Raw genomic sequence first — 144,179 nt, forward strand, 5'->3', positions numbered from 1 at the left:
TGTACCTGGTGGCCAGAGTCTTCCTGCTCACCGTGATCCGACACCTACAGGTAGGGGAGATTTGAGGGTGGGGGTGACTTGTGGCTGGGGGACTTGGGGCTGGGGGAGTTGGGAGCAGTTCTGCGGGTCCACCCATGAGTTTGACTGAGCCATGTCCGTGTGTCCACAGGCCGGCAGACAGCGCCCGTGGTGGAGGAAATGGTGGCAGCGAGCAGTGGCACCGGAGCCAGGTAGGTCCTCTGAGGGTCGGCCTGTGCCCCAGACTTGCCCAGGAGCATCCATCCATCCCCTGGCTGGGCTGAGCCTCAGGGAGCAGCCGAGCCCTGGCCCAGAACCGGGCCCAATGAACCCTGGCCAGATGGGCCCAGGGTACGGACGTCCAAACGTTTGGGCTTGTCTGGGCTGCGCTGAGTGAGTAGAAATTGTCTTGGGCGTCTATCCATGAGTTGCTCTGAAAGTAATGCCTCCTATTTATTTACATGGAAACTACTGATGTGCAGAAGCAAACTCTATAGCCCACATGAGGTTATAAAGCAGGTGTGTTTATTACAGCACCGGGTGCACGCCGAGAAAAGCAGTGGTTAGATTCTTAAAAGACATGACACATACACGTTGTTTACAGTCCAAGGAAATGGGCTGGAATTCTGAGAAATTACAACTTACGGTCTCACCTCCTAGAGCACGCACCTTAAAAATGTGGTTGTGGTCTCTGGTGGTTCTTGGATGAAAGCTAACAGTCTTCCATTAAAAAAGGACGTGCCTGGCCCAGAGCATCTCTGGAGACCCTGTCCCACTGTGGCTCGAGTCCTTGTTTGATCTCCACGTTTCCCAAGCATTCCACCTGCATATCTCACGTCTCCCTGCACCCAACGGGCCAGCTGCCTCACCTCAGTATCTTCCTTGTAGAGAAGGGCCCCGGTCTGAGCACGTACTCCAGGTGCAGCCTCACTGCTGCCAGGTACAGAGCAACAATTGCATCCCCGGTCCTGCTGGCGACGCCATTCCTGATGCAAGGCAGGATGTCGCTGGCTTTCTTGGCTGTCTGGGCACACTGCTGGCACATGTTCAGGTGGCTGCTGACTAATGCCCCCAGATCTTTTTCCACCACGTACGCCATCCACTCTGCCCCAAGCTTGTAGCGCCGCATGGGGTTGTTGTGACTCAAGAGCACTTGAATCCTGCTGAGCCTCACGCAGCTGGCCTCAGCCCTCAACCGATCCAGCGTCATCTCAAAACTTACTGAGGGTGCATTCAATCATTCCCTGTTTTACAGGTGCCGAGAGTCAGTTGGCTGAACACAGGAGCCCCCAGTGTGAACCATGGAGCCCCTGCAGTGAGGCCGACCAGAAGCTCCAGCAGCTGCTTCTGTCAGGGCTGCCTCAGTGCAAGACCGTGCTGGGCCCTGACTTCCTGCAGGCGGCCTGGAGGGACCTGGAGGAGCTGGTGGCGAATAACAACCTGTCATGCCACTGCTGCAGCTCCCCTGAGGTCCAGAGCGGTCCCGGGAAAGGCAAGGTCGAGTCCTTGAACGTCGAGCCCAGCACAGTCTGCTCCCCTGGAGCCGCATGGATCTCTGAAACCCGGAGAGACCTCAAGCTACGCGTGGCCCAGAGAAGCCTGCAAGTGCAACAGGGGAGCCTGCCCGAACGGGTCTTACTCTCCCAGCAGCAGGCTTGGGGAAGACAGTGCCGCCACATCCTGCCCAAGCTCATCAAGTCAGGGCAGACCCAGCCTCTGCTGCGGGGAAGGATGTGCCCCTGGCTGAAAGGCAAGGGCGACTGCATCACAGGCAACATTCTCAAGAGGGAAGAGATAAGAAAGTGGGGTGATCCCAACCCTACAGAGATCTCCATGTACCGGCTGGTGCAATGCCCCCCTAGAATTCTTCCCCGGAATATGGGTCTAATCAGGAAGGTCATCCTTCAGAAAGCTCATGTCCAGGGCCAGGCTGAGCAACAGGAGCATCCCAGGAAGGAGCAGCAGTGCCGCCCCAAGGAGTCGGCAATCATTCCTTTGCCTCCGAGCCTCAAGCAAGAACGTCCCACGGCTACCGCAGCGCTTCCTTGCCTGGCCATTGCATCGGGGCTAAAGGACACTGGCTGTCAAACGGACTCTGCAGGCCTGCGTGTGACTGACATCAAAGCCAGCAGCCAGCAGCTCAGGGCAGCGCTTGCCACCATCTCCAAGCTGCAGCTCAGTCAGGAGACTTTCAGGAAGCTCTCCATGCACACGGCCAGAAAATGCCTGCAGGTGAAGCTTAAGGACTTCCCTGTGGCAGTGCGGAAGTCTATGTGGCAACACTCTGCATCCCAGAAGGCTCGCAAATACTTCCACAGCCGTCAGGCTCTGTTCCTGAGCGAGGAGAAGCGCGAGGCCCTGGAGCTGCACATCCGCTCCATGAAGCTGGAGCGCCTTGGGAACCGTCTCATCTCAGGCAGCCCGCTGAAGCCAGCTGTGTCCCAGGAGGAAGAATCTGCCAGCACTTATGTGACTGCACCACCTGAGGCACCTTGGGCTGAGGCAGGCCCTAGCCGAGGCAAGAGCACCTGGAGTGCCACAGCGGAACGCGGTGGCTTTCGGCTTGTCAGGAGAACATTCCGTGGAGTGCACCAGATCACCACCACCTACCGCAGCTCATTGTTAAATGCTTGCGGTGACCCTGACTGTGACCCTGTGGCTGCTCCAACTAGCAAGGTGGTCTGGGGGAAGATATGCCCGATTCCTGAAAAGCCGAGGGTCTCTGCCTCTAAGGACGTCCAGCTTGCTTGCAAGGGGAGAATCATGCAATGATAGAGTCGGTCATTTCCGACCAAACGCAGGCAAGGAAATTGAAAGTCATGCCAGCCCCTGCATTCTGTCAGTGTCTTTGGGCGTTTCTGTCCAGAGGAGTATGGACCCAAGTCAAGCTCTGGTCTGCGCCCCTCTCTAGAGTTGACAGGAGAGGGGAGCACCTCTCACAGAGACTGCTGACAGGAGAGTCTATGACAGAAGCCCCAGTCTGGCAAGAACCATCGGTTCAAGCTACTTACACTGGTTCACTGGGCAATCTACCCTTAATATTTGGCAGATCTACCCAGCCTGATAGCTATTAACAGGCACCAAAACTTCCTATCACTACCACCTAACTCTGGGGTTTTAGCCACAATCTTATAGTTAAGTCAGGCACAAGCAACAGCTTAGCAGTGTCTGCAAGGAGATACGCCGCACTTGTGATGGAAAAGCTAAAGGCAACAAGGCACAGAAGACCGGGAAGATCTAAGAACAGAGCAAACGTGCCAAGACTGTCAAGAGAGCTTTGCAAGGCACACACGAGAGGAAGCGCCATGCCAAGTAGCACGCTTTCTATACAAAATGCCTATTTTGCTCCTAAATAAAAACATCAATATCTACTTGTGTCAAAGAGCTTTCTCTACGGGGGCCTCCCTGAGGATCGAGGGGGGAGATGGGCTCAGGAGTACCAGAGAAGGTGTGCTGTCCCACATGAAGACCTGCAGATGAGGATAAGCCCCGGCAAGTTGGCTGGAGCTTCTCCTCCGTCGTGGCCTGCCCACCGGGGGGGCAGCCCGGTGTCTCTGTGAGTCATCAGGAGGCACAGCACCAAGTCCTGCACCACCCGATGCTCTGAGGGGTTTGCAGGCTCCCACAGCTGTTGGCTCCTTCTGCAGGCAGGCAGGCTCGAGGTGGCGCAGGGCAAGTCCTTTGGCTCACCCTGGCCTGTGATCCTGGAGTCAGCCCGGCCTGGTCTGTGGGAGTGGGGAAGGCAGCACGAAGCAGGGACCAAGGCTGCACGCAGAGTATGGTCCACTGCTCTCCCAGGATGGGCAGCTGCCAGGTCCTCCCTTGCATATGGAAAGAATTGGGTTCTCACATTGCTGAAGCGGCTTCTGGTCACTGCCAGTTACCTGTCAGTACCTGCTGCTGTCTTAGGCAGCCCAGAAGGCCAACTATATCCTGGGCTGCATGAAAAAGGCGCGGCCAGCAGGGGGAGGGAGGCGATTGTCCCCCTCTCCTCGGCTCCTGTGAGGGCCCATCTGCAGTACTGCGTCCAGGCCTGGGGCCCCCAGCACAAGAAGGACATGGAGCTCTTGGAGCGGGTCCAGAGGAGGGCCACTAAGATGGTCAGAGGGCTGGAGCACCTCTCCTGTGAAGAAAGGTTGGGGGAACTGGGCTTGTTTAGCCTGGAGAAGGCTGCAGAGAGACCTCATTGTGGCCTTCCTCAACTTGAAGGGAGCGTATGAACAGGAGGGGGAACAACTGTTTACATGAGTTGATAGTGATAAGACAAGGGGGAATGGTTTTAGACTAAGACAAGGGGAGGTTTAGATTAGATATTAGGAGGAAGATTTTCACACAGAGGGTGGTGATGCACTAGAACGGGTTGCCCAGTGAGACTGTGGATGCGCCTCATCCCTGGAAGCATTCAAGGCCAGGCTGGAGGTGGCTCTGGGCAGCCTGGTCTGGTGGCTGATGGCCCTGCACATAGCAGGGTGCTTGAAACTAGATGATCTTTGAGGTCCCTTTCAACCCTGGCCATTCTATGATTCTACGGTTCTATGCTCCTACGATTCCATGGACCCATTTTCTGACTCCCTGGCGTGCACAGATACAGACCAGTTGGTCACTCTGCGTCCCACCAAAAAAAGGGAGCTATGCCCTTTTAACCTGCCTAGGTGAGATGCCCGCGTTGCTCCTGGGAACTGCTGTGAGGGCCCAGCCAGACGGCTGCTGTCCTTATGAAGACGTGATTTGTCAGCAATCTAGGAGGCTCTTGGAATTTCGCTGAGGATAGCTTTCCGAGGCAAGTAATAACAGCCCTACCAGGAGAGATGCAATACTGGACCTGTGCCTCACCAATGTCAATGAACTGGTTGGTGACATCAGGACTGGAGGTAGCCTGGGCTGTTGTGACCATGAGTCGAGTTCACGCTGGCAAATCTTTAAGGAGGGTTTAACTCAGCGTGCAATAGCTTTCTATTCCCAAGTGTAGTAAGTTGGGAAAGGAAGGCAAGAGACATGTCCATAGTGCAGTCACCATAATGGTGGCCTTGGGCTGGGGACTAATCCCTGAGCTTTGCAAGCATTGGAAGTGTGGCAAACAGATGTCACCCATATTGCAGAGTTTGGTCAATTGCAATGTGTTCCTGTCACTATCGTCTTGCTCTGGGTTTGTACGGGCTTCTCCTTTAGCGGGTGGATCTGCTAAATATGTCATCAAACATGGGATTACATGTTTTGCTATCTTGGGAGTTCCAAATAAATTAAAACGGATAATGGGCCATCCTATAAGTGGCAGTCAGTGCAGTCTTCTTTGCAAAAGTGGGGAGTTCAACATAACTTCTAAATACCACATACTCCTACAGGTCAGGCTATTATAGAACGCACGCATACTACACTAAAAGCACAACTAAACCGAATGAGCAATGCACGTGATGTGCCAGATCACCTCATGAGTGCTCTTTTCTCCCTTAATTTCCTTTCTGTACGAGGAGGCTCATTGGTACCTGCTATAACCTTGCATCATTCAGGCACTAGCATGAGAGTATTATCTGAGTCTGCAAAAGTATCCTACGAAGATCCTTTGACTGGACATTAGAAGGGCCCAAGGACTATCATAATTGTAGGAAGAGGTTATTTTTGTCTTTCCACAGACGATGGCCCTATTTGGATTCCTGCTCACAGTGTTTGCCCTTGGCACGGAAGCACTACCTGAAATGCACCAAATCAACCCGCAGCAAAACGTGGGTCACCTGGGCTAAATCAACAGCCAGGACCAACTGCTGCTTAGTGCTTGCTTCTGCCAGTGATCCCTTCCAAACTTGTTTTATAGTGATGCTCCCCTCCCCTCCCCTCCCCTCCCCTCCCCTCCCCTCCCCTCCCCCTCCCCTCCCCTCCCCTCCCCTCCCCTCCCCTCCCCTCCCCTCCCCTCCCCTCCCCTCCCCTCCCCTCCCCTCTCCCGTTTTCCTTTTCCTTTTCCTTTTCCTTTCTTTTCCTTTTCCTTTTCCTTTTCCTTTTCCTTTTCCTTTTCCTTTTCCTTTTCCTTTTCCTTTTCCTTTTCCTTTTCCTTTTCCTTTTCCTTTTCCTTTCTTTTCCTTTTCCTTTTCCTTTTCCTTTTCCTTTTCCTTTTCCTTTTCCTTTTCCTTTTCCTTTTCCTTTTCCTTTTCCTTTTCCTTTTCCTTTTCCTTTTTCCTTTTTTTTTAACGTTCAAAGACTGTTGCCCTAAGTACAATAAATTAGTATGTGCTACCATCTAGTGGTAGCATTTATTTTATCGTCTCTATGAACTTCTGCAATAACATTCTTGTTTTCTCCTCAGAAATTCTCAAGTTATTCTTGGCTTTATGCTCCTTATGCAGACAGTAAAAGCAAGGAAGGAAAAGCCTACATTCTTTTAGTGATTATTCTTTTTACAGTCATGGTGATATTTTTCTTTTACTTTCCAAATATTTTCTTCAGTAAAACTAAGAGAATTTTGTCTTCAGCTTTCTGTTGAAGGATTTTACTGACGTCACAGGAATGTGGAATGATGACATCAAAGACACCTTAGAAGCTAACCTTTTGCTGTGAAACCATCAGTGAAGGAGGGTTAACTTTAATTAGCTAAGTGAAAAGAACACTTCAGTATTTAAAGAATGTAAAAGCAGTACTTTCTCAGTACAAGCTGGACACATTTCCAAAACAAGAAAAAAATAAATAGAGAAAGAGATTCAACCAAAGCAATCCTGTTTAAATCAAAGAAATTGCATGGGTTTTACTTATATAATACTATAAAAAAAATAAAACTATTCAAAAATATGATTCCCAGGGATGGCAGGAGGATGCTGGTGTATGAAGTCCTGAGGATTGACTCACTTCTGTTATAGACCATGCATGCTGTGCTGCTTTTCTGTTTAGATCTGTAGGTATCAGAAGCAATTTATGTGCTTTGAGGAACTGTCCAACCAGACATCTCTTCTTTGCAATTAAAAGATAGTTATGTTGATGGCTGTTGGAGTACACAAGCTCTGGATAAGACAGTACAATAAGGCAGCAGAAAAAAAAAAAAAAAAGGAAAACCAGGAATGTTAAATCTGGGAGGCTGTGTTATGCCCAAGTATCAGTGTGCAGGGAATGTTGCCTGCAGCACTCCTGGGGAAGGGTAGATGGAGGATAAAGAAGGCTGTATCGTAATATACCTTTGATTAAGAGAAACCATTGGGAAAAACAGATCCCTGAAGTCACCACTCTTCAGCTTGTCTGAAGCTCTTTATAACATCTGTATCATAGCAGTGCGCATCAAGGAGAAGGATAATTGTGTTTTCAAGAGTGTTTCTAGTCCTTTCCACTTGAATGTGATTTTATGAATAAAAGTAATTACCATGGGATTAACAAAGGATAAGTGGTTGTAAACGTTGGATGAAGATCACCTCTCAAGAAATACTGCTGTATTAGAACAAAGTGGACAGTAGGAGAAAATGCAGAGACCAGAAATTCCAGGAAACCACCATGTTGGCAGGGCATTTGCTGATTGATTGTCTGCCTCTGGAGAGGCTAGAAGGGAAATGGCATAAGAGACAATATGATTTAAAGTGAAACCTGATGGGAGCAAGTCAGTTAAGCTTAAGAACAGCTTTGCATGCACATGCAGACCTTCACTCCTGCACAAGATGAGCCTCCTGAGAGAGTGAGTTTGTAACTCTAGTGTAAAGAAACTGACCAGCATCTTAGTTCTGTAAAACGCCTCGTGGCCCAAATAAGACAAACATGCCCAAGCCATTTCCCTGCAAGATTCACTTCTGAAGCAGTAGGTTCTGAAGACCTCAATACAAACCTGAAATGCTGGTATAAAATTAATTGGTTTATTTATAGCAGGAATTAAAGGAATGAAACACCTCCGCCTTCCCCATGTCCATTACCATAACGATCACCTTTATCATCCTACTTGTCTTTGATCTAGTAATTTACTGTCCATTGCTTTATTATGTAGCAACAAGTTATTTTCTGTTCTTTTAAGCGTTTAGAGATCCTCCAACAGGAAACAGAACTCTTTGAACAGTCCACAGCCAAATAAAAACAGCAATTTGACCCCACAGTTCTTTGGAAAGATAATTTTTATTATTTTATTCTCTGTGTGCCTTTACAGTTATAGAAATAGTAGATAGATTAACTCAGTGATCTGAAAATCTGAAGCAAAAAGCCCTGTTTAACACCTGCAATCAATCCTTTATTTAAATTATTTTACTTAACTTCATATTGCAATTGCCAGACACAGCAACACATCAAATTTTATTTCACTTACGCTTGCAAAGCATCAAAATAAGAAAATATGAACTTAAATTGTATTCATCTGAGGCCAAATGAAAGGATAGGAAGGATGTGGTCAGAGGGTACACAGAAAGGAAAGGCTAGTTTGTCTGACATAAATGCCCAAGGTGCTCATCTAAATGATGAACCCTGTGCAAGTTTGCAGATGACACCCAGCTGAGTGGTGCAGCTGACATGCTAGAGGGAAGGGATGCCATCCAGAGGGACCTGAACATGCTTGAGAGGTGGGCCCATGCCAACCTCATGAAGTTCAATAAGGCCAAGAGCCAGGTCCTGCACCTGGGTTGGGACAATCCCAAGCACAGATACAGGTTGGAAAAAGAATGGCTTGAGAACAGCCCTGAGGAGAAGGATTTTGGGATGTTGGTTGAGGAAAGATTCAATATGAGCTGGTAATGTCCACTTGCAGCCCAGAAGGCCAACAGCATCCTGGATTTCCTCAAGAGAAGTGGGAGAAGTGGGAGGTGTCCCCTACAGCAGGCGTGTTGGAACTAGATGATCTTGAACATCCTTCCTACCCAAACCGTTCTATGATTCTGTGATTCTATGATTCCGTGTTTCTAGTAAAGAATCCTGCAGGCCTGCAGGCAGTGAGAACAGGCTGCCTCTCGGAGATGAGCAACAGGACATGGGAGAGAGGGTAAGGGTTAAGAGAAGCACAACTCTTTCCCTGCAGGCGGGCTCCCTGGGATCAGGCATGGGAGCAGTGGGCATCCTGCAGACAGCGGCGCTGTGCGATCACTTTTGCATTCCTGCTGTGAGCAGCAGAGGGGTGTTATCCCTGCAGTACAAATGGGATGCCCTGCAGCACCTGGAAATTTTGCCACTGACACATTTTGTCTGATTTTTCTGCAGCATGCAGTCAAATGAGATCTCAGACTTAATGTTTCTGGATTATTTTAGTCCATCCAAAGAACTGCTTCTATCTGACCTCATTAGCAGCCAAAGAAACAATCAGAGCTACCTGAATAAGGAAAGTTTGTTTATCAGATACTCTGCATTATTGCAAGAAATTTATCTTCAAATCCATTCCCATTGCTGAAAACTTACTTGACTTTTGACAAGCAAACAGTGAAATTACTTACCTGCAGAGTTTCTGCAGTGGGAGACTGTGGGGAAGAGGCCATTAGGTGAGCAGTACCTGTAAGGGACATCTGAACAAAACAGCCCAGAGGGCCTTCTTCTGCATCATTCTCACTTACTGTACCTCTTAAAATCAGACCTGAAATGTGCAGGTAATTTGCAGAGGGAGCAGTTTGTAGGTTGTACTTCATTCTTTGCGTATCATGTGCCAGAATGCCAATCATATGATGAAGTTTTCACTCTTGTGACACAAACTGTAAATAGCCATAAAAGAAAGTGGAAGACCCCACAGTTGAAGGGAGTCAGCTCTTCCTAAATTAGGACTTGAAGGCATGTAGCTCTCCTGGCAGCACAAACAACTTCTTAAACAGAATACACTGATCATCATCACATAGGCTAACAAGGCTATGACAACTGCACAGAAGGATTAATTAACTTACTTGTTTTAGAAAGAGTGAATTTCTAAAAACTGGGGCAAAACTTAAGGTATGAAGCATCTCTCCCAGAGGGAAAAGTCGTATTTATACAGAAGCAAACACAGGATTTTCTGTTGGACTTACAGTACCTGTTACTTCCCAAGGAAGAATTTAGTAAGTTATATTAGTTAATTACAAAATGTTAATATTTGAAAACGTTAGTATTTTAGAGGGTTTACCTGTATTTCCAGATTTTGCGAATAACTTGCAGGGCATTCAGGTTGGACTTTTTTTTTTTAATTTTATTTTAAATTTGATTAAATACATGCTTTGTTCATCCTGGGCATTCAGTTCATTGAATCTTATTTATGGCACAGCAAGAGCAACTCATACTGCCATGTCCTCTCCAGATGCCTTCTCTCTCCAGTAAGCCGACCGTCGCACTGCAGAAATCTTTTTCTCCTAGATTTTCCTTTCTCCATCCCCATCAGAGCTCTCTACACCCTTGGATCACGAGACCTCCCAATCTGTACTTCATTAATGGACAGCAACAAACAATGTATGTGTTGATGGTTCTTCATGCCACGCTAAATTTTTAGTATGCATCCATTTTTAATTCCCACACAGACAAGAATAATCTCACATCTATATATAAACCCCAACATTAATTCAAGTTAAAAATACTGAATATTTCCCCAGAAGACATTCTCTGAATTAGTCTGGACTCCTAATGTTGATAGCAAGCATGCGACAAAGGGCTGAACACATTTTACAGCCCACCTGATTAGTCAAATCTAGCAGCTGTCAAATGGCTCACTGAACAACACAGGGAAAAACCTGAATCGTATGCTACTTAACAGTCTTACCACCACAGCATTTATTCCACTCCTTTTTTTTTTTTCCCTTTGGACATGTGAATCCAGACAGGCTGTGCAATGACAAGCTGTAGTTTGTGAAGAAACATATCCATGAGATCCACTGAATTTCAGATAACCAGAAAAAGCCATTCTGGTCTAGCACACAGACTAAGATTTTAATAGCTTAATTTTTTTTTTTTAAACATACATGGAATGCCTAACAGGCAATGACTTAAGAAAGCTGTGTAAATACTGTTTTTCAGTAAAGTTCTTCTACAAGGGAACTCATTTTCCTATACATGTATAAGAATACACATTTTCTGCCTTTTCTAAATGGCTGATAGGAGCATTTACATAGAAAATCTTTTACTTGGGAACTCATTTTTATCTTTCATTGTGAAGGAAAACACAGCACAAGTCAGTCAAACTACTAAAAAATCTTTCATTTTCATTTTATCTTTTAATTTGTTTTTAAACCTCTGTGTGAATTACATTTTGAAACAAGGTCATTGCAAGCCAAGGAAAACAAAGTACTCACAGGTAGGAAAAGCCTCAGCTGGAAGCACTGTTTTACATTTTTAAAATTTGCTTTTATTTGAAAAGCAATACAGAAATTGAAATTTGCTGGTTTTCTTCCCAGTGTTTCGATTTTGATAGGCCACCTTTTCGTGGTGAATTATCTGCAAATTCCTTTTTTTTTTTTTTGATAGGTCAGACAAATAATTTTATCTAATGAGGCAACTGCATACCATTCTGCAAATGTTGAGTACACTTTAAAAGCAACTGGAAAATCCATCCAGTGGAGGGTCACGATGAGGATTTTCACTGTTATATATGGCACTGTCATGAATAGCTTAATTAATTTTGACTTTCTCCATTTATATCCCAAACATTTATTGCATGGAACTGTTCTAAAATACATTGCTATCTAACTCTCAGGTATTACACTAGCACTGAATTATAATTAGTAACACCATTGAAGAAGCTGAACTTGCTGCTTGTGTGCCGGTACACTTCTGCCGCAAGCCAATACTAAAAAATATTTTTCTTTAACAGGACAAAAGGCTTCAGGTCCCTCACAATTTCTTGTGTATTAATATCAAATCACAGCTTGGCTGGGCTTTGTAATCAACCTTGAAGCAGATCCCTTAGCACTTTCTGTTGTCTTGCAGAAGGGACGCTTACAGTCACCAGGTTCACTGAAGCAGAAGTAATTCTAAGAGGGCTTCTGTGGGACTGATTTCTTTCCCATGAGGCAACCCAGAAAAGAACCCACGGTCCAGATCAGTGGATGAAAAGAAAAAGGATCTGAACAGACAAGAAATTGCACCAGAACCATGCTGGGAAAAGAAGAAGCCAAGGAAACACAAAAATTATGTGTCTTAAAGTAAATAATGCCAATTCAATCAAGCACAGAACACGAGTTATCATAAAGATTTTAGGGGTCAGAAGCTAGTATGCTTTAAGAATTAAAGTAAAGGTGGAAAATGCTCTTGAGATACAAAAACATGTGAAATCAAGCTTGCTAATCGAGCCAGCAGTCAGAAAGCTAATTGTTTTACTTGCAAATGAAATACACTTAACTTGTTTTCTGTCACTCTATTAAGTTGCTTTTTATTTTAACTACCACTTAAACACAACTCACTACACACTCTGGTAATACTAAGAATGTATTTAGCTGTTGTTTTCCAGGAAAGCATCCCAAGTTCTTAGTATCATTCCATACTGATAATTATTCCTTCGTTATGTGATACATAGCAGTAAGCACTTCATGTACTGCAACAGTAGCCAATCATAGAGACGTCGCATTTATAGTGAAATCTGCTGAGAGCAGAGCCACCTGTGGGACTGATGTTGTTATAAAGAATGAAGAGCTTCCAAAGCTATAAATATACCAAAATAAGGCTAATCGAGATACTTAAAAACTGAAGCATTTACAAAACAAACAAAGAAAAATGGTTCCTTTTGTGCAAGCTTTGTATTAGAACGTTCAGGCCCCAAATCATTTTGAATCATCTGTAACAGTGCCTTTTTATGTTAGGGGTGTAAGAACTGGCATTTTTATACTGCGGATTTTTTTCTTTGGCCAACTAACATGCATTCTGAACCAGTATAGACAGTCACAAATGTGACTACTTTCTGCAAAATTAGTATTTCTAAGAAATACTGTTTTTATTCAATTGATATCTGAATTAAAAGAACAACCAAAACAACCAAAACAAACCTAGCTCACAGGATTAAACAGGTAGATCACCCTTCAGAAATATTATAGGCATATTACTGCCTGCTTTCTAAACTGTCTCAAAGTGTGGGTGCACTAGATTTCACCAAACACTGGTAACTTAAGGACTTTTCTGAAGAAATCAAAACACATTTTCTCCCTCTTCCTTTGTAGAAATTAATCATTTCTATTAAATCCACTGTCACAAAAAATGAGCACGGGGGCTCATCTGCAACGAAGGACAGCTGCAAACACAGCTTTATTCCTACAGCTCAGTTGTAGGCCAAGATACTGTATGTTCTAGAAGGTTTAACAGAAGAGAATAAAGAGATCACTGCTTCTTTGTAGCTGTTCTGTTGTGCTGGTTATGCACTAGCATGTAAGTCCCTCCAACAGAGCTAGAACTCCCACCTGCTTTAGTGGCTAAGTTTATTTACACTGCTTGGCATAGCCTATGGTGGCATGGATGGTGTTCTGTAGTGAGGGAGAAGGTGTGGATGAACAGTGGAGCATCTTGAGTAAGAGACATTCATAAATTGTCATACGCTACCTGCTCTGACCACTAAAACCTTGCAGAAGCCCAATAGCATGGCTGAGTTACTCTGGTTTCTTTTCATCAGCGGAGCTTCACTGAGGATCTCAGTCTCATGACTCTCCCCTCATGAGCACTTAAAGTATAAAGAGATGCAAGCACTTTTCTGCTCACCTCTGGTTATCCAGCTAACAACTGTTTTTAGCCAGGACACTCAGTCAAGTCCCTGAGCATTTTACAAGCAGACTCTTTAGCAGAGACCTGGAGAACATTTCCACGAAAGTGAACTCTGAGAGCCACACCATCATTTTTGTCAGCTCAGGTGCACTTCTGCACTGGAGTTTTCATGACCTCAAGAATGACATTCAGGTTCCATGTTTATTTTTTTTTTTTCCAGTTCTCCTGCCAACAGAGCTATCCTGGCAAAACAAAACTAAACAAAACAAAACCACAGCTGTGTGTGGACCCAGCCTGAAGCAAGCATTTGGATGGAAAATTTCCGCTGATGTTTGACAGCCATAAGCATCTGTAAACACAGCCTTAACACTGGGAAATGTCAGGCACCTCCTCAGCAGTGCTACCACCTCTGTATTTACTGTAAATAAAACGAACATGCATGTCAATGAGCTCTTGTCACATCCACACAAAATATCTAACACTTGACAATTTTTTCTCAGGGAACCACAGGTTCAGCGTTTCTCGGACACGCAGGGAGGAGACCTGCATGGCAACTCACACCTTCGTTACCCTGCCAGATCAGCTCTTTGCTCTGGTTCCCAGCTCACGATGAGAAAACAGAACCAAAAACAAATACATAAATCCCAAACCCTTCCTAAGCTTGCTTCCCATACAGGAAAGTCGCTCGTGAGCAATAGCTGAAAGAAAACCACCCCGCTCACTTCAGCGTTTGTAGCGGAACAACTTTCTCACTCCTTAACTCCCCGTTTCTTTCGCCCGCGACACGGCACGGGACCGCTTCCCGCGCTTCCCACAGCGAGCTGCTGCCCGGCGAGCGGCCGCCCGGCACGCCGTCCTGAGGCGCGCGGCTCCCCAGCCGGAGGGGGCGGCCGGGGCCGGCTGCGGCGCTGACAGAGCGTGATCCCCCCGAGCAAGTGCGCGGCGCTGGCTCTCCCTCTCCGCCAGCCTCCGGTTACATCTCTGGCAGGAGACCGCGATTCTCGGCGTTGCTTTCCAGGGTTATTTTTGGCCGCGGCCGCCGCACGCTGACGGCACGGCTCTGGCAAGTCCCGCGCGTCCCTGCGCGCTGCGCGGCGCCGGCGGACCTCCGCCGGGCGGGGAAGGGGCGGCGCGACCCCGCGCCCTCCCCGGCTCCCCCGCTGCGCCCTTCTCCCGCCGCCCCCGGGCCTCCGAGGGGCGAGCCGGCCCGCCTCCGTCCCACGAGGGCCGACCGTCGGGGGAGCCCGATCCCGCGTCGCCGGGGCGGACGGAACCGCCTCTCTTCGCCCCGCCGCCGGCCGGGAGCCCGTGTGAGGCCGCCGCTCCGCAGCGGAGTCGCGGCCGGCCGGGCGGCACCGAGCGTCGCTATGGAGAGGAACCCCATCCCGGTGCTGACGGTGCAGACGACGCCCTACGAGGACCAGCGGCCGACGGGCGGCGGGGGGCTGCGGCGGCCCACGGGGCTCTTCGAGAGCCAGCGCAACTACCTGCCCAACTTCGTGCAGAGCCTGCTCTCCTCCGTCGACCTCCGCGACCGCCAGGGCTGCACCATGGTGGTGGGCAGCGACGGCCGCTACTTCAGCAAGACGGCCATCGAGATCGTCGTCCAAATGGCCGCGGCCAACGGGGTAAGCCCGGGGCTCCGGGCTCCGCCGGTGCTCTGTGCCGTCGGTCAGGCTGCTCCGCCAGCTTTGGGCGAGGCTGGCGATGCGTGCGTGTAAGCCGGGTGCTTCTGGCAGCCCCGGGTACTGCGGGCCGACCGTGGTGCTGCACAGCTCGTTTGGGACCGAGTCAGGAGTGGAAGCTGAAAAACCACACCTGACTCTGCAGAGAAGGTTTATCGGAGTCAAACATAAGCGCGTGGAAAGCGAGGGCATTACATGTGTGCTCGGTGCTTACAGTCTTTTAGGGATGCTCAAGGAAAACGAAGAGGTAAAGGAAGAGGAATTCAGCAGTTTGGCTGCATCTTAAGAAAATGAGTGTTCTCTGTTCATTTAGTGAATGAGATAATGGTGACAACCCATCCAGTCAGATGGGTTACAGCATATTTTGCTCAAATTTGAAAATGTCAAAAATCTCAAGAGGGGAATTATGTTTTCTGATAGAAGTGTGCAAACACCTTTGTCTGTTTGTACATGCAGAAAGCTGGGAAGTACAAGCCAGCATGGTCTTGAAGTCTCTTCTCCAAAGCAGAGTTGAAGCTGCTGTCTATCCTGACTGCTGAATCGACCCTTCAGCGAGCGCACACAGCATGGAGCAGTGGCAGGCCACTGCTCATAACTGGGAACTGCAAGTTCCACAGGACTGCTTTGCGTCAGCTCCTCTCACAGCTAGCTCTGCAAGGGAAGCTCTGTCACTGTAGGGTGCGCAGGAGAAAGCACAGCAAGGGCTGTTCTGCCCAGCCTGCAGTCGCCCACTGCTCTTGTATGCACCGAGTGAGTTGCAGTTGCAAGGTGACCACAAGGACTGAGATCTGAGGGAGGCTAGAAATGTAGGGCTTAGAAGGTTGAGGAGTCCTCAGCTGGGCTGAGCTGCAGTCAGGACTCTGTCCTGGCAAATGTTGCTGTCAGCTTGCTTCCTTCCAGCATCCCATGTCACATTTCCCATGTTCTTCTGCTCCCCCTGCAGATTAGGTTTTTTTGACCTCAGGAGGTTTCCAGTTTTGCGTATTTCTGGCACTTTGCTCTAACTGGGCTTCCCTTTCCTTAAGTTATTGCAGCTTTCTTGGAAGCACAGTTTCTCCTTACTGTTTTCTGAAGCCAAGAAACAAGAGTGTCTGCTGGCAGTTCCCACAGATTCCTGAGTTCAAGTGCCATACTCTGGGGACACAGTCCTGACAAATTCAAGAGGGTGGTGGTTGGGGGTGACATTGATCCTGCTCCCATGTGCTCTGGCCCGCCGGCTGCTTCTCTGTATCTCTGCAACACACTGTAAGTGCATAAGCCTCACTTTTTTTGCCTCCAAGGAATACTCACTACATGTATTATTCTTTGATTGCTAATATATGACAGCTGAGAAATTATCTAAGCCTCCCCAAAGGCACTGCTTAGTCCTGTGCTGTATGGTTCAGGTGAAGAGCATGAATACTGCTAAGGGCAAATACCTCTCCCTTTGGCAAAGGCAAATATCTCTACAAGGAGCCTGGCCAGCATCAAAAGGAAAAAAAAAAAAAAAGCAAGCTGGCAAATGCCGGGTGAGATGAAACGTGTAGGAGCTTGAAGCTGCCCTGAAAACGTTTAGTCTCAGTGGAGTTCCAGGAGAGAGACGGCCAAGTAGTGCTGACAAATTGAGCTAAAGTCTCCTTCCAGGAAGACACATACTGAGTTCTTTGGTTAATTGTGCCTGCTGAGTATAAAAATAAAGGGGATTTTCTGTTATCAACTGTAAACGTATTGCCCTTTAGAGTCGCTAGGTTCCCCTTGTTCTAATTTGGTGACTCACCCTGCATTCTCCGTGCCTTAGCAGCCTAGCACAGTTGGCACAGGCCCTCGGAGAAGGAATGAGCCGAGGCCCCCTGCCTAGTCAGCTGCTGCTGCTTGCCCTGCCTTCCTGTCATCATTGAGCCCTCCGCTCACCCTATGGGCTGGGACTGCAGGTACACCACGGCTGCAGCTTCTAGGCTTCCACTGCTGGCAGTGGCTATGGGTAGTGCGTGCTATGCAGTGGCCATCAGCACATGATTCATCATGTCTTTCTGTTCGGAGAGATACTGTAGGTTAGCTGGAAGCAGCTAACTAGTGGTCATTCTTTGAAAGACCGCACAAATCGGATTGAGGCAAACACATTTTGGTAAGAGGCTGCATGTCGTGGGAGTGCAAGGTCCTGTCTCATTCCAGCTTGCAACAGGCATTTCTCAGAAGTGAGATGTTAGGAGAATATCTGAAGCTGCATCTCCATTTCATCTGCCACTTGTCAGCAGTTTTTGCTTCTTAATGCCAGGAAGAACTGAGGTAAAAGGATCCATTGTGTGTACAAAGTCTCACTACAAATTAAATGCAAGTATTCCATTAGAGCCATCAGCTGGGTGTGGTGCTTTATTTTTGAGGCAAAGTTCAGAATAAGTTTAAACTAAAAATTCTGGATCTGATCAGAAACGGATGAGTTGCTGATTGTACTTGGCCTATGGAGATTCATAGCAACATTGTGGAGGTCGTGAAGTATTGCTAATAATGCTGTAAAAGTTTGAGATGGCAAAGAATTTTCCAGCTTTTTTAGCAATACCATGTTTTTTTTTGTTTCCCATGAGAATCGTATCTTTCCTCCTTAAACCTGTATGGCTGACTTATTTGCTTCTATGTTAGGCATGACACTAAGTCATCATTAGGATCCTACAGTGAAAGAAGATATATCCCTATCCTGTTATAATCCACTTGCAGGGTATAATCCACTTGCTCTGTGTTATTTCAGGTTCAATTGACTGAGGCATGTGAGAGAAAAATTACTGGGAAGATCAATTTTAAAATGTTAAGTGACTCCATTGTATTTTCTGAAAATACAAAGCTGCATGCAGTAATACTGCATAAAGATGTTTCTGTAAAATACCTGTTAGGGTGACTGTACTCTCAGAGTTTGCTGAGGAACATGGTCTCTTTTGCTGCTGCTGCTACTAAAAGCAGAGCAACAACATAGGATGCGGCGTGAGTGACAAAATAGGACGTGGCGCTGGGCACGGTATTAAAAGAGACAGTTACAAGCCTGTGATTTTGTAGCCATGCAAGTTTTTGAATTCCAGAAATAATCTTTCCATGTTATGAAGCTGTCTAAGATTTTCAGAAGGATAATACTGGAACTTTAATTGTGAGTGAGTACGTGGACACCATCTGGTTGCTGGTTTAGCCTGGAGAAGTCTGTAAATCTGAGAGTTCGTTTCTTAAAATTAATTAGACATCAGTTTAATACTTGATTCAGAGACATAATGAACAGCAACTGGACTGAGAGTGGATGGGATTGCATTCCTGCCATCAAAACGAAGAGAGAAAGATGTTTACATTTCTAAGGAGTGCCGGAATTTAGAGTTTAGAATAGAGGCACTGAAGAGCCTATATGTAAAATGAAGCTCTTTGCAGTAGTCACTGTGAACAAAATAGAGTATCATAAGACATAATTTCACTTTCTTATTTAATTTAGAATACGAAACATTATAGCGTTTTTACAGGGTAGGAATTAGTTCAAACAATTCTTACACTGTTTCTGCACTAATTCTAATTAGTGTAGGAATAACCACCTGAACAAATAACCTGTCACAAATCCTGAAAGCAACGCAAAATAGTCCTATTCTTGTAAGTGCTGCCGTCCAGGAAAGTGGGAGAACTGCTTTGTGTTGAGCAGGACAAAAGTGAAGTGCAGTAAAAAGACAGTGCCAGATAATTTGTGCATTGTGAATCATCTGTGTTTTGGCTACTTCAGAACAGTGATTTCTGTGCGCTTACAAAAAAACCTAAACCTCACGTAGAAGTATAGAAGAATTCATGATATACCCTGCATGCATAAATATAAATGTATTGATACTTTAATACCTCACAGTACATCAGCAAAACATAATTCCTGTCATCTTCCTTTTGCTTACCCATCCACAATAACGTTTTAAGAGCCACCACACTTTTCTGACAGCTGTATTTGGAAAATGGAGTCTTCACTTGCCTTAGTATTCTACATGCATAATAATTTAGAAAAGAGGGAGAAGGTGCTCAAAACTAGTGTTTTCGTTACTTACTTTCATTTTATTTCCCATAAATTGGGGGGTACATGGTATAGACTGGGGGAAAGTTTGCTAAAGCCCTTTTCCCAGTAGTCTGTGTTTCTCCTAGTGCTTTGGTACAACGAGGAGTGATGATAAATGATGGCACTTGTACAACAGTCTTGGAAGAAGTCTCATGTTGTCCAAAAGCTGCACATAGGCTGAAAAGAAGCCTTAAAAGGACACGCTCAAATTCAATACAATCCGTATTTCTATTTCAAATTACTACCTATATAAATAAGCACTGATATAAAGAAAACAGTAAGTAATACAGCTCATGGAAATCCTTTTTTCTTGAACTTGATTCTTAAGGTGCCTCAAGGCATATGCTTGAACTACTAGCCTCTCCTTGAGAAGTTTGGATGGAGTTCTGTCCTGGGTATTTTCTGAGGCAAAGGTATGTCTGTGCCCAGAACACTAGGAACACTTCTGCTTATTTATATAAAACAATCTTCCTTATTCCATAACATAGGAATTGCATTTCTGCAGTCATAAGTAAGGTTATACATAAACCATTTTTGAAGCAGTTTCTATTCAAAACACTTGAGTTAAAAAAATGCAAATTCTGGAGATTTTTAAATCTCCATTTGGAGAGTTTTGGAGCATTTGGAGAGTTTTAAAAGATGCTAAGACTATTACATGAATGCAAAGTGCTCTAGTCAGCAAGAGATACCAGTTCGGTTCTGTACTGGAGAAATATCAGCCCCTTCACTATTTGGAGACTAAGTGGAAGAAACATATCTTTGTTGTTGCTCCTGAGACCTTTATGATAAATTTTGAGATTTACAAATACTCATACTCTAAATTACTGCTTACTTATACCTTCAGAGAGAACCAAGAGCAGGAAGGGAAGTGAGACAAAGTGCCAGAACGCAGTACGAAGTCTGACGGGAGCAAATCTGCAGCAGTGTGCCTGCATAACATTTAATCTGCTCTTCAGGGAAATCGGTATTCACTAGCTTGGTTTCCTCCACAAATAATCAAGGTTCTTCAGTAAGTAAGGCGGTGTTCTCATTGTTTTATCACAGGTTAATGGATCTGTATTATTAGACATGAATAATAAAGCACCTCTGAACTGAGCAGAAATGAGGCTCAGCTGTCTGGTACCGAAGGTGACCAGCTATACGCTCCACCCTCACCAGTTGACCATGTCAGTGGAATGGCAACTTAAAGTGGATTCTGCTGACTTACATATCCCCATCCCCCCTGAATACTTGTTTTTCCTGGGAAGTATTATAATTACAGTGGAAAAACAAGAAATTACCATTTTGAGTTTCTTGGGTTTTGTGTCTTATCATTTCCTTCAGATTTGTCCATACCTGGCAGAAAAAGGCAGTGCAACAAAACGTGTTTACATTAGTTACCATGAGCAAATCAGACAAAACTTGAATGTTTTCTGTGAACTTTACTTATGATTTTGATAGCTTTTCCTATTTTCCAGCAGAAAGATCCTTATGCATCAAAATTATTGTGTATGGTTAGTGCCTCGGTTATTCATGCTGAGCTGAAACTGTAATAGCTGTGTAGGTAACTAAGGCAGAGGCTTTGAAATTGGAATCATGCAGTGGAACTGCATTACACCAAACACACTGAAGCAGTGTTTAATAACACCACCTGAAAGCTTTTTTTACTTTAAGACTGGTGGGAACTTCCCTTGCTCAGCTGTGTCCTGGAAACACTCCGTGTTCGTCTGAAATAGCCAAAGAGTAAATAATGACTGAAGGAGGACTGGTATTTTCTGCGGGCAGGACGTCCAAGGGTATCTGTGTTACAATGACGTGACTCAGAGATTGCACGTTTTAGAAATATATTGTGGTCATATTTGCAATTGCTCTGAAAAGCCCCTCCATGAAAGCCAAATCGCTTTGCTGTTCTCTTTTATGCTGATTGAAGCTCCGACCTTTCTTGCTTCCACACGCTCAACACTAAAACATACTGTTATTAGAGGAGCTTTGGTGATTGATGAGGATACCTGGAAAGGCCTGATAGGAGGATCATACCCCATTCCATTGATGGAGGCTTGCAGTTTGCTGTTGTGTCTATGCTCCTTGCTGCTCTGGGTATACATAATACAGCACTTGTTAATGGCACACCAATGTAGCAAGTATCCAGCTCCTGTTTGTGTATTTCTCTGTAGCAAATAGGTTCCATGGTAGGAGCTTAAAATTTCTGTTAGCCACTGTATACACATATATTGATGTGTATGTTTCTTCATTAACATTAAAAATAACACCTTTTTTCACCTAGATCGGCAGACTGGTTATTGGGCAGAATGGTATCTTATCCACACCTGCTGTTTCATGTATTATTCGAAAGATAAAAGCAGCTGGTGGGATTATTTTAACAGCCAGCCACAGTCCTGGGGGACCTGGAGGAGAGTTTGGAGTCAAGTTTGAGGTTGCAAATGGAGGTAGGTGTTCTTTTTAACTAACACGTTTATGGCACTGCATCTCAGTATGATTAAAATTCAGGGATAGCCAACTGACATTAACTGTGCTCTTGGTTATTCTTTCACAGACTATTCTTTAACAACTTTGCAGAGAATAAGCGTATTTTTTCTTTTTTTTTTCTCAAGGGTAGGACTGTTTTTGTTTACAGGGCATATGTTCAGTAAGTATTAAACATTCATTAAAGCCCTTGCAATGTTGGTAAGAGTTCTGTGCGGTTTACTGTCCGATTTTTACTTTATTTTACTTAGTCTGACAGATTATTATAACAGTTTTCATCTTTCTGTGAGGTTGCCTATGAGGGAGTTTTGTTTGTTTCATGTTTCTGTCTTGGTTGTCCTGGCACTTAATTTAAAGCATGTGGTTTCTGAAGTGCTGTAAGCAGTGTAACTCATAAGTCAGAATATGTTTCATGTATGGAAAAAAGCATTCTTCATGTTGACCAGGAAGAAAAATTGCAGTTATCCAAGGAGAATTGTACTACTTTAGCTGTCTCATTTCTACTCCTGAATTTCACAGTTTGCGTGTACAGTAATGATGTCTTGTTTTTTGAAATTTTTAAGTTGGTGCATGTAGTCATGTAGCACTTTATATATTTTATGTTACTGATCTGTGCAAACCCAATGATTTTTACAAATGCCGGAGCCTGGTACACTTCACAAACGTAGGATGCTTTCCTTTTGAAAATCCCAAAGTGCCTTTAAAATCATCCTATCAAGGCTGATGTAGTGTGAATGAAGCCTGTCCTTTCCCTGTGAGTGGGTTTGGAATAAAACAGTAAGAAGTCGTTTGCAAAGCCAGATAAAGTTAAGTGACTACTGTGTGCTGTATTTATTACCTTGGACCATCAGATAGGCTGTGTCTGAGATGCTGGACTCTGATTCATGTGGTAAGGCTATACTGGGTACAGCAGCATTGTTGCAGGAGGAAGGCATCCAATGGTGAAAAGAAGGAAGCATTCAAGTAGGAGAGAAAGAAAACAAAAAGAACACAGGAATTCATTTTTCCAAGTTGGAAGTGTGGCTTTAGTATAAGCAAAGAGGAATTAGATAAGACAGAGTGGTCTTCTGGTCATTTTGCATCAAGCCTGCAACTCTTACTAGAACGACAATAATTTTTTAAAAATATAGCCCATCTTTAGGATTTGCTAATAATAATGCACATTTAGATGTGATTTCTCTTTTGCATTGACCTAAGCTCTCACAACTGCTTGTTAAACGATTAAATTACTTCGATTCTTATGAATGTGTCATTAGGGCATTGGTGGCTTAATGGCTGTCAAACTGCTAAGGAGTTTTTAACAATAATCTATGGCCAAGGAAATCAAGTGAGATGCCAAACAATCTCAGCTTCATGGTTGTGCATTTGCAGAAAGACCCGTGTGACACCAGACGCTACTCCTGAAAGGCAATTTTTCCACTTGCATATATGTTGAGGTTCAATGTAGAAGAAAAAATGGCAATGTTTTTGTGTTATAAACACAAAGAAAAATGATTGAATTCTTTTCTCTAGGCTAGTGATTGCCTTAAATACTTTCTGTGATACAAAATGGTGTGAGAATGCACTGTATTCCCAAGTTCTGTGTTGTTGGTTTTTTTTTCCTTTAAAAAGTGTGCTGCAGTGTAAAAAATACACCAGTGTTCTTTCTGGAGCATATTCTTCAGCAGATAAATTCTTTTTTTTTTTTTTTTTTTTTTAAACCAGCCAACTTTTTTTTGTATGGAATCTCCATTTAAAAATATGAGCTGACAAGTTCTCTTCTCTTATAGGACCTGCTCCAGATGTAGTTTCAGATAAGATTTATCAAATCAGCAAAACCTTGGAAGAATATGCCATTTGTCCTGATCTCAGAGTTGATTTGTCTCGCTTAGGAAGACAAGAGTTTGATCTGGAGAACAAATTCAAACCTTTCCGAGGTATAAATGAAGGCTTTTATGCATGCTACTTACACGTGTTGATTCTAGTAGTAGATAGTAGAACTGCCACAGAATGATAAACAGTAGTTATTTAATCACATCATCATTTTTTCAGAATTCCTTACTGCTACTAGATCTCAAAATGCTCGATGGTAAGGGTGTTGTATTTTGCATACAGGAAAACACGAAAAATATCAGGTAGCATAAAAATAGACTAAAAACAATCCCTTTTTTGTTGTTGTTGTTGTTTTCTGATTTGAGGAAGAATTATTTCCCAGTCATCTCTGGAAAGATGCTATATTCTGGGACAATATAGCTGCCAGGGGACACTAGGGAAGTATTGCAATTGATCAAAAGGTGCAACTGAAAATAAGTTAATTGGATTTGGGAGGAGCTAGAATAATTTTTAGACTTCAGTTTTACGTGCATGTTATCTTAGCATATATGAACAGTTCTGTGGATGTTGTGGCATTTGTTCGTGTGTGTGAAAATTGGAGCCTTAAACTTTAACAATAATGTAAACTTTATTGTGATCAGGGCTGACAAGTTATGCTGAAATATTTTAGCAAATCTTTGAGAATTTTGCCATGTGCCACGTAATTGACTCATCTTCCAGTGGGTTTTACTTTTCGAACATGGGAACTATTTTTTGTTGTTGTTTCTAGTTCAAGTATATTTTATTTTAAGCTTTTTTCTTAGGTACTGTGTTTACATTTTACCCTGAAAAAGAGCATGGGGGTGAGGTCAGCATTTCTGAGGACAATAGTTTAACTTGTGAAACTAAAATATTTCAGGATATTCGTTACACCAGATAGAAAGGTGTTTGTGTAACATTCTTCTGAATTTAATCAGAAAAATAACTTCAAGTTGACTGAAAAGCATGGCTTTACCATGGTAGCTGGTTTGATTCCAACAAATTTACTTTCAGTAATTAATTTTAGTTTGACCTGTTTAGTATCTTGAAGAAGCTTTCTCCCTTTGTGGCATCACAATTCATATTAATAGGACTGTAACAAAAAAAGCCAAACAGATGTATTTGAGCCAAACTTTCTGAAGTCAGTAATGTATAAAATGCAAAAAATATGGTGTTAGAATGACAGTAAACTAGAGGCAGATCGTAAGTGCCAAAAATGAAAAGGATAGGCTGTGTGTCTCTCCTGATGAAGTGATGCAAATAGATACTGCTTTCAGATAATAGAAATTGTGAATTTTTATCAACATGGACATCTTCCATTCTCTGCAGTGCTGTAGCAAGCAAAACTGATGATGCATGCAAGGCTTAAGGTTGATGAAAGAGCTTTTTACTTTGCCTCTTTGGCATAGCACCAATCCACGTTACACAGAGATTGTGTGGTCTTATTTTAATTCAGGTACATGGTTGTGAAAGTGTGCTGGGAGACATATGTCCCCATATGTAAACTATATTTCTGTTTTGTTATGTTGTTGATTGTTTTTTGCATTAATTTTTTTTTCTAGTGGAAATTGTTGATTCTGTGGATATCTACCTCAATCTCCTTCGAAATATCTTTGACTTCAACGCAATCAGAAATTTACTGACTGGACCCAACCAGATCAAAATAAGGATTGATGCCATGAACGGAGGTATGAACTTAAGATATTATCAGGACCAAAATATGAGTTAGCTATAATAGTTTTATAATAAAGATAAATACATATACAGTGTATAAATGTCAGGATTTTTAGAAATGCTGAAAGGCTTGCACATCAGACTATTAATAAAGGCCTAACCCACTACTAGTCCTTTCTTGATAAGGAATTGAGGACATCTGTATGCAATAAAAATTTTCTTTCTGCGTTTGAAAGCAAGCAGGATGAGCTGATCTTTCCATGAGTGGATGATACGTTGCAGTGTGTCATAACCAAGGAGGTTAGAGGACAGTCTCTGCTAAGGAAAAATGGCTTCCATTTGTATGCTGGGCTGCATCGAAAGTGGGATGACCAGCAGAGCAGGAGGGTGATTGTCCCCCTCTGCTCTCTCCTTGTGAGGCCTCACCTGGTTTGCTTCTTCCAGTCCAGGGGCCTCCAGAGGAGAGCCATAAAGATACACAGAGATCTGGAGCACTTATCTTATAAAGAAAGGCTCATTTTACTTGGCCTAGAGAAGAAAAGGCTCCAGGGAGATCTTGCCGCAGCCTTCCAGTACTCAAAGGGAACTTAGATGCAGGAGGGAGACTGTCTTTTTGCACAGGCAGATAGTAATGAGTCAAGGGGGAATGGTTTTAAACAGAAGGAGAGGGTATTTAGGTTAGATGTTAGGAAGACATGCGTTACATGGAGAGTGGTGAGGCACTGGCACAGGCTACCCAAAGAAGCAGTGGATGCCCCATCTCTGCAGGTGCTCAAGGGCAGGTTGGATGAGTTCCTGGCAGCCTTATCTGGTGGGTGGTAGTCCTGCCTATGGCAAGGGGATAAAAACTTGATGATCTTTAAGGTCCCTTTCAACCCAAACCATTCCGTGATTCAATGAAAATTAGTTAAATCTGAATAAATTGCTACCAGGAATCCTCAGTGAGTTGGCCGAGCAATGAGGAATGGAATACCTTTCATCACATACGCTTCTGGAGGAAATGTTATTGAAATAATGTATAGATCTCTGATGTCCTCACCTATTACAAGATACTAAATAATCTCAGGGTAGGTCTCTTCTCAGTGGTGACAGGTGACAACACGAGAGGAAATAGCCCCAAGTTGCATCAAGTTTAGGTTGGATGTTAGGAAACAGTTCTTTACAGAAAGGGTGGTTAAACACTGGAATAGGCTCCCCAGAGAGGTGGTTGAATCACCATCCCTGGATGTGTTAAAGAGCCATTTGTTTGTGGTGCTCAGAGATATGATTTAGAAGAGGATTGTTAGAGTTAGGGTACTATGGTTAGGCTGCAGTTGGACTTGATGATCCCTGAGGTCTCTTCCAACATGAGTAATTCTATGATTCTATGATTATAAAAAATGCTACTCAGCCACCCCAGTGCACAAGCATAGATTTCAGATACAACTAACATTACAGTTTTCTCCATATGATCAAAATATTTGATTGTGAAGTTGGAAAATCTTTGGTACAGTTTGATAATGACATCATTTCCAGATGCATGTATGTTTAGGATCCTCTTATTTCTGAAATGATAGAAAATACTCCTTACAATTATTGAAAATGGAGATGAATTGGTTAAAGGATGGAAATGCACGTGCATTTGTTCAGCAGATAAGGTTAGGATTGGTAAATCTTACCAGGAAATTAAGAGAAGTCCTGGAATGGTAAACTGGGTTGTAGGTGAAATAAAAAGCTTCAAAAGGTGAAATAAAAAGATTCAAAATGAATCTGTGTGATTTTTTTGGATACCCCACAATACTGTATATACTAATTATGATATGGTAACATGAAGCACGGTCTTATTCGGCCATATGATTAGAGAAAAAAAAAGTTATTTTGTAATCAGTTGTAGGAAAGTTTTTATTTATTATGTACGTGACAATAGGAAAAATGCAGCAAAATTTTCAGTAGGGAAACCTGTTTAATTTCAGTGTGAGAAATCTGAAAGAAGTGTATTCCCTATTTCCATTCTATTACTGCTTACTTTCTTTGCTAGTGCATTTGCTAAACTGTTGCTTGCAGTCTAGGACATGTAAAATATTATAATAGTATATTATTTTTATTCTAGTAAGGAGTACCCTGTGTTTGTACATTAATTACTTTCCCCTAATAGTTGCTAAATAAAATTTCTATCTTTCAATATTCAGTGGTTACTTCAGTGAAGAGATGTATTTTTAATGCCGACTTAGAAACTGATCTGTGTGGAGTGACCATATTCTCTTCTGAGGAATGATGATTTCCCTTTTGTTAACAGGACAGATGTATAGAATTGCTGGAAGTATGCTTTGTATCGAGTCTCTGAAGTACTGTGAAAAATTTGAATGTCAAGCATATGTTTTTGTGATTGCATGGCAGATTTATATTTTTGCAGTTATGGGACCTTACGTGAGAAGAATCCTCTGTGATGAATTAGGAGCCCCTGCAAATTCTGCTATAAACTGTATTCCTCTGGAGGACTTTGGTGGACAGCGTCCTGATCCCAATTTAACATATGCAACTGCCTTGCTGGAGGCTATGAGAGGTGGAGAGTATGGGTTTGGAGCTGCTTTTGATGCTGATGGAGTAAGTATTGTGATCGGTGTGGAAGTTTCACCTTAGTTATTGTTTTGTCTGCTGTCAGGTATTGACATGTAAGTATAATTTATTTGCTTTTCAGACAGTTCTTGAAGATGAATAACATTACTTTCAAGCATAGATGATATAGAATTTGTACCTGTAAATCAGTCACGTGCAATAATTTGTTCGTACGGATTGCAAGTTTGCAAGTTGAGCAGGATTTGAATCCAGAATTCTCTCCTCTCCTCTCCTCTCCTCTCCTCTCCTCTCCTCTCCTCTCCTCTCCTCTCCTCTCCTCTCCTCTCCTCTCCTCTCCTCTCCTCTCCTCTCCTCTCCTCTCCTCTCCTCTCCTCTCCTCTCCTCTCCTCTCCTCTCCTCTCCTCTCCTCTCCTCTCCTCTCCTCTCCTCTCCTCTCCTCTCCTCTCCTCCCCTCCCCTCCCCTCCCCTCCCCTCCCCTCCCCTCCCCTCCCCTCCCCTCCCCTCCCCTCCCCTCCCCTCCCCTCCCCTCCCCTCCCCTCCCCTCCCCTCCCCTCCCCTCCCCTCCCCTCCCCTCCCCTCCCCTCCCCTCCCCTCCCCTCCCCTCCTTTTTTGTCTGTATTTGTTTTCTTCTGGTGTAACGTTTCTCTGCGTGGGAAAGGACAGCATGTACAGATGGCATCAACTTGTCACTAAATAGTAACTAATAAGTAGTAACTAAGAAAGTGAGTTTTGGCTAACATAAATTGAGAGATTTTTAGCTGAATAAAACACTGAATTATAATCTCTGCTTGTTTTAGTTTTTGTGACATGTTATCAACATATCAGTAAAGTATTGCAAAAACAACTTGCTGTCTTGTGAAGATTTGACAATGATGAAAAGGTTCTGAAGAACAGAAGCTGTTTTCTGTGGTCTCGAAACACAGAATACCCTCCTACTCACAGCACAGTGCGTGCAATTGGCAGAAAGATTCTCCTACACAGGCATTCCCTGGCAGGAGCAGACCTACTGAAGTACAGTGTAGGAGGCTCAGGCTAGGGTCTGTTAGGAGCTTTTGTTTACTGGAGGGAGTGAGGGTATGATAGCAAGGTTATAAATCCGTCAGGACAATGCCAGTAAATTTACTCTGCCTGAAGAGGGATACATGTAATACAAAGCCTATTTAAAAAAAAAACAAAAAACAAAAAAACCCACAAAAGAACTCTTTCTACTGTTCATCTGAAAGAAAAAACCAAAACACAGGATTTGAGGCATTTGAGGTTTCTGTATTTCTTGTCTTTTCCAGGACCGCTATATGATCCTTGGCCAAAATGGTTTCTTTGTTAATGCGTCTGATTCACTGGCAATTATTGCTGCCAATCTGTCTTGCATTCCATACTTCTGTCAGATGGGTGTCCGAGGATTTGGTAGAAGCATGCCCACCAGTACAGCCCTGGACAAGTAAGATGGAACATCTTTATCATGTTGGTCATTATATTATCTCCATGCTTTGTATTGTAAAGCAGTTGCAAAATCGTTAAGTCATTTGATGATGTGCTTATGTGTTTCATTGCTTTAATTTGTTTTAAGGATGCTTTGATCTTAGCGAGATGAATGTTACTAACCTTTACTTGGATTAAAATAGTTTAATTCACCCTGAGAAGGAATAAATAGGTCAGATCTTTCTGATATTATGAAAAGTAAGGGGTAATTCCTTTTCCAAATAATTTCTTTCTTTTTCTGATTAAATAATAGTCTCATCTGGCAGCCTTCCCTCTTCAAACCATGGAATTTTGAAACAGTTAAAATGCAAGTGCTTTACTAAGCAAGCACTAACAAAAAAAGACCTCCACAAAACTGGTTGTTTTAATCAGGTTAATTATGTATTTTATTATGATATAAAATGTCCTGGAAGGGGTATTTAGTAGTCCTGAAATCCATTTCCAGTTCCAGGACATGAATTCTTGAAAGTGTACTTCAGCTGTCTGTGACAAGGCTAATTTGTTTCTAAAAAATTTGTTGAAAAAGTATATCCTATGTCAGCAGCTGGATTTTGCAGAAATTTCATCCAGGCCTAAATTTTCTGTAAACTCCTCGTAAGAGGATTAAGCTAAATGTTATTGCCTTAGATTCTCTATGTGGAAGGAGTGATCACAGAGCTAATTGCGTGTCAGTGTTAGTCTGGCTGCATAGCTTCACTAGTACAAGAGTGATTGGTTGTGCTGCTAAATGTGTCTAATCGAGAAACGTAAGCAGTAATTTTAAAATGAAATGTAGGTTTTATGAAAAGGTTGATTACACTCATTGAGAAGCAAGAATATCAGGGTGCATCTCTATTTGGGAGGTTTCAGGAATTTACTACTTCACTCAGCTAGCAGTTTCATTTAATGATTGACAGAACCTTTAGAAAAATATTCCTTACTTGTGGGTGAATAGTCTGTTTTAAGAAAATGCAGTTAGATTGCAGGTTTTTTATTTTTATTTTATGCTGTCTGTTTAGTGATCCAAATATCTCACTGTTGAAGTGAAAGCTACTGTTACATTGAGATAGTTAATTTAAAATAATAGATAGATAATTTAAAATAAATAGCAGTTAGTTTTGGAAGTACAGCCTGGGATCTATGCATTCCTGTAATACTCGAAGACACAGTGGGCTTTAAATATGTTTGTTTTTCTACTTTTCTTAAAGCTGGGTAAATATGCCAGGAAGTGTGAATGTGCTGAAATCCCCAGAATGACCAAGTGGCTACTTGACTGATGTCTTTGACAGTATTTATTTGATCTTCTGGTGCACAAGTTGTTTTAGGGTGATTACTGCCTAAATCAGTTCTGTGGAGCTAAGTCTGATTATTCAATAAAACTCAGTAAATGATGGAAGAATATAAATATTTTCCTTGTCGTCTGTCAAATAATTATTATGAAATTTGCTGCTTTGCTCCAGGACATTTTTTTTATATATTTTTTTTCTTTCTTTCTAGATTGTTGTTGTTTTCCTGAATATTTAAAAGTAAATCTTTTCAAAGGGATCAGTTTTCTTTTGGGACTCTTATTTAGACACTTGAAAATTCAAAATACCTGACTTCTAAAGTTTTTGTAACAGCGCAGTAATGATGTCCAGATATTCTGATGCTGTGGTGGCAGAATTCTCTTACTTGCTTCACTTACATGTGCTAGTGCTGAACTCAGACCTCAGAGAGCCCAGCTTAGACTTGAAGACACATGTGGTTTTCATTTTAGGGAAGTAGCTTTTCTGTATATGCACAGGATACATGCCTTGGCACACAGTAAACAGTCATAAACACCTTCCTCAAAGGTTGGGTGGAGGAATTAGTGAGCCATCATGTCTTCCAGGATTACCAGTAAAGCCCACTTTTTGGCAGTGATTAATTTCCAGGAAAGACAGTATGTAAGAGGTATTTTTCAAAAAAGTTGTAGAATATCATAGTCTGAAATGTAGTATATTGCTGACGGAGTTTCGTGTTGAACTAGAATCTGATTTCTTATGCCCATATACATAAGGGAGAGTTGTCCTGGTGCAGAGAAATACTATCGTTGGATAGTGAGCATTGAAGACTACGCTTAAAGCATTCATACTTCTATTCCCATGAACTAACTAGCCAACTTGCAAGAAAAAAAAATAATCCATTTTGAAGGATAAGAATATTTGTAATGTGATTTTGACAAAAAGAAAAAAGGCAAGATTGAGCAATTCTGTGTAGAAATAGCACACTAGTTTAATGTTTAGTATTAAAATTCTGAGACTTTAAGTGTCTCCAGTGGAAAGGGAAATCCTGTTCTTCAAGAATGTGATGTCTGATAGCAGAAGGCATGTTGTCTAGAGTGACAGCACCGTTCCTGTTTGCTGCTGTATCTCTCACCTCCACTCTAATTAAGTCAGTGAGGAAAATGTCTGTTCTGAGTAGAATGTTGAGAACAGAAAAGATAATGCTGCTAGATGCAATTCTGCAATAGGTTTCAGTTTACTGCTCACTAGTGTATGCTTTTAATCTATGATCTTTTTTGTTTCTTGATCCCTTTTTTTCATTTCTGATCCCTTTTTTTCATTTCGTTCTGTACTCTAGAACTGTCAAAGAAGTTCATTGTGTATCTACCCATAATGCTCATTCTTCAAGCTCATACACTGGAAATAAAATACTAAAAATTAAATACTAAAATTAAATACTAAAAATTAAAAATATACTGTGAATATTAACTCTGACATAAGAGAAGGAAGCAATCTTGCAGTAGTTGAAATTAGAAAGGATGTCTGGACATCATTTAGCTTAACAACTGTTCAGAGCATTCTCTCAACCAGAGAATGCTGCTAAGGGCCACATCCGCTTGGGCTTGAAGTGTCCTTAAGAATGGAAATTCCAGAGAGATTTTGATTAGACCTGTTCCACTGTTTGGCCACTCTCACAATAAACAAAGTTTTTTTAAATTATTTTTTTATTTTTAATTATCTTGAAGTAGAATTTTCTGTTTTTCAGTTTGTGCCCATTGGTTCTTGTCGTGTCACTAGGGACCACTAAAAGAGTCTGGCTCCATCTTTATTTATTCCTTCCTCCAATCAGATTTTTATGTGCACTGCTAATATGCTCTCCTCAACCTTCTTTCCTCTAGGTTTAACAGCCCCTTCTCCCTCATCCTCTCCCAGTATGACATAGGCTCCAGTCTCTTAGTCATTTAAGTAGCTTTTTAGTAGAACTGCTCCAGTAAGTCCATGTATATCTTATCGCAGAGAGCCCAGCACTGGGCAAAGGATCCCAGATCCCACCTCACCAGTATTGCACAGTGAGGAAGGCTCACCTCCCTTGACCTGCTAGCACTGCTTTTCCTAATGCTGACCAGGATGTTGTTGGCTTTCTTTGCCTCAAAGCTTTTTGCTGGCTTATGGTCAAGTTATCATCTACCAGGACCCTAGATCGTCTTCGTAGAGTTACTTTCCAGCTTTTTGACTCCAGTTTATATATGGGGTGCCTGGGATTATTCTTGCTGCATGCAGGGTTTGGCATTGCTCCTTGTTGACTTTGATGAGATTTACTGTTGGCCAATTTCTCCAATCTTTTAAGGTCTCTGATTGGCTGCAAAACTACCTAGTTTATCAGCTACTCTTTCTTACGTTATATTACCTCCAAACTGCTGAGAATATGCTCTATCCAATCCTCCTGGTCATTAATAACAACATTCCGTTGCTGGCTGTGGTGTACACCCTTGTGGGACACTTGTAGTAGACTGTCTTCTACAGGAATTTGTGCTGTTGATGGCAACAATTTGAGCTTTGAAATTCAGCTGATTTTCAATCCTCTCATGTATTTTTCATCATTATATCTATGAGGTTATTATGGGAGAGTTGAAAGCCTTGTTAAAGTCAGTGCAGACAGCATCCACTTTTCTCTCCTTGTCTACCCAGCTAGTCACCTCATTGTAGAAGGCTAACAGGTTGGCTGTGCAGGATTTCCTTTTCATAAATCCATGTTGATTACTTGCAGTTGGGCTCTTGTACTTAGTAGGTCTGGAATCTGATATGAGGACAGGCTGAGGGAGTTGGGCTTGTTCAGCCTGGAGAAGAGAAGGCTGCAGGGTGACCTCATTGCAGCCTGTCAATACCTGAAGGGAACCTACACCCAGGAGGGGAGTAAACTCTTCAAAAGGGCTGACAACAGCAGGACTAGGGGAAATGGATCCAAGTTGAAGGAGGGAAGATTTAGGTTGGATGTTAGGGGGAAGTTCTTTACAAGGAGAGTGGTTAGGCCCTGGAACGGGCTGCCCAGGGAGGTTGTGGATGCCCCGTCCTTGGACGTGTTCAAGGCCAGGTTGGACGGGGTCCTGGGCAACCTGATCTGAATGTGTACGTTTGGTGGCCCTGCTAGGCAGGGGGGTTGGAACTACATGATCCTTGAGGTCCCTTCCAACCCGGGTGATTCTGTGATTCTGTGATTTCCTGACAAGGCACTCCACCACCTCACCTTAGGGAATAAGGTGTGGTTGACAGGTCTGTAGTGCTCTAGATCTTGCCCCTCTTGAAGGCAGTATTGGTACTTGCTTGCTGTCTTCAGAAGGCTCTTTCAGTTTGCCTTTTGAATATAACAGAGTGGCCTGGCAATTACTTCGGCCAAATCCTTTAGGTCCTGAGGTCTTACGGACTTACTGTGTCTTGCTTGTATAAATGTTCCCTGTTCTGTTCATGCTTTATCAAAGTTTTCCTTGCTAGAGAATTTTTGAATCCTTCATCTCATACCTGTGCTTAGGAAAAAGCATGTAATATTGTGCATAGAAAGCAAGAATTGTTAAGGTGGGTGAAATGTCTAACTGTTAAGGCTTATATGTATTGATTAAAAGTCTACTGCACTGTTGAATATTGGTGTTCCTTATTTTTAGTGCTTTGATGTTCTAACAGTGGAAAATGAGAAATATATTAAAATAAACATGACTGAAAGGGAAAATGGCAACATTTGTAATATAATATATATAACATATAACATTTGTGCAGTAGGTTAGAAAAACTGTACCTATACAAGAAAGAAAACTTCTTCTACTTGTTAAGTCTCTGTCTTCCAGAAGAGGTAAGGAAAATGCTACCTTCAAGCATGTCCAGGTAGGATTTAACAGCCGTCCCTATTCCATAAAACACTAAAATGCATGGAAGTATTTTCCTGGTTGAAATTACCAGAGTTAAAAAATGGCCCACTTTTGGATATCGATTGTAAGAGCAGATTTCATGAGAGAGAATTGGCTCCTTCGTACTGCTGTCTTCCAAGGTCAGGGGACCTTTTTCATCTGGAAAAAAAAAAAAGAAAAGAAAATCCTCCTCTTTTTATGATACATCCATATTGTATGGCCACAGTTTAGCCTAAGTCTAAACCTATTAAAGCTTTTCTTTCAGTTAATAAAAAAAAAATCATGCGTAATACTTGAAGGAAGGGGTTTAGAAACTCTAGAGCTTTGTTCATGTCCATGCAGGATAATGTGTTGCTTAATAGTTTTTCAGTGTGTGCTGTTAAACAGCAGGAAACAATAATCTAGAGGACTTAAATATTGATTAGAAATACAGTAACAGAGCAGTGGTTTACAAGAGAATTCACTTAAGATGTTCAACATTTACACAGGTTTGCTTGAAGTGACTGCTGGAATACACTTGTATGTAATGTAGGCAGAGTATAACAGTATAACATTTGACAGGAAACATCTGCTTTAATTTGGTCCAACATCAACAGGATTGTGGTGGTAAGTCTCCAGACTTCAATTCTCTGGTGGTGTGTAACCTTAGATTGGTGTTCTTTCTCTTGTAGTGAATGTGTAGCTGTGTACACTGTTCAACAAACTATTCTTTTTCATATCCTTGTATTCTGGTTTATCTGATTTCTGCTTAACAGAGAAGGAAATGGAATTCAGAGTTGTTAGCTCATTGTCTACAAAATGAGAATCAGAAGAGTGAGCAAAAGTTGTTTATGTAGGAGTTACGAAGTTGAGTGAGTGTGGAAAATAGTAGTCAGCTTGGTACAGGAAAAGAGGATTGTTTAGAGAATTCTCTTATGGCTAGCATTATCTGATACTTTGTTTCTACAGGCAGGTCATTACAACAGTATTGGTATGCTCTAACTAGATTTAGTCTGAGCGGAGCTGATTACCTCACTACTCAGGAGCTTGTGATGTTACACCTGGTAGCCCATCTTTTAATGCAGCTTTGAGACATCAGTGCCTGCTGCCTATCCATTTACTGTTCGGTTGGCAAGAGCCAGGTTTTGAGAGGGCGTGCTGTGGTGGTGTCTCTTCTGACTTGCTTAACAAAGTGTCTTCATGCTGTGAAAGGTAGAGATGTGATGGCTTTGAATGTGCTGTGCTGAGTGCAGAAAGAATGTTATCCCGTCAGTCAGCAAGAAACTTAAATTAACAGGATGAAAATTTGGAGTAGGGTTGTTTTTTTCTGTAGCACAGTAGGAAACTTTGCTTAAGTGACTTTGCCTATTCCTGTAGGACATAAGCCTAACATTATGGGCAAGAAACACAGAGCGAGCATGAAAGATAATAATTCAGAGAAGTGTCTTCGAGTTGTTTTGGCCATTTGCATGGGGAAGGCTGTATTTTTGCTTAATCATTATTACCAATTGAGTTCCCCTTGATTACTGCCCAGAGAAGCGCAACACTACTCCAGAAGACTGGGTTTTTGTTTTTGTCTTTTTTTTTTTCCCAGTTGTGAGAATTAGGAATCAAAGAAAACATCGACTTGTAGAAATTGCCCAACAAGAGAACCTCACTATTCTTGGCTTAAGTTGGTTTGCTTTTGGTTGGTCTCTGACTTATACCTGGAAACACCAGGGAAGCAAATATTACCTCCACAAACAAATAACGAACATCTCTCTTTGGCATTTAAAACACTGTCATAATAGAAACCACAAGGATGTAATGAAGCTTTAATGATGATTTAGTGCTTACTGTGTGTCAATGTCCAACTGTGCCCAAAAATTTAAGATTGATAGGAAGGCAAAGAAAAAAGGTCTGAATGTTCCTCTGAAAGCAGTTCCAAAGCCTTTTACCAACAAGGATAGAGCTGCTGGGAGTTAATGCTTGCTAATGCTTAACTCAAGACTTGGCAGAGGGATAAAGCCCCAAGCAGGCCTGCTTTCCTCCATGAAGCACTGGACCCTCTTTGTATGATTTTTGTTGGGGAATATATTGTCCTGATTAAGTGTTTCTGCTGCTACTTCCTGTCATCTTCTTTCCATAACCCAGTCCCCTGGCACAGCAGGAGGCAGTGAGGGTAGCATATAAGAGACAATTTTAAATAACATCTTCCCTGGAAATCTGTGTTGCATATACATTGTTTACATATTTAAACGTAATTTAAATACAGCAGGAAAATACATTTCCTGCTGTGCTTTCATTATTCTGCTTAGGGTTTAGTTCAGAATTTAATATTCCTCAGGTCAGTTAGTGTAGGTGTGCAACGCAGTGATGCATTGTTAAATCCTGAATCCTCAAAAGCAGGTATGGGAACAGAGGTAACAGGCTACTGAAAAGGAATGTTACTCCATCTCAAGACAACTCCAGATAATTACTTAAATCATTTGCAAATTTAAGGTAGTGATAGTAGCAAATGTAAGTGACAGTAGCACTGCTGCTTATAACAGCTCTGCTGCTAAGTTCAGGACTGACTGGCCAGTACCTAGTGGCACAGTCATTAATTATGTGCCTTCATAAAACAGTGTAAATATGGTTACATGAATTTACATATGGAGCACAACCAACTGAGACATCACAGACTAAACAGATGAAAATATTGTATTCTGTAAGAATTATTTTGAAGGAGTAAGAAGCCCAGGCCTTCAACTTACAGTTCACAAGCCTTAATTAGGCTGAGGTGAGGAATGCCTAAGTGTTGTAGCTTGTCTTAAATCTATTTTGATTCATTTGAAAGGGCAGATGTTAACATTCAGTCAAATTTAGGCTCGAACTGTATTATTGCAACTACTCGTAATACCCAATTATGGCATTTTCTTGACTCTGTTACAACATGGTCACAGTTTGAAGTTTAACTTCAAGATTTTTTTTTTTTTCTGATTGAAGGTTTTCTGCAATACCTAATATAGAAAATTATTCCAATATGTTTGTTATTCAAAGAGTTATTGTGAAATCTCTGTTGATGACCAGCTAGATTTAACTCAGTCAGGTCTGACATTACAATTCACATCTTCTGTATGAAGATCTTGGGTATTTTTTTTATAGACACAAAGGCATTAGACATATTCAGCACTTCTTGAATAATAATATAGATGCAAACTTTCTTAGAATAAAGCAAGGAAGTATAGGATTTGCATCAACTTATATATGCATGAACTATGGCTCCCAAAGAGTTCATTCAAGTAAGATATTTGTAGACCAGGAAATTATTTGTTGCTTTCAAAAGTGACCTCTAATTTGGAGATGATCAATCAGCTCTCCCTAGTCTGATCTTACTTTCAAAGGATTTTGAGCACCAGTAGTTCCATTGGCATCCTTCGTATCTGTGCACCTATGAAAAGTTTTATGTTGATAATTGACTGTTACTCTTTTTTCAAACACCATGTTTGAAAAATGAAGTCTAAGCGATGGATATGAAGTGAAAGAGGTCTACAGTGAAGCAGAAACATAGATTTCAAAGGTAAAGCTTTGAGCTTAATCTTCCAATTGTAAACACAGATAGAAAAAAAGAAGTTTTTTTGGATCAATTAATGAAAGGGACCTTTTATTTTTGTTTAAGAAACATTAGCAACTAAAGAAATATGCAACTCTGATTAGCTATGGAGAATAGCATATCACATTCCAATTGTGTCTTTGTGACTATTTCCTTGAATTTTTAGTTTACAAATACTCTATGGATTTCTTTGTCCCTCTTGTAACTCTGTAAGTGGCTTGTAGCTGCCTGCTTTTCTTCGGTATTCTTAATTCACCTGTTTTAATGACAGAGTGTATGCAAAAAGCTGGGTATGCATGGCCCTTGCCTGGCATGGATGCCCTTTATTGTTGTAAGGGATACTCCAAAATAAAGACTTCCCCAATTTATAAATACAGTTTACAGTCAACTAGGTAAAAGTGTTCACTTCTGTGACTGTGATTTGTTCAAGCTCTGCCAGTTCTGACATAGCTCTTGTTATCTTCTTCAGTCATATAAGTCAGTCTCACTTTCTCTTATCTGTAAGAGGCTTGTTGTGGATTTTTAAGACACCTCTGTCAAATCAACTCCATGTCACGTACAAGCCATTTTTAAACTAAATGAAATAAAACAAGTAGAAGGTCTGTTCTAGAACTCTGTAAAAGACAACTGCATTAAACTTTCATGAATATAATTTAATGTGTTTGGAGTATAATAAAAAGTTGTTTAGCATTGTATGATGGCAAATTTGTTCAGGAAGGGTAACTTTTAAAATGACATTGCAATATTAATAAATGCTAAAAGATAGGTGCTTTATGTACTCATATATTGCGTGTTTCAAAAGCTTTGTGGAGGAAGAAATGTCTTTACAGAACACTGACATCCATTCATTAGCTGTGCCTTAGTTTCATTTGTACAGCATGCTTGTAATTTAGCTGTTATTGTCAATGTATTGTGTATTTCTGAACTTTCTGTAAGAATGAATTGCTTGTTTATGTTTCTCAGTACTTGTATTTCATTCCTTGGGAAGAAAAGGACGCAGGAGTGTCTTACATCAGTAGGAAAACTGAGTTGTACTCTATGGCAGGATGGTCCTGTGGCGTACATCTTTACTTGGCACACAGCTTAGTTTTTGGGCCTGAAAGGGATTCACTGGTCAGTTGTGATCCTGAGGACAACTAAAAAAGGCAGGCTGCAGGGCAGCCCTGCTCCCACTTACAGTCATTGGATTGCCTCCAGTGCATGAGGTGGGCAGGTGTAGGCGCTGTCGCCTGGAGTGAGCAGGTTCATTGGCTGTGCAGCGAGCCGTTCTCAGGACTGAGTGAGGAAAATTGTACTGAAAGCTGTCATCCTTTAAAAGATGAACTGAAAGATGTACAGTGCTTTTTTTCCATCTTGGCTGTGAATTTTACTTCCACATTTTGTCCACCAAGGTTAAAACAGTATTCTATTTTTGGTGTGATGTAAACATATACTGCAGACGTGACTGACTTATTAAGAAGTTTACTTGCAGTCTTAACAAACAAACATACGTCTGGGCTTAACATGCAGCGTGTGAAAACCACCTAAGAAAAATAAACATTTTACCAGTCTTTCTGAGTAAGTCTTGCACTGTGCAATAGACAGATGTTGGGAAACAGAAGGTCAGTAGTTCTCCCAGTGCTGCATCTGTCTTATATCTCAAAACGTATACAAACGTGAATAAGCAACAGGAATGTCTACAAATATCCTGATAAAAAAAATTCCAAAAGCATTTTAATTTAAACATTTGGAGAATTTTTTCAGTAAGACAGTTGAAGAAGACGCTATGACTACTAAAAGAGTGTTTAAAATAAATGCCCCCCTTGTTTTTTTTTTTCCATGGATTTATTTTGGGCTGCAGCCTCCAAAGGCTCCCACATGGATTAACGTGTCTGAACATGTTTCATCTGTGCCAGACAGCACAGCTGGTACCAGCCCAAAACTGACCTCTCCCATCAAAGGACTTCTGTAAATGGATGACCTTCATGGGTAAATTTCCTGCTGATGTCAAAGAAAACCTTTCTGGCACAGAATGTCAAAAACAGAATTCTACTTCTTATGTATGTTTCTTAAGCGTGTTCTGCTAAGTTACTGTTTACAAATAAGAAGACAGGAAATTGTTCTTCACATTCTGGGGGTTTTGAACAAGGTCTGTGTAAGACTGTGACAGAACCAGGGTACGTAGCATGATTTGAAGACATTTGGGAGCCTTGTTAGAACAGATCTTTCAGACTTAGTCGATTGAATTGTCAGTTTAATTTTGTAGGGGCAGAAACATTTTCGTCTGTTTCCTTCTGTGCAGAAATGAAAGGCAACTGAGATATTTCCAAAATCAGAATAGAGTTCTGAAAAGGGTTATGAATATGTGTGTGTGAGAGAGAGAGAGCGCTCGTAGGAGAACCTGATATTAAAGGAGAATGGAATTTTCCTTTCTCAGTATTAATAGTTTTGTAATTTACCACTGAAGCTCTGTGTTTACTGTGAGTATGAGAAACCACTTTTGCTTTCAAATAGTACACTGCAGTCAAAACAGAATGAAGTTATTTAAATCATTTCTACAGCTAGAATATATGAAAAGTACTGAAATATATATTTCATGTTCTGGTAATTGCCAGTATAAGAATATTCCAGGTGTAAAGAATATCCAATATCCAAAATCTAGTATTCTAAGCTAAAAGAAAGATAGAACCAGGTTGCTTCCAGTGGTGTCAGTGACAGGACAGTGAGTGCCGACTGATACACAGCAGGTTCCGTCCAAACATCAAGAGCCTCTCTTTTACTGTGTGGGTGATGGAGCACTGGCTCAGGCTGCCCGGAGATGCTGTGGTCTCCTCCTGGGAGACCTTCAAAAGCTGTGTGAGCATGGTTCTGGGCACCTTGCTTTGTGTGTCCCTGCTTGGGATCCTGTGGCCCCTGCCAACATCAGCTATGCTGTAGTAGATTTGTTTCTATGGCACATTATAGTTTCTTCTTCTGAATTTGCTTTTACTCTATAGATATGACCACTACCTTGAAACTGTAAAAGCACTTTTCTTCTTTGTGAAAACTGTATGGTTAGGCCCTGGAACGGGCTGCCCAGGGAGGTTGTGGATGCCCCGTCCTTGGACGTGTTCAAGGCCAGGTTGGACGGGGTCCTGGGCAACCTGATCTGAATGTGGATGTTTGGTGGCCCTGCTAGGCAGGGGGGTTGGAACTACATGATCCTTGAGGTCCCTTCCAACCCAGGTGATTCTGTGATTCTGTGTGATTCTGTATAGAAAAATTAGTAATTCTAATTCTCTAAAATACACAGAGTACAAGAGATAAAACAATGATAGTGTAAGGAAGTCCAAATCCTGACGAGATCACTAGGAAGCAACCAAAATAGATCTAAGTCTGACCAGTGTGATTGTCTAGGTGATAAAATGAGTAAGTCTGTTATTGGGAGTAGGGCTGCAGATGCCATTTACTTCCATTTTAAGAAGATTTGTAACACCATGTTTTCAATATTTTGTATTCATGTTTTACCCTGAGCCCCAAGAGGAGTGGTGGGAGCACTGGATTTGATAGTATGGAGAAGGGATGTCATTGTCACAACCTCATACAAGCCACCAGTAGCTACACAGAGGCTGTTAAGATGGAACCAAGCACTTCACAGGTTTGTGTGGTGAGAGGACAGGAGGCTGAATAGTTTGGAACAAGGGATTTTAACAGTGCTTGTCTGGAAAACACTGTGAGTAACACTTGTCGTATCTCATAGCTGACCTTGCTTTGGTCATACATTTGGTTTAGAGATCTTATGTGGTGCCTTCCAATTTGACTTTTTTTTTTTTTCCTAGTGCTGCTATGCCCCTATGCTGTGCCCCCTTCCAGCAAGACTAGGACTTGTTGCAGTACTGCGGGAGTATAGTAGCACTACTGCACTCCTGTAGTTAGTGCAATTAACAAAAAGTGATGTGTAGAAATCTTAGTTTTGATTCTTTCATTTTTTTTCCTTCTCTTACAAATCCAAGAGATTATCCAAATAGAGAAGATCCACTATTTTTTTTTTCCTGGTCATTTTCTGAGCTGTCCTGCTGACAACTCTGAGTGAGAGGATGGTTGCAGTATTGCAGCGCTAATGAGGTGAAGAAGAAACTGTGGAACCAGCCAGTGACATACCTAATGCCATTGTTTTATTTATTATTTGGACAAATCAGAATACAGAAACTCCAATTTCAGTTGCTGTCATAACAGTTTGGTGTCATGCTCTGGCTGTTTTCACATCTGTGTTGTGTTTTGGTTGATGAACACAGGCATGCAGTGCCTTTTCAACCAGCTGACCTCACTGTAAAAGAGCTGAAACGGGCTAATAACAGTTGGCCATGTGTATAATCTGAATTAGTGGAAAGTCTTTTCACTGTAGTTGGTTCATAAGGTTTTTGTATTTTTTGTAAAAAATATAGGTCTTGCCCTTAATTAGGGATGACCTTACTGAGACTTCCTTGAGTATGTATCTGTAGAGGCAAGTGAGGCAAACACCAGATCACCCTCTATCTTTTCTCCACTTATGACATCTCTTTTCTGTTAAAATAAATTCTCCCTGACAGTTTCTACTGAATGAGAGAACTTATTTCCTTCTATTTGTCCCACTCTTTATTTTCCACTTCCATCTCTGACTTCATAGATCACTTTTATTGCTGGAAATGTAGGTTTTCTCTGTTGCGGTGCCCATGTGGGGCTCTAGGCTGCAACAGGAAGGTGGGAGGGTGGAAACTTCCAGCACTCTTTGTTCTTTGTTCAAGCTTTGTTTTGTTTCCCTGCCACATGCATGCCCAGTGGCTCCTTCTGACGCTCCTTTCTTTGTTGCTTGATATTCTTGCCAAATCCTAATGGGGCAGAGTATTCATTTGTGCCATTTTGTGCTCTGTTGTGTCTGATATTGAAAGGTAAATCCTCTTCTCCAGGGAAAAGCTTGCTTTATAAAACCAAGTCGTTATTTTATTTGGTTCTGTTCATATACTGAGAAGAGTCTGTGAGAAATTCAGTAACACAGTAGGCTATTATTACAGTATACTGCAGTATAACAGTAACAGTCATTCTTATGGATCTGCAGCACAATCACTGTCTTTACTGGTGGAGCTTAACAGTCAGGGAATGGGACACAGTCTAATATACTCTGCTGTGATATTAAAAACAAACAAATATATAAACATGGGGGTGCTGTTTTTCCTAGAACAGGGCATGGTCTCTCTTTTCCTAAGCCAAAGCAAAATTTGGAGGCTAAAATAAGCTTGTAACCTTTAAAAGTTTTGTAAGAATTTGTTATATATAGATTCATTGAAAATGCCAGGAGTTCCTGATTGCTGTCCATTCCCTTCCTCCTTTATTGACAAAGAGGAGTTAACTATGTACACACATGTGAGTGCTAGTAAAAATAGTAGTGATGAGATAGTAAAGAAAAGATTTTTTTGTGTCTCGGCCCACGAAGGGCATGAATAAGGGGATTACTGCAGTGCATCTGGAGACCATGGCTATGTGCTTAGCAGCTGGTTGGACTTCTCTTTATCAGTGTTCTGTACTATCTGCAACCAAACCCCGGATTCTGTGTGGATCTGGAGTATGTGTGTGAGAATTTCGTCTTGCAGGGACTCTGAGTATTGTGCCGACAGGTTTTATTGTGTGAAAGACATCATTGTGTTAGCTGCTGCCAAAGCACATATCTCATCATGTACTTGTACTTGCATTTGCTAGTTGACTTTACTTTTTGACTTTACCAAAACTTTCACCTTTTGCCTTTTATCACAGCTTTATTTAGATACTGTACATGTCAACAGCTGTTTTTAGTGATTCTAGGTTAGGTCTGGTATGAAGGAGAAAATGAAGTTTTCGTGCAGCAAGAAGTCACAGACTCTGTCCTAAAGATTTTACTTCCTTTGGGAGTTGACTCTTTAAACATTTATGAGAGAGGGTGCAAAATTACATGTTTTGGATTTGAATCTCAAACCGATGACTGAAGCGACGTGAGAATAGCATTTGGTATGGAACGTTGTGTTGAGGACGCCTGTTAGCATCCCACGCACTGAGGAAAACAAACCCTTAATAATAAAGAGTTACACACATTGCATGGAGTGCAGAGCTTTCCAATACATTTCTAACCAAGAGAAACGAGAAAAGCAACATTAGTTACTGTGATACTGTTGGTCAGAAATTCTCAAACTCGGAAGTTTGGATTCCTGGAAATAACACACACTTCAAAGGCAGAGTGATGATGTTTTCGTGTGTGTACGTGTAATACACATACATATGCATATAATATTTTTCCATATATATAGCTTACTGATGTAATATATAAACAGTTTTTACCCTACCATATTTGCCTGTGAGACTAGTAAAAGTTTTCATGTTTTCATCACTGCAGCAATTAATATCACTCAGTTGTGTTTCTGATAAATATGGGCTTTGTTGTTGATGAACCCATACTAGTATTAGGGTTTTTATTGGGGTTTTGGTGTCCAAATAGTGTTTATTACCATTAAACAATATCATGAGGTTGCCAAAATGTTACAGTGGTGGGATTTAAGGATTGCTCCTTTCTGTTTCTTTTGCTTGGTGTTGTGGATCTCAAAGATGGCATATATAGGACTTCAGCATCATGGGATCCTGCTGATCTGTCTGTGCTCTTGTAAGCATTTATTACAAATTGGCATTTATTGCTATCTCCAACTAAAAAAGTTCATCATTATCTTCCTGCTGCTCCAGTATGACTTTTAACTGAAATGTCTTAAACATTACTAATCATTATAGCTTATACAGGTTAAAGGACATCCATAACCACTGTAATTAATGTTCTTTATGGGATTTTTAGAGATTTTTGTTTGTTCCTTCTTTACATTTTCTTCAAGTTTTTCATATTTTCTTTCACTTTTTACAATATGCTTTCCATCTAGGTGGAGTGAGAGTGCAGCCCCATGCTTTGCATATTTTTTGCCTCCAACACCACTACAAATATTGTGATTGTAGGTAGTAAAATATGCCTGTCGACCCTCCTCAGTGCAAGGTGGCATGATTAAGATATCATTACATGTCATTTTTTTCTTTCATAAGTTATCTGATTCCTCAGATGGGCAGACTCACATGCTATGTGTCTCCTGTAGCATGTGTGACCACTTCCTTGCTTTCTATGGGTGGTTTCAGTGTCTTGCAGAATCTGGAAAGTAACTGTAAAATACATATAACAAGTTTCTCCTGATAGGAAGTGAGCTGAGTCATGGATTATCTTTAGGATCCTTTAAACATTGCCCTTTGACTTAGGAGACTGCTGGCATTTTGCACTGAGGTGAATCTGAGCGGGTAGAGACAAGAGGGGACAAATAGAGCTCATTAAATGTTCATTCTGAAGGGCTTTCTTTCACCGTGTGAACCTGAAAAGCTGCCCTCCCTTCCTCAAGCTTTGGAATCTGTCTCAGCTATGACTTTTTTGCTAGTGATTACTGATATCTGGTGAAACTGTTTTAGCTGATGAACCTTGAGTATAAGGTTAAATAAGGTCACACCTAATTGGTACCTCTAGGTAAAGAAAATGGAAGGGACTGCAGGCTTTAGGTCAGAGGAGCGCATGCAGTATCCACTTTCAGCACATACAAACATCTCAATTTTTTTAGTTAAACTAAAGAATTGTTGGGGTGTGTTCACAGCATCCTGTTTTTCTCTACAAATGTACACAGTGAGGAGAAGTGAGGAGCAAGAGGATGAATGCAGCCGTTTTTGTGCATTGGAAGTACTTAAAATAATAAACATTTGAACTTATCTTTATTTACACAGACCTATCCACCTTGGCATCATTTTTTTTCCCTCTTCTTAAGGAGCAGTATTTCTGTCTGCAAGGTGCTGGATTTGTTAGCAGATTGGAAACAGGTCTTGCAGAACAAGTAACTAGTCTTGCTTTTTAAAGGATGCTTGAAACTCAATAAAGGAAAGTAGTTGACCTTTACCTTTTGGCATCAGCCCAACAGAATACTAGAGTACATACTTTACTTTCAAGTTTGCATGAAACCCCAGAGATTTAAAGGGAAACATGAAAAGTTATTATAGTATATGTATTAAAATAATACAGAAGAAATAAAAATTTCATGAAGTACTAGTTTTTCCATTACTTCAGTGTTTTATCTTTTCCCCATTTTATTATGTGCTATCCTCATTACTGCTTGGCTCTGATCCCTTGTATAAAACACTTGTCCTGTAAAGGAGAAATTTAAGTTGTAGTGTGACTGGGTCAGCATTCTCTTAGCACAAGCCTCCCAGGTTTCTTCTGTTCATAAATCTTAGCATGGGTGGTATGCTTGAACAGGGCTGAGAAGGTTTGGAAGGACGAGGAGAAACACAGCTCAGAAAACTGGGTTGCTTTTCCACAGACAGTACTGTAGTTTGAAATCATGTAAGGCCCTGTAAAGTTTCTGGACAGTGCTCCATCTCAGAAAAGCCTGTACCATACTGATGTCACACAACATTTATATAACACAGAGCAGTGCAGATATTCTATCTAGAGTCCCACTGCCTGTGTGTTTGTGCTAGCAAGGCACCGAATCTGTGAAGGAGACCAAAGAACATCGGTGCCACACCGATGGGACCAGTCTGCTTCCTGCATAACAGATAAGCTTCTTCACTGTGAGGCTAGAGATCTCTGAATAGTGCTGTGTGCACAATATGCTTTATTATCAGTTGAGCCTTCAGTGCTGCCTATGGTTGGTGGGGGTTCAGCAAAACTTAAATCACTTTAGTCCTCTCCACTCAGTAAAACTTGGGCTGTGAGTTTTGTGGAGCTGTACCTGAGAAATGCAGATTTGTTTCTGATCTTCTTCCTTGTTTCTTGTCCTGTCAGCACTGCTTTCCCTCATACATAACAGGAAAGGACACCACTACAAATTCTAAGAATAAAATCTTGCTGTTAGCAAACTCAGTCCAGATATAGACATTCAGACTGATAGTCTGGATTTAATTTTAAACACCGCACATTCAATCTGACTTTTAACATTCAGCAGGGGAGAAGGGAAGGGAACGTGCTGGCCATGTAAGGAGTTCAAGATAGGTGAAATTATGAATAGCTTGAAAACGAATTTTTTCAGCTAACTAATTCTTAGTAAAGAGTGACTGAGGATTGCTTCTATCAGTTAAATGTGAATTCACATTTGGCCTGATTCCAGTGCCTGCAGGAACAGTACAAATACTTTTTTTATAGTGAAGTGTTTCTCACTGTGATTAAATTAATTTTTCTTTTGAAAAAGGCAGGCATGATTTTTTTTTCTGTTGACCTGCATTTATTACTGTAGAATTCCACATTTTATAGCAGTTTCAAGTGAAGCAAGCACCACCATGTCAGCATTTATTTGTTCTTATTTTATTCCGATTATACAAATGTCTGGATTTGAGCAATTGTGTCAATTTCTGATTTTTTTATGAACACTTGCTCTGTCAAAGGCTGAGATGTTTTTAAAAGCTGCCAGAGGAGATTTTTGGAGGGTGTCTGGAGACTGCAAAGAATGGTGTGTTTTGTAGACTGAGCTACAGTGATTTTCTGCTGACAGTGCTGTCCTTACCATGATAGCTAAGCTGAGCAAGAGCAGATGTTACAGGTTCATTGGCCAGTTTCCTGCCTGAAGGAGGAATTCTTGAGAAAGTACAGTGAGTGTTTCTTGTTAGAATTTCTTTCATGTTGTAGGTCCTTGAAAAGATGTAAATGTAGGCAGTTTATGTATGTACAAACATTGATTAAACTGAATTAAGCACATAACTGTTCAGAGAGCTTTTGTCTCCTCTGGAATCTCATTGCTAGGACTCTTTGCTGTCATCCATACTTGGCAAGGGAACTTAGAACCAAAGCTGAATTAAAGACCTTGTTAGCTAAGCCAATCTGGCCTCCTTCAGCACAACTCCTTAAAATTGAATTAACTCCTCAGGAAAAGATACTTCAGTTCCTCCTAGTCCCCTGAACCACAAGCTGGGAGTGGTGACAGTCTCACTGTGACAATATATATGTAAACTGGCACTACTGGTAGTTTTAATGCTAGCAGCAATTTCTTACTATGGTTGCTACAACAAAAACCTACTTGCAGCACTTGTGAATGTGAGGTGAAAAGATTGAGCTTTGCATGCTGTCTCCTTATTTCATACCTTGAAGGTGCACTTTCTGTGCCTTGCCATCAGTTAATTCTGCATCAGTCGCATTTCACTCCAGAGCAAATTAGGACTGAAGTACAGTGTCCATAAAAGCTGTCCTTATACATACTGCCCAGAGTGGAAAGGATTATCACTTCAGTTCTGAAGGTAAAGCAATGAGCTGCGCTGGCCATTTGCTTTGACCTTTCTCTCCCTGAACAGCGGGGAAAAAGCAGAGGCTTTCTACAGCACTTTTGTAGAATTCTGAGGTAGAGCTGTGTGAAATAGAGCTGACCTGTGTGAAAATGCATTTAGCTTCAGCAGTGCATAGTTAAACAAGAGTGAACTTTTACCACCTGTGATTACATCACAGAATAGCCTGTTGGCTTTGGGGCATAAACTGGGGCTATACTGTTGTTTTCTGAAGGGTATTGTGCTTCAAAACTGCTGTATTTTTGCCTTTGTTTTGTTTGTTTGCGCAAGGGCCTTGTAATAATGCCTTAGGTGTTACAAAATGTCTGTGCAAGAAGATGGTGTTGTCACTGGAAATATTAAACTGTAAGTTCATACCATGGCCTATAGGTGGCAATAAGGAATGTAAATGTAAAAAGGGCCCAACTGTGCACTTCAGAGTCTGAGTTTCCTGATGAGTGTTTCTTAACTCTTCTTTAGGTGTTGCAAGTCTTCTGAAGTCTACTTATACAGAGGTCAGTAAAATCCAGTGAGCTGGAGTGATCCAAAGGGAGACACTAAATTTTTAATTTGTTTGGTTTTAGGAATTTAAAGCCAAAGGGCTGACTTTCCATGCAGTAGTTCATGTCTATGGAGTATAGTGGTAATTGTGCTGAAAATGAATGTGTTCTGCGTAGCTCAAACAAATTTCTGGTGTGTGTGGTTGCTGTGTTACAAGGCATGGGAATGGTAGGTAGTGTTTATATGACTTGGTCTTTCTGCTGGGGTAATTTTTAGTTTGTGCTGTTGAAAGCATTTAAACAGGGAAAGGCCATTGTGAGTCTAAGAGGCAGGAGAGAATATTGGAACAGTGAGCTGGCACTGTGCTTGGTGTTGAATGAATTCCATGAAGCTCTATTGATAGAAAGGGAATTCAAATTGTCCCAAATTACATTTAATAAGGATCTGATTTCTGCACTTATTAGCAATCTGTAACCATCTTCAGAACTATTGTCAGGCAAGAAAATCCACCTGAAACTGCCTATTTTCATGCAGAAGCAATTTCAGACACCAGAGCTTAGTTCAGTGTACTTTTAGTCCACTTACAGAAGCATTTTACAGCTAAAACTTAGTGGGGGTGGGGAGACCCTTTGTAGCTAAGGCATTCCACATGCTTTTTATTTGTCGTTTTCTGTTATTGTAGTCCTCTGCGAGAAAGAAAATAGCTCTCCGTATCTTTTTTTTTCTTTTTTTTTTTTCTGCCTTGTTCTCCTGATAACCCCTCTGCCAACCCTCATATCGTAGTGGGATGTCCTGGTTATCTGTGTTACGTTCAAGCACTTAGCATTCCTTTGCTTTTTACTTAATAAATTAAAGAGTGTGAGAGGGTAACACTGTAATACTTGACCATAAAAGGGGGGGTGGCTGTTGTTTTAGCTCTGCTCCTTGCACAATATGCAGTTGAAGCCTTTTATGGGAAGGTGGTGCAGACAGAATGAAAACATCCAGAAGCAGAACATCTATTTTGTATTATAGCTGGTGCCAGTGCTGTGGTGCTGTCATTGCTACTGCTGCGAATTTCTCACAGACTGCTAGGAGTTTCACCATTATAAAGAAAAGTGGGTGACTTACTGATCGGATCGAAGAAGGTTAACTCCTGCACCTTGAGAAATCATGAGAATAGGAGAGAAGTCACCAAAGGTGGCCAATTATTAAACTTCTAGAGATGAGAAATGAAGTTGCAGGGAGACTTCCAGCATTACTGTGTTGAGAATACAGAATAAGTGGAAACGTCATGCGCTGAGAATGGAGCGGGGACCTTGTTGTGGATAAAGCAATGAGTCCATATTTTCAAGGAAGATAAAAAAAAAATCTCAACTCAAGATAAAAAAAATTCTCAACTATTATGAATTATGATTTTTGGAGAGAAAATGAAGTGATTAATGCAGACATTGGATGGAGAAGAAAATACGGTGATGTGATAGGCATTCAGTTTTATATGTCATCTCAGTACTCCAAAAGAATCAAATTGTGGGTCTGATTGCAAGTGCACTTAAGTTCATTTTAACAAAGGCTGTACAATACAGTGTGAGAAGAGAAGCAGAATTTGTAATTGAAGGAAAGAAAAACTGATGTAGGAAAGCATAAGCCAGTTATTTTGATCTCAGGATTGAAAAATATTACAGACACTTCATAAAATATCAAAAACTGCATTTTTTGCCAGGGCTAGACCATACCAAGACTGTTATTTTCAGCTAGAGAAATTATTTTATTGATAAACCAGGTACAGATCCTTACCTCAAATACTTTACAAAGAAAGACTACATAATTTGGAAGAAAAATTGATTTTCTTAGTCAAATGATAGACTTTAAAATAATGTATGCCTTAGGCCTTAAATTGAATCGGGTTTTTAATTAGCTGGAGATTATATAACATGGTCTACTTCAGTCGTTAAAGGTGAGGTTTAGACCCAATGTGAAACCTTTTTCTTTTATAGCCAGTACCTCTGAAAGAAGCAGTTACAGTGATATTCTGAGGAGCTGCACTGCTACATACTTTCCTACAGTGACCCGTACTTCTGTCTCTCAGATTCCTTTGATTTCTGTTGACTTAGTGCTCAGAGTGCTTGTCCTCCTGCAGAATCGGACTCTTTGCTGCCTAAGGTTAAGCACCTTGTCTACCTCAGCACCTGCTATACGGAGAGGAGTGGGGTGGAAAAAAATGTGTCCATGAAGTACCAGCCTGCATTTTGAGATCTGCTCGCTCAGGTGTCCGTGAGCATGTTTCATGTATGTAGTTGACGCCTGCAGGTGGTGGAAGATAAGAGGAAGACACTCAGTAGCCACTTCTTGCATGTTTTTTTCAATGTCCCTCTCTTTTTTTCCCACTAAGACTCCAGTGAGTGCAGTGCTGCAGTTTACCCAAGCCAGCATTTCACCTGCAGTGCAAAACTCTAGCCAGTCATTTGCTGTTCACAAGACCTGTGAAAGAAAGCCCTTCCCCTTCTTGTTGTGACCTTTATCTTTTCAGTGAATGGGTGTCATAATTCTGGCACAGCAGTTTTGTTTGATTGACTGATCTATTCCCAGAATTTATAAAAGTTTCACTGAACACAAGAAAGTCAGCTTGCCCCAGACCATTTGTTATATCTCAATGACAGGTATTCATCAGGTCCTTTTGTGGCAATGTAATTAACAGGCTGGAGCAAACCTCCTTTGGCTTTTGTGAACATAATGATTATTCCACTGCAATCAATGGTATCTTTTTATTACAAAACTGCAGTGACTTACAGATGTACAGAGACTGATAGATATTGTTGAAGACCACTTCAATTATTAGTCCACTTGTGAAAAATAATCTGTTGTCTACTGTGGATGGAAAACTGGAAGAATAGTTTCGTAAGGATATTCCTTTTAACCCTTTTAACTATATATGTTTTTCAATGGGAAGTTACTTTTTCACACAGTTTAAGCAGGATAATGTTTTCCTTGACAAAACAGAATCCAGAGTCCTGTACCCTGCATTTTCCTAATTAGGTGATCTGCACATGGCTGTCAACTGTGTCAGTTTGTAAGGTAAGTTGTGCAGTGGTCTGCTTCAGAACAGGTAGATTTTCCACATCAGTCTCTTAAAGCTTTCAGAAACAGTTTCAGAATTAACTGTTCTTTTTTTTTTTTTTTTTTAGACAGGGAATTTTTAAAAGTCCTGATCGTCATTGTGAATCTTGTCATTATTTTCATTTTTAACTCTATTATGAGCTTTCCAGCTCACGCTTTGGTGAGCCTTGCTGCAGAGCCTAAGTAAGAATCAACTTAACAGTTCTACTTAACAATGCTATTTTCTGGTGTTGCTTTTTATAGTTGCACTGTGTGTGTTCTATTGCTTTAATAAAAAGTGGACGACAAGTATAGATAGTGAGCGACTAGCTCTTCAGAATAAAAGTGAGAGTAGAAGGGTAAATGTAACTACGTAACCATACAGTAATTTTAACTCACTTTATTATCTCCCCATGTAAGAACAGCTGCTGCTGCCTTTTTTTTTTTTTTTTTCTTTTAATTCACAAAACATAGTTTTAAATAGTATGTATAACTACTCTTTGAAGTTTTTTTCCTTTACTTTTCTACATACTGGGAAATGAATGCCCTTAGCTCTGCTGTGGACAGAATGATTGAAATGAATGCCCTGCAGTTTAGGCCTGAGTGTAAATACCTTGTGTCCTGTCTAGCAAGAGCTACTCAGTGCAGCAGAAGGCACAAGAAACTCTACCATGTATTCTCATTGACGTAGTGAGCGCTTACGCTGAGAGAAAGCAAACAGGAATTCTGTTTGAAGTTAATCCCATTAATGTCTGAGGTGATAAGAGCCAGAATGCCCATGGATTGCTGTATTCCTTCTGCATTGTTCATACTCACAGAACATATAAACACAGGTATACTGAGTGCGTGGTTAGACATAAATAGAACGCCTCTGCTCAAACAGTCCAGGAAAATGGACCTACTCACATGGCATATTTTCTGCCAGTCTTCTTGAGTTGCTCTGGAAATATATTCTTACCAGACCTTTTGACAACTCACGCCTACACCCAGAGAACTCAGAGGATTAGGTATTGTCCCTAAAGGAGCACTGCTGCATCAGTACCTTGACAATGAGACATGGTACATATAAGGACATAAAAAATTCCCTCAGATGAGGTAGGCAATGTGTCCACAGCCTCTTCTAGTTAAAATCTCTTTATGGGACCAGTTCCAAAACTCACTTTCTGAGAGAAATGATATCCTACATGACCAAGAGATCTCGTATAGACAAAAAAACCCCCTTCACTGTAACTCCTTGACTTTCCATTTCTAAGTCCCCAGAATTTAGGGGTCACAGAACTCAGTTTCCCACTTTTAACATGGAGAAATTAAAGAGAAAATTAAATAACTGTGTATATGCAAGCTTGTTTGAGCTATCCTGAAGTTGCATTGCTAAAAGCAGCATTGATTGTAATGGATCTGTGTTCCAGAACAAGAACATACAGCATGACTTGTCAGCAGTTGTTGTTGCAGAATTAAACATTCCAGAAGCCCTCACTATAGTCTTTTCTTTGCTTAGTAGAATGTGAAATTTACACTCACCCTTGTGCCTCCACCTTTGATTTGTGCTTACCATGCATGTCTTTGAAGATGTAGTAATTTCCCAGCTCCTTCCTCTCAGAGTGTTTTCCTGTAGCTTGCATTGCTGTTTGTTTGAGCTGAGGTAGCACATTTTTGCTCTTTTTCTGCAGCCTTAAGAATTTTGGGAACCCTCATTTGCCATGTTTATAGGCTGCATGGTAAAGGCACATGTGTGTGCTGGGACTTCCACTGGTGATTCTCTGTTTCAGCAAAATGCTAGGAAGAAAGAGGATGCTTATTTTTCAGTGTGCTACAGGAAAATAGCTCTCATCTTTATTGTCTAATGATGTCATATTTAATGTAGGAATCTGAAGTATTATGTGCAGATATGAAGCAACTACAGTGTCTCTAAAAGCATCTGTGGAACGCTAGGATGGGTTTACATGTTTCTGAGATTCAGCTAAATGCAGAAGACTTTGTTGAATTGATCCATGAATTGGAACTATGCCTTTGTTTACCAGAATTTATTCTGTGATGCCAGTAGTTGTTACTAGCAGACAGTGATTCTTTAAAACTGTTGTATTTAAAGTGTACATTCTCCTCAGATTACTGAAACTGTAGGCACAGATTTGGGCAAGACAGGGATAAACCTGTTGGCTAAGGGGCTTGTGGAAGAGCCGTATGTTTTCTAATTAGCGTGCTGCTTGGATGAAATGATAAGCTAGGCCTGTTAGATATGATAATGTTTGAATGTCACTTCACAACGTCAGTTTATTGCCTTTCTGTAGTTTTGTGATGAAGAAAAATTGTTGTGTGGTTTGCATTACTCAACTGGGATAGAACCCTTTTGTTTTCACAGCCTTGAAAACAGAATTACTCCTTGCTCAAAGAAGGGACAGTTCAAAGGGGGAAAGCAGGCATAGAGGGGAAAGTGAACCTTCTCTGGGCACAACAGAGAAGAAGTTGTTTTTGCTCAGGATATGATGTACTGTCAAGTCTCTTATTTACTCGAACTTGGCCCTTCTTGCATAATATGATGTAACTTTTTCTTCAGTGCTGCTGATATGTAGTTGTTAAATTTGACCTGAATTTGCTGCTTCTACTAATTTACTCTATTAAGATTCAAGAACAAAAACAAAAGAATTGCAAGAAATGATCTTGTATTTCAGTGTAAGCTTTATGTGTTTATATGTATATTATGTTCGTTTGCTTGAAAGGCTTAGTCTAAAATAAACCCAGTACCAAAAGGATCATCATGTGTATTTTCAGAGCTGGCCAAATAGCCAGAAAACTTTGAACAAGCTTAACAAAATCCTGAAAGCTTTTTGTACTGGTCAAAGGAGGTCCACCTGAGTCTATTCGTTCCCAAAGTAGAGAAATTCAGAAAAGTGAAAGGGAAGGGATTTCCTTCTTCTAAAACCAGGATATTGGAACATTTCTGCAAACAGAGATATTTGTGGTGCATTGTTAGGCTACCTCAAGAGAACTGTGTTTGCTCTTCCAGCGTGCTAACCATTGCTTTCTTTTGTATTGTTTTCTACTTTTTGGCAGGATGGTCCCATTCCCAGCCTGCACTTACTACTACATACAGATTAAAATGCTTTTATGTTTTTGCTTTTTTGCAGAGCCAACTATAAACCTATTAAGCTCTGCATTGTATGACTTCTGTTATGCAGAGGTATCTAAGGCCCAAAAATACAGCTGTTGCTGTATGAACACACAAAGGTATACACTTGCCTCTACCTCACATTACAGACATGGAACACAAGTTTAAGATTAAACACATGCATTTTTTTTTTCTCTAGGTAATTCTTTCTAACTCTTTCCAAATAAGTATCAGCAATTCTTATTTGATTTCATTTATAAAATACCCTTTTTAGATATAACGTACAATGCAACAATGAACACCTAGGCTGAATAGGAGACTTAGATAGCAACGGATCTTTATTACATGGAAAGAAAAAAAAAGAGGATTTGCAGACGGCTCTGATTAACTAAAGATTTTGCAGATAATTCTGGAAGACTGAACTTTCACTCAGGTTTCAAAAGGGTCAGTATTTGCACATTTGGAAGGGTCATCCTGTCTACCTCAGTATGCACCTGCTTTAAGAAAGAGCAGCAGCCTGGCTGAAAAAAGGTCTCTCTGTTGATCAGAGAGGTGACTGCTTTAGCCTTGACTCATGAGTTCTAGGTGGATTGTGTTAAGCAGGTTGAATTCCACCTGGTCTACTTTGGGCTTGACTGTAGTTAAAATTAAGTATGAGGACTCTGAAAGTAATGTCTCCTGTATTATTATTACGTTGGGCCATGATGTCAGAGGTGGATATTGGTGCTATGACAGTAGAGATTGAAACTTCCCACCAGTATTCTGTTACATACATGCTGTGTGACAGGTGGCAGCATTGGGGCGGTTTGATGAGATGATGTCTGACATGGAAGTGCGTATGAAGCAGAGGTGTGGAAATTGTATTCCTCTATGTGGAAAAAATTGCACCCACTGACATTCGTCAATGCTTGTTGGATACTTCTGGAGATCAAACAAAGAATGTGAGCACAGTGAGATGGTGGGTGGTGTGCTTCAGCAAAGGTAACACTGGCAGTGAGGCAGATTTTTACAAGTGTGCCATGCAGGATGTTGTTCATTGCTGGTGAAAATGCATAGCTAATGGTGGTGGCTGTGTTGAGAAACAGCGTTTTGTGGCTGGAAATTTACTCTGTGAAATAGTGTTCTTGTGCTCTTTGTGTCTGTTGTAGTTTCCGTGAGAATAAATAGCAGGCACTACTTTAGGAGCAACCTATGTAAGTCATCGTAGTTATTTTTCTGTGAGAGGTCCTTTGTCAATCAGATTGACTATTCCTCACGTCTCATTTTTCGTATTACAAAGCAGTTGAAAATGCAGTGAGAACAAGAATCAAGAGGAATGGTAATACTCAGTCTGTGTAAATCCTTAGCTTTGTAGAGGGCTCCTTAAAGCCCTCTAAAGGACTGCAAACCCAGCTTATCACAGAATCACATAAATGCTTTTTTAGAGTAGATGTTGTGCTTTGAAAACTCACCTGTAATGGCTTGGCTTTGAACGCATGAACACAAGTGTCTTCCTAGCGTGTAGTTGTTGGCCTCTTGTGTTTTGTAAAGGAAAGTACTTCAACATAGTGATCAAACTTTAAGGAAAGCATTAATACAACAAAACTCTACATGTAACTCATGTTCCGGCTCATTAACAAGAGAAATGTACTGGTAAAGCCAATTTAGCTGAGCTTCCTACCTCTTGTAAAGTACTGCAGTGTATAAACTTATCTAGGTTCTTGCTGACATCAAGTGTTGAGGGATCGGTTTTGAGTGGTGCTGTTCATCTGTTTTGTTTTGTTTTGTTTTATAGCTCAGCTGTTTGGAGATACAGCAAAACCTAGAATAGTTCTTGACTGACCTCAAGCTATGTGTCAAAAAAAAAAAAAGCACTTTCTGAAATGTGTGGTGTTTTATTGTTCTATTGTGCCTTCTGCAGAGTGGCAAAAGTAATGAAGGTTCCTGTGTATGAAACACCAACAGGATGGAGATATTTTTCCAATCTCATGGATTCTGGACGTTGCTCACTCTGTGGGGAGGAAAGCTTTGGCACTGGTAAGCAGTACGCAATCAGACATTTCTGGAGACTTTTAATGACATTAATTTTCCTAGGTACATCAAGTCAAAGCCAAAAAATAATAATAATAAAAAATTCAGCAAATTATCTTGTGCTTGAATAAAGGACTGTCAGCTTTTCATATTTTAGGAGTCTGGTAGTAGTTGCCATGTGAAAGATGGCGATCTTCTTGCTGTTCTACAGCCTTCAAAGGCATCTGCCACCATATTCTGACTTGAATGTTATGTGGAAGGATGTCTCCAGTTCCACTGTAATAGTATTTTTTATGGACCGCAATGGCATTTTGAGGGATTTTGCCTGTATTTGCAAACTATTGTTTTGCAGACTATTGTTTTTCCCAACATGAATCAGTGTACAAAGTGAGGATTGTTATGTCTAATCAAACCTGTTATGTGCATCCCTTTTTTAGAACATTACGAACACTGGAAAGCCAGACAGTGATAAAGTCATCACTAGAATAAATTCAGCTGAATATCAACACCTGTTCTCCCCTAAGTATTTCTCCCTTATCTGTTGCAAGAACCAAACAACAGAATGCAGAAAGATAAATCTGAGCTGCCCTCATTCAGAGCAAACCGGTAGCTTATGCTCTACAAAACTGAACAAATTTGATATTGTAGAATGAGAAAAACTGAACGCATTTTACAGTGCTTCTTTTTTTCTTTCCTGGATTCTGGAACATAATTTATTTATTCTTTATGCTTTTTATTACTGTGGTTGTGATATGGGCATTTTTAAATAATTGCATATCAGAATAACTTAACATATTGCACGGTTAACAATACATTGCATATTTTGATGCAAATTCCATGAAGTTTGATTTTGTGTGTGTGTGTAATTCCTTGACTGCAGCTTTTCATAGAAAATTATTTATTGTGCAGTGAAATCTGATTAGAAATTTCTTATTGCTTTGATTTAGTTAACTCTGGAACTAAGTTACCATTAGCTCAATTAGGCCAGAATGCTGCTTGTTTAAAAATGAGGATATCTTTAAGCCATACACATACCACTTTAATATAGCCGCTCATTAAATCCAAGAATACATTACTTTTCTTTGGATGTCTGTAATAATGAGTAAAGAATGTGTGTTTTGCTTTCTGTTCTGATTGTGAAACACTGTCCCACTACTAACACCCTGGTTGCCTTGGCTTCACTGCGGTGTCTGCCACAGTATGGTACTGCCTTGGATAGGTTTTTTTCTAAGGGTTTTCTGCAAGGTCATAGAATGACAGTTTTAGCTTGGGAAGGGGGACATTTTCAGAAGATCTTGTACCTTTCAGAACATACTGTCATTTGTGCCTAACATGCGTTAGGCTGCATCTCTGTTTGTGAGAGGTCTGAACCAGAGGGGAGGTTTTTGATGCTTTTTCACTACATCGGTTCTTCACTTCTCTCTGGATATTAAAGTTTCTCTTGTGGTTATTTCCATGAAAGTTAGCCCTTGAGACATCAGCATATGTTATTAACACCTAAATTATTTGATAATGAGCAACCCTGTTTTCACTGTCACGCTGTAGGAAGGGGAAAATGTGATTTGTGATTGGATTTAGCCTGTGAGAGTTTGATGGTGAGCTCCCACAGACTGAACTACATCTGGATGCTCTAGCCTACTGAGTGTAGTGTGTCCTACTGCATGAAAAAGACCAAATAACAAATTTCCCTGGCACCTTGAAAAGATATGACCTGTATCCATGTGCATGCTCAGGTCTTCCTCAGTATCAGCTATACTGATCTGCAGATCAGCCATATCAAGAGATCAAGCGAAAAGGTTTCTGAGCTTGGCCTTCTGAAACACTGAAGATGTTGTGATTTGTGTTGACCTTATTTCTTTATTAACCAAAGTAGCAGATGCTTGTTGGAGTGGAGGAAGATGGACTATTAGAGATAAAGGAAGAGCCTGTGGAGTTTGCCTGTTCCTGAAAGTAGGCAACTGTAACTCCTCTCTCCACCTGCCCTAAACTTTTTCCCATTACTTCCATCTGACTGTAAAGTCCTAAACTAATAGTATTTTGTACTGTAGCCTCTATTCTGATCGTGTAGCTCTCATCTCCTGACTTCATACCCATCTCTGCATTCCTAGCACCCTCTGTATTCCTGTTTTAATCTGATTCTCCTATCCCGTTATTAATTCTTCATATTTCCAGTAAATTCTGTCTCTTGTGAGTTGTAATGGTGCTTGAGCAACATGTTCATGGACAATGTGGAGAGCTGTTCTTACAGGAACACAGGACATGTGCATCTTAGTCCACTCTGATCAGCTTCCTAGTACCTAGAGAATTTCATTGGCAGTTCAGAAAGCCACTTGGCCTCTCATTTTTGACAGTGCCATCTGAACAGTAGTATAAACTGTTGAGATTCCAGCCTATTGGCATGCAGACCACTGGGAGCATTGGGCCAGTGTGTAGGTAGTTTTTGTGTAAATTAATAGTGGCAGAGCCTAGAGGGCAATTACAATGATATCTAAGGTTTGTTTTTCTCTTTGCCTCAATTTTCTAATCATCTTTCAGTTCTGTGCAGCTGTCTGGAAAAACCACATTTGCCAGGATGTTTATTACTAAAACATAGGCCGGTGTGTAGATGACCAATACTTTAGCAATGTGAGCTGTTTTAAGCAATAAATATTTACCTTATTGTGAACCTTTTGATAATGTCCTAAGAGTTGCATGACCTTCACAAGTTTCTGCCAGTATTGGGCATTTGAGTAAATTTTACATCTCTCATCTCTGTCACAGCTATTTAGGGAAGTGAAATGACACATCTTAGTTTTCAGTGCAGAAGTTTTCAAGAAATATATCATATAGCAGATCAGAGCATGAAAATCATTGTTCTGTGCAAGAGAATGGGGATTTACATATCTATATTATACTGTCAAACTAACCATGCAGCACAGGAGACTGATTGGTTGTATACTTAGGTAATCCAGCCCAGCTGGAATTTCCAAACAGTACAGAGCCTTAGTTTTATAATATAAGGGATTTTGTACTGGCAAATAAATAAAAGCAAATATTCTGCTATAAAAGGACAAAAGATTTTGAAAACATCCCTAGTGCTGCGTTTCCCAGACTTGTTTTCTGGCAGCTGATCTTGGAGCTCAACCAGTACTTTAAAATCTTCTTCCATTTTTGTAGTCGTGTGGAGAGCTTGTCAGATGAGGTTAGTAGCTTTCTGGTTCTATGACTAATGCTGAGGACACAGTTCAGAGAAGGGCATCTGCAGCAGCAATTAGTTTCTAAATTTCATCAGCAAAGAATTAATCAGGATTCAGAGAGCAGTGTGGTTGATTTATCTTTCTGCAGTTTAAGCCATCAATCAGTAATTGATGCATCTTTCATAAACTTGCATGTTCCATCTCCAAATTTCCAGATGCCATTAACAACAACTGCTTTCTCCTGCAAGATTATGTGTAAGAAGAACTAGTAGAGAATACAAAGATGTTCTGGTGCTGAAAATAATGAAAGCCTTTAAAAAGCTGTATGGTCTTATCTGTTACAGTAATACAGGACTCCATTTGCCCAAAATATCACCAAGATTCAAATCACTGAAGGATAATTTTGTAAGGCTCAAACTGTGTGCAGACAAAATGTTCTACTGTGAGTTTATATACATGCTTCAGTCTCACATTTGTTTTAAAATTTCATTAGAGAGGGCAATATGCTAGACAGAATTGGCTAATTTAGGGAAAAGCAATTACATTTTCCTCTTATATATGATCCTCAAGGCTCACTGTCTATCAAAATTGGAACTCTTCTCAGATAAAGAATAAATGAGACATATAAAAGAAAGCCCGCATGCCCAACAGCTTGACAATGTCAGAAAAAAAGTAATCATGCAAACATTTTTTCATGATTTTCCTTGTTTCTCAGGCTACTGACTCTCAAGACTACTTCAGTTTAAGCCTGTCTGTGTACTTTCTTGTGAATGGGAATGTGCTCTAACAGTTTTTCCCAGTGTTTACTCTGAGTCTGCCCATAGCAATTAACTGTTGCAGTAGTATAAAATAACTTCTGTTGTTATTATTATATTGAGAAATATATGGCAAACTAACTTAAAAATAAGCTGTCAGAGTACTTGCTGTTATTGTAATTTTCCTTACCAATGGCAAATTAAATACAGTGACATAATTAGAAAAACGTTTGTTGACTCCGCTGTTCTTTTCTGTTTTGTCTCCTTACTGGCTGGAATTCATTAATGCTATATATTTTTCAATCAGAAGTACCAATGAGAATTATCCTGAGATTGCTGAGTGCCCTCAGCAAGACAGAATGACCGGTAGTACTACAGTCTCAGGAATTGTGAAGCACCTTTTATTTGATCACTTTGCACAAACTGCCTCTGCAGATTCACAACAACAGATATTAGGTATATGAACTGGAGGACGATACTGTTAACAGAGCTGGTAGAACTAGCTCCCTGCCTTGTGTTTCTGGCATGTGAGCTGGACAGTAAAAGGGAGAGAAGAAGTGAAGACACCTACAAAGATAAAACAAGTGAAAACCAGAGTTCACTAACAGAGTTGCAGTAGTGGATTTTGATTTACTAAAAAGAAATGACAGCAGTAAATTTGCACATATGTGCAAATAGTAGCTCAACTAGTAGATCAGCTGGTAAAATAAGAGGTGGAATAAATAGGTTCTGAGAAATTCCCATTGTCATTTTTCCTTCTAATAAGAATAATGAATCAAGACATTTCTTCGGAACAAGGTTATTGTTATTGTTAGGCTAGTGTTTTTAATCACTGATTTTTTTTAATTCTGAAATGGTTGGGTTGTTTACAGGTTACAGACTTTTGCCTCTGGGTTGCTTTCTTCATATCCTTTTCTTTCCAGAGGAACAACAATCTTTGTGTCATCATGAAGGACACACAAGGACACAACACGTGCCAAAGCTGCTAAATGGATCAGAAGAATGTTACGTGTGTACACTCATCCCTCTTCACAGAGATTTATAAGCTTAAGCCATGCCAAAACAAGGCTCAGAGACCTTTCCAAAAATTCTTATGTCCATGTTTCACTGGACCAGTTTGATCCAGTGAAACATACTCAAACTGTTTGTGAAATCAAAATGCTTATTTTCTTCGGTGCTAAGTTTAGACCTTTGCACACATGTCAAGATGTATTGGCAATTTTGCTGACACTTTGGTGTGCCTTTCACTGTGTGATTTGATGGCTTGCAGTCTGCAGCGTGTTGCACAATGGGAAAGTAAATGATCACTTACTTTGAAACAAGGCACTGGAGTGTTTATCTCTACCGTATCTCCACTTGCTGATTGTGTCCGTTGAGCAGATTAAGCAATTTAAGCTGTGGTTAATATCAGCAATAGAGATGACTTTCAAGCAGAATTAACTTTTCCTGTGCTAAGAATGAATATGTAAAAGAAGAACCAGGAAGGATAAGAAAAAAGGGAATGCATAGCATTCCCAATCTCCTCCATCCTGCCCAGGACCCCCCATCAGCTCCTGTTCCCAAAACAACTCAGCAGTGCCAGGCTGCATTTCCATACCCTTTTGTCCTTCCCAGCAGTCAGGACACTCAGAAAGTCCCCCTGCAGCTGTGCTGGCCTAACAACTTTTCCTGCTGTTACCAGAGGAATGACAAGTGCAGGTGGGAGGTGACAGCCCTCTTCTACATCCTCCTTTTAATGGCAGTGCAGAAACTGCACTGGCAGCGTTTCTAGGAACAAACTCTTGTCTATATAAAAGATAGGATCGTGCCATCTGCTTTGCATATGAGCAAAGCTGATTTTGTTATCTGTAGACCAGATTGTTGGTATTTCTGCACAAGGGATCCTTCAGTTGATCTACTGTGTTATTGCAAAGAGAGAGTAGAAAAGGTGAGGATCTGATTATCTGAAGGGCTGAGTTCCTGTTTGGGGACATTTGTTTTCATTTTTTTTTTTTTGATCTGAAGCTATTTGCAAAGCTCCAAGGGCTCAAGTAACCCTGCCCTTTTTCTTGTGATCAAGCAGCACTACATGCTTTGATAGCATCTGGAGGCTCTGAACCAGGGAACAAAGTAAGCTCTTGGAGTTTTTATAGCAGCTGCTAGGGGACTAGGCTATAGCTCTAGGCACTGTATTAGTAGACTGTCCTTGTTGGGAACAGTTCACAGACTGCAGGTCAAGGCAGATCAAAATTGGCAGAAAGACAGTATTCTCAGTATCATGACAGCTACTTTGCAAACATGAAGGAACATCGCTGTGTGTCTCAGTTCTTAAATCCATTTGAGCTATTCAGTGTCCTAGTTTTCTACAGAGCCCAACTCATAGACTCAAGCATAAACTCCATATATCTTTTTTTTCTTGTGCTTCCTAGAAACATTTTTCCCCTTTACAACTTTTTTGTAATCGTTTTTATGCAGTTCTGGTATTGTGCTGAATTAGTAATTTACACATAGTTAACTCCGTCGTAATTTTTTTTAAATGTTAGATTCAGGAGGGATGGGAGTCTATACCTCTGGGGCTGAATGAAAGCCAAGGAGTCTAAGCTACAAGCAGAGCTGTGAAAATCCCAGGTCGATGGGCACTTAGCAAATTTGTGTGAATAGCAGCTGCTACCTTGACTTGCTGCTCTCTGTCAAAAAGATGGACTGCAAGTCAAAGGCAGCAACGGTAACTGAAGGATGGATGTCAAGAGTTAACCCCAGAAATCACAGTTGCTCCAGGCATATCTTACTGTTTTCCTTATGTCTTTAATTTTCTCTTGACAATTTTTCGCAAGATTAACAGCTTCAATTTATATAACAAAAAACCAGATCCTTTGCCAGTAGGAAAACACAGCCATTTTTGACAAAATGTGTGTACAGAACTTACAGGCTATTATATAAAACTGCTGCAAAGCAGACTTGGTGCAGCAGAATTTTTATATTTGATGATGGAGAATATATCATGCAACAGATTTTGAAACAAAAACCTTTCTGATTTCTCTGAGAATTTTCTGCTGAGTAATTTCTAGAGACACAGTCAAACTATTGATCAGTAATTCATGAGGGGAAAAAAAAAATTGTGATTTAATGTACCTTGTACCCAGGTTTTCTACAGTGTAAGAACAGAAAATGATAACTAAATGCAACTAAAAAACTTGAATCAAATCTGGTGTTTCACATATCAAGGCTCTTGAGTCTATTACCTGAAGTAGTCATCTTCCAGTATCTGCTAAGTCCAGCATCCTGGATCTTGCTTTCTATTGATTTTCGGAAATGTTCACCTAGATTAGGTGCAGATTGCCACAGAAACTTGTTGTAAATTATCCAAAAGGAGGGGGTGCTTGCTGACATGGCCATGACCTTTTCTATGTAATACTCTTTGGTTACGAAATTATAATTTTATTGAAACTTTTTGCTTTTTGACACATTACTGTTTTGACAGACAGAGTTTACTTTCATAGAAATGTTTCTGGTCAAGATAAGTGATATGGCTACAGCAAAGCAGCTCGTTACTCCAAGTTTCCTTTTGGTTTTGTATGTGGAAACTAGCAGTTCAAGTCCATGTTATTTGAATTCAAATAGTAGACTCGAATTTGTGTCCTGTATCCTTGAATGTGTCCTAAATCCCATGGGATTTTCAAAAATTATTCTTAGGTTTTTTTGTATTAATTTGTCATAAATATGAAACTAGGAAGGAATTTAGATCTGAGCATTCAAACGTTTTTATCTCTGAAAACTAAGGAGGAAGTCAGACAGGGAAAAAAGTTTTCTTTGCTTTTTTTTTTCCTCCAGAAGCTATTTATCATGTTTTTTTTGTTTGTTTGTTTGTTTTTTGTTGTTGTTGTTTTTTTGTTTTTTTTTTTAACGTATATATATATTTATTTATTTGACCTGATGTAAGATTATAAATATTCTGGAAATTCTAGAAGGGAGATGCTCTTGAACTTGACTCACATAACACAGAACACTGGCCAGGAGTCTGGGTATCTTGCCCAGTTTGGGGAGACAGTACCAGAAGTGTGGAAATAACCTGTATGTATAACGATTAATGATTATAATGATTATAATGATACTGCTACCACTTCAATCCAAGTACTCATGTATATTTTTTATTTAATGTTAGGAGTATAGACTTTGTCATATGTAAAAGTAAATTCTGGTTATCACTCTGGGAGCTACCATAGTTGCGGAAGCTCGTACCTTCCTGGTTACTGTTATGTGATGTACAAGTTAAGTGGGACATTTGCCCAGCCTCCTCAGCTTGTTTTCTTATACACAGTGGTATCAAATAATGTGCTTTACATATCTCTCTTTAGGGTCTGATCACCTTCGAGAGAAAGATGGACTATGGGCTGTTCTAGTTTGGCTTTCAATCCTAGCAGCTCGAAAGCAGAGCGTAGAAGAAATTGTCAGGGATCACTGGGCAAAGTTTGGTCGACACTACTACTGCAGGTGAGAAAAATGAAGAAAAGGTACAGAAACTTATGCAGTCAGTGGGTCAATTCTGCTGCAAACAAGGCTTGACTACCTGCACTCAGCTACATTTAGATGTGTGTTTCATATGTCCACGTAATGAAAATCTGCTACAGATTGCCACTGTAATGGGCAGTTTTTATCAGTTGAGTAAGCAGACTGTATTCACTGAAGGAGCTGTGCATATATGTCACTTCCAGTATGTTAGATGTGGAATCTCTGGGTGCAGTTGGTTACAAGGTGTTGAAAAATGTCAAAATCTCAGCAAGTGTACTCATGAACTTCTTTCTCCATGCTTCTTCATGAAAATGCTTTTGTGAAAACTGATTTTATGCTTACTTTGAACTCAGGAGAACTCCTCTGAAGATTCATACGTTTACTTGTTTTTATTAATGTCTCAGAAGGGTGAATTCTAATTGGCGTTCACATAACACAGATCTTACCTTAGCCTCTCTCTCTCTCTCTTTCTTTCAGAATAGATTTAATTCAGATGAGTAAGTATAATCATGGAGGAGCACAGCTGTTCCTCAAAACTTGCAGCAAAGTTTCTTCTATTTTATTTTCTTCAGAGCACTGCGCTGATTGTGTCCTTGATTTCAGAATGCTGTCTATGCTGGGTTTAGTCTTCAGAAGAGGAGGCTCAGGGGGGACCTTACTGCTCTATATAACTAACTACTGAAAGGAGGTTGTGGTGAGATGGGAGACAGCCTCATCTCCTGGGTAACTAGTGATAGGATTGGCCTCAAGTTGCTCCAGGGAAACTTCAGGTTGGATATTAGGAAAAACAATTCTGGAAGAGTGGTCAGGCATTGGAATGGGCTGCCAATGGAGATGTCACTGTCGCTGTCCCTGTAGGTGTTCAAGAAGTGCTTACATGTTGCACTAAGGGACATGGTTTAGTAGGGAAATATTGGTGGTGGGTGAATGTTTGGACAGATGATCTTAGAGGTCTTTTCCAACCTTAGTAATTCTATAGTTCTATGGTGATTTTATGATGTTTTCTGTGCTACTTAAGATACAATGTATTTTCCAAGTGGTTTCTATTGCCTCTAGAATTAGGTGGCCAGAATAGAACTGTGGTGTATATATCAGATGGGCAGATTGCATAGGACTGCGTGCATGCACTGGTTTAATTTGCAATCAGTACTGCAGTAGTATACTGTCAATTTTTCGAAGTAAGCAATGAATTGCTAATTGTGTGTATATTGAGAACTGAGAAAAAAGAATTGTCGTCTAAGCTGTGGTGGACTTACTTTTTATTTCTACTTTTTTATATGCATGCAAGGTTTGATTATGAAGCATTGGAACCCAGAACTGCGTATTTCATAATGAGAGACCTGGAAACTTTGATCACTGACAAGTCATTCAGCCACCAGCAGTTTGCTGTGGGCAGCAGTATCTACAGTGTGGAAAGAACAGACAGCTTTGAGTACATAGATCCTGTGGATGGCACTGTGACCAAAAGACAGGTATGGCTGTGGTGGTAAAGCAGCAAAGTTTCGCAGCTTTCAACATATCTCTTAAAACATTTCTGGCATTCAGCTGAAAGCCTTACCATTTATTTATAGACATTTTTTTTATTTGCACTGATAGATACCGCATTTCCTACTTAAGATTTTCTCAGACTGGATAAGATAATCCACCTCTGGTTCGGCTTGCACTTGCTGTGCATAAATGGACTGTAGTGTTATAGAGAAGGTAGGCAGAGATGGGGTCCCTGCTGCCAGCAAAGCAGATACAGAGAGACCCACTTCCTGAAAAATGCAAGGTATCATGTAGAAAGGCAGCGTTTGCTTTTTCTGTTTTCTGTCTGAAACTTACAATTGCTATACATCACATAAAAAAGGTCAAATTTTCTTGCTTTTGTTATTCGCATAATTAAGGTATGTTATTCCCTTGTTGCCAACAGCATACAGAAGACTTAAACAGATTGTTCCATATCGGGGCATGTTTGGCTTCTCTAGCCAAAATAACTGCTCGGTGTTCCTTTTGGGCAGACTATGTCAATATTAAGATCTTTTAGCTATCAAGTTCTGCAACTCAAATTGAGCCTTTTGTGTTCCATGACAAACACAAAAGCAGACATGTACTTTTGCCTGGTGTAGGTGTATATCAAAACATTTTGAATATGAGCTGTGACTCATATTTAAATGTATTCTGATTTTATGCTGCTTATTCTTGTTGTCTTTGTTTGTGAAGTTTGTAAACTGCTTGACCTGATCAGACTCTATCAAGTGGTATTATGAGCCATTAAAACAATTGTCACTCCATTCTGTGCAGTACCTTTGTAGTTTCCATTCATCACTGCATCCAGATGATATAAGCAGCCCACTTGGCACTGAATTACTGTCCTTGTACATATTGCTGCTGAAACAAGGTACAAGGATATTGTCATATCCAAATCCACTGGAAAATTACAGGCATGACAGGCTTGTGACTCTTGTCCTTAAAAAAAAAAAAAAAAGTAAACTTTTAGTGTACTTTCCCTTTCTTTTCATCCAAAGCTGTTTCCTAAATTGGAGTACAACTGCTGATCACGTCACCATGTAATACAGAGAAGCACGACTTACCGTGTTTTTAAATGGACTTTGAAATGGAGAGCATGTCTTTTCATAGGCAAAAGTACTCCTTTGGTGAGAATACAATTCAATCTGTTTGTTTTCTGACAAGCTTACATTCCTGGCTCTGTGTGTTTGCAGCCTTGGTGGAATTCGCCAAGCATAATAAAATAAGAAATGACATTAATCCATGGAAATAAGCAACAGTTCACTGCTGCCATTTTCCTCATGTGTTATGCTCTTTGTGCAAATGCAGGTGCCTCTTTGTGACTGTCATGAGTTTTTTTCCAGCTAGGTTGTCTGGAACCTTTTATTCCTCAGTGGAAAGTGGATAGAAATTTGTACTCAATGTATCTGAACTGCTTCTACTGAACTACAGCTAAATCAGTGTTAATAAACTGCAGAAAACAAACACAATAACAAAACAGATATATAGCAGTACAAGCAGGCTGTACTCTAATTTATTCTGAAACAAACACATAAATATTGTTTATCATCAGTAAGATATCAGTAAGATATAAAGTCCAGTAATAAGATATAAAGTTAAATGAAACATGTTGCTGTTCCTGTAAATTGTGCTGGTATATTTGTGCTGATAATTGTGCTGAAAATAGCCCATAACATACTGAACAAGTTACCAACTAAAATGTTGGACTCTTTCATAAAGATTTGTCATATTCAGAGATTTGCAGAATAAAACTCCCAGTGGTTGTCATTTAGACTTTCTTAATGTTGTCTTGCTCCTTTGTTAGATGTAGGCTGTAAAATTCTCTGTGTGTAGTCTCATGTTTTTTGGGGGGCTGTTCTGAAAGTTATTTCATATGACCCTCCAGAGATAAGGAAAAAAACTATTCTCTGTTCAGAGTGACATTTTAGTCCCATGTCAACAATAGCATATTTCTTGTCAGAGTAGCCAGAATGGCCTCCTATGCCCCGGTGGTGTTCAAGGGTTCACAGCTGAGCAAATAAAAATTATGATAACCACAGTGTTTTGAAGAAAGATAGCTGTTCTGCATGCTTCTAATTTATGTATGTGTCTGTTAGATCTACTGCTACTAAACCAGATTTTCTGCTGGTGTTACACTCTACCATTTAATAACAGTTTTCAAAATCTTAAGTAATTTTTTTTTTTTTAATTTGCTACTTAGTCTTGTTCATCCTAATTTACTATGCTAATTCTCACTTGTTTAATCATGAAATTGCTAACTGAAAAAATAGTGAAACCTCTGGAGGTGAAATTACACAATGAGTATTACAATGAGTATTAAGTTTTGTCTTCTGAACACTTCAGAGATCTTAGTGTATCAGTAAACTGCTTCACTGGATTATAGTGAAAAGTAGAGAAATCCTTGTGAAGCTTTCCCTTTGTCACACTGGCTTCAAAGCCAGCAGGTTAACCAGTGACAAGGTCATTTTGTTTCAAAATTTCCACACGACTAATTAATGTCCATGAGCAGGCCTGATTTGCCTAACGTAAGTATCTGCGGATGTCCATTGTCAGAGCTGTACTGAAGGTTTTCATTTGCTTCCTTTTGGAAAAAAGATTTACCAGTTTCCATAATAAAACATGTTTGTGACAAAGAGTGCGCCCCATGTTATTAAAACTGGAACTTCTGTACTGTGGAGTTTCCAGCTTGTTGTTCTTCACTGTGTTTTCCTTAAGTCAGTTTATTAATTCTGCTTATAAAATTCTGTTCTGTGCACTTTCATGGAGCTGACATTTTTTATATAATAAATAGCAAGTACATGGCTTTAAATTAATTGAGCTTATCTCGGGTGAAAAAACACCAGCATGTCTAACAGTAAGTAGGCTGCTTTCCGTTTCACCAACTTGCTTTGACAACAGTGATCACAACAGCTAAAAAATGCTAAAAAGGAATATTTAATATGTTAAACTGTGTAGTAGTGAGCAGGGATAAACTTTTTGACTTTGTCTTCACCTAAGTGCAGACCTGTACGTTATTTGACAGGTAATGTTTCTTCATAGTTATTTGGGAACAGTGTTTTTGGTTGTTTTTCCTCTGGTTTTAACAAGTGTAACCTACAGCTTTATGGTATAAGTTTCAGAAAATGTTAAGAAATGTAAGTACATAATAGTTCTCATTAAATTCTGTTGCCTTCCAGAGTAAAAAAGTGTTGCCAGTTTTGAAATGGCTGTTTTCAGTGGAGAGTCTAAAGGCAGATTTTTGCTGTTGAGCTCTGTGCCAAAAATGACTTATGCTCTAGCTCCAGGTGCAGGAGTGACACAAAAGTTGACTTTGACAGTCCAACTGTGAAGGCCGCTGTTTCCTTAGCACATAATTTCTCCCTGGCACTCCAGAGGTAGTTGTTTTTAATGAGTACAGTCACTGCATCTCTATAATTCCCTTTTTTTGTTCCAGAGACCATGGTTTAATCAGTGGCGAGATTCTACTGAGGTTCTGAGAGAAGCAACAGTGTACAGTTGTTATTCTTCCCAGATAGACAGAATACGTAGAGGAGTGTTCAAGTTTTGTCATTGTGGAGTTAGCTTGAGCTAGCAGGGACATGCAAAATGTCCATGTAGCCTTTAGGTAGGAGGACATTCACATGCTCTTTATGTTTGTGATTTAGTTTTGCACAAGCATGTTAAGCTTCCTTCCTTCTCACTTTGAGCTGCTTGACATGAATGTTACATATTATGAGCTTCTGGTTGTAGGTTTGACAACTATTCAAAATGAACTACACCTAGAGCTATCTGTTTTTCATTTTGCTGTCGTAAAGTTGGAAGTAATTAGCAATCAGCAAGAGACAACTCCTTGTTCAGAGGATGAGATCATAACAAACTGACTATATACTTTTTGCTGTCCAAGCTAAAATTCCATTGATGGCAGAACTTCCACTAACATCATGCGAACCAACCCATTAATAAGTTGGCTTAATAGCAAACATTAGAAAAAAAGGCTCTGAAGCTTATCCTGCTGAATATAAAATATTTCTAATTACAAAACATGCTTTTCATGTTGAAAATACTGGATGAATTTATGTTACCATTGTGTATGTGTTAAAACTAATGTGCAGGAAAATAATGCCTCCTATTTATTTCCATGGAAGCTGCAACAAATACAAAGTGCATAATAACACTATTTGATAGAGCAAATTCTCAGTTATAAAACACCATTTTTAAACACAGTCACCACCATTAGCTAAGCATTTCTGCCAGTGATGAGCAGGAGGCTGCATGCTGTGCTTGTAAAAATCTGCATGGCCATTTAAATGTGGCCTGTGTTTCATGTCACAGTCACCATTGCTGAAATGCACCACCCGCTGCCTTTCTCTGCTCACATCCACTGTTTGGTCTCCATAAGTATTTGGCAAGCATTGCTGAATGTCAGTAGATGCCATTTTTTCCTCATGCAGGAATTCTATGAGACACATTTGTGTCACACACACTTCCATGTCCAACCAAAGCCATAGGTGGATAATATCTCTTAGGCCATCTGACTCATGACTTTTACCCATATGCTATGCTTTCGTGTTACATATTTCTTTGTGTTGATGGACAGTATCATCCAGACACTGTTGAAAATACTCTGACATACACCTGACCAAAGGCTTTTTGCACTTTTATTTTATTATGGGGGAGCACGGTGTTCCTTACCAGGCTGCTGATAAAGATAAAAGAATGAAATACTTCTCTCTTTAGTTCTCCCGTTTTTAAATGCCTTACTGCAACTTCAACAAAATTAGCAATGATCTCAGTTTATGCACTCATTTGCCAATAGCAGAACTAAAATGGAAAAGAGAAGTTCATTGGCAGAACAGAGGTAGTGTTTAACCTAGGGGTACCATTTACAGAAAAGAAACAAGAACATGTATTAGTGCAAAACTGGTAGATAATGAAAACAGTGCAACTGTTTAACTGTTCAGTTTAGTGCTTTGTTTTAATAGGAACAAATTTACCTGTCTGCCCTTCTTGCTTACCTTATGTCATCCCTGTACAGAGAGACTGTTGACTAAGGATCCAGTACATGGCCTGTGGAAGAATGTGGAAGAATATATATGTGTTCATATATACAGTATGAAAGCAGGAAGGGTAATAAAGAGAGATGGAAGCTGAAGTAAATTCCTACTTAATTAATAATAAGTCTTTTTAAAACTTCACACAGTGAAGAATGTCACCTTAAATGTCATACTTGAAATTAACAATACATGTTGGGTTTCTAGACTGTATTACAGACTTTTGTTGAAATCCTTGTAATCAAGTCTTGATGCATGGTCTGTGAGGGAACTGATGCTGACTTTTGTATTTGGTACTGACTGCCTTTTGCTCCTGTAGCTGTTTCCCATACTTTGTTGATATATAAATATTTCACTGACTAGTGATTTTTTGCTCTACCACACAGAACAAAAACAAATCAGTGAAAGAAACTAAAAACAGCAGTAAAAAAGCCCTTGGTTGGAGGAGTGGGGGTGAAACCACTTATTTTTGTTTCTGGTCTTGAGATGGAAAAAAGTAATAAGTGGGTTATCCAGAGTTAAAGTGAGATTGTATCCTTATTCCTTTCTTAGAGCAGTGAAAACTGTGATGTGTTAGAGGTATTGCCACCTCAGTGTGTGATACTCCTTCTTCTCCCATAGGGGCTGCGGATTGTTTTTTCAGATGCTTCCAGGCTCATCTTTAGAATGAGCGCTTCTAGCCATGTGAGAGCTACCCTCCGGATCTATGCAGAGAGTTATGAGAAGGATCCTAGCCAACACAATAAGGAACCACAGGTAATGTAATAACATTGTAAGAAAACCTGCAAGAATAGACTGTTTACAATTGTATTAAAAATCAGGCTCCAGTGGATGCCTTTAGAAGCCTGAACAGCACATGTGTTGTTTTTGTTTTTTTTTTAACCAAGTATGAAAGGTAGAATGTTCAGAATATTATACCAAAACTGCTAAGTGGTTAGGAAGCATTAGCAGGCCTACTATGTTTAGTTTGGGAAAGCTGCTTCTTGATCTCGGGAGAGAAATATCAGGAATACAATGAGAAATTGAGGAGTTTCCAGTAGTTGTATTGAAGCATATTCCAACCGTAAGTGGATATTTTGGAAATCTGTATCATCAGTTCAGTGAAGATCATCAATTCAATGAGGAGCACTGAAGCAGAACGTTGAAGGATCAAGAGAAAAGAAATAGGTTCATACATTCATTCATTCAGTCAGTCTGGGCAACCGAAGAAAACCACCACATCCTGAGAAAGCCAATTTTTTGTTTAAATTACAGATATTCGTGGTTAAGTCAAATGCCAGAAAGACAGTATCATCTATAGTATCAGGTGTTGCCTTAAATTTGGAGGGTATATTGGCTTTATTCATTGGCCTCAACCCTGCCTGGTCACTGTGGACCTGCTTGCCACTTATTGGACCCAAACTGTGCAGTGACTCCTCTGTTTGACCTTGGACCTGCCCCATTGCCATGAGCTTGCCTGTTGATCTCAACTGTTCATTGAAACTGCAATTTCTGGGTCTTTTATGCTTCTGTGGGACTGTTGACTTTTTGAGGTAGGACTAGCAGTTTTAGTACATATTTGTGTAAGGCCTGAGATGCCTGAATGCTGGGAAAAAAATATATATTTTTTTCCACTCAGGTTTTTAAAGAACAATATTTTAAAAATTAATAAATTTGGGGGCAGATTTTCTAGGGATCATTTAGTGAAGGCTTTTCAGGGTTGCCTTGCAGTGCAAGCTCAATTAGGAATTAGGGATGCCTGAGTCTGAACAGTGTAGGGATTCCTTGTAAGGGAAAGGCTCGCAGCTATCTGAGAATTATCTCACATCATAACCAGACTCCTTCCTAGGAAAATAAAAGTTTGAGAGCAGATTTCAGTGAAATCCAGCAGAGACCTAAAACAATTTATAATACAAATTGTAGTTCCACCTCTCAGATTAGTTCCACTGAAACACTGTCATGCTGTGAAATAAACAAAAGAGGACTAAGTATTTCTCCTGGAAGAGTGGATAAGCATTTAGTTTGCAAGACTTTAAAACTGTTTTTAAAGTCTCATGTATTTATGAATGCAGTACAGATGCAAAGTTTCTCCGAACATGAAATCCTTTTGAACCATGCATTGGGTTTTTTTTGCTAGATTTCTACCATAGATTTAATGAGTTTCTTCTATGTTACTCAACAATTGTCTAGCAGATATTCCAGAAATTTTGCTACCTGATTTTCTGCAGATATAATATATTGATTTTCTTCACTCTTTCTTGAAGTATCATAGAATCACTAAGGTTGGAAAGACCTCTAAGGTCATCTACTCCAACCATCCAGCTATCACCAGTATTTCCCCATTAAACCACATCCCTCAGTATAACATTCTAAATGTTTCTTGAACACCTCCAGGGGCAGTGACTCCACCACCTCCCTGGGCAGTCTATTCGAGTGCTTGACCACTCTTTTAGAGAAGCTATTTTTCCCAATATTCAACCTGAACCTCCCCTGGAACTACTTGAGGTCATTCCCTCTGCTCTTATTGCTAGTTGCATGAGAGAAGAGACTGACCCCCACCTCACCACAGCCTCCTTTCAGGTAGCTGTGGAGAGCAGTAAGGTCTCCTCTGAGCCTCTTCTCTAAACTGAACTATCCCAGTTCCCTCATAAGGCTTGTGCTCCAGATCCCTCACCAGCATTCAGGTGAGAACAGTGAGAGACCTACTACTCCACCTGGACTGTCACAAGTCCATGGAGCCAGGTGGGTATCCCATGTTTATGGTATACTTTCTGTATCATAAAACAGAAGAAAATTATTTGATGCTAAGACACTCAACGCTTAGTTTCTTCTGCATACTGGACCATCTTTTTAAGTACCTTCTTTTGATTGTTTACATATACAGCCGGAAGTTGAGTGCTTTTGCATTGCCCCATTTCTGCCTGATGACAATACCATTTCATTCTACTTCTGTGGATAAGCATAACTATTCAGTTTTTGTTTTAGTACAACAAACAAGCAAATTAATGAAAATCTTCAAAAATCTACAGAGGAATGAAGAAAATCTTAAAATGAAAGAATAGGGATAGAAATCAAGTTTTGTTCCATCAGTCATTTTCAGGTTTGTGTTAATGTTCTGGGCTGTATCCATAGTCACTGTATTTAGAACCACATGTATCTGTTGAATGGCAGTGGAGTTAGGAGGTTTTTCAAACTGAAACCTCTGTGATTTTTTTGTATTTTGCCCTCATGTGATTCTAATGTTTCAGTCTCAAGTTTGTTTTGGTTCTCTGATCTTACCACCAGACAATTATCTGTCAAGCTCAAGCACAAGTCTTTTCTTCTTGTTTTTGTAAATTGATCTTACAGATGTCCTTCAGATTTAGAGTGGCTGTCCACAGAGTGTGGCTGAAACTATTCCCTTAAGGAGCATAAGTTGTTCTCTGAATAGGGATGAAATCATCTATGTTCAGTAGAGCTGCACCATCCTGATTGAGTTTGTTTTTCTTCATAAACTTTATAACTTAAAAAATCAAATATTGGGAGTTTGGGAAAACTTCCAAAGAGAAAGAAACCTCTTCTGTTAACTTTTTGTCAATTCTTATTATGAAGTGGGATATGAATTCTGCCATAAAATCAACAAAGTATTTGCTTAATTTTTATAACAACTTGGTATTGTTGCTTCTTCAGCCAAGTATAACAATCGTGTAGTGAAATGTCAGAAGGCTGTTCTTAAAAAACTTTTAAGAACGTATATTCTTTTCTCTGTGTTTATTCTCCTAGTAAAGGCAAGGACTCTAGCTAACTACCAAGCATTTTACGTGAATTGCTGGAATTTGCACTTGGAATAGGAACAGACTATGGTTATTCTACTCTGTGTATAGAATCAGCAGCAATAAACAGAAATGCTTGTCATGTAACAGCATTTCCTTGTAGTTACATATACATTATATATAACTAGTCAGTCTTAGCATTGTTTGCCTTTGTTTTTCCTTCACTGTGGCTGTTCATCATTTGCAGTATCTATCATCCAAATCTATCATCATGCACAGTGAAACAGTGATTGTTGCTTAAGAAACTCGAGTAGATTACAAGCAATACTTGTCCAGAAAACAATCTAAACAAAGACATGCAACTATTCTCTGTATCATCAGGGATCAACCGCTTGGAGAGCTCTAGTTGTAGGACCTATTTTGATTTGATAGCCAGCAGAAAACCTAATGCACTTCGAAGTACTATGGGGGTTCCTCGGACTTGTGCCCTTAATTTTGGAACCATTGAAATGAATGGTGCTTGAGTGAGCTCTCTTCATACCTTATTGTACATCAGTTCTATGTATATCTGCATGGATCATAGAGGAAAAGGTGATTTTCAGGTCTTAATTGTTTGTTTTCCATCCTAAGTCTTTCTGTAAAAGTAGTCTTATAAGTAGAGAGAAAAAAGACTCTTCAGGAACTTTTCTTCCAATTTGTATGTTGGCCAGACAGTAGCTATTAATGAATAGAAAGGTCTCTCAAATCTTAATTACTATCTTATTTTAGTAGCATCTTAATATAATTAATTGGCTAATACTTTCCAGATAGAACAAATAAATTATAGCTAACTGGCCAATTGGTCAACAACATTAAAATTCAAGAGAAAGTAGTAAAATATGCTAATAACTAGAAGTCCAAGGCCACTGATAAATGTGAATAGCAGTGACTACTAACCACTCTATAGTCAGTTGAAATAAATGGGCAGAAGCAACTTCGTGATGACTTGGGAGCTTAAGGATATTTACTGTCTTTCCATGACTAATTCAGTTCTTCCTAATGAGGAGCGATTAATGATAAATGACTGTCATGTCCTATGCAAAGAACATTATTGCTGTGAGCAGTCTTAAATCACAGTGTATAGTGGTGTTGCTGTCTGCTTCTATGCGGGCTTGCGGGCTTAAACAAAGTATTTGAAACGATGCCCAGCTCTTTTCTACAACTGGAACATTCCTCTTAAAAAGGGAGCAGCAAATTTGCTGCTTCTTATTGTTGCACCTTCTAATGATGCACCTCATTGCTGTGTATTACTGAGAAAGTTGCTTTCCAGATAGCTTGGAAGACATTCTTAAAAAATGACGTATTTGGCTTCTAACATCCAAGCAGGCATCTGGTGAGCAACTTCAGGAAGTTATTGCTTTATAACAAACAACAAACTTCTGTGTAAAGTTTTAGACTTTGTGCTCAGAAATTGATCTTTGTATATATTTAATAGAATTGTTTGGCTGTGCTAAATCAAAACACAGATTGAAAATCTAGAGATGATAGGTTGAATAGGCCCAAAGTAGTAAAACAAGATTTTTTTGACCTTTCAATTCTTTTATAGCTTCGTTTTATAGATCAACTTACTCCCTGTTTATGGATTGCAGCAGATGGTTCCTATCTGCCTGTCCCTTGTCGAGCCACCTGGACACATTATTGAACTTGGATAAGATTCAAGCATGAAGATTCATGTACAAAGATCAAAAATGAAATGATTCATTATGCAGAGTTGTTTTTAATTGTCTCATTTATAAAAATGGTGTTCCCTTCAATCACATGGTTCTACTGCTGTTGCAGGCTAAATACTCTGGGAGTGGTGTAGTGCATAATCTGAATTACTCTGAGTATGAACTAATCAGCTCTGTTTACAATATTTTATCATTCATTATCTGAATTGCACTAGAGATAAATAGGTGTTGTAGACCCTTCAGTCTGTATGATACAGTGAATCACAAATGAAGCAATGGCTTTTGCTGAAGATTGATAGGTGTTTGTTAGCTAAAGAATCACTATAGTAGCAGCAACTACACAAGAGTTATTTCATTGTGCTTTTGTCCAAAAAATCAAACCAATTAAAAAATGTAATTGGAATCAAAAGTGTCTTCATCATCCAAAACTGAATTTCTGAAAGAAAATTTGAATGTCAGTAGAGAGAATTTTTTTGGGGTGGACCATGGAATGTATATAAAAGGATTAAGATGATATATAATTATACATATGTAAAGATTGTACAAAGGGATTGTTTCTCTCTTGCAAGTATGACTTTGTGCAAGAGCAGGGAACTGGAATCAATAACGTGTGAATCCTTTTCCCCAGTATCATTTAATAGAGATAAAATTAAAAGTTTCTATATGGTTCCGTCAAAATACTGTTAACAACCTCTAACCATGAGTGCAGTTTATTAGAGTTACGGTTTCTCTGTTATTCTTTGAAACACTGGATCTTTTAACATGGCTCTTGCTGGATGTTGATATGTGATTTGAAGAGTTTATATTAAATCTTACCTTTACTACTTTAATTCATCCGTTCTTCTTTGAAGGCTTGTGGAATAAGGATATTTATATCTATTTGATTGCACTATGGTATAATACATTATATGCATGCTACTCAGATAATTTGGCTTCCAGATCTGCCAAAAGCCTTCCAGTGAACAGATTTCAAATCAGTTGGAACTAGAAGGAGTAGATTTTTTTTTTGTTATGTTGGAAAAACATATCGTGGCAGTAATTATGAAATATTTTATGAGTCAAGAAAATGAGTTAGCTAAACTTAAGTTTCAGTCTGGACTATTCTAAATACTAGAAAAGAATTAATCTTTTGACAAGAGATATTTCCTAACACCACCTAATTTTCATTTTCCTCTTGTATTTTTCACCCCTTGCACAGGTTGTCTTCCACTGCCGGGGCAGAACAGCTGTTTTCCTGGCTCTTACTATCATTTTATTTGAGTTTGCAAAGAGTAGTTAGTAGTTAGACACAGATAGCAAGGTGGCAGAGATATCAATTCCCTTTTCACCTCAGCAAACGTGTTGCATCATTATAATGAATCATTATTATAACATGGCCAGTTCTGTAAATGTTACAGACCCAGGTTGTCCCACTATTAACCAGGTTATGCACGTGGCTTAAGATTTTCTAGGACCAGTGACTGCAGCATAAACTTTTCCAGAGACTCCTGCTTTTTTGGAATGCAGGACCTGACAGTGATATGTCCACTGGGCAGGCACATTGAGCTGAGCTGTGTGTTTAGCTCTTTATATATATATCAGCCCTGAAGAAGATCTGGTGTGGTGATGTCTGCTTGTTAATTCAGGCAAAGTCATGCCTGAATCTTCAAGGCTTACCGTTATTAATAAAACAGTAATAACACCACCTAGCAAGTACAGCTTTTGGTGACTTCAATCTACAAGCATGTGTTTCTCAAAGCTACCTCAAGGATCTGGAAAACTACTTTAATTGACACTAAATATGAAGGACCAGCAGCTGAAGAGGTAGAATTTTGGATGTGACTGCAGCTTTTAGAAAGGGAAAATGCAAAGATGGAGAACACTTGGCATATCTCCTGTCATGGCAGAGTTCCAAATATTGAACTGCAGTCCTTCTTTGACAACTTCATGCTGTGCTGAGTTGTTTATCTTTCTTTAATGTGAACAATTGTTCTAGGAAAGTGAATTGTGCTGAAATATGTACTATGCCAGCTCTGCTTAGAAATCAGTAGCATTATAATTTCAGAATATTTGTTCTGAAATAATTATTGTCCAAGGAGTGATCTTTGTGTCAGTAATTCAGGTGCCTACATGCCCATATACTGTAAGTCACATAAAGGCTTAGCTGATGAATGGTGCCCCAGCAGTACATTCTTTCAGTGACTAATTCAGATGGCTTTCTGTTGCCCCTCTCTGTGGTCCCAGAACACAGTAATGATACGTACATAAATAACTGACCCCGTGTTTTGAGTGTTATACCTTGTTCATTTACTTGGGTACATTTACAGCTGAGAGAGACCAAAATTATGCTGGTGAACTTGTTGCTGTATGCAAAATGCAGATAAATACAGTAAGAGAAGACAGAGCAAAAACGTGAGAACTCTGAGAGAATAGTAGTTACTTGTGATCACTAGAATGGTTTGTGTCCTGTTGATGTTGCTGCTATTCTCTGAGTGTTTTCGGATTTGTCTGTCCTAGATAAGTTCTGAGAATTTCTTTCCACTGATAAAACTGATGGGGCAGCTTGTTTTTGAGTGGACTGAGAAATGTTAGCTTAACACCTATGGAAAATGACTGTTGCCAAATTATGTAAAACTTACCCACATTTCATTTGGCATATTCAGCTCTTTGTCTCTTCATCCTTGTTCTGCTCTGCTTTTGCCATTTTGAAAATAATGCTGTTTTTTAACATCTGCAAGATGAAGAAAGTGTAGTTGAGGCAAATGGGAGGAAAGAACTAATACGAGTTTTTATCTGTTAACTAGTATGATTGTAAGCAGCAGAATATTTTAATGGTAATTGGAACCATTTGGCTGAAGAGCAGCAGCTAAGATATTTTTGTAAATGAGTATCACCTGATTGGATTTTGGTTTTTGTTGAAAGCACTGAGGAGTGCTTTGTTTGTTTCGGTGTTTTTTTTTCCCCAGTGTCCATTTGTTCAAGAAACGAATCACAGAATCACAGAATGGCCTGGGTTGGAAGGGACCTCGCGGATCATGAATCTCCAGCGCCCCTGCCACATGCAGGGCCCCCAAGCTCTCCATTTAATACTAGATCAGGCTGCCCAGGACCCCATCCCTGGGGGACACGGCTCATTACTGGCCTCCACCTGGACATGGAGCCATTAATCACTACCCTCTGTCTGTGGCCTTTCAACCAGTTTCTTATCCATCAAGTGTCCACCAATCAAATCCACATCCCTTCAATTTGGATATAAGGATGTGATGGGGAACCATGTCAAAGGCTTTGCTCAATGTAAATGACATCGGTCACCTTCCCTTTGTGCACTGATGCCACCACTCCATCATAGTAGGCCAACAGATTGGTTAAGCATGACCTTCCCCTGGTGAAGCCGTGCTGGCTGTGTTGGATCACACGCTCATTCCTCGTGTGATCAAGCATGTTGTCCAGGAGGATCTGTTCCATGATCTTCCCAGGCACAGAGGTGAGACTCACCAGCCTGTAGTTCCTTAGGTCCTCCTTGCTCCCTTTCTTGTAAATGGGAGTGACGTGACCCTTCCTCCAGTCATCCAGGACCTCACCTGACAGCTGCAACTTTCCAAATATGATGGAGAGCGGCTCGGCAACCACCTCAGCCAGCTCCTTCAGAACCCTGGGATGCACGCCATCTGGCTCCATAGATCTGTACACATTCCGTCTCATGAGGCAATCTCATACTTGCTCTGCCTTTACAGTGAGGGCAGATTTACCACCCCAGTCCTCACCAAGAGGTTTAGGGATGCAGGACTCAGGGATGTGAGAAATATTAGAATCCTGGCTGCCACTGAAGACCGAGGCAAAGAACTCATTCAGTACCTCAGCCTTCTCTTCATCTGTTGAAGCCAGTTCTCCTTTTACATTTACTGAAGGAAGTACATCATTTTGGCCTGTCTCTTCTGGCCAACGTACCTGTAGAATATCTTCATATTATTTTTCACATCCCTCACCAAGTTCAGTTCTGCCTGTGCCTTGGTTTTCCCAACCCCACATCTGCGAATCCAGACAGCATCCCTGTATTCTTCCCAGGTGACACGTTCTTGTTTCCAGAGCTTGCATGCACCTTTCTTTGCCCTCAGTATGGCCAGCAGGTCCTTGCCGATTCCCTACCTCCTCTGCCTGCTTTCTTATTCAGAGGGACAGAGGGCTTTTGTGCTCTCAGGAAGTTATCCTTGAAGAGTAGCCAGCTCTCCTCAACATCTTTGTCTTTAAGGACAGCATGCCAGGGATCTTGTCCAATTTCTTGAACAGCTTAAAGTTCACTCTTCCAAAGCTCAGGGTCCTGACCCCACTCTTTGCCAGATCCACATCCATTGAGATCATGAACTTGACCAGGGCATGGCCACTGCAGCCCAAGCTGCCTCCAAACTTAACGGCTTTAATGATCTCCTCTACATTGGTGAGCAGGAGGTACAGCAGCTCTTCACCTCTGGTCAGTCTGTCCAATACCTGGACCAGAAAGTTATCATCAAGGGATTCCAGGAGCCTCCTGGACCTCTTGCATCTCGCTGTGTGGTCTTTCCAACAGAGTAAAGCTAGATCAATAAGGATTTATTTTTTTTTAATTTTCCTGTAGTTTTTAGAATAGACAGGTCAGAGTGTTCTCAAGGAAGTGACAGAGGAAGTTCAGATGTTTTATTCTTGTTTCACTTCTCCTTACTCCATGACGTGGGATGGAAGGAATGATAAGTCCTTGTAAATTGGCAGATTTTACTTCTTACTTCAGCAACATTTTCTCACGACATGAATCTGTACTCCATATATTAATTTCCTCTATGCACATTTTATTTCATTGGGCTTGTATTCGATTTCAGTCATAATTCAGTTCACTGGTATCTGCAAATCTGGAGTTTTTTGAACAGTGATGTATCAGACTGCTTACACTTGTACATAACTTAGTTTAATCACCAACCTATTTGTTGCCAATGAAATGCAAAATGTTGCTTCATGACTTTGCTTGCAAAGTTGTTTTGTCTCCTCACAATTTCATTTAACAGTCTGACCGTTTGTGCAGGTGAAGCAAATACTACTACGGTCAGAAACTGCTGTGTGACTGAAATGGATTTAAAGAACTGGTAACATTAAGCTTCTGAAAAGAAATCTGTAAAGTTAAGCTGTTTAGAGTCACTGTTTTATTTGCTTTTCAAACTTGACAGATTTAAGGCTGGAATATAGTTTGAGACAAAAGAATAACTTTTGAGAATCAGAAAATTAGAATATTACTTTTGCAGTGAAATATATAGTTCTCTGAAAATCAAGTTTTTTGCACAAAACTCATCTTCTGTCAGGTCATCTTTCCATCTAATATAATTAACTGGGAGAAGATTATTAGTTGAAAAATCATCTTTTACTTTGTTTTTGTATGGTTCTATCTTAGCAGTTATCTGCACTCACCAATCTGAACAGTTTCATATGTAGAGCCACTTTGTACAGTCAGCAGCCCTGAATTTCAGAATTGTTGCTTGTTGTCTTGCTTTTATCCTAGTTTGTACATCACTCATCAGAACAGAAATAATTATACCGAGGTGATCTCTAAACTGTTTCATACAGAAGATTTTACAAGAGCTGCTCTATTCCTGTTACACTGAGACATTATTACTGTGGTGTATTTACTGGTTTCTCTTTGAAGCATAGTGTAGGTATAATGAATGTGAAACTTCACAAAACTTGCTTGGCACAACACTGCTATCAAGTACACGACATGGCGTAAGTGCATCAACTCTTCAGTGATTATTTAATGATTTGCTACTATTACACAGAATCAGAAAATCACTACTATGGTAGGAGAGGAATTTAAATAACGTGTCTCTTGATATTTCTGCTGTATGTAATTCATTTCATTTCTTCCTCTTCAGGCTGTGCTGAGTCCTCTTATAGCGATCGCACTGAAAATATCTCAGATCCATGAGAGGACGGGGAGAAAGGGACCCACTGTCATCACCTGAAGCTGTGGAGGATTGTTAAAACAGAGCCAAAAGAGAAACAGCAAGGAAGAGACAGGACTTTGCTGAAACATGTTAGCTGTTTGTGCCTTATGTGGTTTAAAAACTTTTCTTGGGGATAGAGGGAGGTGGAATGAAAAATTCAATGTCATGTCAAGCATATTCAGTTACATTGATCTCCAAAGACAGTAGTATATTGACTTCTTTGTTTTACCTGTAATATCTTTCTTTCAGATAACAATATAATCACAGAAAAAGTCCTTAACTCCTAAATGTTGCCAGCGATGTGACAGAAAAGGCAAACTGCTTATTTTTGAATACTACGATAATAGTTGAGAAATTTCAGTTATGGAGAGAGGGGAAGAAGCTGCAAAGCAAAGACATGTTTGGGATCCTTGTATCCTTATTGTTGGTTTACAGAGACGTATGCAGAACATGTCTGGGGCCTAAGGGCTCTGTGCTAAGCTTTGTGAAGCGTGCATTTTCTCATCTGACATCACTTCTCCAATCTCTCATGTTGCTCACAAATACATGCTGGCAGCAGTGTTGTATACACACTTGCACATGCTCTCAAAGAAAGTGTCATCCCATATTTTTTTAACCCTGCTTTTAAAGCATATCAGTCCTGCTTGTGCCTTTGCGTTTTCTTGATTTTTGACTTTTGAGGCAGTTGTGCTGTAGAAGCTGATTGTGTCCTTGCAGCAGTATGTTGGGTATAGAATCTTGGCTGTCTTTTGTGATATTCCTTATGCCAGAAGATGAAGCTGGTGCTTCTTATGTTTGAAAGACAATTGCTTCAAGTTCAGCAATTTTACAGAAAGAAGTTAGGATGGAAATTCTTAAAGTCTTTGCAATAGTCATGTTCCATTTAGCACAAAGTGGCTAGTGAGGTGTGTAGTGAAGAGGAAATGTAAACAAACACAAATAACTTGTATCATTCAGCAGCTAGACTCAGCTTTTGTTAGTTCTTTTCTTACAGTGGATCATGAAGTAAAAAGTTAGGGAGTGCCAAGAGTGAAGAGATGACCTGTTATGAATCTGAGAAGGACATCTGGGGATATAGACATCAGCATTTTTCTGCTTGTGAAATGATACTGCAGTTCTAGCTACACGCAAAGACTTTATGCATGTGACTTGTTTGAAAGCTTTGCTTCCTTGGGAACAGTGTGGTCACTTGTATGATTTCTTAAGGTGGCTTTGTTCCACCTGTCTTTCCGCAGTGTGTTTCATTTCATTGTGGCTGTCAAATCTAATGCAATTTATATAACATTGCAGCAAAAGAAACTGGTTTTGATTTCTTTCAACACTTCTGTCAAATAAATTCTATGACACTAAATACACAGTAAAGAGAAATGCTATATTTCTGTCTTGTTGGCAAGACACACTGCACTTTCAAGCTTCCTAATAAAACTGCTTTTCATACAGTTACACTGTCTTCATGATTGACTCTAAACAGATGAGCACTCAGAGATGGGACCCCTCTGCCTCTATTGTTGGTTCACAGTTTTATCAGGTCTGGAAATTGTAATGGTTGTTCAGCTGCAGTTGTGCTAGCATTTATTTGGACAGTAATTTTGTCTCTCAGAACATGATATTTTTGAGTATCCGTCACTAATTAGCAAACAAGTTTGCAAAATGCAAAGAGAGATAAAGGAAATAAAGGGAGCACAGTCTAAGAAGGATAGATGCACTTATGTATTGTATTAAAGAAAACTGCCCATAATCTCATGTGCCTATTGACATATGAACTGTGGTGATGATTTTATAGTCACATATAGTCTGTATTAGGCGCTGTAAGGCCCATTTTGGAGCAGTATGGAATGATGACTGACAACTCAAGCAGTTTACAAAAGCACAATAATTGAGACTGAATTATTGAAAACAATGAGAGCATAATGCCCATGTGATTAGAAACAGCAGATTGTTTTGAGTAGTCTCAAGGAGGGAGCGTGGTTTTTATATGCAAACTGCTTACATCTGCTCTCCAGCATCATGTGGTTTGAGCTAACGCATAAAATAAGAGGAAATTGTCCCCTAGCACAGCCAAATGGTTACTACATTTTCCCTTTGGAGTGGTGTCCTTCTAAAAGAGAATTAGCGGCAGCATGAAAAGCTCGCTGTGTTCACAGACAGCTTGGATGGCAGCAGTGCTCACAAGAATTACAGGATCACATATCATTAGGGCTGAGAGGGACAGTCTAGCCCATCAGGACAGTGGTCAAAGAATCATAAGATCATAGAATTGTTAAAGTTGGAAGGGACCATTAAAAGTTACCTAGACCAACTCCCCTGCAATGAACAGGGACATCCACAGCTAGATCAGGTGCTTAGGGTCCCGTCCAGTCTGACCTTGAGTATTTCCAGGGATGGGGCATCCGCCACCTCTCTGGGTAACCTGTTCCAGTGCCTATCATCTGTATTGAAAAAATCTTTTTCCTTATATCCAATCTAAATCTTTTAGTTTGAAACTATTTTCCCTTGTCCTGTCACCACAGACCTTAATAGAGAGTCTGTCCCCTTCTTTCCTGCAGTCAGTCCCCTTTAGATAACATGAAAGGCAGCTCTCAGATCTCCCCAGAGCCTTCTCTTCTCCAGGCTGAACAGCCTCAGCTCTCTCAGCCTGTCCTCACAAGAGAGGTGTTCCACCCCTTGGATCATTTTTGTCACCCTTTTCTGGATGTTCTCTAGCAGGTCCATGCCTCTCCTGTCCTGAGGACTCTACATCTCAACAGTGCAGAGTAGAGAGGCAGGATCACCTCCCTTGACTTGCTGGCCATGCCTCTTTTGATGCAGCCCAGGATGCAGTTGTCCTTCTGGGCTGCGAGGGAACAGTTCTGGCTGTTCAGTTTTGTTCTCCCTAGTTCAAGAAAGATTGAGGACAACTGGAAAGATCAGCTGAGGTCTGTAGATGTGGTTAGGGACCTGGGTAATCTCCCTTGTAAGGAGAGGCTGAGGGTGTGGAGTGTTCAGCCTGGTGAAGGGAAGACTTAGAGGGTATCTTATCAATGCTTTTGAATATCTAGAGGGTGGATGCCAAGTGGATGGGGCCATGATCTTTTGAGCAGTGCCCAGTGACAGAACAAGGGGGAATGGACACAAGGAAGAAAACAAGAACGAACTTTACTTTGATAGTGACAGAGCATTGGAGCAGGGTGCCCACACAGGCTGTGGAGTCTCTCTGGAGATACTCAAAACCCTCTTGAATGCTGCCTTGTCCAACCTACTGTAGGGATGCCTTAGCATGGCGTTGCGCTAGGTGATCTCCAGAGGTCCCTTCCAATCTCTGCCCTTCCAATCATGGATTCTGTGATTCTGTGACATATTTCTTGTTATCTGAAATTATTTACTACAGTGGCCTGGATGCAAGTTTTCTTCTGTGATTTTGCAAAAGGAAGGAAGGAAGCATGTGACAAAGGATGAGTTCAAGCTTGTCCTCTTTCCAGTACTTTGAGTCCCATTTTTATTCCTCACAGCTCTTAAATAAGAGCAATTCAAAAAGCAGCTGCTTAAATAACAGCAAATCTAAAAGCTCTGCTTTTAGAGAGCTTAGAGAGGGGCCTGTGCAGGTTTTTCCACCATGCTAGTTCTCTCTGAGGAGTTGCACACATAACCAGGATTGTCTGTTTAGCAGTTAGGAAGTGTAGCAACTCCTAAGGTTTTGTACTGTGTACTTTCCTTTAACTGGGGGCACCTTGTATCATACAAGCAAATGCATGGCATTGGTTTTAAATCAAAATTTATTCACAAATTCAGTAGTAAATTACCAAGTACTAGTGCTTCAGAACAAAACAAGTAGCTTACAATATATGCTACAAAAATACTCAGTTACTACAAATGTTACAAATTCCAGACAAAAGCTGGTGAATTAGTAGGTTTCCCAAGTCAGCGATTGTTATAAAACCACAAATGAGGACTTTCAGCCAAAACTCCTTGTGAGACACAAGACATTTAGGACTGGTAACAGCATGAAGCTCCTTACAATCATAGAATGTTTTGAGTTATAAGGGACTTAATGGATTATCAAGTTCCAAGCCTCCTGCTACAGTCAGGTTTGCCAGCTGTTAGATCAAGTACCAGCTCAGGCTGCCCAGGTCCCATCCAGCCTGGCCTTAAACACCTCCAGGGATGGGGCATCCACAGCCTCTCTGAGCAGCCTGTGCCAGCACCTCATCACACTCTCAGTGAAAAACTTCCCCCTTGCATCTAATCCAAACACTGTTTAAAACCATTCCCCCTTGTCCTATCATTGTAAAATGTTAAACAGGATTTCCCTCCTGTTCATAATCTTCCTTTAAATACTGAAAGGCCATAAGAAGGTGTCCCCACAGCCTTCTTTTCTCCAGACTGGACAAGCACAGTTCTCCAGCCTGTCTTTATAGGAGAGGTGCTCCAGCCTTCAGGTCATTTTTGTGGCTTTCCTCTGGACCCTCTCCAACAGTTCCACATCCTATACTGGGTGCCCCAGGCCTGACACAGTACTCCAGATGGTGCCTCACATGGGCAGAGCAGAGGGGTACAATCACCTCTCTTTCCCTGCAGGCCACCCCTCTCTGATGCAACCCAGAATACCACTGGTCTTCTGGGCTACACTCACTGCTGTCACACGTTTTTCATCTACCAGAACCCCCAAGTTCTTCTCAGCAGGGCTGCTCTCAGGAAATTCTCCCATCATTAGCATCTTTCTCGCAGCATACGAAATGACTCCTATTGTCAGTGACATCGACTTTTCTAAGATTTGTTTGCATGTCAAGAGCATTTCTGTGCACGGGAAGCAGGAAAAAAAAAAAAGTAATACTTTTTATGACAAAACAGCTTGTTAGGTTTTTCATTTATGGCCAATTAAAAAACCACAATATTAAGCAGTAGGGTTTTTTTTCTTTCCTATTTCGTGCAAATCTTAAAGGATCTGATTTTGTAAGGTAACTTTCCTGCTTGCATATTTCCTTACCTGACTGAAGATATCAGACAACAGTGATTAAGTAACAAAGCCCCTGGTGCCTTCTGTGTAGAATTGCTTCAGCATTGAGCTTTAAAGCCGTAGTTGCAATGAAGCTAGCAGATGATTTCCCACTGATTTCTGTTTCCTCAGAGCTGCTTACTGTTACATTTCTTTCAGAAGGATTTGCAGTTACACCGACACTGTAATGGACAGGCTGTCAGAGCAGCAGTGCTCGCACCTAGTGGGAGGGGCAGGGGTTGTCTCTTACCCACTGGATAAGCACCAGCCTCCAGCGAGTGCCTCCCGCAGGCTGCGCAGTAACAGCAGAGTGTATCTCTCCATGCACCTACCTATGCTCTCCTGACATAGCCAACAGCTTGTTTGCTCTGAGTCCCTTGGTAGTGTTACACAGAGGTGACTATTTCCATGTGAAGAAACACTGTGATCACATTGGGTGGCATTTCCTTAAGCAAACGCTGCAGACCTGTGAATCTCCTTTTTTGAAATGCTGAGCACCTTTCTGCTTTCCCCCTCCAGCTTCCCTCAAATATGAAAACAGGCAGTGCTTTTCCCGGGTGGCTCTGACCTGGGTGATGCAGGCCCAGGCAGCACTGACTGACGTCCCTGCCCGGCTGTCCCGTGCTCTGTCTGAGGTCCCTTGTCTGCCTGTCTGCTGTCAGCAAGCATTGTCCTGTGCGGGTGCACAAGCATCTGACTCCTGCATGGGGCTCAAGACCTGGCCAGGTAGTTCATATGGTGGGGGCTGCTCTGGCTCGTTAGTCTCACTGACAGGCTCTGTGCTGCTCTCGCTGTAAGGAGGTGGTGGAATGTTAATGACTTCTTGCTCTTTTGGTGCAGAGGCCACAGGTAGTGGGAAGGTCTGCTTCTCAGGGTCAGTGCTGTCTTCATAGGATGGCGGGTAGAAATCAGGCCTGAAAGAAAAGCAGCAAACCAAAATGAAGTGCATCATGGTGAAACGTGAATTGTCTCTGAGAGCTTGGTGAGGAGCTATCTGCTGTGTTTCCAAAGTTCAGTTGAGGCTTAAGCTTTATATGGAAACCCAGGCAAGGTTCAAGACGTGCAATACATAAATGCAAAGGAACTGGCATAGCTGGGCTCATTACCCGTATCTTTCTCCACAAACTTTTGTTAAAAGAAGAAATTCAGACATGAGAGAGTTCCCATGAAATACACATGGGTGTATTTTAGCAAGTGCAAGAGATAAGTTCCATTTGGAGAAAGAGAGAGATCACTGCCTGAAGTAGCTTATTTATTTAGTGTTATAATAATCATTACTTTACACAGTTTTAAATTACACATAGCATATTCCTGCTTGTCTAACCAAAATTTGCTGAATATTGTACGCAGTGTTTTCAGAATACCCACTGCCAATGTTTCTGGTGTGGTTTCCACAACAGTCTGTGAAAACTAATCTGTATCCAGTGACCCTGTAAAAAAAACACTCTCAGGCCCAGCACCAGTCAGTGTAAGAAAATGTCTCTCTGAGCACCAGACTTTGCTCCTAAATAGTGGGAACAATTATGCAATAACACTTTAGCTAGGACCATATAGGGAGCTGTAGCTCACTGCATACTTCCTTGAGCAGAGTGGCTGGAATAGCGATATGGGAGCACAGCCTGCAGGGCAGAACCCGTGTGGTCCATTGCAGTGCAACTAGTGATACTTTGGCAGGATCTTCACTGCTGTCAGCACGGCTGTACCTGCTCCCACTATGAATGCATTTGAAGCTTTCTGAGCAACCTGCTATGTTTTCAGGGATATACCTTACCTTACTTGCTGTTTTGTATTGCTTCTGGCTCTTGCATTGCACTTCTGTTCTCACAGTATGCTTAAAGCTAAGCATCTCTCCCAGTCATTCATCGGCAGCAGTTCTGTAGCACGTACCTGTCTATGGTGCTGACACGGAGCTCTGTAAGGCCAGGGTTTCTCGTGAAGATGTTGCTGAGGCCCCCGTATTTCATGGCTTCATGGACCATGCTCCAGAAAATGCCAGTCACAAGGAGCAGGAGTCCCAGAGCTAACAGGCAGTAAGCAACCAACGTGCTATTCCTGCATCTGCATGCAGAGGAACTTGTGTAGATGCAAAGGATTCCCAGGCAAATGATGGAGAAACTGAGTAAGAGCACAGAAAGACGAATGAGGGAAAAAACAACATTTTTCATGTTTCCCAGCAGACACAGCACAAAGCTCCCACCCGTTGTTTGTTTACTGTGTGCCTCAGCTGTGCTTCTCATCTTTGTGCAGCACTATTTTATACACATCAGCCCTGACTGGCCTTTGGACAATTAAGAGAAACAGACAATTTTAAGATACTCATTAACTCTGTAAGATACTCATAATCTCTTTCGAGATTAATTTGTAATCTGAAACCAGCAAACAAACTTCCTGCACCAGTTTTTTGCCACTGCTACCTCTGGAGTTCTTACTGAACTGCTGCTTTCATCACAATGAACAGTGGCCACGCACTTTGCTGGTTGGTGAATGACGACTTCTGTATCTATCTGTCTTAAAAAGAACAACAACAACAAAAAAGGAACACAAAACACTGTTGAGATGCAGATAAGGGCAGAAAGACTGCCAGGTAACCTATGGCTGATATGATAAACCATGCGAAGTCAGTCAAGTGCTTCCCACCTTTCAGTACCTTCTCAAAATCCCATCAGGCCATATTTCCTGTCACCTAGTTGTATTTTCTGATATGGGTATTCAGAACTCATGTTCACATATAGTTTCCTGAAACTCATGCTCGCATGTTGTTTCCTTACTGTATGCTCTCAGGTCAGTTATTCTGACAAGGAAATAACCTTCCCACTGATTGATTAAGCTCTTGTCAGCATCTGGTATGAGGACATCACTCATTAATATCTCGGGATTGTTGTGCACAACAGCAATTCACAGAAGTACTTGAATACACCAAATCTCCAGAATGCCTCGGATGCAGAAATCTGCCATTTACATTCCACTGAGGTGCCTTGAGCCTCTGATATCTTTCCATATATCTTCAAATGATGTAACCTGGAAAGCAGGTTTCAACCACCTGCTTATTTCTATGGTGCTCTGCCAGGCGGGTCTGCCCTTACCACCATTTGGGTCCCACAGCATTCCATCCAGGCAGGTGGTGGGTTAGTTCAAAGTATTCTTGGGCTTGCCACCATCTTTGCCTGCAAACACCAGAAAGACAGATGTCCACAGCTCACATAGAGGCTGCTCCACATTTCAGTGTGTGTGGATACATGGACAACACTGTTTACAAGTCTTTATCTAAGGGATTCAGCACTGTGTGCTAGTTGCTAAGTTATTTCCTACAGAATAATAATAATAACAATAATAGTAGTAGCAGTAGTAGTAGTAGTTAGTAGTAATAGTAGTAGTAGTAGTAGTAGTAATAGTAATAATAATAATAAAGTTTACTCAGAAATCAGAAATAAGAATGTACCTTAACCTAATGTCAAGTTAATTTTCCAGTCCTCATTATAAGAAAAACTCCTCCACATGTACCTCTGAATTGCATATATTTTGTAATGAGCAGTAATATTTTGCCTTTGTGATACTGTAGCTTACAGTCAAGCTTGCTCAGTTTGAAATGTCCTGTACCCAATTTCCATCTTAGACAAAGGAGAGGAGTGTTGTGTATTGGTGCTTTTATTATAGAATCACAGAATTATTTGAGTTGGAAGGGACGTTTAAAGGCTATCTAGTGCAACTCCCCTGCAGTGAGCAGAGACACCTACAACTAGACCAAGTTGCTCAGAGCATCATCCAACCTGATCTTGAATGCCTCCAGGGATGGAGCATCCACCACCTCTCTGCAACCTGGGCCAGTGCCTCACTACTCGTATAAAAAACGCGTTCCTTATATCCAGCCTACAGCACCGGTCCCAGTACTGACTCACGCTGGATGCAACTCATCTCTGATCTTCATCCAGATGCTGAGCCACTGAGCACCACGCTCTGGGTACAATTTCACAACTAGCTTAATGGATTTTAGTTCCCATGAGGGGGAACTGTTTATAAATATCTAAGTGTGGAAGTCAAGGTGATGAAGGCAGATTGTTTTTGGTGGCTAATGGAAAATTCCACACAAACACAAACAAGTACTTGTCAGTGAAATGCAGCACTGGAATAGGCTGCCCAGAGGGGCAGTGGTGTTTCCTTCCCTTGATGTATTCAAGACCTGACTGGATGCTTTTTTGTGCAACCTGCTGTAGAGAACTGTCTTTAGCAGGGAGTTAGTTGGACTCAGTGGTTTCCAGAGGTCCCTTCAAATCTACAATTCCCTGATTCTCAGTGAAGTCTCAGTTTGCCTGCGCATTCATGGTGATAGCCACAAGCCCTGAGCTTCTGAGCTTGCACAGCATTTGGAAGCTGTGTTCCAGCAACTCTGAAGGATGAACTAACAAACCTGATCCTAAAACTGTCTCAAACCCAGAATGGACATGGAGTCACAGAATTACAGAAAGGCTTGGGTTGGAAGAGACCTCAAGGATTCATCCAGTTCCAATTTCCTACCATGGACTGGGCTGCCACCCTCCAGCTCAAGCAGCCCAGGGCCCCATCCAACCTGGCCTTCAGTGCCTCCAGGAACAGGGCACCCACAACCTCTTTGGGCAGCCTGTGCCACTCCACTGTCTCAGTGACAAATTTCCCATAATGTCTAACTGAAATCTCCTCTTTTAGTTTAAAACCATTCTGCCTTGTCTTGTCAACACATTTAGACAGTGTGGATGGTAAACCTATATCTATATATGTAGATACATTCTGTACCTATACAGACATCAATAAAAGAGGGAGGTGTTCCTTCAGAGGTAACACCTGCTGCGCTATGTGCTAAGCTGCCCTCTGAGCAGCAAAATTGTTTCTTCAGTCCTACCACGCTCAACAGTGTCAGAGAATTGCAGTTGGCAAACCTGACACCCCACGGGGATGGAGAAGCCAACAGAGCTCCCAAACACTCTGTCTCCATTGTGGCTCTGAGCATCTGCCTGAGATGGTGTGCAGCCAAAGTTACCACACAGGAGCTCCTCTGTAGCAGTGCAAGTTACTTCACACTCGGGCAACAGATTCTTCTCTGAGAAGAGAAGGTCCCAGTGCAAGAAAGATCACCAAACTCCATCGTCTTTGGGATGCTGCATCTTATACTGAGCAGGGAAATAGAAGCCATTGCTCTTATGATCAGTGTCGCTACTGGACCCAGGGAAGGAACCATCCTATGGCAATTTCTAGGAATCTGGCCATTATGTTGAATGTCTGAAAGGCTGAAAAATTAAAATGTTACATAATTTCAGTCTCAGCTGACGTCGTTTACTCTCTGCGTGGCCTGTTCCGCAGTGACATTAGAGATTAGGATCCTAGACACCTGTCAGCTACAAAAATGAGACTAAGCTATTTGCCATTGCAGTGTTAGTTAAACAATCTAATTGTTTAATTAAACACTTCTATTTAATTAGTTAAACATCTTAGGCAGGCAAATGAACACCTTGAAAATGACCTATGAGTCATGATTCTTTGCTGTGCTCCACTGGTGAAACTATTGAGGTAATGCTTCTTCCTAATGGAGGCAGAAATAGGGCTCAGCATTACTGCAGCTCTTCATTTGTATTCTTCTTGAGGAGAATGCTGTAAAACAGCAGATCCCTGCCCTGGCAGATACCGACTGCTGAGTCACTTGGTAAAGATCAGGAACTGGCCCTAAAGGATTTGCAGTCCTCTTGGTGGGAAGGGGCGCAGGCAGACAGGGTGGAGCAAGTACTTTTGGTATGCTGCCATGTTTGTCAAACAGTTTGCAAGTTTTCATCTCACTTCCTACTCCTTGTCTTTATGGAGATTTAAACCTTTCTGGAGATTTTGAGTAGAACAGGCTCCAAGCAGATTTTCCTCTGAATCTCTTTTTAGTGGTACTTCTCTCGTAGAGAAGAAGGGGAATTGTATCTGCTGCCTTTGGGGAAGATGCGGCAGGAGGTTGCTGAAAGCTGGCCATGTCTGTGAGGGCAGCAGGAGCCAAGGGTGTGCAGGGGGACTGGCAGTGGGCTGCAGGCACCCACAGGAACATGAGGCTGGGTGGGTTCACAATGGCCCTGCCCACTGTACAGACCCCAGCCCATCGTTCTGCTGGCACTTGTCTGTCTCTGAGTGCCCCTCAGCTCTGTGCTTCCTTGTTCCGTACAGTCAGGTACATTCTTCCTGCAGTTCATTTTGCCCTGTAAACTAGCAGATCCAGCTGAACTACAATGGTATTTTTTCCCATATATTTTGCACTTTTTTCTTACCTGCTAAACATATATAACTTTACAAAATCATTCTCCTTACTTCTGTGGGCTTTTGATGCTTTCAGACTGTGCAACTGGAAAAACAGTTGTTCAGGACTGCTAATGAAGTTCACATCATTGCCTGTAATTCGTATCTTCTATGATGCTCCAGCTTCAGCTTCCACATAACACTCTCTGAGACAACTGTGTTGATGAACAGGCAATGAGTGGGTAACGTGGTTTGTCCTTCATGGTGCAGTGAGGAAGGAGGAACGGGACTCTTGGCTGGGGAATCTGCAGGCCTGACAGCTGTTCTGCATTTGTGGGTCTTTCCATTTTTGCAAGCTGTAGGAGTCTGCTATTTTCGGCAAAGTTAAGTCAATGTCCACAAACTGTCGGTATCTCGAGCTGAACACAGGGTTTCATTTTGAATCACTTCTTTGAATGACTCTATTTATATAGTCAGCAAAGATGAAAGATGAGAGGCCTGAAATAGCCCCACAATATAATTTTCAGGGTTCTGTTATTTTTCTTATTTTCTGTTGCTTTATTTTCTTCAGTGTTCGTTCTTGGCCTTTTTCAACTCCCCTGTTGCATGTCAGCTAGGCTGTTTTATTGGCAGTGAGTACCACAGGCTGCATCAGTCTGGATGAGCAGATTTCCTTTTTCTCTTACAAAACAGGAAGAAACTTGCTGCTAATGAGGGTCAGGTGGGAAAAGGGAGTAGCTAGCACAGTGTAAAGGTTGTGAAGCAGAACTGGCTGAAGACCAAGGTCAAAAGGTAGCAGTCCAGACGCACAAAAAGCAATTCTGAGGAAGTCCAACTAGAGATGAACTTAATGGATGTTCCACCATACGATTTGACCACAGTGACTATTTTGCAATCAGCATTTCACTTGGAAAGGTCATTGCTCACCATGTATCCTGTTGAAACCTGTAATGCAGTTTTCACACAAACTGGTTTTTAGAATTATGCTACTCAAAAAGGAAGCTGTGAAATCATACACATGTTAATGAAAGTTTGTGACAGACCAACACTGTCTCTCTTAGTATCTCTTAAGTGCAACATTTTAAAATAAAGAAAATAGTTAAAAAGGAAATTTGAAAATTTAACTTTAATGGAAATATGTGGAATGTAACAGAAGGAGAAGGTAGTATAGTATAGTATAGTAGTATATAAGATACTATCACTTTACACATCATAGATACTGATGCTACTAAGATGTGAAATTTTACCAGAGATACGAATATTTGTTCTGATTGGAAATGTGTTACCTTTGTGAAAAGTGAAAACTCAGAATTCAAACAAGGTTTGTTCTCTGTTCTGTCTGCTTGTGTCACCCCTGACAGACAAGATTTATTGGAAAGAAGTTAAAGGATATTGCACAACGTTATCAGTAATTCAGTACAGCAATGGGCCTCTCTTGGGAGTTCTAGTTTTCATTAAAAAAGTGCATCTCAGGGCATGGGAATTGATGTTAACCTGTGCAGATGTAGCCTTTTCTCCATACCATACCTCAATTATTTACAACGGTTTTGAGAGATCATGAGAGTTTAAGAACCATTGAGAGACGAAGCAATATAAAAATTAAAATTGTGTTTCACAGGCCAATCCCCAGCTTGAGAAATGCAAACCTAGGAGGGTGAACTCCATCAGTACTACCTTTTGTCTTTGAAGATGCTGTGACATTATGAGGTCCAGCTGTGAATCATGAATGCATGACTGAACTGCATAAAAGCAATTGAGTTTAATGTATTCTAGAAATGCTCAAAAGGGGCATGAAATGATTTGACTGAGAATACTAAGCTGTAGGATTTTTGAGATTTTTCCCTGACTGTTAAAGATATAATACAATGCACAGTGCAGAATAAATGAGCAATAAATACTAATACTTACAATAAGGAGAAGTTAGACAAAGTTTTAAAATCACTGAGAAAATCTTGAGTTTTAACAAATGTTTTAATTTGCATTTTGGTGGGCTTTGTTGTTGTTTTTTTCTTTCTTTCTTTGGGGGTGTGTGTTTTCTGGTACTTGTTCTGAATTTTAAAGTTAGAAGCCGTGTTTCGTTTGTTTACTAAACAAATGAAAGCTGGGATTGCTCACCTACTTACCTGCTTACTGTTACTCTCATATGGTGTAAGAAAATTCATGAAATATAGCAGCTGTGATAACATTTTAATAGCTTAGAGTGATGTTGCACTGGAAACGTGGTCAGAAAAATCAAAAGTGATGGGACAAATTCCTACGTAATGTGAAATCATCTTTGCCTTAGAAGACTGTCAATAGATCTACCAGAATTTGCTAAGGAAAAAAAAACAAAAGAAGAAAAGAAGGAAAACAAAATAAGGGTTTACTCAGCAGATGTTATTCTTTCCTTTTCCAACTATTTCAGTTGAAAAACTGTTACATACGTAGAATCATAGAATGGCCTGGGTTGAAAAGGACCTTAAAGATCATCTAGTTTCAACTCCTCAGTTGTGGGCAGGGTTGCTAGCTTCTAGGCCAGGCTGCCCAGAGCCACATCAAGATAGCTAGATAGGTATAAAGATAATATGTAGCTTTTGCTCTTCTGTAAGAATCAAACTAGAAAAGAAGGATCTACAAGAGGAAATTCAGGCATGCTGTATTTGTCTCATACTCAAAGCTACCTCATCTTACATGACACCTAAGAGGCTGGGAAAAGTTGTGAGCAGCGTCTGCATTACTATCAAGTGATAAAGTACCATCTGCAAAACATCTCAGGAGAAAATGTGCTGAAGGAGAAAAAGTATGAGCATTGTTTTTCATTTCAAAGTTTATGTGCCAACTTCTCAAAAATCTTTCCGTATTTTCTCTTTCTCCTCGTACATATTTCATTCATTCATTTCATTCAGTTACCTTAAGGTTAACCTTCTTTGCTTCTTAAATTGAGATTTAAGGGCAAAATATGTTTTTATGTAATGAAATAAAGCAAGACATATATGTTGTTAGCCTATTGGCCATTGGCAGCAGGAGCAAAGTCAGGTCTTCAGACTTGGCTCTAAGTCTTGATCAGTTTTGTCAAAAGCAAATTAAAAGTGAACTTTAGAGAAACAGCTGACAGCCCTTTTTCTAACAAAGCACAGAAAGATTACAACCAGCTGTTTGGCTGTGCTGGATGGTTTAATATTAAAGCAAGAGTTCCCATTTGCTTTCAAATAAGGTTAAATATTACACTGTGATTAGTGTGAACCTTCTGAAACCCTTCTCTTTTGATGTCATTTAAACAGATTGGCTAAACTCTACAATCAAATATCAGGTAATATTAGATAGTTAAATTGCTATAGCTGCAACTTTTCAGAATGTTATGTAATCAAAATTTGCCCTGGAAAGATGAAAAATTCCTCCTTTAGGTAGATGCAATATCCTGTGACAGAGTTATAGAAAAACAACAAATTTTCCAGGATAAAGAAGTCTTCAAATATTTTTTTACCAATAATTTTCAAGCGTGAATCAGGTGCTAGAAATGAGAAATATCTCTGTTTGTTTCTGTAACTACAGTGCATGCTTTGAAGTGTAATTTGTTGGAGATGGTTTACCCATCTCATGGGCATTTGAGGAAGCTCCAACAGTTCAGCCCGACTCCTCTGGTTGTTAAGAGAAAGGACTAATGCCAGGTTAGTGACAGGATAATCATAAACTCACATATAATTCACAATGGATAAACTGGTATTAACGAAGGATGCCTCCTACAGTCTTAATTGTCTATATTATGACTGCACCACCCTGCCATCCATGACTGTCATCACCCGTGTTCCTTTTCCCTTTTTTCTCCCCTTCTTTTCATGCTTTCTGAGAACAACTCTTGCTCTGACTTTTGACAGTATTTGTGTGACTGATTGCTAATGCCAACACACAGGTTATTAATTGTTAATTATATGTGCTAGGACGTGCTCGCGAATGGGAACACAGGAGGTTCCCTGAGAACACTGGGCAGCACTTCTATGCTGTGTGGTTGACTATACCCTGGCACAGGCTGCCCAGAGGCTGTGAAATCTCCTCCTCAGAGAACTTCAGAAGCAACCTGGACATGGGCCTGAGCATCCCGCTGTGGATGTCCCTTCTTGGGCAGGGATTTGGCCAGAAGGACACAGACACTCCTGCCGTCCTCAACCATTTTGTGTGATTCTGTGACTCAGCCTCTGGATTTTGCAGGGTTGGGTATCCTTTAGAGCCATCAGTGGTATGATCTTGAATGAGAAGCAGAGTTGAAATCCTGCACATTTACTCATCAGCTCCTATTTAATATTGTGTAGAAATAATTTCGCTTCCAGGATAATCCTACAGCTCTTCAGTCTGCACAAGATGCTACAGAAGGGATTATGTCCATAACTCCCAGCTCCCAGTCACTGCCCCTGGGTTCTTCTCAGCTCCTTCCTCCTTCCATTTCATGAAGCGCTCATATTGAAAGGACCACAGCACGAAGTAAACTATTTTTTTCTCTTTATCTCTCTGATTTGGTTCACGTTTCTGCTGCTCAGCTCTTGAACTCGAGCAAAGGAGCAGCTACAATGAGTAGATGAGGCAGAAAATGGGGCTGAACTTGATTTTTTGACTGTTGGGTATTTGTGGATTATAAGCCCACAGGAGAAACAGTGTGTACTTATGTCCTGGATAAGCTTTTTTTTTTAAAAAAAAAAAAAAAAAAAAAAAAGTTGTATTTCTCAGACAGAAGTGCTATTCTCATACCTCTCACTCTTGCTGACTTCCCACTATTCCACTGTTCTTTGTCATACCTTCAGATGAAAAAGAAGGGGAGGAGGCATTGTCCTCTCCATCAGATAAGGAATAGAAAGTGAAGAGCCATCCATGAAGTGGCCATGAGTGTCAAAAGCTCAGCGGTCAGAATTAGAGACTGAGGCCACAAAGGGAACCTTGTGGTTGGTGTCTACTACAGGCTGCTTGATCAAGCAGGGCCTGTTGATGAAGCTTTCTTCCTCCAGCAACAGGAGGCATCGCAATCACAGGCTCTTGTCCTGCTGGAGGACTTAAATCACCCCAGCATCTGCTGGAAAAGTAGCACTGTATGCTGTATGCAATCCAAGAGTCTCCTGAAATGTATCAAGGATACCTTCCTGAGCCAGGTAATAAATAGCCCCACCAGGGGAATGCAATGCAAAGATCTGTTACCTATGTGACTGAAAGGATTGATGTCATCAGGAGTGGAGATTGTCTGGGCTGTAGTGACTGTGCAACTGTGGAGTTCACATGCTTGAGGGATAGTGGACAGACAAATAATAAAATCAGGAAACTTAATTTTAGGAAAGCCGAATTCCAGCTCTTCAGGGAACAAGTCAACAAAAACCCTTGGCAATCTGTCCACAAGGACAATGGTGCACAGCAGAGCTGGCAGATCTTTAAGGAAGCTTTTGTTAGGGCACGGGAGCTCTCCATCCCAGGTGGACAAAGTCAGAAAAGGAAAGCAAGAGATTGTCATGGCTGAACCAGGGCATGTTGGTCAAATTGGAAAGCACAAAGAAAAAGCATTGGCAGTGGAAGCAGGAACAGTTAGCCTGGGAGGAAAATAGAGATGCTGCTAAGATAGTAGGGCATATCTTCCCTAATGAGCAACACAGGCAGGCTAGTAACAATAAAGAAGGAGAAGGCCGAGGTATTTAACAACTTTTTGCCTCAGTCTTCACTAATGATTCTCTACCTACAGCCTTCAAGCTGATGATTCTGAAGCTGAGGGAATTATGTCCCTTTTGCTGTAAGTGAAGATCAGGTTCATGACTGATTGAGAAATGTAAACATCCATAGGTCTATGGGTCCCAGTGAGATGCACCTCAGAGTCCTGAGAAAATTGGCTGATGTGGTCACCGCACCAGTCTCAACAATATTTGAAACGTCACTGTCAGGTGAAGTCCCTGATGACAGGAAAAAAGGCAACAGATCACCCTTTTAAAGAAGCATAGAATGGATGACCCAGGGAACTGCTGACCTGTTAGCCTTGCCTCTGAGAAAACTGTGGAGCAGATCCTCCAGGAAACTATGCTAAGGAACAAGAGAGAGGGTTAATATGGGATAGCCGGCATGGTTTCACCGAGGGCAGGTCTTGCCTGATAAACTTCTTCGCTTTTTATGTTGATGCAGTTGCATCAGTGGACAAGGGAAGAACCACTGATGTCATCTATCTGGACTTCAGCAGGGCATGTGACATGGTTTCCTGTCACATCCTTGTCTTCAAACTGGAAATATATGGATTTCATGGGTGGATTGATAGACAAGGAATTGTTCTCAACATATCACACCCAGAGAGTGACGTTTAGTGGTTTAATGTCTGGATGGAGATCAGTGACAATTGGTGTCCCTCAGGGCTTAGTACTGGGACTGGAACTCTTTACCATCTCCATCAATCACACTGACAGAGCGAAGTCTCAGCAAGTTTGTGGATGATATCAGGCCCTGGAGTGTAGTACTGATGTGCCCAGGGGATGGGATGCCATCCAGTGAGACCTAGACAGTCTTGAGCCAGGGGCCAATGAGAACCTCATGAGATTCAGCAAAGTCAGGTGTAAGGTATTGCACCTGGATCATGACAACTCCCACTATCAGTACAAGCTGTGGTATGTAGCAGTGGAGCACAGCCCTGCTGAAAAAGGCTTGGAAGTACTAGTGGACAGGGAAATGAGCCAGCAATGCACCCTCATAGCCCAAGGAAGACAACTGCATCCTGTGCTGTATCAAAAGAAGTGTGGCAAGCAGTTTAAGGTTGGAGATCCTGCTCCTCTGCTCTGCACTGTTAAGGCCTCACCTGGAGTACTCTGTCCAGATGTGAAGTCCTCGCTGCAGGAGAGACACAGACCTGTTGGAGTGCATCCAGAGGAGGGCCAGAAAAAAGATTCGAGGGATAGAACACCTCCCCTCTGTGGACAGGCTGAGAGAGCCTGTTCAGCATGGAGAAGAGAAGGCTCCAGGGAGACCTGAGAGAGGTCTTTCAGTATGTGAAGGAGTGCTACAGGAAAGAAAGGGACAGTCTCCATAGCAGGGTCTGTTGTGACAGGGCAAGGGGAAATGGCTTCAAACTAAAAGAGGGAAGATTTAGATTGGATATAAGGAAAAAGATTTTTCCAATAAAGGTGGTGAGGCACTGGAACTGGTTGCGCAGAGACGTGATGGATGCCCCATCCCTGGAGGCTTTCAAGGTCAGGCTAGACAGGGCTCTGAGCACCTTATCTAGCTGCAGATGTCTCTGTGCTGGGGAGTTGGGCTGGATGACCTTTAACTTTCCTTTCAACTCAAAAGATTCTGTGATTCTATTATATTTTTCTCCCTATTACTCAATTGTCCTTGCATGCCAATTTCTATCTGATGCATTGCAATTGCATTGCACCAGCAACTTCAGATCTGATGGCAATGAAATGTCCAATTTTGCTCTCACCATTGTATTGCTAAGTGATGAAGTTGGATGAGTCTAGTCAAAATAGTTGCAGTTAGAGCACTGATGCATGAGAAAAATCTAGGGGTTTGCTTGGCCTAGTGAGAGTGCAATGGAATGGGAATCCTAAAGCAATCTTCCATCATGTGAAAGGACATCATGGAGAAGACAGAGAACACTTTTCTTGGAAGTGGGATTAAAAAAGAGCCAATTGTTACAGTAAGGAGCCTATGAGAGTAGTGCAGTTCTGGGGAAGAGAACCATAGAGACTTCCAGCATCCACTTTTCCTGATTTTCAAAATTTGTCACTTTGTCTACTTTTGAATTTATCCCTACTAGATCAGAATGTTGGATTAGGTGACTTTCACAAGTGCCTTCTGATCCAAGTCTTTCCATTCTTTCACACTGTCTGGAAGGCAGAAATCTAGTCTTTGGGGCATAATTGCAATTATTTATTATGGCAACTGTGAACTATACCAATAACTCCTAATACTCTCTATCAGCAAGCTTTCTTCTAATAACATACATTCATTTACTACAGAGGTACTTGAAGACTGATGCTTATTGGTGCAGAAAAGTAGAAGGCAATATTTTCTCAGATTTATGAGCCTGCAGAGTGCCACGTTTTATTTATTTAAATTCAACTGATGCAATAGACCATTATCCATGTTCATCGGATGAATTATTTAAATAAACCTTAGCTGTGTTGCAACATGTTGTCTAACATTTACATTATCATAAAGAACTATTTTCAACTAGGTTTGTTATTTCTAACCAGAACATCTAATTAAAAAAAAAACAAAAACAAACAAACAAACAAACCCCCCCCACACAAATATGACATTTGCTTAATGAAGACAGCTACATTTTAGAAGAAAGTATCCAGCTTGCAAATTTTTCCTGATTATTTTGTCTCTTTTTCTTGTCTTTCAGTTGACTTCATCCTTTCTGCCAGGGGCTCAATTTCCTGAATTTTACTGATAATGTGCATATCTATTGAACAAGAGCATGTTTCTTCCCTTTATTTCCACACATTCACTGCACATATCCTGTGTGAGCGACCAGCACAGGTGTCTCTGCTTGAGCAGAGTTCTTTGACCACAGGGCCTCCAGAGGTCCCTTCCAACACCAACCATTTGGTGATTTGTGATTCTGCATATTGCAAGAAATTGATACAGTCTCTTGCCCACAATTTATTCTCCAGTACCACTTCCTTTGCAGTTTTCTTTGCCTCCAGCTACAGTTCAATCTTATGTTATGAATTTATTCTCAACCATTTCCTCTGAAAAGACTGAGGCTAGCAAAGACAATGTACAAATCATCAGTAAAATGAAAAACATGACAGAAAATGTAAGTACTCACAAGAAAGCACACCTAAGAAATACGTTGTTTTGGATATTGGAAACTACTCTTTGAATTTTCATGTACAGAACACCTCAACACGTATAGAGGTCTGTATTAATGAGCAACATTTTGAGTGTAATTATTCTTAAGACTTCTGATATTCAGCAAATTCTAGAGCTTTGCTTAAAACGAACACCACTGTTTTGAAGAGGGAAATCAGATCTGCTTTGCAATTACTTGCTATCCTTCAATGCAGAATGTGAGTACATAAGTTGACGCTTATATAGATCCTACATGTTGTGGGGAACACAAAATTGAATTAAAAATCAGCTTTTTAATAATATTTCACTTTCTCATATATTTTGATGGGTTAATATTTTTGTTTATTGCAGAAGACAAGATCAGTATCTATCCTTAGTATCTAAAACATACCTACAGAGGATTGCTACAATTCAGTATTTGCTTAAATTGCCATAAGATGGTATTCTCTCAAATTCTTTTCTGATGTCAGACCAAGCTTGAGAGCAAAGACATGAACACAGGTCTAGTCCAATGAAAGGAAATCAGGCAGTGCCAATACACAACATCTTGAATCATAGAATCATAGAATGGCTTGAGTTGGAAGGGACCCCTTTGATCATCATGTTCCAATTCCTCTGCTACAAGCAGGGCCCCCAACCTCACGATCAGGTACTAGACCAGGTTGCCCAGAGCTCCATCCAACCTGGTCTTGAACACCTCCATTGCTATCATAGAACTTAAACATAAAAAGTATTCAGTAAAGAAAGCCATGTAGCAAATTATTTTTTTAAAGCTAATCCCAGCAGATAAGCCTGTCTTCATTACAGCTAATTGTATGAAACAACTGCTTAATTTATCATGTGAATTACAAAATAAGACTGAAGGAGCAAAGCCCATCAAGACACAAGGAAGACTTCTGTCTTCGGACTCTTCACAGCTGGTCAGCTGTTAGTCTTTGACCCAGTAGTTAAGTCCTATTTTGCAATTATGAAGACTAATGGGAAAAGATGTATGTCTCTCAAATTTATGTTCTATTCTCGTTTTGGAAAACTGAAGTATTGATTACTTTCCTTAGAGAGCATCTTATGATAATTACTTCTTACTTCCACTGATAAGAACACATGCTTTGTTTCTCAATACTATTTCTCTATTTCCACTTTCAGTCTTTTGACTTGTTGGTTTTTCTTCTGCAATTAGTTCTCACACATAGAATCATAACTTTCTCCTTAATTTTCCAAACAAAAAGTTCCTCTTATATTTTGGTAGAATTAATTTTGAAACTGAGAAGTGAGCTGAAACTGAATCGCTTCACTGTCTGAGTAAAATGGGAAGCCATGAAATCCTTTGTTTAGGAGGTGGTTCTTCCAAACTCATCACAAACTACTTGCATCCTCTAAACAGAAAGGATGAGTGTTGTTTTCTGTGTTACTTGTAGCTCCTTTGCAGAATTGCAGACAGTTGTGATTTGAAGATGGGATGATTACCAGTGGGTAAGGAACTTTTAAATAAGTAGCTGTGTAATGAGGCTAGATTTGGATCCTCCAAGTCATTTCACAGGGACTGCTTGCTCATATGGATTTTAACAAATGGGAAAATAGACTAAGATCTGATTGTCATAGAGCTGTCCATGAATGTTACTTATCTAGAACTCTCACTGTGATTCAAATTGCTGTACAGGTTACAGCTCTTGGTAGCTGCCCTTTTTGTAAGGTTGCTCCTTGGAACAAAGTATTCAAACACAAGTGTGGGTTTAAGTTCCAAAAGCCACAGACATGATTAGGCTGAGCTGAATGAGGAATGAATGGGAGGAGGAAAGCAGGGAACTCAAGAGTACTGACTTTTCACCACTCGTATCACATTCTGCCAAAAACAGAATAGGAATAGGGATGGGATCCCTGTGGTACAGAGACAATGTGGGTTTCCTCTGCCCAATCACTCATCTTTTTTACACCTTGATTTTAATTCTAATATATCCTATTATTCACACATTACCTCTGGAAGGAATAGGATGAGAGTTTGGTCGAGGATGACAGGGATTTCTTTGTGCCCTCTGGACCAACCCCTGCCCAGGCAGGATGCCCAGACCCACGTTCATATGGCTTCTGAACATCTCCAAGGAGAAGATTTCACAGCCTCTGGGCAGCCTGTGCCACTGCTCCTCACCAGCATGGTTCCAAAGATAGCACACATACACAAACATTCACAGAACAGTTGCTGTAGTTAATATCTTTTTCCAGGGGAGGTGCCAGATGAGATGAACACAAAATTAAATTGTGTTGCTACCTTCCTACAATTTTAAGGACAACTTTAAGGACATTTTTTTTTAAGGATTTTTTTTAAAAAAAATTTTTTTTAGCTTTTTTTAAAGTTTTTATTTTTCCCTGCAATTCTGTAGTAACAAATCTAATCTTTGGACTGTGTGAGTTACAGTCTTACCATGGAAGCTATTTCCTTTCTCATAACTCAAACACTTGAGATGCTTATGACAACTTTAGAGGCTTCATTATGCTGTGTTTGCATATTAATCCCATGGAAATTATCTTACCTTGATAGAGGCAAATGACCATCTAGTGTAGTCTAATTACTCATCCATATGGAGGATATGGCCTTGTAAAAATCTTCCTCCTCAACCTCCTTGCACGTATTGTTTTAATTAGGATTTTGTTCTTAACAAGATGGAAATTAAACAAAATGCTCTAGGTCAAGGTAGTACAAACAAAGACTGCTTTGATATGATTTGAGCTTTGGAAAAACCTGATCACGAGAGTGTTTTATCTTCTGCAGTGAGCAAAACAAATTGAGAATTAATTACTTTTTATGGCAGTGTTTGTCCATTTCAAGGGTTTAATTTCACTTTCCTGAAAGGAAGACAGTATTTTTAACAATAATATAAATAACCTTATACATTTTCAATCTCTTTACATATCCAGTAATCCAAATTCATCTATTCTCAACCCATATTTCCATACAGAATTGGTCTCTTTTCACTCTATACAGTTTCCCTTCTGATAACTCTGGTCTCAGAGTAGTGAATACTGCACGGAAGTGTACACACATGAGGTTAAAAATACCCTTGAGCTGCTGAAATATCCATCTAAGCAGAGGATAAAAGACCTTTGCTGCATGCAGCATGAAATTGAGATTGATCCATTCACAATCAGAGAGTTATGTTTGTAAGTGAAAGGCCTAAAATACAGGTTAGCTAACTGCAATTCTTTTCCACTCTTTTAATCTTTTGGGATTTCTGAAAAGTCAGCGGCATGCACAAGAAGGACAGCTTTACACTGTGACATGCTAATCTCTAAGAGGAAATATTTTATCTGATATGGAAACCACTACACTGGATTATTGGCAGATGCAATGCACAAAAAAAAATGCATACTCCTTTGCTGCAAAGGAAAATGTGTATCTCAGTCATACAGCAAAGAGATAGGTACGAGGAAAGATGAAGTCAGGCAAAGGTCAGCATTAAGGTTGGTTTGAAACTAAGATGTAAAATGGGCAGAAAAACAGGCAAACAGATAAATTCCATATGCTACATACATAAAATGTAAAAGAATAAAGTTAGTTTACAAAGAATCTGAATTGTGCTTTTCCTTCACATCACAACAATTGGGCAGATGATGTTTGGACACGTAAATTGTATATATTGCCTAAGAAATATCTCTATTTCTATGTAATTTATAAATGATCGCTAAAAATGTTGGTGTCCAAGCTTTTGGGCTACAAGGAAAAAGTATTATATCCCCTGGTGGATGACTTCTTGCATATTTTAGCTAGCAAGGATCCTGCCTGTGCTCTGTTGGCCAAGTTCCTTAGTATGAAATGAGGCAGATGTTAGCAGAACAAAAAAAAGTGGATGATTTGTGTAAGCAGGGTTGATCAGGATGTGTGTGAGGATGCTGTTTTTTAAATCTCTGAAATACATGGAGAAACTATCATAAGATAAGCAGGCATTGGGATGGGCCCTGTACAGTAACCTCAGAAATATCCCTGCAGTGTAACCTCAAGGTCATGTAGGATCCAATCTCTGCTTATATCAGAAACAGTATAAAGTTCACTTGCACTGTTCACTTGTGCGTGCTTGTAAACCACTGAGTCTTGGAACTGGAGCTGGCCAACCCTGAAATTGAAACCTGTCAGTTTATATCTTACCCACTTCTCACAGACTGGGTCTGACATATAAGGGAGACTCATTAGCACGTAGTTTTCACTTGGGATTCTGGAATAAAAGCATGTGTGTTAAGCTACATTATTTTGTCTTACTGGCTTAGTGTGGACCCAGTTGTGAACTACTGAATAAGAAAAAGACCATGCTTTTTTCCAGATTAAGTGGCAGAGAGGGTGGGTGATTGAGGCAGAGCACTGCTGGTGTGGATCTCATGGGCATGAGAGCACTGAGCACACCACCTGGCAGTTGTGCCAGAAGCCAATGAACATCTGAGTCTGGGAGAGCTGTCAAGGCTTATTGGTAAATAACGGAACTTTTAGCAGCTGTCGTGGAGAGGATCTATCCCAGAACGTGACAGAAATCTGGAGGATGGATGTTGTGTGAGTAAAAGCAGCTCATTCAGATGACCTGCAGCCCTGTGAACGATCAAGCCCTTATTGCTAAAACTGTGCAAGTGCAGAGATGGAAGAGGTAAACGCAGCTCCTCTGGTTTTGCAGTGATGGTGGTATGGATTGCTTAGATTTCTGTCCTCATTTTCCCCATAGAAAATTTTAAAACTTTGTCATTTGTCAAGGTTTTTATCAATATACTCAGGTCACAACATGATGTTTTCTTTCTGCTTGTAATCTTCTACTTTTTTTTTTTTTTTTTGTCCTCATCTGTGCAGCAGGCTGGATATTCAGATGCTTCCAGCTTCTGGTGGAGATGTAGTTCAGAAAAAACTGCTACCTACTACTGTTTGCAAAGTACCAAACTTCACAGATTTGAGAGGCTGTGTAGCCTTCCTGTGAAGATTAGTTTGGTTTCCAGGAACATTAGGTGACCAACAAGGGCTCTTTCTTCATCACTGTGGGTGCAGGGGGCATCACAGAAGCAGCTTGCTACAGACCCTCAGAGAACATGAAAGCCTATAGTGTGGCACACAGCCATTATTTTCTTTTCTTTGCCATTATGAAACAGGCCACTAGGGAACCAAAATTCTTGAAAACAACTTCAGGGCATACAAGAGTGCATTTTTTATGTTTTGTACATGTGGAGGGACATCAGAGTCTAGTAAAAACATAGTAATTTGTTTTATCCTTGGTGCTGCCTTCCAACACAGAGAAAATGCCATCTGAAGGGAGGAGCATTGCCATGTTAGGTTTGAAGAACAGAAATGAAACATGAGTGTGCAAGTAGAGTGTAGTACAATGAAAGGAACCTGAACATCAATAATCCTTCACTGTTTTATCACCCTCTTTCTCACAGAGTGTGTGATGATGGCAAGAATACTGCAGTTGTTTTTAAAAGTAAAAAATCTCCCATGTAACTATGTGCAATGCAAAGAACATCTTTTTCTCTTCAAGCACAAGCACACTCCATAATATTCTAATGGTGAAAAGAGTTCATGAAATAACTTTGATTTTTAGCAGTACTGGAGAAATGCTTGTAGTCTGGATACCGTACTTTGAATCTCGATACTCAAAGGTTGGGTAGAAGTTGTAGTAAAAAAGCTAAAGAGTCAATAAAATGTATGCTTAGGCTGGGTACCTTTATGTGCATGAATTTGCCACCTTGGATGAATTGCACTTGAAACTCATTTCCTTCAGAAGTTGACTAACAATGAAGGAGCTATCATAACTTTAGCATTATGTGCTAGGAAAGTGTAGACTTTCAAGTTTCACCAAGTAGTGAAACTTGGTTCCCAGACTTTTAAGCTCCCATTTTGATTCACTTTTCTTCTTTGCCTCTTTTGCATCCCACGAGGCATCTGGTGTTAATTCCACGGCAAAACTGTAACTTGGGATATGTGTTCTGCTTTCCTGCATACCTTCCACACCACGGATAATACACTCCTTCTCTGCCTCTGGGTTGCTCATCATGGGATTAGTTTACATTGCAGACAGGTTCACAGCACAACTCACACTTCCAGATTTTATGTTGGTGATGTTTTTCTACACAAATATACTTTTCACAGAAAACCATAAACACTGTAAAATCTGTAAGATTGCCCAAACTTCACAGCAACGTGCAGCTGGGGCAGCTTATCCCTGTATGTAGGTTAAACACAATCATGAGAGAAGTAGAGTCAGCAATGATATTTACAACACTGTTCACTGTTTGACAGTCTATGACAAAGCTCACAATAGTTTCTCACCCCAAACACCTGCCTAGCATGCTTATTGCTGTGAAAATGTTCATCTTGTGAGAGGAGGTAATGGGTCTTGGTGGGAACAACATGGTGGAAACAGCAACAGTGCAGTTGTTGGAAGGGGACTGCCTGCCCCAACAACCTCTTGGGCTGGACAGAGCCCCAGGGCACTGTGGTGTTCAGGGTGGTGTGGTGGCTCTGTGAGGTGCCTCTGTCCTGGTGCACAGCATCACTTATGGGCAGGTCCAGTGGAGGGTCTGCATCCACGATACAGCTGGCAAGCAAAATGGGTAATTCAGCCCATGTAATGGTGTGCAGGCTGTGTGGCTGTGTTTTAATTCTTGTGAACAGCAAAAATAAGAGAACCATATCTCTACATTTGTATTGTCACAGAAGTATGCAGCAATGAATTGCAAGAGGGGGTTAGGAATGGGTTCTTCACCAGAGGACAGAACCAGATGGTGCCTGCAACAGGCTGCCCAGGGGCCCCCAAGTACTTGAGTTCATTTGGATATTGCTCTCAGATACAGGGTTTGGATTTTGGGTGGTCCTTTGTGGAGCCAGTGGCTTGAACTTGAACCCTATGGGTCCTTTCCAACTTGAGATATTCTGTGATTGTATGATTCTGTGAAGTCAGGATATGGCTCAGGAACAACTTTAAATAGGCAGATGAGAGGTACCATTACCTACACTATGGTTTAGGTCATACAGAACATACCTATTCAAAGACTTGCAGAAGTTTGCCTTGGGCACAGAAGTAAGATGGTTTGGATGATGATGATTTCTCCTCCCCCTGTCCTGCTTCAACTTCCATCAGTTATAACATTGCAGAAATGATTTTTCACTTCAGTGCCAATCTGAGCACTAAATATTCCTTTCTACATATTATGGATAGTCTGGAAGATTAACAAAGATGATACCAGATGTAATGAAAACTAAAAAAAGAAACTGAAGAAAGGTTGACGGAACTGGGCTTGTTTAGCTTGGAGAAGGCTGCAGAGAGACCTCATTGTGGCCTTCCAGTATTTGAAGGGAGCATATAAACAGGAGGGGAAGCAGCTGTTAACATCAGTGGATAGTGATAGGACAAGGGGGAATGGTTTTAAACTGAGAGGTTTAGGGTAGATATTAGGAGGATGTTTTTCACTGAAAGGGTGGCGACGCACTGGAACAGGTTGCCCATGGAGGTTGTGGATGCCCCATCCCTGGAGACATTCAAGGCCAGGCTGGATGTGGCTCTGGGCAGCCTGGTCTGGTGGTTGGTGACCCTGTACACAGCAGGGGGTTTGAAATTAGATGATCTTTGTGGTCCTTTTCAACCCTGGACATTCTATGATTCTGTGATTTTTCCTCCAAATAATGATTCTATGAAATGATCAAAAAACAAATCCACTCAGTGGAATAGCTCAACAGAATAATTGTAGCTTATATCAGCTTCAGAAACCTTGATTACTGTGTAGATTACAATACTTTCTATGGATGATGGTGGAGACTAGAACTGGAGAGAATTTCTGTAACCAGTAAAGCATGACACCGATTCAGTTATAATAAACTAGTGCAAACCTGTACAGACTGTAATGCTAATTGAGTCTCTGGTAGATCTTCCAGTGACTTCCTAAGTATTTCTGAGCAGCTGGAAGTAATGAGAAGTTTTGAAAAGAAGCAGCAGTTAGCATAACATTATTCTTCACTTGCTTACATTCGATGAAAAATGGAACTATTTCAAAAATGTTAATTTTCTTTGGAAAATTTTAATATTTTTCAGCATGGATTGCACCCTGTCTTGCTGTGCATCAGTTCACATGAGCAGGAGCCCATCTGCTTGTCTCACCTCCAGCTGCACCCTATTCTATTCCTCTGCATAGCTCCAGGGTAAATCATGCCAGGCCACAGCAATTCACCGCAGTTCTTTGACGGCAACATGGAGGCACTGAGGGCAGACAGTGCCTTTGTGTTTTCCCCAGTTGTTCTGGTTACCGAGTAGAAGCCTGATGGGTATGTGTGGAAAAGTACTAACAAGGCAAGAGTTCTCATCACAGGTGGAGGAGGTGATCTTGGAGGAGGGTCCCCTGCATACCCAGTGGAGAGAAGAGAAAACACACAGAGAGTTTAACACTTGAAAGATGCTGCGGGATGGGGAAACTGGAGGAATCTCTCCAGAGGATGAAAGAGAAATAAGATCAGGTTCTGTGGCAGCAGAGTTGGTATAGAAGAGAATTGCTTTACTGACCTGCGCAGCCCTGCACATATCAGGAGTGGCCTTTCCTGAGCTTGCCACTAAGCTGTGCATTTTGACATGTGTTTTATCCTGCAATGGTGGGGCTGCAGCCCAGAAACTTAGCTATGCAGTGCTACTCAGCTCTCTGATCTTTTGCTATAGAACACCCAGAAATGCTTCTAGTCCTTCACTGACACCTGTGGATGTAAGACAGAATTACACACAGGCCCTCACACTAAGTCATGAGTTTTAGCTCTCAAATCTTCTGTATGAGAACATCCTGCGTCCCAAAGACCTTGACCTGAAGAGGAATGGTTCTTCAGCAGGTTCACAATATGGCACATATTATACATGTCACACTGCAAGATTAATGTTTGTCAGCCTGTCCTGGCTGATGGACAGTTCTCCATGATGTGATTTATGCCTTTTGCTTTTTCTGAGCACGCACCTAGTTACGTGTTTTGCAAGAGCAAAAACAGGGCAAAGAGGTGTGCCTTTCAGGGAGAGCAGAAAAGCATGAAGCATTGCTGCCCACGATTCTCTTTGGCATCACCTGTACAGGTGAATGGAGGCAGGGGACAGAAGCTGGTTTCCTAAGTTACTGATTTGTAGAAGTGAAGATACTGATTTTGTGAAACCTTTAATTAAGAACTAAGTTAAGGTGGCCTAAAAGCAGGATGATTTCTGTGTTAAATATTTTAATATGAAGTATCATGCAATATCTGTGTACTTAAGATTTAATGTTCAGGTAGCATAATATTATAAAAGACTTAAGAAGAACCAGACTTAAGTCCCTTAAGACTTAAGAGAAGGGCCAGTTGCCACCATTCTGTCTCTCCCACCATTGAGAACCATCCCTTAGGCATGTACTTGTTGGATTCAAAAGAGTGATTGGGTGCATTAATCACCAATGGAGCATCACCACTTACGTCTTTCTGTGTTTTGCTGTGCCTATATGTAGTATATGTTAATTGGGAAACATTTCTAGTTTCTTCGCCTATGACCTCTACAGGCATCTTGATCATCTCTACGTAACAGCAACTCTTATAAGATCATCTTGCCACTGATACAGAGATCTGAGCTAAGATTAGACCCAGAAGCTGTCCCCTCTAAGAGTGTGGCAATCATTTGATGTAATCTGGGGTCACAGTGACCTAACTAAAGGCAGCAGTGCCATCTCCCTCTCCATGTGCAACAGTGACTTATGTGCTTTGTTGAAGGCTTGATTTGTAAACTCTTCATTGCAAAAGTTCTTGGTGCAATGGGTGTTTGAACAAGCTGGTTGCTACTCCTGTGGCATATGGTGAGGCTTCTACTCCCTGTCTGGAATAACTGAATTTCCCTAGCTATTTTATTATGTGTTGAGTTGAGCTCTGTGGTCTTTTGCAAATGAGTTGTACCTAATCTGCAGCACTACTGAAAATAATAGAAGAAGAAAGCAACAGCTTTTTTTGCCATGTAGGGTAATTGGGCCTACTGGAAATGGAGAAGTCTGTCAAACAGCAGGGCCTTGGCACCTTACCAACAAAGAATTCTGCAGCCTCCTGGCCTTCAGCAGTTGAGGGGCTGTGAGCTCAGACAATCTTCAGTCTCTGGCAGGGAAGGCTTGAGAGATGGAAAATCTCTTTGTGGTAGGATCTACTTTTTGCCTTCCATCACCTGCTGTTAAACAGCAAGAGTGGGGCTTGACATGGAAGATACTGATCACACACTTCGTTATGTTCATTTTTTAATCTTGTTTAAGGCTTTAAAATAGATGCAACCATCTCTTATGGGAACTCATCTTACTTGGCAGTGTTGTCATTCTTTATGCTGCTCAGTGATCTCTTTTCATCTGCCATGATGTCATTTCCATGGAAATCCAATTTCTATTCAACAATTAAATTAAGGAGCAGTTCAAAACATGCTGTCTGAAAATGTTTGAGGTGAAGTTTCTTCTGGATGAATACCAGGAAATCAAATGGACAGGAACCTGCTGAAACAAGACTGTTTAAGATGCCCCTGGATATAGTTTCCCCAGTTGGCCGTGTAGCAATGGTCAGTAAAGAACTGCAGTAAAACTGGAGAACCCCCAGACTAACATGCCTTGTGTCTTGGGATAAATTCAGCATGCATTTTCTGCTTGATCCCACTGATGTCTCAGAGCTGGGACTTGTACCCATGTCTGTCCATGGTTTCCCTGCTCTTGCGCCAGACCTTCCCTCTGGGCGCCTCTTTTTGTCGCATGTTCTTTGCCACACCTCCGTGTGTGTTTGCATTGAGCCGATCCCTTTGCAGTCTCAACTGGCTCTCTGCACCTCTTCCATTTGGCTCTGTACTCCCATCCAGCCAGGGCACAGTGTTTGCAACACAGGTAGAGCTGTGAAGACAGGGCAGGTTTTGTGTCCTTGCCATCAAGGAGGCAGCATGAAACAAGCAGATTGGAGCACCCCCTGCTCCAGGAGCTAAGCTGTTCAGGGCCTCTGAAGAGTGAAGGTTAGTAATGAAAAACAAACAAACAAAGCAAGCAAACAAACAAACAAAAAAAACAAAACAATGACAACAACAACAAAAAAACGAAACCAAAAAAACCTTCCCCCCCTTAGGGCTTAACTGTTTTTTCTTTTGATGTACTTGTATCCGTATGTAATCTCCTGGTTTACAGCAGTGCATTTTCCTTCCCAAAGGCACTGGTTGCTGTAGTTGAGCTTGGTAATGGGAGGATTTTATGTACTTCTGTATTTGCAACACATACTGAGTTAATCTGAAATAACCGTTCACAGGTGGCATCCAGCCACTTCAGACCAGTTTCTGTAAAAATTTTGGACATAGAGTTTTTGATGCTTTTACTCATTTTTTCAGTTTTCCCTGGTGGCTGTGGGTGATAGGGTCATGCAGTTGTTGGGTGATGCCAAGTGTTTCATGTAACACTTTTAAAACCTGGGCAGAGAGATTGTTCCCCTAACCCAAATCTACCTTTTGTGGAATTCCAGAAAATCGTCATGCTAATCTGTTCTGGGAGACTGGTAGCTTCTGACCAATTCTTGATCTGTTGAGCATTTGCCATCTGGCCACCACTTCAGGTCTAGACATTAATGAAACCATTTCTTTCCACACTTTCCTTTAGCATGGCAGATACCAAAAGCATATTTCAGGTCCATAGAGGTGTTCACTTTCTTTTCTCGTGGTTCCCTGCAGGCTTTTGCCATGGCTACTGGCTCTTATGTCAACAGTAACTCTCACTGAAGGGCAGCTGTAGCCAGCTCAAATAATTCTAACATCACTGTTTAAAATACCAGATCATAGAACAACTGTTTAAAATAAAGCCATCCAAATATTGCACTGCTCCTAGGTAATCTGGATACCTTTCCAGTAAATACATACTGTATTTACACTTCTGTTATTACACTGTGCCTTTTTTCATAGTGATAGTAAGTACCCTGACTACTGAATATGTTGGGAAAAAAAAAACAAAACCAAAAACAAAAGGCACAGTTGGACTCAGCTGTAACAGCTTTCATCTTAAATGAGGGCTCTGTCTGCAGGTCTTTGACGTGGAAACCAGAATTAGTCTTTTTTTTCCCCAGTCCCTCTGATTTATATACAGGATTTCTGAACATGAGTGGTACAGTCCTCATATGTTTTTCTAAGGTATAGTTCTTGACAGACACTTCTATTTTGGAAAGACAAAATAATCCATAATCAGAGGGATGGGAAATTCAATGGTAATACTCCTCAGTTAAGATCTTGAAAGATATTCCTTTTCCTTGGTCCTTTTTTTTTTTTTTTTGCAATCACTGCATGCACAGAATTGATGAAACTGGAGCTTATTATCTTCTGCTCCTGTCATCATTTGCTGTAGATAAGGAATAAATTAGGCTGAAGAATTTTTGACCTCTGTCCCCTGATGTCACTGATTACATCCCACTGGAGAAACTTGCTATCTGGTTTGTGTAATATTTTGAGGTAGTGTAGCCTTGCACCAAGAGACCTCTGCTCAGACTGCGATATTGAGATACACTTTCTCTCTCTCCAGCTGCATCCAATTTATTTAACAGAGCTGCCTCTTAAGTGCTGCTCCAGCAGTTCTGAGTTCAGCCTTATTTGGATTCAGTTATTGATGAGATTTCAAGCAATAAATAGAATTAATTCTATACATTATAGATTTTAGTTCTGAAGCCATGCAATCAAAGAAGTCAAGGGGAGCCGTAAGTCTAGTTTCTGTGTAATCATGTAGGAACACCAAAACATCCCTTCCATAAGATGCCTAAATAAGCAGCATTGGAAGGATTCAACAGCCATTTTATTAGCAGCTAGTGTTCATGTTAGAGAACATTTTTAACATGATTGCTGCTGGTCTCGAATTGTACTACTGAACAGTAAGTCTTCATTTTAAAGTATATCTTAACAATTGGCCATTGTAAGCCACTTTAAAATGCCTCCTTGATATTACAACTATCAAAATATGTTTTCTCAGATGGTAACGGCAAACTGAATAACTGCTACATGCATATGAAAATAGCATCAGTGTTATGTGTCTGATCCATACCAGGACAAAACAGATCTGCAGACATTTATGTTGCCCCTAAATATATAAAAACCTCCAACAAATAATGCATATTTCTGGAACTACTCAAACTCCTTTTCCAAGTCTGGTGCCTGGAATATTCATTCTCATTTTGTGCTTTTAAAGCTTGAGAAAGTTAAGAAATACATTTTTCTTGGTGATTGTTTATTAAATCCTGCATAGAAAATGAACTGGATGTTTCAAAGCAAGCTGATTTTTCCTCTTACTCAGGATTTGACTGACAGTTTAAGAAAACTAAGCAAACATCATAATAAGTCTCAATTACTTTCATCCACACAGTGCTGTCATAGTTAATTACTAGGCATTTTTCATGCAGCTAGAATATAATTACTGTTTTCTGAGTTAAGCATCACTGTGGGTAGCTTGCTGGAACATTTGCTCCATAGCTTTTAGTGGTCTCAAGTGTATAGTAGATAGTAAGGTGATCTGGAAGATCATTTTTGAAAAAGCCTGGGTTCAGTACTGAGGGCACAGCTTCACCTCAAGCACTATGTGCACTTCTGGTCCCTGTGACTTTTGTAAAAGGGACTTGAGGAAGTTTGCAGGAAGCAGAGGCAAAGAGGAATAACCGGAGATATTGGCCAAAAAGAAAAGCACTTGAAGCTCTGCAAAGTAATGCACACCATGTAGCAACATCTCAGGTGGTAGAGGTGGTGGTGAGGTCATGGAGGATGGGGAAGAGAGGGATTCTGGGGGAGGGTGGAGATCAGGGGAGAAGTTAAGAGAAACCAGAGATTGTTGGAAAGAAAAGGGCATTTCAGCTTCCAGCAGCTTCCAGTTTCAGGGGTGAGTGTGCAAAAGCACTTGAAGTTTAACAAAGGAGAAGAATGAGCACAAGAGATCTGTGGCCCTTGGGCCTTAGCAGGATGCGGCTCCCTGCCCTTAGCCCCAGCTTGGGCTTTGACCAAGAAAAGAGCAAAGAATAAGCTCAGTTCCTGCACTGAGATTATATTTTCTTCTTTGGAATTTAGGAGCTCCAAATCCAGTCAGTAAGATATTTGTTCTTAAAAAACAAAACAAACAACGTCTCCCAAAATTCAGAAAATAAACTGTGTTTTTCTTATTTCTGCCCACCGCCCTGAAGTTTGTCTTGTTGGTATTGATTAAAGGAACTTTAGTGTGCCTTTGCCATAATGATTGAACACGTGCTGATGAGACATCCTCCCAGGCACACTGGGAATACCAGGGATGCTCATTTCAGTCATGGGACACAACAGAAGGTAGCTTAATGATCAAATCAGAAAAATGGCCTGGAGAAATTTGGGGAAGCCAAAGGATGAGCTGGAGCTACAGCATAATTCAGACTGATTTGCAACCCAACCCCTGTGCAAGGCACATGCATGGAGAATGGGTTGCTTCAGACCTCTCCATGGATGGACATCTCACGGCCTTTTTGGGCAATCTGTCCTCTTTGGGCAACTGAATCCAGATTTGACCAAATCTGATATGGGAAAATTTCTGCTATGAAGGCCAGCCAGAAGAGAAGCAGACCTTTTGGTTAGAGGCCAGACTCAAGAGCAAACCAAGATCAAATCCCAAAGCAAATGATCTCTGTGGGTTTTTAGTGCCATGTTCCAAATTTAACCTTTTCTTGAACTTCTTCAAGATCTCTGCATACTTTGAGAAAAAGGCTGAGCCACTGGCACATCTGTTTGTTTTTTAATAAGACATTTGTACTGCAAAATATTAGTAAACAGAAATGTGAAGAAAACACCTCTTTTGAAATGTTTCATATCTTGCTGTCTGTGCTGCATTGTAGTGTAGTGGTTGCCTTTGGTATTCACCTATGATGCCTTTAATGAAGTTTAATTAAAAGGAGGACCTATAAAAGAAACTGTGATGAAATAGTGCCCATTTTAAGAGAACTGTTAGCACTTTCATTTCTCTGTTGTGTGTATCTAAGGGCATGGGTGTATATCACTGTCATTTCCAAGACACATCAGGCTTTTACAAGGAAAAGTACAACTTCATCACAGCAATGGCTGCTAGCAATACTGTCAGTGTTTATTTTATTTTTAATTTTTTTTGCTTCTTTTGTGTAGGTATCCAAGGAAAATGAGGGAATTTGAATTTACATTTGTGGTATTTACAGCCTAGTCATCACCAGTTGCAGCTCTAGCTCTCATCTGTTCTAAGTGAAGCGTGGGAAGAAGCCCACGCTAATAACCCAGTGTTAAAATTACAGGGATTTCTTCTGAAGAAAGAATGGCTCTGAGTGCAAAGCAAGACAGCTTTCTTATATGTGCCTAGAAATACAACTGCCTCTTGTGTAGGAGCTGACAGCCTAGCTAGTGCTCTAGGGGAAGTACGAGAAAGGCAGTCCTTTCTTCAAAAGGCTTATAAATTAAAGATTTTTCCCCTAATATATTTCCCCTGAGGCATGCAGAAGCTGACTAGGGTCAGTATATATATAAAGAAGGCTGCACAGAAAAAAATCCCTGAACATGGAAGAATCCTGTGTTTTCCCAATGCCGCCTCATCTCCTTGGCGTGGCAACCTCACAAACTCTATCCACAAAGAAAATCAGTTTGGTGTCTGACTGAGACAGAAGTGGCACAGATTACAGAGTTCCAGTCCCTACGGGTGTTGATGTTCCTGACTTGCATCCAGAATTGGAATGGTGGCTATAGATGAATGTAAGTGATTTTTGAAATCAAATTTCCTGTAAGAGTAATCAGAACATGAGGCTGAAAATGCATTCTTAGACAAATGAAAAGGTGTTTCCTCTCATCTCAATAAGCATTTCACTTAGGTAATCCTTCCCTATGTAACAGAGTGGGATAATATGTTCAAATTAACTGGCTACTGAGTCAGAATTATATTCAGCAGGATTGATGAGAGACCTCCACACGCTTCTTCCAGTCTAAAACTCTAATAAATAAGTCAGTGAAGTAGATTGTTAGGTTATGATACATTTTTCTATGAGACATTTAGATTACCAGTGGTGATTTTAGTTTGCTGAGACTAAACATATTACAAAATATGGGAAAACCTTGTCTTCTTGGGTAAAGTCATAAAGTTTTACATGTTTTATCTCTACCATACCGTCTCCCAAATTACTCTTCTCATGTCAAGCTCTTGAAAATAAAGCAGTATGTGCATTTGTGAGGCATTGCTACAGACACATGTTACATAAATACACAGCTTATGTACTTCATTGTGCACAATAGCATGTAGTCACCTATTCTGAACAAGAATCTGAGCTCTGCAATGATAATTGATGGTTTTTGTTGTTTGATTTTATCAATTTTTATATAAACTTTCTCGATGAGATGAGTAAGAAACCAAGAAATTTTGTCTAATATTGACTTCTACAAGCAAGTCCCTTCCTGCAGAGCTTCTGCGCCACTTCTGACAATAGTGCCCATGATACCATAGGTAGTTTCTTCTATTAGGGCATGTCCCTTCCCAGTGGGACTTTGAGTGGCATTGCAGTGTCTCATTGTAATGGTGAACTGTTCACTTAGATTTCACTGCATGTGCCAAATGAAGCTATCATCACAGTGTACAGTTCTCTTGAATGTAACTCAGTGATCTAGCATAAATATGTATGTATGCTTTGCAGTCTCTAAGGGCTGGGAATCAATATTCATTTTCCCTTTGGGCTATGATAAATCTGCAAGAATATGAGTTGAAATTGGCTGCTCCCTTTGTGTTAGTCATGCTGGGTGTTTCTTGTCTAAGCAGGATGAGTAGACAGGGCGCCAGGCTGTCTATCAGCAGGCCAAGCTGCCCCAGAATGCAGAAGGAAAGAAGGGAAAGATGTGAAGACATTAGCATCCCCTCTTAAAATCCTTCTAGAGACTCGCCTTTGGGCATTAGATAGTATTTTCTCTGGGTAGACAAAGGTGAGCCTTGGGAAAGTCAATGCTGCTGCCTGACACACTGCTTTGACTCTTGCTAGGCATTAGCAGCAAAGCAAACAAGGGGTCAGCCTAAATGCATCAACTTAAAATCTTAACTTCTGCATTTAATAAACATTTTCCAAACTTCATCGACCCTTGCAAGACTTTTGCCTTTCTGTTGACCATCAGCCACTACTGTTATTGGGTAGATGCCAGAATCCTTGGCTTTGAGGTCTGCAAGTTTGAACCACATAAGCTTTATTTCATGTTGATTGTATGTCTCAGTCTCTGACAACAAATATCTTATGTACGTGTGAGGAGGAAATAGCAAGCCTGCATAGAACTCCTCAAATTTTAGCCATGCAAGTATTTGTCTGTGAGCATAACCTGTAACCAGTTTGCTTGGAATGGAACGAAGGAAACACGTTAAGGTTTCGTCTCTTTGCCTGAAAAAATTATTTTTGCTAATAAGAGTACATAAGGTAACCCACTTATGGTTGACTGTTGGGAAGGTAACTTACTGCTGCAAGTGTGACAAACTTGGGAAACAGCTGGAAAGAAAACTGTGGTGTGAAGTAGAATGAAGGGATCCTCTTCAAAAGAGGATGTTGTCTACAAGCAGTGAGACTTCAGAAAGACTTGATATTAATTACACTAAAAATTGTCATAGTGAACACAGTACCAAGGTCTGAATAGAAAAGGCTAGAGACCAGAAAGCCAGAAAGAGCCCATGGAGGGGCTGTAAAGGTGGTGCAGTGAGTGGTATGTCTGGTATAAGGCAAGCCAGAGTCATGCATTCCTGGTTAGCAGAATGAAAAATGCTTGGGAGATAACACACTTGCTTGGAGATCCTTGCTTTAAGAAAACTGTTGAAGGAAGAAGTCATTTGGTAAGACATGTATGATTTCATAGCCTCGTCTGGTTTATTCTGGGACAAAATATATTTGATAGAATTATGATCTGGGGAGGACAACTGCCTGAAGGAACAGTGATGAAATCCAGACACTTCACAAAGTTCAGATTTTTTATAGAAAAGTTTCCTTTATTCAAAAACAGTAACAAGGAAATCTTTTTTAAAATCAGTACATTCCTGCTGCAGCCTTGTCAGATGTCTGTTACGGGCTCACTGAAAGCCTACCTTTGAGAAACAAAAGAAACCAGTCAGCCAACCCTTTCCTGAATGAGAAACAATTTTAAAAGCAGCCACTCTTCAGCTAGCCCCAGAGCCTTCATGAAGTGTTTCAAATGCATCAACAGAGGGCAGGATTCACATAAAAATCATCCTGACTCATAATTTAAATGAGGCCCGAGGAATTCATTGTTGTTAATGCTCTGAGACTTCAATTTTTGAGGAAAAAAAGCATCTGCTGAGCTCGGGAGTACAGGTGTTTGGGAACAGGCATGTCTTTTGTGAGGGATTTTGTGCATCTATGCTAATAAATGGCCATTATCGTATAATCATAGAATGGCTTCAGTCGGAAGGGATCTCAAAGATCAGTGAGATTCAATGACCTTGCATGCTGCCCAGGATACCATCCAAGCTGAACTCAGGGATGGGGCATCCGCAGCCCCTCTGGGCTGCCTGTTCCAGTACCTCAGCACTCTCTCCCTAAACTTTTTTCCCCTGAATTCTAATCTTAATCTCCTTGTAGTTTATAGTCATTGCCCCTTGTCCTATCATTATGCATCTGTGCAAGAAATTGTTTTTCTTCTTGCTTTTGATCTCCCTTTGAATATTGAAAAGCTGCAATGAGGTCCTCCTTGGAGCTTTCTCTTCTCCAATTTGAACAAGTGCAGTTCCATCACCCTGTATAAGAGAGGTGCTCCAGCTTTCTGATAATCTTCAAGATGCTTCTCCAGACCCATTCCAATAGCTATGCATCTTTCCTGTGCTGGAGGCCTCAGGCTTGGATGCAATACTCTCATTGGGTCCTCATGAGAGTAGAGCATAAGGGGAAAACACCTTCTTCTTCTGGCTGGCCACCCCTCTTTTGATGCAGCCCAAGATACAGTTGGCCTTCCAGGCTGCAAGAGCACCCTGCTGGCTCATGTTAAGCTTTCCATCTACTAGGAACCAACCCTATGTCATTCTCTGTAGGGCTGCTCTCAAGCACTTCTTCTCTCAGTCTATATCTGTATCTGTATCTGTATCTGTATCTGTATCTGTATCTGCATCTATCTGTATCTGGGATTGCCCCAGCACGTGTGACACCTTGCACTTGGCCTTGTAGAACTTCATTCAGTTCTCATGTACCCACTTTTCTAGCCTGTCCAGGTCCCTCTTGTATGGTGTCACTCCCTTCTATTGTATCAACTGCATCACTCAGCTTGGTGCCATCAACAAACTTGCTGAGGATACTCTCAATCCCACTATCCATGTCACTGATAAAGATGTTGAAGAGTTCCAGTCCCAAGACAGTAGACAACATTCATAACTGGCCTCTGGGCTGCTGACCAGTCTTTTAACTGTGAACATCCAACCAATTCTTTATCCATTGAATAGTTCACTTTTCAAATCTGTATCTTCCCAATTTAGAGAAAAGGATGGGATACAGATCACCTTCATATCTCACATGTGCCTCAACATCTCTTTCAGAAGGTTCTGCTCCAAGATATTCCCAGGGACAGTTTGAGGCTCACTAGTCTGAAGTTCCCAGGTATTCCTTTCTCCCTTTCTTGAAAATGGGAGTGATGTTCCATTTTTCCAGTCACCAGAGACTTTGCCTGACAGCCACAAATTTTCAAATGATGGCTTGGCAACCACATCAGCAGCTTCTTTCAGGACTCCTGGATGCTTGTCGTCAAGCCTCCATAGACTTGAGCACATTTAGTTAGATGAGGTGGTCTCAAACTCTGCTCTTACAGTGGGAGGGATTTTGCTCAGCCAACTGCTGCCTGGAGGCCCAGGAATACGGTGTGAGAAGCCTGAGTGCCAGGGGAGACTGAAGCAAAGAACTTGCTGAGTACCTGAGACTTCTCCGTGTCTGTTGAAATGAGATTTACCTTCTCATTTATCAGAGAGGCTACACTCCTTTAGGCTTGTCTCTATAGCAATGTATCTGAAGAACCCATTCTTGTTATTTTTCCCTCATCAAATTCAATTCCATCTGTCTCTTCACTTTTCAGATCCCAGATAATTTCCCATAGTAGTGAGGAAACAAATTCACTTTTTTTTTTTTCTGAAAACTAACTCAAAAAATTCTTTTAAATGGAGGGTATCAAAAGCACCTATTTTCTTTCTGGATGGTCTCCATCTCTGTGTTTCATATTAAAGTGTCAACAAGACATTGCTTTTAGAGACCTCAGCCTTAATCAGTATGTCACTGGTTTTAGACTAGTCCTTCTGCTTCAGTACTTATCTGATAGTAGCCAGGCTCTTGGTTTGCTGTTGTAGTTATCTCTATCTTCCACCCTCTAGATCTCACCATCTGTTTTAATTTTTCTGCTGAGGGCACTCAAGATCTATTCCCCTCTATCTTTCACTTACTTTCTTTGTATTGCATCTTTTCCTTCACTTTTCTGGTCCATGAAGAGACTGTCATCCCTGCAAAATCAACTGATCACAACCAGGATGGAACTTGCCAACCTCTGCAGTTTTAGCTTGCAGCAGAGCACTGTCAGTCTTGTGATACCACAGCAGAAAGCCTCCATACCATCATGTTCCAAACTTCTGGGGAGACTCAGCTCTATTTCTGGGCCCTTAGATTTAGTTTTGTCTCTTACTGTAAAATGAGAACCACACTATGGGCAAACCAGCAGCCACTGAGCAGCACACCAGGGTCCTAATGCAGATATGGAAGAGAGAAGCAGCCTTCTTTTCCCCTCTCTCCATTCTATCACTAGGAGTGGGTGATGAGCAGAGAAAGATGCAGGGACAACTCAGCTCTGTTGCCTGCCTTTTGGAGAAACTGTAAAGAAACTATGGCACTATTTGCAGCTAGAGATATGTGCGATGCTACAGTAAGAGTATGATTGCTTACACCACCTCCTGGCAAGGAGAGGACTGAAGCAACAGAGTCCTTTTTTATTACTTTTGAGCACAAATCAGAGTCGTGGCTACGCATATTGGCAGCAGCGAAATACAATGGATACAGCTCTGAGGAGCTGTTATCCAAAGAGACACAGCTGGCAAGCAGAGACTGAAGCTAGGCAGTGGATTTCTGCAATTTCTGTTGGCTTGGGTCTCTAGCTGCATCCACTGGTAATGTGAATGGAGGCTTATACAAGCCACGGGTCACCAAGATGTGGTATGGGGGATGTCTGAGACACTTATCCTGAAAATAAAGTTCTAAAAATAAAAAATAACAGTAATTAAAGAAGTTGATTTTGTAAATTTTGTGTTCATACTTCAGTTTTCTTTTGCTCTTTTTGACTAGCCTACATGATTTTTCCCATCTTAGAGTTTATTACTCAGAGCTCTAGACAAAATTAATAGCTCAAAACAAAGGGAGCAAAAGCAAATGTGCTCAGTGTTACAGGCCGCCCTATACTGAGATGGGAAACAACACTGACACAGAGTGGGTTCCCTGATTCTGATTTGTGTGCTGCTGAAAGAGAAATGTCATAATATGTAATGCTTAGACATTGCTGTACCTCATGTTTTTAACTTAGTGCTAACATCCCCGTTCACCCCTTACCATACAGTTACCCTTGAATAGGCAGCTGTGATGGAGGAGGTCATATGCTGATCCAAATAATGTTCCCTTGAGAGCCTTTAGAAGGCAGATCCTCGGTTGGTGTAGGTCATCATGGCTTGCAGAAGATGACATTTTGAGATTCACTCTCCTCTGAGACTAATTAGATGCTGCATGGGAGTAAGTTTACTTGTTTTACTATGTGTGGTGAGGTCTGCGTGCCTGGATCTTGGCAGGAGGAAGCAGGGTAAGGGGGTGACGGCTGGGACAGCAAGCTAGCCTGGCCAGGCACCCTTCCAGTGCTCAGAAATCCTCTTGTCTTCTGTGGGTCCTCAAGCTCTTAAATATCGTAAACATTTCTACTTTGCTGCCTCCAAGGCTCATGTGCATGCAGAAGTTTGTTAACTCACTTGTGAGAGGAAGGACGAACATGCTCCCCATCATTCCCCTCTCCTGCCTTGATAAGCTGGCCAAAAATGGGAGGGCTCAAATTTTCATGCTGCCTAGAAGTGATCCCAATTCAGGAATGAGCTGAAGTCTGACCTGGGGATTTCACAGGGCAGCTGGCAGTCCAGCCACAGCCAAGCTCATGTGAAGCTTGTGCACTAAAAAACACTTAGGGAGACAGATGAGAGACTGACAGGGATAATACAGTGCAAGACAAAGTGCTAATGCTGTTGTTATCCTTTTTATATTTGTTGTGCATGTAGGAAGAAAGAAATAAGCAGTACCCTCTCTCAGACACTGATGTGTTGATAACTGTTTTTGTTTTCACTGTTTTAGCAGCTGATGGTGAATTATGCCATTTTAATGAAGAATATCCTTCTGGAGAAAAGTGGTGGTTTTCTCAGATGCTTGTTGTCTTGGCTTTGAGTTTGCTTGAGGTTTACTCTTTGCTTTGCTCTCATATGCCGTTATGGCTTTATTAATGTTTTGCTGAGTCACAGCCTTGTCTTTAATTTCCCGGTTGGCTGGATGCTGGCAATGATTGTGTGGGCACATGTGCTGCAGTGCTGGGCAGTAGCACAGCTCCAAACACCAGGGGCACAGTGGCCCCCACAGAGGGACAGCTTGTGCTTGGCTGTAGGGTTTGCATTTGGCTGCAGTCACAAGGAATAACAGCAGAGGAGAATAGTCACCAGCACCAAAAGGCGTTGCCCCAGAAAGATATTTTATCCATAAAAATCCTATTTTTAATTGAGTATAAAGCAATCTGTGAGGGGAAGAAATTGGCATGTTGATGTACTGTGCTTCTGCCAGAGAATGAAAACCTTTTCTGAAGTGCTACTGCATCTAATGCCAAAAAAAAAAAAAAAAAAAAAAAGGCCTAAATTATTGTTTCAACCCTAGAGAAAGCAAGTAAAGCAACTGCTAGATCAGCTGTGGTCCTTTTGATAACTGAGGAGAGATGTTCTAATGTCATGATTAAGTAACTCAAGCATCATGCTGCCAGTGACGTTGCTTAAAGCAAAGAAGTCAGTGGGAACATGGTCATTGCAGACTTGCTGACTCAAATTTTCCTTGTTCCAGGGTCAAAAAGTGAGTTTCTAAATTCAATCCTGACTAAGCTGTTTGAAGACATCTCCTTCAGGGACATACTTTGAAAGATCAGTCTGGGGAAAAGATGAGTGACTGTGGCTGTGATTGCTGTGGCAGTGAGCATCACTGCTGGCCCACTGGAAGCAGTGGGAGGATAAAGCCTGTCATGGGCAGGCTTCCTTGCACAGGAAGATGCAAAACTCTTTTATACCCCTCAGTTATTATGGTCCTACTCAGTTTTTCTATCAAAAGAAAAATTGTTCAACTTATTTTGGCTTTAGATTTTATTAGTACTGTACTGCATGTTATAAAGGCATATATAATCAGCTCAATGGTTTGATCAGAGATTTTGGAAAGTAATAGAACTCAAAAAATTTTGGATTAATGCAATAATAACATTTCTAAAGACAGCATCTTGCCTATTCATTTTCTCAGTGGGAAGGGTTTTTTGAAAATATATTTCATTGTTCATGTTACCTTTTACATATATTTGGTATGGTAGAAGGCAAGGAAAATGTTATTTTATAGTGTTAGATTCCTACATATGTTATTTTTTCACTGGCTAAGCTGATGTAATAGCAGAATGTAGTCACAACTGCATTGGCAAAGATGTCAGGATATAAAACAATCCATGATTTTGATAAATACAAGATATTAAAAAGAGGATGACTGGGAAAAAAAAAAGAAAAGCAATTTAGAATCCATTTTTAAGAAGGGTAGAAAGGATGAGCCTGGGAACTACTGGCCTATCAGCCTCAGCTCCGTGACAGGGAAGATTCTGGAGCAGATCCTGCTGGAAGCTATGCTAAGGCACATGGAAGAGTAGGAGATGATGCAGGATAACCAGCATGGTTTCACCAAGGGCAGGTCCTGCTTGACCAACCATATGGTCTTCTATGTCAATGTAACTGCATCAGTGAACAAGGGAAGAGCCACTGATAACATCTATCTGGACTTCAGTAAGGCCTCTGGCAAGGTCACCCATAACATCCATCTCTCCGGATTAGAAAGATATGGATTTGATGGGTGGAACTTGCCCCTCTACTCTTCACTGGTTAGACCTCACCTGGAGTAGTGCATCCAGATGTTGAGTCCTCAGTACAGGAGAGACATGGACCTGTTGGAGAAAGAAGGGGACAGACTATTCAGCAGGCTCTGCTGCGGTAGGACAGGGGAACTGGTTTCAGACTAAAAGAGGGAAGATTTATATTGGATGTAAGGAGAAAGTCTTTTACAGTGGTGAGGCATTTGCGCAGGTTGCCCAGAGAGATGGTGGATGCCCCTTCCCTGGAGGCATTCAAAGTCAGGCTAGATGGGGCTCTGAGCAACCTGGTCTAGCTGTGGGTGTCAGTCTTCATTGCAGGGGAGCTGCTGACCAGTCCAAAGCCCTTCAGTCATATGCACTGCTTGACGTTAGCCTGTTGAGCTCCCTTTAAGGTAAACACAAGGCAGTGTTTTTCACGGGCTCTCATTCTCAGGATCCAGCTACTGTCCAGTACAATGTCTTTACCTTTTTGGCTGTGAAACTGCAGCTTCATCTTCTGTGTCAAAGGCAGGTATTTATTCCATGGGGTCTAGGGAGAAAATTTGAACATAACACTTGGGCACATCCAATGCAGTGGAGGTCTATACAGTCCTGGAGGCACTTCAAAGCAAGAATTAGCTGGCATCCACCTACCCCAGGCTTTCTAGCAGGATGTGACTGGGAGAAATGGGAAATATGAATGGCCAGGAAGCATATTGGTGGTGGGGCCTGTAGGGCTACAATCTGCTTTCAGGAGAAAGAACTGTGTTCCCAGTTATAGAAAGGGGTTCCTGATGCTCCTAGGATCATGTTCTGGCTCCTTCAACTTAGAGAGGGCATTCCATGTTCCTGCTGTGGACTGACAGAAATCAGACTTCTCTTTTGGGTGGTCTGCAAGATCTCCCCCACGTTGAGTGTGGTGAAATGCACGCAACATATATTTTATCTGCATTGATTGTAAGGTGATTTCTTCATTCTTCATTTGCTCAGGGACATAATTTAGCAGAAGGTTGTTAGAGTAAGAGTAGAATGGTTAGGTAGTGATTGGACTTGATGATCTTTAAAGTCTTTTCCAACCTGAATGATTCTATGATTCTAAAATTCTATGATTCTATGATTCTTCCTTGCTGTCTGCTCCAGTATATCTTACCAAATTATATGTTCTGCTTTCTACAATGGAAGTTCAGTCATTGTGATTTTTACATTCTTAGCTGAAATGGTACTTTAATGAAGTAAAAGTCACACAAAAATCTTAAGTGATACATACATAAATAGTTCTGTGTTTGCCAGCCTACAATAATCTTCATATAAACAAATTTTGCCCTGTCATCAAACTTGAGACCTTGAATTTGCAGCTAAATGATTTTCTGCTAAGTAAAAAACAGAGAAGAATAGAGCAAAATTAGCCTGTTTCAACTGCTTATTCACTTTTGTAATGTACAAATACATTATGTACCAAAATCATGTTCCATTTACGGCTTGATTACAATTTAGTTCCAGACAAGGACTTTCTTGACCATAGAATAAACTGTATAACTTTCCAAAGAACAGATTTTCAAGGTATGTATATATTGTTTATGTACTTCAGTAAACAAAAAGAATTTTTTTCCAACTGGTCTGATATTCAGAAACAATTTTGAGTAGCTTTTAGCCTGCCAGCACTACAATGCAGGCATAATTGCTTTTGAGTGCATGCTTTGGCATTTGTGGAAGTTCACATTTGACAGAACGAGTTTTTATTATTCTGAAATTCTTTTGGTAGATAAAGAAAAGTGGTTTAGAATTTGTTACACTCTTTAGGATTGGATTTTGATGATCTATGATGTATTTTTCTGCATAATATAGTATATGAGATGAACAATTACTTGGAAGCAAATATTCATCCCACATCACTACTATCTGTAAATGGAGAGTTAGTTCAGGCTATGCTCCAAAACCATCTGCAAAAGATAGTATGTTGTGTGGATTCAAACTCTTTGGCTTAGAATGCATTTTGCCAATACAGAAGTTCTCTTGTTTGGGGGGGGAAAAAAAAAAAAAAAAAAAAAGAAGCAATTATTTATGTTTTATTTCTGTAATAAGAAACAGGTAGGAAAAATACTTGCTTTTTTCCAGGGCTTCAGACAGCTATGCTCACTGAGAAAATTATCTGCACCAGAGCCAATTCTTTTTTTTTTTCCCCTCAGGTGAAAGAATGAACACTGTTACTATGTTGGTCAACATGTGATTTTTTCTGCATTATCAAGACATATCATATAGCTATGTGCAGATCTAGAAAAAAAATCTATCACCAAGGGAATGGCTATGAGTAGTGTTATAATATAGTGACTAATGTCTTTTGCCATCCCATGTATTTTCTCCCTTCTTGGCAAGAACAAACTTAGATTCATAAGCTTTGCTGGAAGCTAGGCTAAAATGTCTTTTATGATCTGCTCCATTTGCATGGTACCTTACAGTTGACAAGTTACTGTGAAGCCTTATGGCATTTATTGTTATCTTCCTAGATCTGTGCAAATTGCATCTCTGCTCTTTCCAAGAAATTTAGTACTTCCTTTAAAAGGGTTTATTTGAACTGTTATGACTTGTTAGTGACTGTCACACTCAGGATGTGTACATGGATTAGCTTGATAACTTTAAAATATATAAATATAACTTATATTTAGCCTTAGGTCACTGTCACTCTCATTGCTCTCCAGATCCAGAGTAAACAGTGTTTAATTCTGGATAAATATTTCTGATATAACTAGCCTGAGATGCCAAAAATTGGAATTACATAGTCTAGCCCTCACAGATTTATTTCAGACAGATAGGAACTATTTGGAAAACACTTAACAGATGTATATAGAATCATAAAATCACAGAATGGCCTGGGTTGAAAAGGACCACAATGATCATCTAATTTCAACCCCCTGCTGTGTGCAGGGTCACCAACCACCAGACCAGGCTGCCCAGAGCCACATCCAGCCTGGCCTTGAATGCCTCCAGGGATGGGGCATCCACAGCCTCCGTGGGCAACCTGCTCCAGTGCGTCACCACCCTCTGTGTGAAAAATTTCCTCCTAATATCTATCCTTAACCTCCCCTGTCTCAGTTTAAAACCATTTCCCCTTGTCCTATCACTATCCACTCATGTTAACAGCTACTTCCCCTCCTGTTTATATGCTCCAAGTTCAAGAAGGCCACAATGAGGTCTCCCTGGAGCCTTCTCTTCTCCAAGCTAGACAAGCCCAGTTCCCCCAGCCTTTCTTCACAGGAGAGGTGCTCCGGCCCTCTGACCATCTTAGTGCCCTACTCTGGACCACTCCAAGAGCTCCATGTCCTTGCTGTTCTGGGGGACTCGGGCCTGGACGCAGTACTGCAGATGGAGCCTCACAGGAGCCGAGGGGGACAATCACCTCCCTCTCCTTGCTGGCCACTGCTTTTTTAATGCAGCCCAGATACAGTTGGCCTCTGGGCTGCAAGCACACACTGCTGGCTTATGTCCAGCTTCTCATTTACCAGGGACCCCCAAGTGTTTCTCCACAGGGCTGCTCTCAAGGAAATCTTCCCCAGTTTGTGCAAATACCTGGGATTGACCTGACCCAAGTTCAGCACCCTGCACTTGGCCTTATTGAACTTCAAATTAAAACTAACCCTCATATTTTAGGAGACTGAAATTATTTCTGTAGAAATTCTTCCCTCCGTGTGACCCCAGCACTGCATGAGAGTTCCTTACTCTACTCCAGGCCCAATAGAAAGACAGAAAGCCCATCTCTTCCCAGTTTGTTTTTGTCCAGAAACATGCAGCAGCGTAACAGGTAAGCAGTGCAATACACTGAGCGCATGTGATTCCAGCTCTCCCCTCCTCTTTGGTATTGCACTTAGGCAAAATTTTACACCTCAAAAGTTCGCAAGCCTGTAGGAAGCAGCTGGCTGCTGCAGTGTTCAGAGTCCTGCACAGCACCCTTATTTCCCAGGCATTTCAGTAAAGTATGTGGAAGTTCCATAATGGTACTCACACTGTCACCAGTAATCCATCCCAGAAGTCTTCCTTCCTCACCACCTCATCAGTGAGCATTGTGGGGTGTTTTAAAAATAAAATTAGTGACTTTTTAGTGTTGTACAGTGCTGACTTTAAAACCAAGTATGTTAATCATGTGGAAAAATCAGCAAGTAATATTTTGTGAGTTGATTATGCCTGCACAGATACAGTATTCTGCAAGAGTTAAAAGGTCTTCTAAATATCTGGCAAATGCAAGAACACTAATTAACACTTTATAGGTATGAGTACTGATAGAAGCTCTGTGAACTGTTTACAAAGTCTTTGTGATATATAGAGTATATTATTAATTCTCTGTTTGATTGGGTACATTAATTAAGGCATTCAGTTCTGGATGAATTAATCTAATTGCTATCCACTTTTCCAAGTAGGATTTCATGGGTTTGTTGTTAAATTCTCAAGTGTCAAAGAAAGTGAGATTTTTGTTACAGCCTATTTTTGAAATTTCTGCAAATCTCAAGATTGAAGTAGAAGTGCTCTCACACATTCCCTGTCATCTACACAGCCAGGGCAACTATTGATGTCACAGTGAAATCAGTAATAGCATTAGTTGCCATATGATTAGTAAAGTGGTTCCAGTAGAAATGGGCATTTCCATATTGGCAAGTATCTTGTGAATATCCTCCTTGTTGGGGAATCACATTATGAAGCAGACAAACTTTCAGGACAAAGGAAGGAGCATTTATTCGCTGGCTGTATGGTTACAAATCAGAACATTTAAATGTGTAAAACCAAAACAAAACAGTTAATGCAGCAAAATCCAAGTTTTTTTTTTTTTTAAATTGCTTTTAAGGTATTTGCTTGGTATAGGAGCTTGGGTATTGCCTCATTGGATGAGTGGTTAATCTAATCCAGTAATCACTAATGACTGAAGCAGCATTGAAACATGGAAGAAAAGGTATGAAAGCGGGTGATAACTAATTAACCAGTACAAAAGAAAACTCTTTATACAATCTTATTTGATGAGAAAATGCTGTATGCTCTGAATGATGGAAGCTTAATAATATTGCCAAAACATACAGGTGTTTAAATTAAAGGTTTTACTGCAATTGCAGTATTTACCTTTCTTTACAATGAGGTTCAGTTACTGTTTTGAGTCCTGCAAGGTTCTTTAATGATGAAGGAATGTAGCTCTTGAATAATACCTTTAATAATACCAGAGATGGGACATCCACAGCTTCTCAGGGTAACCTGTTCCCTATCCTCATCACCCTTGCAGTGAATAATTTCCTTCTAATATCTAAAGTAAGTCTCTCCTGTTTTAGTTTAAAGCCAATCCCTCTTGTCCAATCACCATCAGACTGATAAAAATTTAGAAGGCTCCAAGGAGCCTTCTCCTCTCCAGGCTGAGCAGGACCAAAGTCCTCAGTCTTTCCTCATAGGAGAGGTGCTCCAGCCCTCTGATCATCCTCAGAACATCCTCTGAACCTGCTCCAACAGCTTCACGTCTTGTATTTGCAGCCCTAGAGCTGAAGGCAGCACTGCAAGTGGCATCTCATGAGGGAGGAGTATATGGGCAGAATCACCTCTTTAATCCTCTTGGTCCTGCTTTTTTTGATGCAGCGCAGGGCACAGTTGGTTTTCTGGGCTGCGAGGGCACCCTGCTGGCTCATGTTGAGTTCTCATTGATCAACACCCTGAAGTCCTTTTCCTCAGGGCTGCATTCAACCCATTTTCTGTCCAGGCTGTATTGTGCTTAGGATTGCCCTGACCCAGCTGCAGAATCTTGCATTTGCTCTCGTTGAAGTTCACGAAATTCATGCAGGCCCATCTCTCAAGCATCTCATGGTCTCTCTGAATGGTATTTCTTCTCACCAGCATGTTGACTGTAGCATATCCGTTCAGCCAATATTTTCCTTTCTTTAGACTTAACACTGTGGAATAAATTTCATGAGTTAAACTGTGTTTGAGAAATGACTTTACAATTTGAAGTGCACCATTCTTCATGTGAACGCGTGGGAGAATAGGTAGAAATCCTTTCCCTCTCTTTTTTTAGGCTCCCTATGATTCTTTCTTATAATTCATTTATTTTCAGTTATTTGTCTATAATTTCTCATCATGATCCTACATGGACTGAGTTTACTGCCAAAAGTCACATAATCTTCTTAGAGTTTGTGTATAACTGGCATCTTCAAGCATCTCATGTGGATAATCCTGCTCTGTATTTGGCTCTCTGATGGTCTGAGGCTGGGTGGATCTGAGCAGTCTCTGGTCAGCATGCCTCAGCCTGACCTTGATATATCCTACAGCTGTGAAATACTGATCTGGCAAGCAACTATGAAGCTGGATTTCCACACCTCGTGTTTCTCTGTGTGTGGTGATAGCTGTTTACTAGTCATCCTAAACAGCCCTGTTCAGGTCTGAAGAGAAAACTGACACTCTGTACTGCAGATGTTTGGGGGACTCTACCAGTGCATTGCAACACTATGGGGGAATGGTTTTTGAAATGAGTATACAAATGAATTTACTCCAGCAATCCATGTTCAAACCTCGCTATAACAGAAGTCGTTGTTTAGATTCATTAGCCAGATGAAATAGAGCAAAACAATTTTGAGTGCCAAATATTTGACACAAACTCTTTGTGAGAACAAAGATCATTGCAGAAATTACTGAATGAATTATCTCTGAATAACATATATTTTACACGAGTCCTTGACTGCTTGTTGACGGCAAAGAAGAAAGGTGTTATTTGTGAGCCATGCGATTTAGGTATTTCCAAACTGAATCTGTCCTGTGATATGTTCTTCTTCCTTTCATTTTTCAAAAATAATAAAACTTTGGTAATATCTGTCAAGCAATTTTATGTTCCCATCAAATATTGCTTTTTATTTCTTAATTTTTATATTACAGAAATTTTTATTCCTTTTTTCAATATCTTCCTCACCCTCAGTGGAAGCCTGAGCTTTCACCTTCTGTTATAAAGTAAATCTGCAACAGTTTGCAGGATTTGGGATCTAGTGCACTGCTGTGAGGAGATGCAGACTGCAAAGCATATGTGCCCAAACTGGTAGTTTCATGTTTTTGTTACCCTCCTTTTCATGTTTTAATAACAAATAAGGAATAAATAAATACATTTTGTTACTTACATACATTAACTACATCATAGATTTTATATGTGGCCCAAGACAATTCCTCTTCACTCAATTTTGCCCAGGCAGTGCTGTAAATGCATTTACCACAGGCATGTGATTCCGGTGAAGTGTTTAAAGCTGTGTGATACTTTGAACATGCTTAAAGTGCTTTGCTGAGCCAGGCTGTGGGACCCTGGTGAGGAGTGCTGGTCAGTAAGTACACATGCCTATGGAGGGGCTTCTGCAACATGCAGCTGGAGAGGAGCCTTGCATTGCTCACGCTGGAAAGGCAACAGTGATGGTACCTGGCAAAGCCTGTCCCATCCCCAGACATTTAGTGTGGGTGCTGCTTCTCTGACAGCACTTGCCCTTGGGATCAGAAGATGCTATGGAGGAGGTGTGAGCTATGAGCAGTGAGAAGGACCGATGGGGCCGCACATCATCCATGCTGCCCCAGAGGCGCCATGCCTGGCTTTGCAGATGAACATTTGTTTTCTTATGGCCTCAAACCCTTGCCAGATATGTGCAAGCCTGAGTGTGAAAATAGTGATATTGAGAGTATGAGACCCCTTTGCTGTTGATAAAAAGTGCTGAATGTGCATATACACGTGCACATGTATAAAAGGGACAGTGATTCAGAGAGAAATCTTAGGAAGAATCAGTGCACTGCCCTGATAGCAATCAGGTTATTAACTTGTATTATATTTTCTTATCCAATCAGCTCTGTTCTGACTGTAATTCTGACTTTCATTTTGGGCTTTTTTTTTTTTCCATTTGCTTCAGTGCAAATGACCAAATACTACTGAGAAAAATTACAAATGTCTTTTTGTTGCCCTATGCATTTTACTGATCTTCCCCCTGCTCTCTGACATTTCTGCCTCCAAAAAATTTCTTTCTGAAGCTTTATTTGCCTGTTTCCTTTTCTGGAGACACAAACATATTTAAAATGTGACACTCCCAAAGTGTGTGTACTCAAGCATGTCCAGCCAACAGATGCTAAGCACTGTGGCCCCATGGCATGATGTAGTCTGGGAGATCATTAAGAAGTAGTAATCAAGCCTAAAACCAGCAATGGCAATTGTAGTCCTGGGTATGAGTATCAGAAATTATTTCCACGTCTGAGCCGAAACATAAAAGCTTTGCAATGGGTCAGATTTCTGGAAGACCATCCTCTTCTTCCCTCTATCTCCTTTCCCTTTATCTTTGAGAAAGGCAATCCTTAGGCAGTAGGATAAAGGGAAGGAAAATGGGTCAAATACTGTAGTGTCCTCTGAAGTGAAGACCTAATCATATGATTTCTGAGACCTTAATTGCTCTCTAAATCTGTTGTTGAAGGCAGAGCATGTGGAGGGAAATAGTAGATGATTGATTTGCATGGAGAAGGTTAACACGGGTCACCACACTTGACAGGATGAAAATACAGTAACCTGAGATATGTGAAAGCACCAACAGAAACAATAACCACACAAAGCAAATAAAAAAGATGAAAACAGCTCCTCCAGTGCACTCTGAGAAACAGCTTTGTTGCTGCTCTGCGATGTTTGTCCAAAACACAGAGGAGTGCATGAGGGCCTCTAGTTCTGGAGAGAAGACCTACAGAATAAGGCGGGCAACGGGTCTTCCTGTTGGCTAGGACAAGGATAGCATTTGTCATTTATGTGGTGATATGGAGCTGTAAGTGTCTGTAGGGAGTGAATGTTGAGAGCACACCAGTGGAAGAAGTTTTTTTCTCAGACGGTTCTGAGGTTAAAGCAGCTCCAGAGGGAACATATACAGCAAAACTGCTGCTGAAAAGCATAGACATTTGGATTAAGACATTATTTCTGCAGGTAAAGGTAGTGCATTCCCTTTCCCCTTCTGAGCCTCTGAGCCTCTGCCCACTATCCAAGTTGAAATGAAAGCCTAGCTATGTGGGTGTGTGAGTTCGTAGCATGTCTTCTGTGGTTTCTCTCCTCTCATCTACAGCCAGGACAAGGAAGAGATGGAAGTCTCCATCCTGGAGAAACTTTCACACAACCACAGTCCCATCTCAAACTCGGTGCTCATTCCTTGCAAGAAAAAAATTTAAAATTGTACAGAGAGTAGAAAAATAACACTTCTTCTGAGATGTCTCTTTGGCAACAGTTAGCACACTTTTCCTCCCAGTAGTTGCTTGGAGAAAGCCTCCAAGTAGCATTCTCTAAGTGCCACTTCTGGTTGCTCTCTCTCCATCACCCAGTGGTTAATTCTCCTTCAATTCACTTCCCACTACCACCTGCCAAGGGGCATTTTGCAGCATTACAACCATGGAGAAACTTTTGCTGGGACTGGATATATATGTCAGGATGCAGTGATATTTTAAGGAGGCAGGAGAATATGCAGGCAAACAGCAATCACACACTAGCCTCCAACTCTAGACAGAGGGTGCCTTAATTCATTTGTACATAAATCCTCTTGGCTGCCAATAATGAAAGGGATGCAAATTTTACTTTTGCAGCAGTCGCAGAGCACGAGGCATCACTGCCGCTGTGCCACAGAGTAAGGCATCACAAGCTTGTCTCCTGCAAAGTACTGAATCATAATGCAGGGACACAAAACCTCACAGAATAACAGAATCACACAGAATGGCCCAGGTTGGAAGGGACCCAAAGGATCATGAATTTCCAACCCCCCTGCCACAGGCAGGGCCACTACACTCCCCATTTAATACTAGACCAGGTATCTGAAATGATATGTAGCTCAGTTTTCCTGAATGCTTCTGTGCCATCTTTTGTCCAGTGCCATTTCCTTCCTCAGACAGGCATCCTGCTTGATACAGGTTGGATCATTGCTAAATATGTAAAAGAAGAGATGCTGATCCAAAATGCCCATGGGAAAATGCATCTAATCCATAGCAGATTTGCCCTTCACCCTAATGTGTTCCAAATTCACAGTTCCATGTTGATTAAGCTTTATGTCTGAAGCAAGGGTAATCCTTCATTTCATAGAACCATAGAATATTAAGTTGGAAAAGACCTCTAAGGTCATTTAGTCCAACCATCTAGCTATTACCAGTATTGCCCACTAAACTATGCTCCTCAGTGCCATAATTCTACGTTTCTTGAACACCTCCACAGATGGTGACTCTACCATCTCTGTGGGCAGCCCATTTTGTCATCTGACAAAAAATTCCTGAGGATTTTTTCCTAGCATCCAATATGAACCTCCCCTGGTGCAACTCGAAGCCATTCTCTCTTGTCCCTTTGCTGTTACCTCGAATTTTATTAAATCCATCTGAAAAAGAATTGTTGCTTATTGTGTTCTCTTCTCTGGTTTGTTTTTTGCTGCTGTTCAATTCTGCAATCCTGCTCTTGTCAGTCCCTGAAATGTTTATCTTCAGCATGAAGCACAAAGACACTGGTGCCCGTCATAAGTTAACATCCCAATGTTAGGAGCAGCTGAAATATTTGACATATTTGGGACTACAGCCCTTCTGTGGGGCCTTAGGACTGTGTAAGAAAAGGTGGAAACGTGGGAAATCTGAGTGAATAACTTTTAGTGAGGAGTTACTGGTTTCGTGAAAGTAAGTTGCAATGTCACCCTGACATACTAATATATGGTTCCTTCACTGGGGAAATGTATCCTGTCTCTCAGTAATTTTCTGTTTCCGAACAGGTGGAACCTGCTTACCAGTAGTAAGTATGAGGGTTAAGTTGAAGGATGATTGAGAGAAGTGTCAGGCAGTGTGCGGCATATGAGAAGCTGCAGACACCCTCCAGTGTGTTTTTGGACTGCAAGGTGTTTTGGAAGAGCACTGGCAATAAGGCTGTTTTTGTCACTGCGTAAGCTGAGTTTTATAGGATTTCTTTCCTATTGAGACAGAGGGATACTCTGGGACTTGTTGCAGTCACCTACTACAGGGACTGTCCTTGGTGGGGAGCTGATGGTACTCCACAGTCCCCTAGTGCTTCTTCTGGTTTCAATTTAATTGTCTCCAGCGTGAATTTGAGTTCTGTTTTTCCAGCATTCATAACGTGAGTAATACGTGTGCACACAGCCTGTTCTCACACATCAAAGGTGAGATGGAACAAATCTGCCAGCACTTGAACAAGCTCCAAGGTCAGCGGGTTTATTAAAAAAAAAAACAGCTCTCAAACTGTCAGGTGCACCTACAGTGAGCCTAATTACAGATAAAATTCACCTATCTTACCACAAACAATCTTCAACACACATATTTCTGTAAGGGAAATAATACCTTAACAGCTCTGGAGCAATTTTGGAAGGCTTAACCTAAACTAAAATAAATGTTTTATATTTCAGGTTTTACCCTAGTAGGCTATTCTTTCATAATAATTATTTTTTCATTTTGGTTGTATTTTCCCCAGGGCAACATATTTGTTTTGTTTGTTTCTTTCTTCCAGTAGCTGACTTATTTGTGCTTCTGTTTTTAATTGCAAAAGTCAATATAGCAGGTCAAATTCAGATGTGATGGAGTTGTATTGAATAAAATGTGTTTATTTATGTGTAGCATTGCCACATTCTAATATTGCTTTTCAATATTAAATATTAATGCATGTACCTAGTGCATTGATTTAAGGAGTATTGCAGCACTTAAGTGGTAAGCTTGCCTGTGAGATTAAAATTATTGCTGGCCACACTAGGTGACATTGCAGAAGCACTGCTATTCTCACCCGAATACTTGGCAATTGCAATGCTCTTTGTCAGATCCTGGGACAGAAATATCACCTAACAAACAAACCAAACTCTGCAAATAGCAGTGCAAATAAAGGCAACTTTCCTCACTCTCTGGTGATCATTATGCATGTGCGGCTGCTGATAGCAGTGGTGAAGGAAATCAAAACCATCAGACACATGCAGAGAAATGTATTTTCATACATATAATGCACACATAAAATTCTTCAATATAATTTTTATTTCTGTGGTACTACTCAGTGCCTATACTTTGCTTTAGAATGTAGGGAAAAAAAGGTTTTATTGATGTACTTTGATGATCTGTGTAAGTCTCAGCTTTCTTAGGAGGAAAGGTTGGAATGGGCTGCCAAAGGAGGTGGTGGAATCACTATCTCTAGAGGTGTTTAGCGAAGGGGTTGATATAGTACTTAGGGACATGGTTCAGTGGGCAATATTAGTTGTAGGTCAATGGCTGGTGGATGGTTGATCTTAAAGGTCTTTCCCAACCTTTATGATTCCCTGATTCTATGATTCTATGACTTTCCCACTTTTCATGTTTTAGGGAGGACTGTGTGTGTGCTGCTGGAGAAAGGACCTTTGCTTCTCTGCAGGTTGGTTGGGTATGCACCAAGAGCTGCTCTACAGGGCTTTGTTGCTGTTATCTCCATGTGGGAGGCAGACCCTGAGAACTGATCTTTGCACTGTCTGGAAGAGTAAAAGGTGTTAATCCTGCTGAGAAGTGTCGTAGGGGTGTTGGCAGCCCTGGTACAGCCAAAGTGGGGCATCCTGTACAATGTCTCCATCGCTAGTGTGAGCTCCAGGCTTCTTCAGCACTCCCTCTTCAGATAGCAGCATTTCTAGCAAATTGCGTTCATCATGAATTATTTCTGAGATACTCAGCAACTTCCTGAAACTGGCACTTCTATTAGTAATAGCCATGTTGTTGTTAGCACTAGAAATTTATATTATTATCAACTTGTGTTCATCAGTGAAATGCTTGGATGCTTCTCAAGGTCTGAGGCTTAGTGCAGCTATTGACACAGTGCTGCTCAGAGCTGTTGGACTGCAGCTATGAGTTACCAGCACAGTAAACTTGGAGTGTACTTTTCAGTGTCAAGGCCTAGCAATACTGTAGGATAAACAGCTTGTTTAAAGAAGTCCACTAAAAGTGATGTCAGAACATTACTTCACACTTTACAGTATCTTTTCCACAAGAGGAATGATCGCATTTGTCAATAAAACATCGGTTTTCTACTGGGTTGCCCAAGGTGTAGGACTTGATTATGAAGTATGTATGGAAGTAAGTTGCGTGTGGTGTACCAACTGCACTGCACAAATCCTGCTCTCAGAGGTGCCAGCAGCTGAGGCCATTGAACATGTGTCTGGTGGCTCCTGATAGGTGATGCTGGGAAAAAATACTTTTGCAGCTCAAAAAGCCAGGTGGTAGGCTGGCATGCAACTCCATGGAGTCTATCTCTGGTAATTTCTGTCCCAGGGTTCTGTACGTTAACTATATTTGTGCTGTTAAGAGGATATGGAGATGTGAAATGGCCTTTGGTGGTACGCTTCTTGAGGCAGTATGCAAATTGCTTTCTTTCTCTTTCATATATAGTTAGTTTTAATGTTGGTCTTTTCTGTTCTCTGCATTGCCATTATTTTATCTATGTCCAGTTTTCAAAGAAAAAGAATATAAGTTATTGTGTGATGAGTGAAAAGAGAAACAACAGAAATCAAAACTTCCCTTCACATTCACTAGTTTATCACAGATGGATAAATTAACAGGAAGGCTGGAAATTTACTGTGCATGAAATTAGGACTGTAAGAGCTTGTGCTCCACCAGAAAGGAATAGGTCTATTGATGAGATGGTAGCTAATGTAATTAAAAAACAGAGAATGTTTTTGAAGTTTTGAGTAAACATCCAACCAAGTAAACCAATTCTGTTGCTGTCTGAAAGGCTGCCAAGGACACCACAGCATGTTTTACTACCCAAATTAAGTGGAATTCGGTAATGGCAAAAATATTCTGTTCCCCTTTTTTCACGCTGTGCCTGCATGTTGTGGCACAGTTATGTATACTATGTTGTTCAAATGCTACTGCAGACGGATACATGAAATGAAAAGTCTTAAAACTGATGAAGATAAACAAGACTTTCTTGCACAGATGCATGGTAAAAGCTTGGCATCCAGCCTGTGCTAAGTGCTGCGCATGCAATTTGCCTTGTTGCACGCATGTGTTTTCATGTGCATGTTCAGAAACATGCTTAACACACATGTACACACGCTCCTCCATTGATATAGAGTGCTGTCTGCTTTACACTGCCAGTACCGCCCCAACATACTCATCAGAGTAAACTTCATAATTATTTTGGATCTTTCTGAGCAGGAGCATATAAAAGGAAACAAACTCTGGTTAGACTGTTAGTTAGAACATCGATCTTTTTAGCATTATTTTAGTTTCAGCAGTTTTAGAATGGCAATACTAGCTTTTCTTGCTATTAATGGCTTAACTGGAGGGACTCTGAGCTCTTTAAAATCAATTACATGTATAAACAATGCATCAATTACAATACTTGCTTTTCACTACAGGGCATAAGACAGATCGGAGAGGTCAGGTTCTTGCCTGCAGTCTTGAATCAATGCAGTGACCCAGCACTGAACCATGCTGAAGATTTCTGACCCTCAGGCCATTTTTTCAGCCATTAAACCTCTTAATCACTGTAAGCTGAGGCTTCAGAAAATGGTAATACTTGGTAAATGGCAGCATTTTGAAAATAAAAGAAGACAAATCATGGAGCAAAGGGATATCCTGCACCTTGAGACACCTGCAGGTTCAGCTGCTTATTTCGCAACCATTTTTCTACATCACAGTAAGCGAGAACTGATAGTGATATTTTCCAAAGCACCTGCATCTTCAGTTTCCAAAGAGCTGACCTCCAACGAGCCTCCAACAAAAGGCTTGTTTATGAAAAAAAAGGAAATCTTTGGATTGAAATTTGGCATGTACAATTCCAGTTTTCTGAGTGACATTCCCTTAGACATGGCTTTTAATTGCCTTGGTATCTCCAGTTGCAGGAAATGAATAAGCAATGCTGCATATCCAAGTGGCATCAGATGTATGCATACTAGACTGGAAAAAGAGCATCATGTAGTGTTTTGGAGATGAGTAGCTGGCTGTCCTTTATTTCATACTGGCTGTGATGAGCACAAGAGAACTTCTATGTTGTCTTGCATATGAACAAGGTGAAGCATTGTAGTTTCCCACACACTAGTCTAATTAGCAGAGAATTTGTCAGAAAACTAGTTTTATTCAAAGAAAATATTGTCAAATGTGCCCCCACTGGCAAATGTGTGACTTGATTTTCCACATTCCCTTCTGCAACAGGCAGAAGCTACTGATTTTCATTTGCTTTAGCCCCTGCTTTAGCCTTCATCTTTACCTCAAAGACGTAAAAGTTTGAGAGTTTTCTGTCATGTGTTTTGTCCTATGCCTTATTTTGCACCTCCAGTCTGATAGCATAACAAAACCAGGGAAATCCAGCAATTGTTCTCCACGCTCCACTTCAGCTCTTCCTGAAGCACCCCAAAAAACAGAGCCATTCTTCTGTTCTCTGCTGCTTCTGCATTGCACAGTACAACTCCTTCAGGGCACAGGAGTTTCTGAGAGATGCAAAGTGATTTCTAAAATATTGCATTTCTGAAGCACTTGCACGATCTGCACTTTCTGATGTTCTTTGGCACCTCTATTTCCAGTACAGAATTCCATCTGCATTTAGAATGGAAGAGTTGTACAGGTACGTAAAGACAGAGGAGGTTTTTGCTCAGCTTTCAGCTGTCCTAGAAGATAAATTTGTTGGTTAATCAGGGGAAAGTCATATATGCTTAGCAAACTTCTGTGAGCTGAAGTCCCACATTTTACAGGGACATCTTTGTTTATATGCCCTGGCATGTGCTTGAGGTGAGGAATGCTGGGCATAAACCTCATTTCCAAGAGAAAATGTTACAGCAAATCCCTTCTTTTGCAGTACTTTTCATATCTTGCAGAAAAGCAGTACAGTGATAATGATGTCTCTGTGACACCATCCTAGCAAAATATGCAGAGCTGTGCAGCCTCTTTGACTGAGCTCATTCCTGTTGAGCCTGTGAAAGACTTGCCATGGATAGGATGGGGAGCTCAGTTTCTACTGCTACTTGGCAGGAGTTCTGGTGCCCCACATGCCAGTGCTGTCCCCATCTCCCTGAGGAGCCATTGCCTTTCTGAGTGCTGGAGCCGTGACAGTCACAGCAGCACCTCGAGTTGTTTGCATGTTGAAATTCTTACTGTGAACCACGTGGTTTTCCCATCAGACACTTATGAGAGAGGATTTTCCTAATTTCTAAAGGCTCTTTATCAGTTTTACTTTATCAGCTACTAGAACTTATGAAAATGGCAGTGACTGGTCTGGGGTGCTATAGGCAGATTCAGTTCCTGCATCTCCCATCCTGTGCCCTTCTTTGGGAGTGGTAGTCCCAGTGTCAGGAAACCCAGACAGCTGTCTTGGAGAGTTAAGTTTTTAGCAGCAACATAAGGCATGCGATTGTCTCTCTGTAAATAATTCACAAAATGTCAGCTGGTGTTAAGAAACCTGAACACAGCTGAGATGATCAGCTGTGTGCTTGCTTGCAAAGCAAGACTGGAGTAATACAGGAACAAGGTGCATTAGATATGTAGACCTTATAAACTGCTCACTATCAGGCATAAAATTAAAGAATCCTACTCTTCTCCTCTCCCTTCAAGAAAATCCTCTGCCAGAGCTTCAGGCTTTGGTATCACACATTGTTGGACAAAATCCTGGGGCTGTAGAAATCCCACTGCAGAAAGAATCATAGAACCATAGAATCATAGAATGGCTTGGGTTGTAAAGGACCTTAAACTCCCTTGCCACGGGCAGAGTTACCACCCACCTGATCAGGCTGTCCAGGATCCCATCCAACCTGGCCTTGAACACCTCCAGGGATGGGCATCCACAGCTT

The 144,179-nt window shown here is 40.9% G+C and overlaps 2 protein-coding genes across 2 annotated transcripts; one reads left to right on the plus strand and one right to left on the minus strand.

Moving 5' to 3' along the window:
* Positions 1-14,775: 14,775 nt before the first annotated feature.
* On the plus strand, positions 14,776-84,741 carry PGM5 (phosphoglucomutase 5). The gene is made up of 11 exons (XM_052701538.1): positions 14,776-15,215; positions 21,572-21,734; positions 23,541-23,687; positions 25,164-25,289; positions 27,668-27,858; positions 29,115-29,269; positions 56,849-56,964; positions 65,224-65,359; positions 66,666-66,849; positions 72,538-72,672; positions 83,227-84,741. Exons 1-11 carry the CDS (start codon positions 14,955-14,957, stop codon positions 83,314-83,316), a joined length of 1,704 nt encoding a protein of 567 aa, XP_052557498.1. The 5' UTR covers positions 14,776-14,954; the 3' UTR covers positions 83,317-84,741.
* Positions 84,742-86,426: 1,685 nt separating this feature from the next.
* On the minus strand, positions 86,427-90,507 carry TMEM252 (transmembrane protein 252). The gene is made up of 2 exons (XM_052701543.1): positions 90,158-90,507; positions 86,427-89,184 (listed from the first exon to the last, which is right to left on the minus strand). Exons 1-2 carry the CDS (start codon positions 90,505-90,507, stop codon positions 88,929-88,931), a joined length of 606 nt encoding a protein of 201 aa, XP_052557503.1. The 3' UTR covers positions 86,427-88,928.
* Between the last annotated feature and the right edge of the window lie 53,672 nt (positions 90,508-144,179).

This window comes from Tympanuchus pallidicinctus, unplaced genomic scaffold (genome assembly GCF_026119805.1).
Source record: "Tympanuchus pallidicinctus isolate F22 unplaced genomic scaffold, pur_lepc_1.0 scaffold4, whole genome shotgun sequence".
Classification (NCBI taxonomy): domain Eukaryota; kingdom Metazoa; phylum Chordata; class Aves; order Galliformes; family Phasianidae; genus Tympanuchus; species Tympanuchus pallidicinctus.

Bases quoted from the DNA above. Each gene is read 5' to 3' on its own strand.
- PGM5 (XM_052701538.1), top strand. From the start codon at position 14,955: ATGGAGAGGAACCCCATCCCGGTGCTGACGGTGCAGACGACGCCCTAC. The intron at 23,688-25,163 runs GTATAAATGAAG...TTTTTTTTCTAG, and splicing joins CAAATTCAAACCTTTCCGAG to TGGAAATTGTTGATTCTGTG. The intron at 56,965-65,223 runs GTAAGCAGTACG...ATCTCTCTTTAG, and splicing joins GGAGGAAAGCTTTGGCACTG to GGTCTGATCACCTTCGAGAG.
- TMEM252 (XM_052701543.1), bottom strand. From the start codon at position 90,507: ATGAGAAGCACAGCTGAGGCACACAGTAAACAAACAACGGGTGGGAGC. The intron at 89,185-90,157 runs GTACGTGCTACA...CTTTTCTTTCAG, and splicing joins CGTGTCAGCACCATAGACAG to GCCTGATTTCTACCCGCCAT.